Source organism: Panthera pardus, unplaced genomic scaffold (genome assembly GCF_024362965.1).
Source record: "Panthera pardus isolate Hobbes unplaced genomic scaffold, ASM2436296v1 HiC_scaffold_1, whole genome shotgun sequence".
In the NCBI taxonomy this organism is placed as follows: domain Eukaryota; kingdom Metazoa; phylum Chordata; class Mammalia; order Carnivora; family Felidae; genus Panthera; species Panthera pardus.
Genome location: NW_026526654.1, coordinates 48550622 through 48694800, shown reverse-complemented (window position 1 = coordinate 48694800; position 144179 = coordinate 48550622).

Sequence of the window (144179 nt, the reverse complement as noted above, 5' to 3'; positions counted from 1 at the left end):
TAATTTAATTTTTGCATATTTTTATAGTCTAAGCATAATGAACATTTTTATTTCAATAATCAAAGTCATAAGTAAATGTAGTAATCAAGGAAAAGATACAAAGAAATGAGAAAGAGAAGGGAAGGAGTGGGGGGAATAGGAAGAGGCAGAAAAAGAGAGAAGAAAGAAGGAAGGAGGTAAGAAGTAACAAAAAATAAGCTACACAAAGGTATCTTAGTGTGACTCAACAATTAATTTTCAAGCTAAACAGTTTATCAGAAATTTATCAAATAAAGCAATGATGTAGTTATACCAGCAATAGTGCCAAGCCTTATATAATTATACTAGCAAATGATCACAAAACTATCCTTTATAGACAGGAAGAGATTTAAACTTTTTAAACTTCTTTTATGAGGACATCACAAGAGTATTCATTTGAGCACTAGTTGTAATGTCTTGCAGTTAATAGCTGAAGTCCAAATAGCACACATATTGCAGAACAATTCTCTTAATTAGCCTGCATGGCAATTGTCAACATTTGGTATTACTACAACAAGAGAAATATAAAGGTCTGGTTTCTAAAAAACACGATGAATACATGTCATCACATGTCAGTTGGTATAGATAAACCACAAAATCTTATTATTAAGTCAAAAAACCTTATTACTACAATTTTGAGTACCTAAAGATATTAGTCACTGTGGCTGGTTAAATAATACTAGTTATAAATCTTGGAGACATTATTGAAAGACCTCAGTTGTTATGTTCAATATTTAAAGCAAATTAGTAGAATGAGCAGGCTTGTCTTTTACTCAAGTGTGCCCTACAAGTATTAGTGTTTTCTATAGGTTCCATGATGAGATAGATGGAAGCTGAGAAACATTGAGATTGAAATCATTGGGGCGCCTGGGTGGTTCAGTCGGTTAAGCGGCCGACTTTGGCTCAGGTCATGATCTCACGGTCCGTGGGTTCGAGCCCCGCGTCGGGCTCTATGCTGACAGCTCAGAGCCTGGAGCCTGTTTCAGATTCTGTGTCTCCCTCTCTCTGACCCTCCCCCGTTCATGCTCTGTCTCTCTCTGTCTCAAAAATAAATAAATGTTAAAAAAAAATTAAAAAACAAAAAAGAAATCTTTGTACAGATACTTAGTGAATTTAAAGACAGAGCAAGAGAATGTCCCAAAAACCAGTATGGAGGGATAAAAAGATGGCAGACAGGAAACAGGAATAAGGAGACAAGGAGATTATTATGACATTCTGTAACATACTTCTAAAAGAAGAATAAGCAGGAAAAATAAAGTGAATGCTAGAGAAGAAATATTAGAAACAATAAAATCTTCAATTATTCCAGAGTGAACAAATGTATGAATGATTAGGTTGAGAAGCCCCATGTGTGGAATAAACACATTATAGTAAATTTACAGAACATCAGGACAGACTGAAAATCCTGGAGTCCACCAGAGAGGACAATTTCAGATCCTCTACAGAAGAAAGGTATCAGGACAGCAAACTGTTCTTCAGATACAATCGCTGAGAAAAGAAAATTATGTGATTACTTAGAAAGGTTAATCCCAGAGACTGTTGGTAAAAGAACTCTGTAAGATGCATTTCTGCAAATGAAGAAAAAGTGAATGCTGAAGGAAAAAAAAAAAGACAAAAAGTCAATGAGAACACACATTGGTAAAATGTTGTAATATACTTACTAAGTACTAACAATAAAAAATAAGAAGTAAAATATAAAGAAAATAGAATAAGTTTAATATAGTTTTATGGGTAATAAAAAAAGAACTAAATGTGCAAAAGATGCATGAGATTCTGCAGAGAACAATTTCATAAGAAACTAAAGTATAGGCCATTCAACCTTCCTTGTTCTGGATCAAGAGCAAGGCATTGATTAATATTAGCATTTATTAGGGAAAAAATGTAGATTTAAATATGAATGTTAACAGGGGTGCCTGGGTGACTCAGTTGGTTAAGTGCCCAACTGACTCTTGGTTTTGTCTTAGATCATGATCTCACAGTTCCTGAGTTCAAGCCCTGCATCAGTCTCCTGGGATGACAGTATGGAGCCTGCTTGGGATTCTCTCTCTTTCCCTCTCTCTCTGCCCCTCCTCAACTCATGCACATATTCTCTTCCTCTCTCCTCAAAATAAATAAATAAACTTAAAAAAAAGTAAAACTAAATGTTAACAACTGAAGGAAAAACTAGGAAGAAATATACAATATGCAACTCTGAAGATGAAAATTAAGGGAAGTACAAAACTAATTAATCTAACAATAGTCAAAAGACAGTAAAAGCAAAGTGAAGCAAATTGTCAGAAGACAATGGTGCAAAACAGTCCAAATTGTCAGCATTTGCAACAAATGTAAAAAGCCTTAACTCCATATTAGATGATAAAAAAGTCTTTCATTGGGTAAAAGCTGAAATTCAGATATATGCTCCTTTTAGAGAAATCCTAAATCAGAAGACACAGAAAAGTTGACTATAAAAGGGTTATAAAGATATACACAAGTAAGTGCTATCTCATAAATCCTGGTGCAGCAAAGTTAACCTCAGATAAATGAGAAGACAAAGTAAATATTGTTAAAAGGGGGGAAGAGAGTCCTTTCTAAGTATTTTCTCAAGAAGAGTAAATTGCCCAAAAATAAAAGCCATAGAAAAATACCAATTGGAAACCATTATATGGCTCTTAGAGCCACTATCAACAAATGGAAGACAATGAGTGGAAAGTAATGTTTGTGTCACTTTCAAATTTGTCAGTTGTCAATAAATATATTTAATGGATTCAATAATTACTTTATACAGTTTGGTTTGAAATGGAGTTAATGTTATATTATTTTAATACATATTTTATAGCTTATTAATATTTTGGATTAGTACTGTTGGATTCTTTTCATCTCATTTCAAAACACTATTTTATGTACTGCTAATGTAATTAATAATCCTTGTAAAGACCTGGAAAAGAGAAGATTTAAAAATATATAAAATAATAAGTTTTAATTCTAATGTATAAAGATAAGCCTTGCAAATATTTTGGTTTGTATTATTTTAAAAAATGGTGATAATGGTGATGATGATGATGATGATAACTGATTTATTGAGTTCTTACTACACCAAAGATTATTTTCCCACTTTATAGCTATTATTTAATACATACAATCATATTATTATCCCTGTTATAATAGGCATAGGAAGGTTAATAAGCAGAACCAGGAATAGAAACAATTCAATCAGATATAGTAGGGCTCCCCACTGGAACCTACATTGCAATGTAGAAGTGACTGCAGGTTTTTTGCAATTAGAGCCAACTTACCAGGAGTATATGATCACATACATACATACATACATATATACATTATATGCATATGCATATGTGTGCATGATTTTGTGATATAATAATAAATATCTATTTTAGTCTTTTTTCTCTGGTCCTGGCCTGACCGCTAAAACGCTTGTAGTTTCTTATTAAGAGCCATAACATTTGTTTTGTTATAATATCTGTTTTTTGTCCTTAGTTCTCAAAACAGCTCTGGAGGGATAAAAGGATGATCTTTTGTCATTTATAAAAAGCATCTTTCAACCACCCCTGAGTTTATGTTAATGATGTGACTTTTGGAAAGCCCCTAAAGATGGTAGGGGATGATTGCCAGGGCAATTGGTCATGTGACTAAAGTATTGGAAAGTTCAGTCCTGCCCCCACTACCGTGGAGGTTGTTTTAGTCACCAATAGCTACTGACCTATTCATGCCTACTTATTGATGCCTCTAATAAACACCCCTACCTAAAGCTTTGTTTTTGTATGAAAGCAGTAATTCTAAAAACAACATAGATTCTACACTTAAATACTTCTGTGAACTCTGACGGGATCCCAGGGACAATTTAGATTGGTAGTAGGGGAGAGGGGCCAGGCTATGAATGAAAAAAGAAAGCACAGAATGTTTTCACAGAAACACTGTCACTGTGCAACACTTGATTGGATTTATATAATGCTATTTACTTCACTAAATATTTTTGGACTTCTAACTAAAATAGGTTTTAGCAAACGGCAAACACACACACACACACGCACACACACACACACACACACACACACATTTACGTACAGGACCTCATACTTCATATTGCCTGTATTCTAAACTACCATTATAAGATTGATCACTTCACCAGTATAAAAGGAGAGAACAGAGTCTAAATATGTATTGGCAAATATTTCCAATTTGTCCGTGTCTTTTTTTTTAAGTATTTATTTATTTATTTATTTGAGAGAGAGCAGTGAGCAGAGGAGGGGTGGAGAGAGAGGCAGAAAGAGAGGGAGAGAGAATCCCAAACAGCTGACAGCGTGGAGCCGATGCAGGGCTTGAAGTCAGGAACTCTGAGATCGTGACCTGAGCTCAAACTAAGAGTCAGATGCTCAACTGACTGAGCCTCCCAGGCCCTAATTTGTGCATGACTTTAAGGAAAGAATAGGACAAGAGAAATAGGACAAGAGGAAAGAATGGAGGTTCTCTACCATTTCTTCAGTGTTAGTCATAGAATTGCAACTTTGAAAGTTGTAGCTTTAAAATACATATACAATTGAAATTTTACCAAGAAAAACGTTTATATTAATGTTGAAACACATTGAGTAAGATGCTATTAATATTTTACAATTCTTAATATTTTGTGTTTTCTCCTGTAAAGAGTTAGTATATTAAGAGAGTTGCAGGAAAAATTGTTTTGGATAGGTTTTTCAGGGTACCCCCACAAATAAGCCAGCTTATAGATTTTGTCCAGAATAGGCCAATAGACTGATTAAATATACTTCTCATCGATAACCTACCTAGCATCTATCTATCATCTATTTATGTACTATAAAATTTACTAGTATAGTTTCTAATATGTTAGTAGTATAGACACATATTATGTGCCATATATATGTGTATATATATATATATATATATATATATCATAATAGTATAGGTGCTATTATCTAATATAGAATTAGTAATATACCAATTAGTCTAGATAGCATTGTACTGTTAATAATATATTTGGCTAGTGGTCTAGATAGTATTGTATTGTTAATAATATATTTATATTATGGGTTATGGGTTGAATTGTGCCCCCCTAAAATTCATCATGTTGAAATTCTAGATGTGACCTTATATGGAAATAGGGTCATTGCAGATGTAATCAGTTAAGAGGAGGTATACTGAAGTAGGATAATCTAACATGACTGGTGCCTTTAGGAAAAAAGGAAATTAACATCCAAATATGCACACAAGGAGAATGCCCGTGGAGATGAAGACAGACATTGGTGATGCTTCTACAAGCCAAGTAATTGCAAAGAGTTTCAACAAACCACAAGAAGCACTGAACAGGTTTTCTCTCACAGCCCTGGGAAGAAACCAACCCTGCTGACATTTTGATCTTGGACTGTGAGCCTCCAGAACTGTGAAAAAATATATTTCTGTTGTTTTAGCCACCCCACTTGAGGTACTTTGTTACAATGGCTTTAGCAAACTAATACACTATACTACATGATATAGATGACATACCTAATATACTAATATATCTATAGTAATACACACTTACCTCTCTAATATAAAACATAGTGCCACCATTCTGAAAGACACAAAAAGTTCTAAGATAAAAGTGAAATTAAGTGAAACATAGTTGTATTTGGGTTTGTTGATTGATGTGGCTAATGTTTATGCATACATAATAGCTTGTAGAAAAGTGATAAAAAGTTGGAAATGACCTTTGTAGTTATTTAATCAAGCATCTGTCTCAGTACTGTAATAAGCTCCATAAGATGTTTGACTAGCAGCCAATGACCTTCCTTCGTGGGAGCAGACAGAGAGGTATGACTGACCACCAAAAGGCACCAGGGAAGAGTTGGAAAGAGGAAGTGATAATTAGACTGAATTGAAACATGTACAAGAATGGCAAAGCGCCCTCAGGCTAGAGTGGCAAAGAGAAAAGTGACAGTTTAGTGGGAGAAGTTGATTTAGCCAGTTCGTGAAGTGTCAGTGGTATTTAAAGGTGCCTTACCTAGTCGTCTCTTAGGTGATGGGGAGTTTTTAGGATGGTTTACACTTTTACAAAGTAAATGTGCCTATTATTAATAGCTTTATATTTTAGGAAGCTCACATGGGTGAAAGACTAAAGGTGCTTGGGAGAAAGGTCAGAATGCAGGCAGCTCGATCAATAGGGGAATGTTACTTGCTTGTTTCATCTTAAAATAATTTGCAGTCCTTCATCTAATATCATTTGATGATTGGATGTGTCTTATCAATAGGTTTTGTTCCAATTGTATCTAATGTCACTCACTGTCATGTTTCCTATGCATTGGTCATGGTAAATTTTTGGTATTCTATAAATACACATTTTCTTCATGGTACTGTGCCTTTGCACAAGCTACTTTTATTGTCTGAAAAAACATTTCTCCCATTACTTGACTATTAAAATCTAATCTATGTCTAAGATACAACTCTGAGTCACCTACATTTTGAAGTACCTTTGAGCATCCAAAGCAATATTGTTGTTCATCCCACTCTGCTCCCAAAGTATTTTAAACTTTATAACAGCCCTTATGTATTATATTATTATTATTTTATATTGATTTATTTTGAGAGAGAGAGAGAGAGAATGCATGCAAGTTGAGGAAGGGTAGAGAGAGAGGGAGAGAGAACTCAAGCAGGCTCCATGCTGTCAACACACAGTCTGATGCAGGGCTAAGTCCCACAGACCATGAGATCGAGACCTGGGCCAAAATCAAAAGTCGATGAAAACTGAATGAGTTACACAGGTGCGCCGTTATTCTTGCATATTTTTGTGGCCATATATTCAGTAACATATGCCACTTTGATATATGTAATAGATATATAGTACTGTATTATATTTATCTTTGTATTTTCTATCTGCAGAGTGTTTTGTACATAATATAAAGTTAGTAAATGTTGGTTATATTAAAAATAGCATGAATGTTATATCAGGTAAATTTTGTGTTGGAAATTGGAGGATAAATAAAAGCCAGCAGATTAGAAAGATGTCTTGAAGATCATCTTATCAAATACCCATTATGAAAAAACGTGAACTCATTGGAAAGCTTTCTGTATAGGCTAACTTGGGGTTTTTATTATTGTGGCCCTGGCCCAGCAATGAATTGGAAATTCCATTAATGTTTGACAAAAGGTCAAATTCAAAGTGGAGATTTTAGAATTAATTTTAGAATTAAGCTTGTTTGAGGTTGAACTCACAGGATAAAACTCTGCAAAATGAGGATTTATAAAAATTTTAATATAAAAATATTGAGATAGATTGCAAAATTTATTTACAAAAGTAAACTGACTTCTTTGTTTTTGTCTTGAACCAATCCTGTCTTTTTTTTTAAGCTGGCAGATATCTATTACAAGAAAAAAAGGGTTTAAGTTTTGGTCCCATCTTTTTAAAATGTAGTAAATTGATCACTTAAATAATTTTCTATGATAAGACAATAAAAATCATCATCTCTAAGATTTCTTACTCATTTACCCTTCCTCCATAGTTATAGCCCACTATAATATCTGAGTATTTTGGAGAAGAACTTTGCCTTATGAACTCTATGGTGGGAGGAGAAAGCGGTACTTGGCGAGGTGGGAGCAGTCCAGTTCCCTTACTCTGCAGGACTATCTGTTGGGTACTTTTATTTGCTACAACTATCTGTTGGCAATTGCAGCTGAAAACTTCAGTAGCTATAATTTATGATCCAGTCTTTCTTGGCCTCACTTTAGCTCTTGCTGTCATAGAAAACCCTTCTGGCATCTGGCTGGGACTCCCACTTATCTACCACTTTGACCCTGGTAAGGAAGCATCTTGGAGTAAGTAGAATTTGGAGGAGTCCTGGCATTAATGTATATTACTCATTCAAAATTATGCATCTGTTAGTTTATTATAATCTTAACCCAAATGTCTTTAGGGTCTTAAGGAAAGCCTAATTTACTTACACTAGTATTTAACAGGAGGGATGGTCATGAGTACGTTTTAGATTGACCTTTATTCAGCATGCTTTCACAAACAGATATTCATAAAAACACTTCTCAATAGCTATACATGCAATACAGATCTCCAGTTAATGATTCTCTTTGGAATCATGTCCTCCTTTGCTGCCATGAGAAGGAGGTTCTTTAGGGTTCTTTCTTGATGAATTTTTCCATAAATACGTATGAGTCTGATGATCCTTTTTAATGCGTTTCTTGGTGATTTGAAATAATAGACTGCCTGAGAAACATGTTTATACAGGTCTTCCTGAAAAACAATATAGTGTGTGTGTGTGTGTGTGTGTGTGTGTGTGTGTGTGTACATGTTTGCCTGTGTACATGTATAAATATTATAATCTCTTTAATTATAGAAGTTGGATTAAGTGAATATTCTTGTTAATAAATATCATGTATAAGATCTAATTTATCTATGTGAGTCAAAGATACTTTTTGAAAAAACTACTCTCCCAACTTTTAATAGGTTTGTAGTTAATAATTACTAATCAATTTTCCTCCATTTTTCTTGCTTAAAATTGTTTTTAAGAAATTTAGACTATATCCAAAGGATACAAAAATGCTGATTTGAAAGGACACATGCACCCCCAAGGTTTACAACAGCACTATTGACAACAGTAAATTATGGAAAGAGCCCAAATGTCTATTGACTGATGAATGGATAAAGAACAGGTGGTATATATATATATATATATATATATATATATATATATATATGGAATATGCAATGGAATATTATTTGGCAGTCAAAAAAGATGAAATCTTGCCATTTGCAACAATAAGTGTATTATGCTAAGTGAAATAAGTCAGGCAGTGGAAGACAAATATCATATGGTTTCACTCATATGTGGAATTTAAGAAACAAAACAGATGAACATAGGGGAAGGGAAGGAAAAATAAAATAAGACAAAAACAGAGAGGGAGGCAAGTCATCAGAGATTCTTAAATACAGAGAACAAAGTGAGGGTTGCTGGAGGGGTGGTGGGGGGGATGGGCTAAATGTGTGATGGATATTAAGGAGGGCACTAGTTGGAATGAGCACTGGGTGCTATATGGAAGTGATGAATCACTGGGTTCTACTCCTGAAACCATTATTACACTATATGTTAACTATGTTGGAGTTAAATAAAAAATAATTAAAATAAAGTCTGTTAAAAAAAAGAAAAGAAAGAAATTTACATTACATGATAGCAGTGTGGTCAGAAGCAATGTCTCTGGATTCAAATTACATGAATTTTTTGTAAAATGGAAATAATAATACTATCTCCAGAGGATTGTTGTGAGGACTAAATGAAATGACACTTCTCAAAGCTTATCCATTGCTTGATGGCCTGAAAACAAAACTATTAACTAATATCATCTTGTGTTGGAGAAATGGGCCTTCAATTTTAATTTATCTGTGTAAGTGGAAACTACCTCTACTAGCGTGGACTTCCTTGGCTCTCTTTCCAACAAACATGTGATGACCTTATATTCAGTCAAGTGTTCTAGTATGGATCTACAATTTTTATAAAAAAGTTAGTAGTTTGTTCTCTATACTTGAACAGTTACATAGAATAGTTTCCTTAAAAGGATTTGTCAGGGAGGTAATCTTTAGCCCAATATTGCTCAACAGCTATTATATTTTAGTTGAAAAGAAAAAACATTGAGGGAGGCTTGCCATAAGGTTATGTACGCTGCACCCACTAGTAGAGATCGTTGGTTTTTAAACACTGCTGTGGTGTTGTCATTTTTGTTGTTTCAACAGGCAAAAGCATTATTCTCCAAGGAAATCTTACAGAGAAAACCAAGAGATGAAAGAGACTTCAAAGAATTTACTCAGTTTGAAGGGTGTAAGGACCATCATAACCACACAGTTATTCATCAACTCTTTTAGTCCATAATGCAGAATCCTCTGATTTTGAGGATCGAAAACTACTCCTTTGGATAATTTTATTTCTATTCTTATATTATCAAGGAAGTCAGAGAACTGTGTACTCAACTCATATCGTATTAGTTTCCCATTCTTTTTATCAACTTTGTTTTTTTATTATTATTTTTAAATGTTTATTTATTTTTGAGAGAGAAAGAGAGACAGAACATTGAGTGAGGTTGGGACAGAGAGAAAGGGAGACAGAATCTGCAGCAGGCTCAAGGCTCTGAGCTGTCAGCACAGAGCCTGACATGGGGCTCTAACTCATGAACAGTGAGATCATGACTTGAGCCAAAGTCAGACATTTCACTCACTGAACAACCCAGGTGCCCCTAGTTTCCCATTCTTTGAATCACTCAAAAATCATTATTAAATGCCTGCTCTGAACCAGACATTGTCCTTAGTGTGGGGAATAGCAATGACATAACAGCTTCTTGGGCCATGCTTTACTATATTTGAGAGGAGAGGAGATAAATCACAAATAAGTAAAAAGTAAAAAATAAGTGTACTAATCATTGTCACACATATTCATTATCACATTGTAAATTCTGCGAAGGTGATAAAAACAGGGTGTTATACCAAAGAGTATGGGTTGCAGAAAGGGATCACGTCAGACAGGGTCAGTGAGGAAGTTCTCTCAGGGGAGGTAATGTTTGGACAGTGGCCAGAATTAAATGAATTAGTCATGCATGTGAAGATCTGGGTGGAAAGCCTTCTGTGAAAAGAGTAGCACAAATGCAACAACACTACTCTCTATTGAGTTGGAATTATTAGATCAGAAAGAAGGAGAGCATTTAAGAGGCTGAGTGGGAGAAGCAGAAACGATGCCAGCTCAAAGATGGTATGTAAGACTCAGGCAAGGACCAGTTCATATAGGACCTTGTAGAACTCAGGAGGTCAAACTTTATTCCACATGCAATAAGATATCATTGGAGGATTTGGGAAAGAAAGGATTTGATTTACATTTTAAAAGGTCTCTCAAGGGGTAGGAAGGGAATAGTCCAGGAGCAAGAGAGCAAACAGCCCCTTTTTGAAGGGCTTTCACAGACTAGCAGTTTGACCTCTTTTGGGAATCACAAAGTTCTTTTTACAATGTCTTCAGAAAAAAATCAATTTATCTGGTTTAAATCCTAGGAAAAGTCAAATATCTGCCAAGTAATTAGTTTGCATTTATTTGATGGATGATTATACATCACGTTACTGATAACTGTGTTGCTTCCTGGACCCCAAGTAAAAGTGTAAGGAATCCCATGCAGCCCATTATGTGCAATGTACGTATCACTGATGATTCTTAATTTAAGTTCCTTCTTTTCTCTTTGTCTTACTTTTCTCACTTGTATTCAAACATTTTACAATGTATCATGCATAGCTATATAATATACAGTGTACAGCTTTGGAATCAGATTTTAATCCTCTGGGTTTCTTTAATTTGAATAAGTGGAAGAGAAAATCATTGTTGGATGATTAATAACCTAATTAATCATTAAAATTAGATAGATGTACAAATTCCTAGGCATTATATCAATTTATGTTCCATGTGTCACTTAAATTTCAATAAACCTTAATAGATTTTTGTGTTATATAGTCATCTTCACTACCAAAATAAATAAACACTGTGGCTCTAAGCAGAAAACAATGAAAGATAGTGGTATACATTATAAAAGACTGATACAGGATCAAATCCTAAATCCTTAATTTATAAAATGTTACTTAAAACCAGAAATTATAGCTCACTATTTTTCACAATTATAAAGAATATTACATTTATTTTAAAAGGCATTTTCATAGTTTACATATGTATTTGATTTATTCCAAAGATTCTTTTCATATTGTAACTATATATATTATTATCACTGATTTATGAAGCATTCAGTGTGAGTTTCTTAACCCGCTGAAATTTTATGACATTTGTGGATTTCATTATACATGCACGTAGATATATACATACACAGATGTGCTTATCATATTCAATGTCAGGACTGAATTTTCATATTTTTACATTATATGATTTTTGCAAATATATATAATGGCTGAGGTTTTTAAAATAAAGTTTTAGAACTATTGACATCCCATGGAAGACAATAGAAAATGTACTTAACCAGAAATGTTAGATCAAGTTTTAAAAGTCAGAAAATAGTGTCAAGAAAATCTACTGTTATTGTTCATAAATCAGCGTGTGTAGAATTAAAAATGTGACAATGTTTTAAGTTACACTTCATGAAAAACCTATACAGTTTTGAGAGCATGTCTTGACGTTTAAAGCATATGCAGCAACTCATTGTATAAAAATGGCCTAGTTCCCAAGACAGCAGCTCAAATATATTCTCTACCTGAAAAATATCTGCAAAGCTGCCTGCATTTTGCAAAATTGATTGCCAATGGAACACAGAACAAAATATTCAAAACACAATAGACAGAAGAAAATTTAAGAAAATTAAGATAGTATGTCTTCATGATTATATGTTATGTTTAAAGATCTCACCTTATGTGAAAAGCTTTAAATAAAAATTTCCTTTAGCAATTTGTGTTCACTTTTTGCAAGTGTTTATGCCATGTAACATGGAATCTAATGATATATATTATCTATCTGTATCTATCAATATCAGGAGATGCTATAATTTTTATATTTATAAAGGTGCATGATGACATCTCATATAATACTTAGTTGTTGATTAGTTAATCATTAATGATTTGAGTAATTAATGTGTTTAATGTTTTATAATATTTTATATGAATTGTCATTACATTTTCATAAAAATTCCAGGAATCCGATATCCTTCTTGCTTTACTTATAAATAAGAAAATTCATACACATAAAATTTAGATATATATCAAGTACTAAGTAGCAGATATGGACTAAGACTGACCTATCTTTGTCAGTGTATATTGAGCTAGTCATATAGCATTAAAGAAAATCCTTTCTAGTTGAAACTTCGAGATTCTCTGTACTTTTTGTTTTTGTAGTAGACACCATTCTGTTAAATAAAATTCAAAAGCAAATGCACCTTCTTCTAAGTACAGTCATCCTCCAGATGGCGAGTTATTTTTTTCCTCACTATATTCTCCAAGGCTTTCCTCCACTATCTTCATCTGGATAACAATTGCATCTTTTAAAACAAAAGGAATCTTGTGTTCTCAGCGCTGAAGACGGTAAGCTTCTGCTGTATTACCTCTCAGCCTTCTATCACCCCAATGCACTCCTTTTTGTTCCCTATTTCCTATTGCTCCTAGATTGGTGTGTATGTGATTTTTATTCTGAAACATTAAATTTAGAGAAAATTGGTGAAAATAGTATAAGAAATTACAGTCTATCTTTTACACAATTCAGAAAATATCCACTTCCTTTATTATTCTCTTATATACACATACATTTTTCTTGTCTATTTAAAAGTTATGAACTCTTAAATATTTCAATTAAATATTTCAATATATATTTCCTCAGAAATTCTCTGACATAACCACAGTTCATTATCAAAATCTGGAAAGTTGTCATTATTACAATATCCTGGTTCATACTCAAATTTTATCAATTGCTCTAATGATATTTTATAACTATTTATCCTGCTCCAAAAACCAATCCAAGATGATGCATTCATTGTATTTCGTTGCCTTGTTTTCTAAAGCTCTTTAAATCTGGAACACATGCTATCTTTATTTGCCTTTCTTGATGTTGACATTTTTGGACTATGGGCCTGCCTGTGATTTTGTAAAGTGTACCTCAGTTGGGATAATAGATATTTCCTGATGATTAGGTCCTGATGATTATGCATAGAGTGTTGTATTTTATGTCCATGTCAAGATAAAAAACAAGTCCCTCACTCCAGAAGCTTTTCCCAATAAACCACGTCCCTCTACCTTCCAGTGTCAATAATCATTATTTTTTCCACAATATATTTGTTTTACCTGTTCTCAAACTGCCTATACATACTTTTGTAACAAACTGCTAAGACTTTTCCCATCTTTCCATGTTACTCACAGTTTATAGTTTGTCTATTTTCTTTTTTTTTTTTTTTTAACGTTTATTTATTTTTGAGACAGAGAGAGACAGAGCATGAGCAGGGGAGGGTCAGAGAGAGAGGGAGACACAGAATCTGAAACAGGCTCCAGGTTCTGAGCTGTCAGCACAGAGCCCGACGCGAGGCTCGAACTCACGGACCGTGAGATCATGACCTGAGCCGAAGTCGGCTACTTAACCGACTGAGCCACCCAGGCGCCCCTGTCTATTTTCTTAAACGTATTTTGTAGAGAAGTATTTAATTTCAGTGAAGTTTGATTAATTTTATTCTTTTCTTATTTTTTCTATGTCTAGTCTATGAATACTTTGCTTAACCAAAGGTTGCAATGTTATTAAAATAATTTTGTGTGTAGAATGATATAGGAGTCTGAATTTTTTTCCCCATATGTACATTCAGTTTTTCTAGTACAATTTGTTAAAAAATATTTGCCTTTACTTACTGGATTTCTTGAGTGCCATAGTGGAAAGACAATGTTGAGACTATTTCTGTTTGGGCCCTATGTTCTGTTTCTTTCTTTTATTTATTTGGTTCTCCTTATTTGGTTTTATTTTAGTTTTGTATTGAATCTTGATTTCAAGTTCTCCAAATTTGTTCTTCAGGATTTCTCTATATATACTAGCTACTCACCTCAATGTTTTCATATGAATTTTAGGATTCATCAAATCTTACTGATATTTTTTAAACATTTTGAGCCCTGTAATCCATGAATCTGATATATCTCTCCATGTTTTAAGGTCTCTTTAAATTCCTCTTAACAACATTTTGTAGATTTTTATACAGACAACTTGTCCATCTACAGCCTAATTTTTCTAACATGTTTATATTTTAACACTTTTAAAATTATTTTAAGCTGTATTCTTCTACTTTGCTCTAAATTATAGAAGTTAAATTGATTCTTACATATTGAATTTGTATCCCATGAACTTTCAGGATTTGTTTATAGTTTAGTTGTTTTGTAGATCCCTGAGGATTTTATGCATTAGGGCTCTATATAAATAATCCTATCTGTGAATAGGGGCGGTTATATTTTTTTCACTTTTATCTTTACTCTATTTAAAAAAATTTTTTTTCTTGCTTTTTGTTGTGGTCACTTGTAAAATTTTATTGTTTATCTATTTTTGAGAGAGACAGAGAGAGTGAGTGTGCAGAAGCAGGGGAGGGGCAGAGGGAGAGGGTGAGAGAGAATCCCAGCCAGGCTCCGCACTGTCAGCACAGAGCCCAATGTGGGGCTTGACCCACGAACCATGAGATCATGACCTGAGCCGAAATCAAGAGTCGAACTATTAACCGACTGAGCCACTCAGGTGCCCCATTACTTGTAAAATTGTAAACAGAAGTGTGGAGAAAATAATTCCTTGCCTCATTGAAGGTATTTGTGAGAAAAGCACTAAATCCTTTAGGATTAACTATGTTAGACAGAGATTTTTTAAAGATGCTTTTTATTCATTTCTAATTTGCTGGGTTTTTGAAAAACCTAAAAGTTTTCAATTTTGTCATGCAATTTTTAAAAATCTTCTGAGATGACCATGTAATTGTGCTCATTTTTCTGTTAATGTAACGATTGATTACTTTTTATGAGTTAACCATTTCTGCCTTTTTGGGGTAAACATAACTTGGGCATGTTGTATTACATTTTACTGTATTGGTGAATTTTATTTTCTGACGTTTTCAAGGATTTTCTCATCTATATTTATGATGGATATATATATACTTTTTGATAATCTTTTATTATGTTTTGGTGTTAAGGTTGTAGTATTAAGGTATTAAGGCATCAGAAAATGAGTTAGGACATATTTCCACTTTCTCTATATTCTAAAAGGATTTGAGTAAATTTTGTTTTATTTCTTCTTTGTAGATTTCATTAGTAAAGTTATTTGTGCTTAAAGTTTTTGCTGTGTGAAGATTTGAATTCATTTGAAAATGAATGAAAATAAATGCCTCTGCCATGGAATTGGCATTATCTGGCCTATCTGTTTATTTTATTCTAAGCTTGTTATGACTACTTACCTTGAATGTTGTACAGATTTGAACTCACCTTGAAACTGTGAAACACTCTTTTACTAAACTCCAAATCTTCATTAACAACATTTTAATTTTCCTTAGCTTTTGTGTTCTGGAACTAATTCCTAATAAAGCATAACTATGTCATCTGTAAATGGGGAAATGATTTGATGTTCTTTTGCTGTGGTCATAGCATTATTCTTTTTTTAAATAAAATTTTGTTTATTAAATTTATTAAATAAATTTATGTTTCTTTTATCTAACACGATAATGTTCTTAGAAATGAGATGTAGAATGTTTCTAAATACAACTGACAGTAAATGAGTTAAGTTTTAAGAAAGAGCTAAAGCCAAAATACTCTTACTTCTGACCTCATCTCATATAGTATGACTTTATAAGGCAAGAGTAAGTGGACTGATTGGCTTATTTTTTGAGTCTGGTATTTTGTAATTTCCTAATAATATGATTCCTAACAAGCCAATATAAAAATGCTGAGCAAGTGTGAACAAACTACTGAAGTATGCAACTAACACTAATTTTATTGTTTTTCTGTGCTCAGGTAGAAAGGGAACAATTTCACTGGAAATAAGGTGGATACTTTTGAAGGTTTCTGTAATAAAATAAAAATGATCACTTACTTACTTATCAATTATTGGTAGGAAATAGTCTGCCAGCACTGGGAGAATAAAAAAATATGTAAAAGTAGGGAGTATGTGAAAATGTGACATATAACACTTTATATACTATATAGGCTGAGATGTTTGTCAATAATATGGTGTCAGAAAGGGTGCCAAATCAGAAATAGTTTACCTTTTGTCAATTGCTTATTTATTATAGCTTAGAAATCAATATAGAGTATGGTTTCTTTTTTTGAGATTGCATATTATTTAAAGCAAAATGTTTTCATTTCAGCAGATATCAAAATCTTTCATATTAGATTAATCTTATCTTCACTTTTGGACTTTTGACTACTTTAGAGACAGCATTGTGCATTATTAATTTTTGTACTTTGGCTCTCTCTGAAGTAGTGCTCATTCAATATATTATTTGGAAATATTTAAACTTGACAGATTAAAATATTTTAGTAATATGAGTGTCTATTCATCCATTAATGGACACAAATTTCTCAAAAGACCTAATATGATCTATATTAGAAGAACTATATTGCCTTCAATCTGAGTAACTTCCAGCTTCATCAGAAAGTCCCTACTCCATGATTAGTTAATTAAGGCTGTATATTTTAACAAAGACTGCTTACTCACTTGTGAAAACAGAAGGTTGTAATTTTAGTTCTGTGCTTTGTCTGATCTCTTTCTGAAGACAGATGAGAAAAGCAGCCCATTTGAAATGCCTAAAATATGACATTCCATGCCTTATGATATTTTATTGAACTTGATTACCACATCATTAATTGTCAGGACTGAAATTATTTTCTTGATCTTCTCATAAGAGTTGTTTTATTTATCAATCCTTCACTTGAAATGATCTTGATGTATTTTGAAACATGATTTCTTCTTTTCTTAGCATTACATCATATTAGAACCAGATTGAATGACATTCCCAGAAGCAGAATATATCAGATTCTATTGTTTTTTTTTCTTTTCAAGATATTGAGTAGAAAGGTCACTCTATTTTTTCCAATACTGAATCTTTTAGAGGTATGAACAAAGTAAAATTTACAAAGATCTTGGCATCTAGGTTAGTACTGCTATAATTGTATTTCAGCATTTGGCTTCAGTTAATTTTTCCAGGAGGATTTCACAAATTGCAGATATACTACTCACTTCAAAATGGTACTAGATTTTCTTCAAGATGTTTGTCCACAAAATTCATCCCCTAAACCTCTTTATTTATAAATAAATTTCATTGAGTGCATTCTTACCAGATAAATACAACTACAGTTTTTTCCTTTGTTTGTAACCAAAGAACAAAACCTTATCATTAGAGAGGGATATGAGACTCAGTTACTGGCATAAATAATAATGAGATATTTTATAGTGGATGAATTACACCATGTCACCTGTAATACTGCTGACACATTTTTGGAAAAAAAGTAGTATTTAGTTTGAAGGGAAATGTAGTAAAATGACAGCTCTAATTTAATTTGTGTTGATACATAATCATGTGAAGGTAACTAACATATTGAACTAGCATTTTGTCACTTCTGGTGAAGTATAACCATGAAACTGTGCCATTATAATTACTTTTAATAAATTACTGACATTATTAAAGTGCATGAATGCACAACGTTCAGCTTGCCCCAGTTTGTCTACCTTTATGTTACAGACGCCATAATTTTCTCTTTTACTTTGGGATGGCTTTCTGTACAGAGGAACTCTAAATCTTTCCCATCCCATAAATACGTGAACATAAACCCATGATTTATTACAATTTAGCTTCTGTTTCTGTGGAGGAGGTTTACTGTGCTGAGAAAACTCATTAATCTCATTCACAGTTCGTAGTATAAACATAACCTTTACAATATATAACAGAACAAATTATGTGTTTGTGTGATTTACTGTCTCTGCTTTGGAAAAAGAACAAATTGTAGTGTTTTTTCTACTTTTAGTTTCAATATTCATTGATAAATTTGTACTTTTAACCCAAACCAGGTATAAAATACATTATTTTTCACTTTGACATGTGTTCTTGCATTTACTCTGTATAAAAAGAAATACCAAGATGTGATTTGACAAGAAACAAACTTTAGAGTAAAACTATCTGCTGTTGTGTTTGTGTGTTATGAAACTGGCTTGTGATACTGAATGTGATTGTGGATACAATCTTATATATACGCAATTCTATGGTATCTTTTAAACTCCATTTCATGTTAACTTACTACAGGATTTCTTTAAAGGAAACGCACTTAAAGCATACACTTTTAATTTGTGCAGAATAACTTCTTTATTTTGTACGGTTTTTGCTACGTCACTACAGGTTCCCCTGAGACCCAACAGTTGAGTTTGAAAGATGTAACTGTGGTAATAAGAAAAAAGTTCTGCCACCACCTCATGAGCTTTGTTTTAAATCCTTTCTCATCTGTTTCATTTGTCTTTGCAATTTTCTGAAAATTTTATTTTACTCAATTTCTTCTCTTTCTAAACATTTGTATTTTAAAAAGATAATTCTTACATCAAATTGGACTTTCTCAGTGAAAGCATTCTAGCATCACTTATTGATTTGCAAAATGATAGTTTCCAACAATTAGTGGAAGGGAATACTGCTTTTTTTGGGTTCATAATCTGCAGTATGCACATTTTATTTTTATGTAGCTAAGATTAATCTATGAATTGAGTTATATAAGGTTAACTATAAGATAAGTTAACCTATCAATTAACTCATCAATTAAAAGACTATTTTAACTTGGTAAAAAGTAATTTTTAAAATAAATTAATAATCATCCAATGGAAGGGTAATTTTTCTTTTTAAATTTACTTGGATAGAATATTCTGAGAGGTATTCATGAGGGATCTTTGCCCTAGGACTGAAAGAGAAATACTGCTTACAAGCACTAGGGTGGCTTTAAAATATATTCTAGTAATCAAGAACAATTTAAAAGGAAATCTACTCATTACTTTTATTGGTCTGTCATATCTGAAAGCACATCCTTTAGCTGTCAACCAACTGTTGTCCCCAAGCCTGCCAAAAAGGCAGTAGAGGGCACTGTGAGAATGTGACAATACAGCAGAGATATTGACTACTTTCAGCAGGATACCTTGAAACGCCGCAGACAAAGAAGGGGAGTCGTTTTTCAATCCTAAATTATCCTTGATTTACTGATCCTTGAGTGGAGAGTCACCTGTCAGAATCTGCTTCTTACCAAATGGATGTTTGGTGTTCAGTTGGCTCACATCTCAGTCTCTTGAAGCCTTTTCTCTGAACCAGACTTGGACTGTAGGTCAATGTGCATCAGCATATGGCTTAATTTTCATCTGAGAGCTTTTTCCATAATACTCTGATAAATGGTGATTCTTTCCATCTGTCAATTTTCCTTGCCCCTTTGATCCCAGTATGGATAGAGCAAGGCTCTTACTCTGACTGCCAAAAACAAATTACTTTTGACAAAGAAAACTCTCAAATTCAAGGTACCTCTCTCATTTCCTTGCCTCCAAAGTGTCCTGGCCGATTGTATATGACAATGGCAATTTTGGAGTGGGATTTGAGCTCACAATAGCATCATGGTTGCCTCAGAGCACAGCCCTGTGGTCAGATGACTAATTTCTTGGTTAGTTTTTACTTTGTACTTCTTAACCAGGGAATAGGTGAAGAGGAGGGGCAAAATATTATCTGAACAATTTACCCTAATTGCATTATTTAATCCAGGTCCATAGGTCTTATATTTTCTGAAAATTTGTCCCAGATCGTGAAAACCTGTCGACTGTCAGCTCTACTGTTCTGCACTCAAACTATTTCTTATTTTTGGCTTTCCGTGAGCAGTTAGTAGAAAATTGAAAAATATTGCAGCAATAATTGCTAGCAAGACTCTATTTATTATCAAAGTATCTACTTAGAGAAACTCGCTCCTCCTCTTCTCTTTCAAGATTAACATAAACCCAAACATTACAATTTATACTTTTCTAGTCTTCTATTGTTATCTTTGATATCTTTCTGATGCATTGTGATTGGAAAAATAACTCCAAAGAACTGAACCTACATTTACCTCTGAACGTTATACAACGTATATTTAAGTATTCATAATGAATAAGAGAATGATAAAAAGTGGCAGAGCATTGCACCCAAATGCACCTACACCTACCAGCTTATGTATTTTCCAAATTAGTGTTATTTCAGGAAAGCATGTTGAAAGGAAGTTTAAGAATTCCATACTGCATTATCCTTAATGTTTTTATATTTGTAAACAAAGCCTGAAGGGTAGCTGAAGAGTGAAACCAACTTGCAGAATCTGCAGTCAGGTATTCTAGATTTCAGTAGACACACAGACCCAGTTGATGTTCAGCGCCTGGGACAGAAACAGTTGAGTCTGCTAAATTCAGAACTAAATATATGTGATCCAAGATCATCGAAACTGTGCACAAAAGATACTATGGTATATACGTTTATTTTCTTGTACATTTATTTTATATGGTTAATATATAATTCCATACATATATGAATTTCTTGATTTCTAAAATTAATAAACCAATGTTAAAATATCACAGAGAAATTAAAAAAGGCAAAACATGAATTTGTAATATACTCCTTGTTCTCAGACTCAAAGATCAGCACATAATTTGATCTGAAATGAATGGTGTGCTTTATAGTAAAGCAGGTAATGTATTGCTATTATATTTTATATGTGTGTTCCCTCCTTACCACTTCCTTACTGCATTAGTCCTCCCCACCCACCCCACCCCACCCTCCCCCCCCCCCATAACTCTGCTTAATTTTCCTTTAGTGGTAACAACATCTGGTGATTGTTCCTGTCCCGAGAGTGACTTTTCAGAAATTGGTGGGATGATCAGTGTGTATTTATATACTAGGATAATTTACTGCATAAAATACCTTCCTAGTCCCTGGTATCTTACAGTAAAACAAAATGTGCTGTGACTTGCCAACTTCATTAGATCAGCAATTTTACTGGCATTATTTTTGCAAGCATTAAGCTTTTGGAAGCAACATTAAATAAGCTTTATTTTCTGTTTAAAGTAAGTAAAGAAAAATAGTCATGATGTGTTAAGTGCTTATCATGCATCAGACACTGTAATGATAGTCTGCATGCGTCATTTCTAATCCTCATGACGGCTATGTTCAGCCAGTCTTATTAGCATTTTAAAACCAGGTAAGTGAAGCTCAGAGAGCTTAAAACACTGCTGAATGTAAACCCAGTATGCAAAGCCAGGCCCTCTGAGAGCACAATTCTTGCTCTCTCTAACATGTCCAGCTGCCATCGCCACGGTGTTCTTCTTGACCAATATTTAGGTCCAGGTTTGCACCGAGTGTTTCCCTTACAGATAATAGTTACATTCTTCAGCACAATGTGGAGGACCCTATGAGGAATAAGGATTCTGTTTTTACTTTTTCTGGCCTTTCCTCAGTATTGGCCCATTCACTTGAATTTGTAATGGTCTGTGCAGAGCCAGACTTAAGTCTGTGCTGAGATTTAGAGACCATTTATTTGAAATAGCGGCTAAGACAAGCCCAAAATTAATTCTGGAGAAGAAATAATAAGCCTGGTCATAGTACACTCGATGCAAGTACCATGGTATTGTGGTGGTCATTTTTTTTCTGGACGTAGGATTTTTATTTGAGACTTTCATATGAGGGATTTCACACTGAATATCAGTATCAGGAATTCTTTTTTTCAACAGAGAAACTCTTTAATTTCTTTTAGGATTTTCAAAATGGTTTACTTTGTAAACAGAATCATGTTTCTGTATTTTATTAATTTCTAGAAATTTTGTAAACAAATCGTGTCCCCCTTTGAGTTAATATACAAAATAGTATAGCTTACAACCTAATGAATTTTTCTCATTTTTGGTCTTTACCTTTAGTCTTTTTTTTTAATGTTTATTTATTTATCTTGAGCTAGAGAGAAAGAGAAAGAGAGAGCGCATGCTAGCTGGGGAGGGGCAGAGAGAGGGAGAGAGAGAATCCCAAGCAGGCTCAGCACTGTCAGCACAAAGCCTGACCTAGGGCTCGAACTCACAAACCATGAGATGATGACCTGAGCCAAAATCAAAACTCAGACGTCAGATGTTTAACTGACTGAGCCAGGCAAAAGCCCCTACCTTTTGTCTTTTTGCTCAGTGTTCACCATGATTTTGCTTTTATTGTTAGTCAACAATATCTTTAATACAACTACACATTAGAACCTTATACAACAAGACAAGGCATAAAAACTTGTAAGTACAGAAATAAATAATCTTGTATCACTAACAGAATAATTTTCCTGTGTCTTGTTAAACTTTAGAGGCTCATGTCTGTTAAAGTTCCCAAAGACCTAATGTCTAATGTTTAATCTAAGCCAGCATTACTCACCTAGATTATTGCAGTAGCTTTTGAATTGATCTCATAGTACCCTCTCCACAGAGCATCCAAAATGATGCTGCAAAAGATTACATAGTCGCCGTCTTCCATATACTTAAAATATTTTCATGACCTTGCAATGTAGTTCAAATAAAATCCCAAATTCCTTAAGCTGCCCTAAGAGATTCTTGATCACTTGAACTCACCCGATATTTCCAAGTTTATCCTAGATTGTGCACACTCTGCTATGTCTACCTTGATCTGCTTCTTAGCACTTTTAGGTGCATATTTTCAGCCTGGAATTATCTCCTCCCATTCATTTCACCCCCAAATATCCTCTAAGAACCTCAGCTCAGTTACAGTGGCTCCTTGTGAAAACTCCCATTCCAGATCATCTGTTCTAAACTCGATCCCTGGGGCTATTCTCTTACATAATATTATTTTTATTGTAATCACAGCAGTTGTCACAATTAATCATTATATATTTATCATATGCTTTTTCCTAGAGGATAAATTCCCCCAAAGGAAGGAAGGCTGTCTGATATCCAGCAGCTAGTAGACCATCACTTAGCTTAGGTCATTAAAGAATAATTATGGGTACTTACAAATATATTTTCCTAAAACATATATATATATATATATATATATATATATATATATATATAAATCTACTTATTATTTTTCACTGTGTTTCACCACCAATTTAAAACTCTGTGATACTTACTCAATTATTTACTTAAAATTAAAATTAAGCATGTGGAAGTGATAGCATCATTTAGTGAATTCCATTTAAAACTACATGTTTCAGGAGCTCAGTTAAGGTGGTTCAGTTAAGCATCTGACCCTTGATTTTGGCTCAGTTAGTTAAGCATCTGACCCTTGATCTCACGGTTTGTGAGATCTGTGCTGTTAGGAAGGAAGCTACTTGGGATTCTCTCTCTCCCTCTCTTTCTGCCCCTCTCCTGATTGTTCTCGCTCTCTCTCTCTGTCTCTCAAAATAAATAAATAAATAAATATTAAAAAAATAAAACTACATGTTTCATTGTGAGCCCACAGTGAGATCACATTATAAAGAATTGTTGAGTTATTAAAAATATGAAATATATATTTTACATTTGGAGAAGAAAGTTGAATTATTTGTATGCAATTTTATGCATATTGGATGTATAAATTTATATTGCAGCTATATTTGTGACAGGATATAGATGTTATAACAGAGGTAAATGTGGTCTGATTGAAAAATAGGTTGAGGCGCCTGGGTGTCTCCAGTTAAACTTCTGACTTCAGCTCAGGTCATGATCTCACGGTTCATGAGTTCAAACCCCACATTCAGCTCTGTGCTGGCAGCTCAGAGCCTAGAGCCTGCTTCAGATTCTGTGTTTCCCAACCTCTCTGCCCCTGCCCTGCTCACGTTCTGTCTCTCTCTCAAAAAAAAAAAAAAAAAAAGTTACAAAAAACACTAAAGAAAAATAGGTATTATGTTAATCAGTAGAATGGCTACTTAGAATCTCTGCCATTACTAAGCCTTCAAGAACAGAGTTAGGATGAGCTGTTTATGTAGAGCTTGTTTACATTTGACATATAACCCTAATTATTAATTTAATGGTAACAATCTGTGCTAATCAGAAGACACATTTTTGCTACTTCATACTTCTATGTGTTTATATACTGTCATTAAGCCTCCTGATTTTCATTTTGCAACCTTGCTTTCTCTTTAAGAACAACTTAGCTCCCCAATCACTTTAATTTCTACCTTTCTGTTGCTCACTTGTTGCTTATGCCATATCCACTTTCTCTTTCTCACTTAATTATGCCAGCTTTTTAAACAGAACACCTGCTGAGGGGTTAGCTACTTTTGAAAAGATCCAATTGTCTTTGGAGCAAAATGAAATATAGGCACAGAGGCCCAATTATTATTAAGTGTTAGCATAATTGTAATTATAAGTGTTTCATTATATTACATCTGTTGAAGTTTTAAATGAATCTCTGCAATGTGCTATATTAATAAGCAGCAAGGAACTGCTGACTTGGCACCCTTTTGGATCACATTTGTGACAACAAAACAGGTTATGAAAATGAATTCGCCATAGGAGCCCTACTGAGTTAGTTACTGTGATTCACAAGCTTATTATGGTAATAAAGCAACATGAGACAATGCTAGGGACTCGGGTGTACAAGACATGCTCAGTATTGCTCCAAAAACATTATGAAGAAGAAGAAGTGCTGGGAATTGTACTTAGTGTAGCAGCTGTCGCACAGCTGAAGAAAATCCAAGTCCCTCTTCACCTCGCCCTTCTTCTTGATTCTTCCACCTGCAGCTTCCCTGACTCAGAATATACGGATTGTTTCAGTGACACAGAGGAATTATTGTCATCATGGTGTAGAGGTTGCAGATTCACCTTTTCTGTAAGAGGACACAGAAAAATGTCGCTGATCTGATCTTTAAACACAACGGGGGTTGTAATTGTTCTCTCTCCTTTGTGATTTCCACATGGAATGGCTGGGTTCAAACAAGCGCAAGAAACAGAAGAGACGAAGGTCAAGGGATGTTGAAGGAAACAAACTTTCGAGATCTGTAAATCTGGATTATCTCTCTGGCATATAAAAGAAATCAGCATGTGTTTTGTACCAATGCATAAATAGCAAAACCCCTGCCAAATATTTAATGTTTCTTTTAAAAATATTGTTTCAAAACCTTCATTTCCATTAACATTGTCACGTTTAGCTAATTTATAGGATGTTTATAACAAAGTAATTTAATAAACTGCTCTTTTTCATTTTTTGTAATGTAAAAATGTATTTTTTTAAACTGTAACTGTTTAATTTTATTCATTTATTAAAGTAAATTTTATTATTACACAGTTAAAATTGAGCCTTAGAAAATTATGGTCAGGCAAATTTAATTCATCTGAGTCCTGTACAACTTTTCTTTGCATTTGTACCAAATCTACTTGTTTCTATAGAGATATAAACTTTTTCTACTGATGCATAATAAAGTACAGTACTATAAACTTAATGACTTAGGAGAGCACCCATTTATTTTTTTAAATTTTTTAAAAAATGTTTTATTTATTTATTTATTTAAAATTTTTGTTAATGTGGGGTGCCTGGATGGCTCAGTCGGTTAAGCGTCCAACTTCAGCTCAGGTCATGGTCTCGCGGTCTGTGAGTTCGAGCCCCTCATCAGGCTCTGTGCTGACAGCTCAGAGCCTGGAGCCTGTTTCAGATTCTGTGTTTCCCTCTTCCTCTCTCCTCCCCCGCTCATGCTCTGTCTCTCTCTTCTCAAAAATAAATAAACGTTAAAAAAATTAAAAAAAAATTTTAATGTTTATTTATTTTTGAGAGACAGAGAGATACAGAGGCGAGCAGGGGAGGGGCAGAGAAAGAGAAAGAGACACAGAATCTGAAGCAGACTCCAGGTTCTGATCTGTCAGAGCCCCACGCAGGGCTCAAACTCACCAACCATGAGATCATGACCTGAGCCGAAGTCGGACGCTTAACTAAGTGACCCAGGCACCCTAATGTTTTTTTTTATTTTTGAGAGAGAGAGAGAGAGGTTAAGAGAGAGGGGACAGAGAATCCCAAGCAGGCTCTGCGCTGACAGCAGATTGCCCAATATGAGGCTTGAACTCAGGAACCATGAGATTATGACCTGATCCAAAGTTGGACGTTTAACCAACTGAACTACGCAGGTGTCCCAGGAGAGCACCCACTTATTAGCTCACAAATCTGTGGGTGAGAAGCTTGGGGACAATGTGGTTGGGTTTTCTTCTTAGGATCTCAATGGCTAAAATTCAAGATGTTGGTTAACCTATATTCTTGAGCATCTGGCAAAGAACTTTTTTTCCAAGCTTATTCAGTTCCTTGCAGCTAAAGGACTGAGGTTCTTGTTTCCTTGCTGGCTGTTGGTTGAAGTTCACTCTAAGCTACTAGAGGCTGCTACATTCCTTTCCACTGGTCTCTTATCATCTTCAAAGCCAGCAACACAGGATCTTTCCCGCATGGAATTCCTTATACTTCAAACGTCTCTGATCACTTCCCCAACCTCCAGAATCCAACCTCTAGATTTGAAGGATTACAAACCCTTCCAAAATATAATCTTCCTGTTGTAAGGTCAACTGATCTGGAATCTTAATTCCATATGCAGAATATCTTCATAGCAGCACTTAACATTAGTGTTTTATTGAATTACTGGAAGGACATATATGTACTTTTGGTACAGGCCAAACTATTGAGGTTTGGTAGAGGCCAAACTATTGAGGACTATCACAAAATTCTGCCTTTCACTTAGTCCTTAATACAAACACATATTCAAGACATCAAGTAAATGCCAGAGAACTTGGCTAGGATTATATTGCTGGACAGTGACTTAAGGCAATGTTTTCAAAGTGCAGCACCAAAAATCTATATTGTAACTTTTCAGAATATCTTTGATTTACCAAAAAATAATAATTTATCATTTTTGTTATATGTTAAGTTTTTTATTCATTCATACAACAAATATTTATTGCATCCTCTAATATGTTCAAAAGCTAGAGATAAAAAGATTAGGCTAGATCAATTCTCTCAGGGAACTTACAGATCCTTCATGTCAGACACTGATGAAACAGGAGACGTAGTTGCAAACAAGAACGATTCCTGTATTTGAGCAGTTTACAATTTTGTTGTGAAAAAGACGTAAAAGGAATAACTACAGGAGCAATTATTTGACTACAGTTGTGATGAGGGCGATAAAGGCAAGAATGTAGACTTCACAAGACATGTATCAGAGACTTCCTTGAGAAAGACACATTTTAGCTGCCATTTGAGGACCAGGAGATTGTGTTGTAATGAATGGCGAGAGGAAGAAAGAACACAGAGTGCTGATGGAGAATCTTAGCTCTTTCTTTTTTTTTTTTTTTAATTTTCTTTTAATGTTTATTTCTGAGACAGAGAGAAAGAGAGAGAGAGTGAGAGACAGAGAGAGACAGAGAGAGAGAGCACAAGCAGGGGAGGGGAAGAGAGAGAGGGAGATACAGAATCCTAAGCAGGCTCCGGGCTCTGAGCTGTCAGCACAGAGCCTAATGCGGGGCTCAAACTCACCGACCATGAGACCATGACCTGAGCTGAAGTTGGACACTTAACCTACTGAGCCACCCAGGTGCCCCTTAGCTCTTTCCTAATGATGAAAAATATTAGTAACATTTTTTTCTTTTGTGATACTACCCTGTAAAATGGACTAAGAAGCTTTTCTGTATAGTAAAATCTGTAATTTTTCTATAATTAAATATATCACTTCTTGAACCACTCATGGAAACAATTCTTGAGACAACTATTATCCTTTTGCCTTAAAGCATATAATAATATGCCTTCTCCACAAAGTAGAATGCAGTTAAAATTATATTTAAAACAAACATGCACACAGAGTTCAATATGTCTCTGGCACTCTTCTAAGTCATTTACAAATAACAACACATTTAATTCTCATAATAACCCTATGAGGTTGACACAATAATTATCTGAATTTTACATATGAAGAAACCTGAAGCACAGGAATCAAGAGTGATCAAGGAGTAAGAGAGACAGAGTGTGAACCAGGTGATGTGACTCTTGGTTCGTGATTGTAACTCTTAGGCTATAGTGCCCTTTGCTGACACCCACGGCCTGGATCAAAAGAGACTATGCTGTACAAACAGTTGCTATTTCTTTCTTTTTTTATCTTGACCCACTTGTGTCACAGTATTCTGCCTTTTTTTGCATGATGATGATTACTGATCAACTTTGAAAATAAATCACACGTGAAAAATTTGCTTTCTTTCTGCCTTTTATCACACTGCTACATTATTTTTAGAAAGTTCTCAGAAGTTAAAAGAGCATGCATTCTTTTTGAATGCTTGTCTATATTTGGTAAATATTTGATTTCTGATATGGACAAAAATACATCTTTAAGAGATGCAAAAATATAATCAAGTGGTTTAAAATTGTTGTAGAAATATTATATTGAATTTGTCTATTTTTTTTAGGTATGTAAAGATATATGAAAAAGTCTGAGTTGTTTGTAGAATCAAATATGGCCATACATTTTTCTTTAATACTATCCTTTCTCTTCTCAGTATCAATCTTATTTTCATTCCTATGAATCATTTCTCATAGCACAATAAAGAACTGATAATTTTTTTCTAAGGCTTGGATTAGAAGCCTTTCTGGATTAACAAGAAAAAGCAATAAAACGTATACAATTCGGAATAAAAAAGTAATTTGTCTTGTTTTGTAGAAAAGAATATTCATACACAGAAATAATCCTAGAGCATCTAATAATAACTAAACAAACAAGTGGATTTAGAAAAATTGAATAATGCAATTTGAAAATAACACAAATCAGTTGAATTTCTTTATACTAGCAACAAACAAATAATAGCAATAGCATCAAAACATATAATGCTTTGGGATAAATTTTAAATACTGTGTGTAACATTTTTTACAGTGCATATTTAAAAACATTTTCTGAAGGAAATTAAATCCTAAAAAAAGGGAACAAAAAAGAATTTATCAGGCAGGGTCCTCGGGAAAAACAGAACCAATAGGATGTATGTAAATAAAGAAAGACATTTATTTTAAGGAATTGGCTCGCTCATTTGTTGGGGCTGGTGGATCCAAAATTTGCAGGACAGGCCAACATGCTGGAAATTCTGGCAGGAGTTAATATTGCAGTCTTGAATCTGAAGGCAGTCTTGAATACTCCCTCTTTGGGGAACCTAAGGTGCTTTTCTTAAAGCTTTCAACTGGATGAGGTACACTCATAATTTGCTTTACTCAGAAGTCTACTGATTACAACTGAATAACATTTTGAAAATATCGTCACGTTCAGATTGAAGTTTAACTAAACAACTGGGTATTGTAGCCCAGCCAAGTTGACACATATATTTAACCATCACAGTAAGACATATACCATGTTTATAAATTGAGAAACTCAGTATTGTAAACGTGATCATTATTCCCATTGATCTATAGATTCAGTACAATCCCAAGAGAAATCCCTGCAGGCTTTTTTTTTTTCTTTTTGGTAGAAATTTATAAGCTTCTTCTAGAATCTATAAGTATTTGAAAATGAAATATTACAGCAAACAGAATCGTAAATGCAAAGGGCAGTGTTAGAGAAGTTAAATATCTCAATTTTAAAACTTACCATGAAGTCAAATTAAACAAGAAATTATGGTCTTGCCAATAGGATTATGCCAATAGGATGGGCATAAATGTAGAGATTAGAGAAATACAGCCACACATACATGATGAAGTGATTTTCAGAAAGATGCCAAGGTGATTAAATAGGGAAATAGTTATTTCAAGAATAACTTTGAAACAATGTGGTATGGTTTTAGTAGTACATATATATCTCAATCTCTACATCGTGCAATATGTAAAATTTAACTCAAAATGAGTGGTAAACCCAGATGTCAAAGCAACAATGATAAAACTTCTAGAAGAAAACATAGAAGAAAATGTTTGGGGTAGGCAAAAGTGGCTTAAACAGTACACAAAAAGCACGAAATTTGAAAGAAATGATTGCTAAGTAAACTTTGTCAAAATTAAAAAAAATATTTTGTTCTTCAAAATTTGCCACTTCTTTAACAAAATGACAATGCAAAACACAGATAGGCAGAAAATATGTGCATTCATATCTTTGAAAAAAGACTTGCATCCAGAATATATAAAAACTCTTAGAATCCAATAAGAAGATAATAAAAAAAATATGCAAAGGACATTAAAGAAACATCATGAAAGAAACTCTTCAAAAGCTGTTTAACACTATTAGGCATCAAAGAAATGTAAATTAATACTCCAGTGAGATACTACCACATGATTACTGCAATAGCTTAAAATTTTAAAAAGACCAAGAATTCAAGTTTAGTGAGGTTGTGATATAACTGGACCCTTGTATGATCCGTTGTTGATGCACATGATGGCACAAACACTTTGGAAAAGGGTTAGACAGTTTCTTACAAATTTAACATAACCATCATATGATCCAGCAATCCCACTCTGGGTATTTACCCAAGCAAAGCAAAACTTACCTTCTCACCAAAACTTGAGGATGATGCTTCAGAATAGATTTATTCATAATAACTCAGAATTGGAACAGTCCAAAATGTCTATCAAAAAGTTCATTCTTAAACAAATTGTGCTGTGTTTGTAAAAGGGAATACTAATTATCAATTAAGAGATGAATAACTGATATAAAAGCACTGTGGATGAAGTCCAAAAACATTATGCTGAAAATAAGAAATAGACAGAAAAATGTACTATATCATTCCATTCATATGAAATTCTCAAATAGGCAAAAACTATTTATAGTGTGAGTAAAAGGCTTGAAGGAACAATTTTGGGATGTGAAAAGTTATACTTCTTGATTGGAGTTGCAGTTACATTGGTGTATACATTTGTCCAAACTTATCAAACTTCTGCTTAAAATGGGACAATTTTGCTGTATGCAAATTACATCACAATAAGGTGACTTAAAAATAAAATCTCATATTATGAAAAACTTGTGGTTGTGTTTTAACAGTTTCATGTTCATCATTTGTCCTCAGTCACTTCCATGGTATAATATTACTCACTTTTCCAGATTCATTCCCTCCACCACCACTTGTTATTGACAAGTTGAGCCACTTTTCAGTTGATAACATTACTGGGATAATCAAATAAAACTGGGAGAACATTTGGACTTTACTCTGTTACTAGATATTAAGACTTATTTGTTAAGTTCGATAGTATTATGTTGTGGAATGATGACAGAGATTAGAATGTTAAACCTAGTTTAAAAGGAAAGGTGATGTGGGGTGCTGGGGTGGCTTAGTCATTTAAGCAGCTGACTCTTGATCTCAACTCAGGTCTTGAACTCAGGGTTGTGAATTCAAGCACCCTGTTGGGGTCCTCGCTGGGCATGAAGACTACTTAAGAAAAATGAACAAATGTGGTGTACAAATAATAGAAAATTGCATAATACATCAAACTCCACTTGGCACAAAAATAATAGGGTAGAATTGGACATAAATTTTAAAGTTATAATATCATTTTTGATGCTATAATGAGAAAAATTCTTGCTTGCATTGCAATTAAACTGTTAACTGAGTATTTCTTCAAATATATGGAAAGCAGAGTTATGGACTCAATGTTTGTGTCCCCCACGGAATTCATATGTTAAAGCTAGAGCTTTAACCCCTAATGTGATGGTATTTGTATGTGAAAGTTTGGAAGATAATTAGATGCAGATGAGGTCATGAGAGTGAGCATATGCTGGGATTAGTGTTCTTCTAAAAAGAGGAAGAGAGACCAGCACTGTGTCTTTCAACCATATGAGCACACAGTGAGAAGTTAGACATCTACAAGCCAGAACGAGGGTTCTTACCAAAAACCGAATCATGTCAGCAACTTGATCTGGGACTTTCTAGCCTCCAGAATTATGAGAAATAGATGTTTGTTGTTCAACCACCCAATCTATGGTTATTTTGTTATAGCAGCCCAACCTGACTAGGACAGTCAGTTTCTAAAGAATTATTTCCCTCTCCCCTCACAACTAGTTTCTATCCAAGATGATTTTAGGTGGCATGTACTTTTAAAAACTCACAGTTATATGTTTCTTCAATATATATTAGGAAAAGTACAAGCATATGTCAAAACCATAACTTCATGTGAATTTTAGCTTCATCTTAAAATAGGTGGAAATGCATTCCAGGTGTATTCTACAAATCTCAGGTAGTATTAGTAAACTTTAGTTAGAAGAAATTAAAAATTTTAAGATGATGCAAAAACAATCATTCAATTAGTAACAATTCCATTAGTCAGTTTCCAAATCACTGTGTTATTTTTTTAAATTTCATTTCAAATTTCACTCTTTTCTTAAACAATACAAATCATCATTCGTTATAGTCATTGATTCAAGTGCACAAAATCCTTTTACCAATGGTTTAATATTCCTAGATATTAAACTATTTTGTGTCCTTTAAATGCTGCTTAGAATGAATTTCCAGTCAAAAGTAAAAGAAGTACACTGTTGTACAACTAATGCTTATTTTTCTGAAGTGTTATCTCTCAAACGGTATAAAATACCTTCATTTAGCTTACATTATACAGACTCAACATCCTGTGTTTACAAAAGACTTTCGTATAGCTGTTGCTCTGTATGAACTTATGGAGCACATTTTTTCCATGTTCTCCTGTCTCAGGATAAGACGGCATTTGTGTTTAGCACATGAAGATTGATTTTTGATGTAAGGAGCTTATTTTTGCTCAGAAATTTCTGCTTATTTTACTGAAATCCATCCTTACATCTACTATTCTAGTTCTATATAAATGTGACACAGACTTTCCATATCGAGCACTAAGGTAGATGATTTTATATGGTATGAACAATTGTCAGTTGCTAGTAATCAATTACTGCCAAGGATAATTTGATGCAGTCATATTTCTAAGAACAGTGTTTAAAAGTTTTGTCCTTCTGATGACTCACTGCTGTCATATTTCCAGCTGTGCTGAGTGTCTTTCACAGGTCTCTTCACGTTCATTTTAATTTGTTATTTTAATCAATAATATTGAAGTCACAGAAAGGAAAACCAGCCAGCTCAGTAATGACTGTCGACTTTTTGTTGATTTGAGCTAATTATGCCAATTTCACATATACACACATAACCAGGTTAAATGCAAGCTTGATCCCTAGCCTTGTACATAATAAGTGTTTAGACAGTGACATCTCATGGTAGAAGCTTTTTTTTTTTTTTTTTTCTAACTGATTCTCCTGTTCCTGGTTCTTATAAATTTAGGGACAAAATTTGGGTATGTTCCTAGAGCACATGCATGCTGCCCTGTTTTTATACCTTTCCTTATGCCATTTTTCTGAGTGTTTTAAGTGGTCAAATGCTAAAGAGAGTTCTAGGGAGAGGAAAGGTTGAGAGAACACCGAGTTTTGGAATGAAGAGGTAATGAATAACTTTTGAAAGAGGAGGTTCCTTAGAAGCCAAAATATGTTAAATGTTTCTTAAGAAGTTGAGAGTTGGTGATTAAATAAGCACAGTCAAGGTGCACCTGAGTGGCTCAGTCAGTTAAGCATCTGACTTTGGCTCAGGTCATGATCTCATGGTTGGTGGGTTCAAGCCCCATGTCGGGCTCTGTGTTGACAGCTCAGAGCCTGGAGCCTACTTCAGATTCTGTCTCCCTCTCTCTCTGCCCCTGCCCTGCTCACTCTTTCTCTCTCTCTCTCTCTCAAAAATAAATAAACATTAAAAAAAAAAGTTTACAAAATAAAGACAGTCAGTACACACCAATTGTTTAAAAAAATTGGAAGTGAGATTGAAAAGAGGAGAAGGAAACCAAAGTATCATATGAAGATATTTCAGAGATTTAGACATTGGAGAGTGAAATTTAGAGACCAGTTCAGTACGGATTAGATATTTTACACTGTTCAGGGATAATTGAAGGAGCAGGTCCCCAGAGGATGAAGAAGAAAATGGAATTAAAGAAACTTAACAGGCAGCGGTATATCAATGCCTCTGAGAACATAAAAAAAGGAAAAAAGACTATTGTAAAGACCGAAGTATTTTGGACGATGCAGATGTATATTGGTGAAGTCATGCCAGTTAAACTTGATATTTTAGCAATGTAAAAAAACGCTATGTATATACAGGGCATGAGTATATAAAAATTCTTTGTACCTTCCTCTCATTTTTGCTGTGAACCTAAAACTGCTCTAAAATTAGTCTATTAAAAAATGTCATCTCCTTAAAATTAATGGGATGAACTAAAGCATGGAAAAAACAAACCTTTTGAGCACCTATCATCAACATTATAAGGAATCAGCAATCCCTATCAAAATAACACCAACATTCTTCACAGAGCTAGAACAAATAACCCTAAAATTTGTATGGAACCAGAAAAGACCCCAAAGAGCCAAAGCAATCTTGAAAAAGAAAACCAGCACTGGAGGCATCACAATCCCAGACTTCAAGCTGCGTTACAAAGCTGTAATCATCAAGACAGTATGGTACTGGCACAAAAACACACTCAGATCAATGGAACAGACTACAGAACTCAGAAATGGATCCACAAATGTAAGGCCAACTGATCTGTAGTAAAGCAGGAAAGAATATCAAATGGAGTAAAGACAGTCTCTTGGGCAAATGGCGTTGGGAAAACTGGACTGCGACATACAGGAAAATGAACCTGGCCACCTTCTTACACCATACACAAAAATAAACTCAAAATGGATGAAAGGCCTAAATGTAAGACAGGAAGCCATCAAAATCCTTGAGGAGAAAGCAGGCTAAAAGTTCTTTGACCTTGGCCACAGCAACTTCTTACTCGACATGTCTCTGGAGGCAAGGGAAACAAAAGCAAAAATGAACTATTGGGACCTCATGAAAATAAAAAGCTTCTGCACAGTGAAGGAAACAGTCAGCAAAATGGCAACTGATGCAATGGGAGAAGATATTTGCAAATGACATATCAGATAAAGGGTTAGCACCCAAAATCTATAAAGAACTTATCAAACTCAACACCCAAAAAACAAATAATCCAGAGTAGACATGGGCAAAAGGCATGAATAGACATTTCTCCAAGGAAGACATCCAGATGGCCACCCAACACATGAAAAAATGCTCAACACCACTCATCATCAAGGAAATGCAAATCAAAACCACAATGAGATACTACTCACACCTATCAGAATGGCTAATATTAACAACTCAGGCAACAGGAGATATTAGCGAGGATTGAGGAGAAAGATCTCTTTTGCACTGCTGGTGGGAATGCAAACTGGTGCAGCCACTCCAGAAAACAGTATGGAGGTTCCTGAAAAAATTAAAAATAGAACTACCTACCTATGACCCAATAGTTGCACTACTAGGTATTTATCCAAGGGATACAGGTGTGCTGTTTTGAAGGGGCCCATGCACCCCAATGTTTATAGCAGCACTATCAACAATAGCCAAAGTATGGAAAGAGCGCAAATGTCCGTCGATGGATGAATGGATAAAGAAGATGTGGTATATATATGCAATGGAGAAGTACTCGGTAATCAGAAAGAATGTAATCTTGCCATTTGCAACTACATGGATGGAACTAGAGGGTATTATGCTAAGCAAAATTAGTCAGTCAGAGAAAGACAAAAATCATATGACTTTACTCATATGAGGACTTTAATATACAAAATAGATGAACATAAGGGAAGTGAAGCAAAAATAATGTAAAAACAGGAAGCGGGACAAAATATAAGAGACTCTTACATATAGAGAACAGAGAGTTGCTGGAGGGATTGTAGGAGTGGGGATGGGTTACAAGGGAAGGGACATTAAGGAATCTACTCCTGAAATCATCGTTGCACTATATGCTAACTAACTTGAATATAAATTTAAAAAGTAAATTATAAAAATAATAAAAAATAAAAGAAATTATAAAAAAATAATAAAAATCAAAAAAATATTGCAACAATTTCTGGTAAAAATACTGAAAAAAAAACATTATAAAGAATCAGTCTCAGGGCTTAATAAAAGAATTCTAGAACAAAGATAAAGTCCCAATTAAAGTTATGACAACATGATTTTGCAGTGGGTTTAATTTTTTTTTTCACTTTTATAATTCCCAAATAAAACTCAAGATGTGTTTTGTTTTGTTATGTTTATTTTTTTTGTTTGGGGGTTTGTGGGTTTTTTGTTTCTTGTTTTTTTTTTTTTTTTTGCATAAAGGGACAATATTGATGAACAAAATAGTTAGAGGCAAGAGAGACTAGGGTGCTAATAATGGTTGCTAATTATTGGACATCCACCATGAACCAAGCACTGTAGTGGCTGTTTCATAGAACTTATCACCAACCTTGAGAACATCTTGTAAGGTAAATGTTATTGGGTTCATAGACAGATTATTATTACTATTATTAGTGTTATTGATTTTAGAATATAGCATTTGTTGAATGCTGACTGTGTGGTACTGATTAAATACTTCATAAGAATTATCTCATTTAGTCCTTGGGACTTGAAGGGGACTCATATGTACTGGGCTGTCTAAGATGCTTGACACTCATTATCTCCATTTACATTTAACACAAGTTTATGCAGTAGCTCTCTCCACTTTTAGATAAGAGAACTCAGGAACAAAGTTGTTACATAATTTTGAATTCAAGTATAGATCATTTGGATTTAGAAGTTATATTCCTTGTGCTCGCTTCGGCAGCACATATACTAGAAGTTATATTCCTAAATGCCATGTGGACCAAGAATAAATTGGTTGACAATAGACTTCAGGCTAGTAAAGGAGTCAATTATTATCGGACTGGAAATGAAACGGAAAATCCGGAATTGTCATCCCATTTGTATTTAAACATTAGATAAAATCAGATTTGGAAGATGTGATTTATTAAGAGTCAAATGGATTTATGCCTATGAGGCTGTTGGAAGTGAAACATGACAATGGATATGTCCAAAGAATTGGCGTTTATCATCACAAAGCACTCAGATATAATGACTATTAGAGGCTGGATCAAATAGGTTTTGAATTTTTGAAGGATAAAAATGGGCAGTGGGATATATAGTAGCAGGACAATCCAGATACTAGTGCTAGGTAATAGTATAGCAATGGTTAAGGGGATTCAAGTGATAATATTGATGGGGCTTTCGAGAGAACATTACTGATGTGTCACGTAGGACTTATAAGAGGGGAAACAAAATGGAGAAAAAAAACCCAACCATTGTTATCCAAGACATGTTGTACTGTGTGTTTTAGTCTCAGTTTTCTTGTGTATTAAAAAATTAAAAAGATCTAATCATTATCACTCATGGTGATATAACAATTAAAAGTGAATAGATCATTTCTGCCAAACCACTGGTACACAGTTTTTAAAGTACTGTTATTTTATGAGTTTGATAAATTAAGAAATTTAAAAGAAGATGAGTGTCTACCTTCTCATTTGCCATTTAGTTAGGGAAATCTTTCTTCTTACTCTGCCTACATTGAGAGAAAAGGTTATGTAATCCTAGGAGACAAAAGAAGTAAAAGAGGGGCACAGTCAGTGGCTCAGTCAATTAAATGGTCAACTCTTGATTCTGGCTCTGGTCATGATCTCACATTCATCAGATTGAGCCCCACATCTGGCTCTGCACAGACAGTACAGAGCCTGGTTGGAATTTTCTCTCTCTCTGTGTCTTTCTCTGCCCCTCCCCTTCTCATGCTCTCTATCTCAAAATAAATAGTTAAACTTAAAAAAAAAGATTAAAATAAAAGAAGCAAAAGAGACCTACAACAGGCAGATAAAATCCACATTCTCATTGTCTCAAAAGACCTTTTCCTTGTCCTTAACCTAAGTTTTATGCCCTGTTTGAATGACTGGGAATGAATACATTAAACGCTAGATACATATTTTCCCCTCTAGTACAGAGTCTATAGTCACTGGAGCCGACAATCCCAGAAGCCATCAGGATGCAGACATAGCAACCACTTGCCATGTCACCTCATCCTGGTCCTAATGAGCCAAAGGTGAGGTGCTACTGCATGTCAAAGCGCTCTACTCCGTGAGGTCCATGGCATCTCTCCTCAGAAAAGCAGTTTGGATTAAACCCATCATGCCTATTTTTAATCTTACTTCCAATTCCATTTCCAAAGTATATGTCTCCAGGCTCCTAATTCATATCCGCACGACCATCTTGATGATAGTCTATACTTCCGAGTTCTCCACTCCCTATCCTTTCCAACATTCGACTAGGCCTTCTTCTTTATCACCAGACACCTCTATAGTCACATCACCTTCTCAGAGACTCCCCCCAGAACACATTTCCTCACCCAGGGCCTTTAAAGTGGGAAATGTTGATTTTCTCAAACATCATATATCTCATTGTAGGAAAATGGGTTAGTATTCTTCTTACTCACCTTTGCTGCTTTAAGACTGTCATTTCCCTAACCTCTTATAAAAAGAATCACTTCCATGAAGCTCATGAATTGTTTATACCATCCTCTCCTCCATTCAATAACAATCATAGCTTACATGTATGTAGGGCTTATTAGGTGCTAGATTCTGTTTTACACACTTTGTATATTTTAAATTGATTAATCATAATGATAGCATCCTTGCCTCCCAACTCCTTCTCTGGTCTCTATCATACCCATACAGACACATTCTGCTTTACTGCTCATTAAATGATACAATGCCATAAAATTGAATCTCAGACACATTCTCTTCTCACTCTGTCCTATCTCCATAGGTAATCTCATTCACAAATTTATTTATTTACCAGTTAAATACTTCTGAGCCCCACATGCATATCTCTAGCCATATGTTGCCTCTGAGTTATAGATCAGTTTATGCACCAATTGCTTGAAAATGATATTTATACGGTGCCTGCGTGGCTCAGTCAGGTAAGCATCCAACTCTTGGTTTTTGGCTCAGGTCATGATCTCATGGTTTGTGTGTTTGAGCCCTGCATCAGGCTTTGCACTGTCAGTGTGGAGCCTGCTTGGGATTCTCTCTCTCCCTCTCTTTCTGCTCTTCCTCCGCTCATGCTTGCTCTGTCTCAAATAAACTAAAAAAATCTTTTGAAATACTGTTTGCATACCCTAAAAATCATCAAATTCAACAGTTCTAACATGTATACTCTTCCATATACTTTATTATAGTGAATAGGACCATTTATTTGGTAGTATGTCCCAGGACCAAAGGAGTCATCATGGAAACATGCCACATCCTCCCCACCTAATAGATCACCAATTACTTTCTTTTTTACCTTTAAATATACTTTGAGTCCATCCACTTCTATTAATTAACACTACTGGTTTTTTTGTTTTGTTTTGTTTTGTTTTGTTTAAACTACTACCACCTACCTAGACTATGTCTTCCTGGATTCATTCTTACCACTCAAAATGTTAACACATTGATTTAGAATGAATTTTTTTTAAGTTTATTTATTTATTTTGAGAGAGTGGGGTGGGAGGTAGAATAAGTGCACAAGCTGGGGAGGGACAGAGAGCAAGGGAGAGAGAGAATCCCTAGTAGGCTCTGCACTGACAGTGCAGCTCGATCCCACAAACTGTGAGATCATGAAATCAAGAGTCAGATGCTTAGCTTACTGAGCTACCTAGGTGCCTCTGGTTTAGAATAAATTAAAAAAAAAATCTTCCTGGCTTCATGGTGTTCCTGTATGAATTACAAAATGTTCATGTTTTTTAAGGTAAGTTTCCATAGGATATCCAGGAAACATCAGAGAGCCATGCACTTACTTGTATTCTTACAACATTAAAAAACAAACAACAATAACTTAAAAAATGAACTTCAGCCAAATTTAAGTCATCATTCTTGGGAAAGACCTTTAAAGTCTGTGGGGATGTAGCAGAATTAGAAATAAAGGTCTTATGATTTATCAAGAATAAATTTATCAAGAACTACTAGAGTAGCTCCCTATAAACCAACTCGGAGATGCAGAATTACATGCAGGAAGAATACTGGGATGTGTTCATGGGATATACAGCTACAAGGAAGTGATGGAGGCACAATTTGGTAGAGGGAAATGCTATAATATTGCAAATCACACCTTAATCAAATCTATGGGACACTTTGGAGTTGGCATGTACCTCTTCTATTGCCCCCGACTGTATCCCTCAGGAGGGCATAACCATGAAGTATGATGTAGTGCCTTGCAGTCAAGGGCACTTTCCAAATGAAGGGTAAAGCTGTGAGCAACCAGCTACTGTTACCCTCAGCAAATAAGGGATGGGTTAATTGTCCCTAAAGAGAGGATATGAGACAGGACCATATTATCTGGTACAGTAAATGTAGCTAAAACTTACCGGCTTCTTAACATAAATTTGTCCCATCTAGAAACAGATTTTCTGGAAATCTTGTTGGTCTTGTATTGTATCTTGGGAAACTTACAAGGAAAGGTTTAGAAAGACACAGCCCTGATGTGCAATTGATCTCAAGGACACAGGTGATACGCACCACCCCTCTCCTGTACCACCATTGTATATTCCTCTCACCAGTCATGAGCACATTTGCTGGTCCATATGACTACTCAGGTGGGATAGCCCAGACCCTCAATACTGAGATAGCTGAGCCCCCGTTTATCATATCTTGTTGTCGAGCTCTGCTTGCTGCTGTTGTCTGTTTCCTAGTGAAGCTGGGCACAGGGCTATCACAAATAGCCAGGTGGAAATCAAAGTTGCAAATATTCTTCTGGTCTATCTGGCACTGAGCCTGCTTCCTGAGGATGATGTTCTTTATCATACATAGACTATCATTGTCTTGATACTCACGATCCCCTTTTCAATGGCTGAATACCCAGACAAATCATCCTTAATGTTCTTTCATTTAAAAAAAGAAATTTTGAATTAAAAGTGAGAGAAATGCCTGTCAGGCACAGGCACTATGTCAAGCATAGTTCTAGCCTTAAAATTAAGTAGTGAGCAATTAAGCCCTTCAACTCCTTCTAGAGCTGCAAAACTCAGTTGGGCTTGTTGGTTTTTCTAAACAATGTTGCCATAATAATATTTCCTGTTTTCATTTTGTAGTTGTTTTTTTTTTTGTTGGAGGGGGATATGCTGTTGCTATGTTAAAAAGGTGACATCTGTATGTATCAGTGAGAGTTAGAAACCGGTGAGGAATAAGGGATGGATACCCATGTCCCAACCAAAGAAATGGAGTTTAGTGGGCCATCACCCAACATGCTCTGGATCTGACCGCAGAGAATGAAATAGAAATAGAATAATGCAACTCTAACACAGTAAGTGCTTGCCTTGGATGGTATTATGTAGACCATTTAGCATTAATATAGTCCTTTCCTCAATTTAATAATATAAAATAGGTGTCACCAATCTTTTTATTTAGAGAACTAGATAATAAATACTTTAGGCTTTATGGACCATAATAGTTTCTAGTGCAACTACTAGACTGTGCCACTGTAAAGTGAAAGCAGCCACAGACAATATGTAAATGAGCAGGCATGGCTGTGTTCCAATAAAACTTTATTTACAAAAACAGGTAGAGGGCTAGATTTCACCTGTGGACTATAGTTTTCTGGCACCTGGTATAAAAGGAAGAGAATCCATAGTTTTCTGGCAACCGTGCCCTGTGGATACCTCACTCTCCATGAGATTTATTAAAGAAGAATGTCTTGGCAGGCTTCCAGCAGAAATGAAGGAGACATAAATGAGTAGTGTCCACTCTTTTTACATACTTATTCATGAATCCTTTGCACTGCAATCTGCTTGTCATTACCAATCTTTAAATCCATGCTACTTCATTATAGTAGTGCTTAATTAATTTTTGGTAAATATTTCACAAATTAATGAAAAAATAAAAATATTGGTATTTCATAGCTTTATAAATGTTTTCAAAGTTAGTAAAATGATAATATTAATTCTGTTCTGATGCTAGAAATGTGATATTAATATGTAAATAGTTATATTTTAATTTTAGGTAAGATAGGAATGATTCAGTGATATAAACCATTAAATTACAAATGACTTAAGGTGTGGGTACCATTAAGCATTAACTGGTAGTTATCACAAGTTAACTATTTTACCTACAACATGTTTTAGAGGACCAGCAATAAGTATTTATGAAATTATATATGTGCAATTTCTGTAACATAAGCTGAAATATAGGTTTCCACAATAAATAAGACAGGAGCAGCATTTAAAATTGAAAAAATGCACCCTATATTTTATAGTTGGTATTTAAGGAAATATTTAGAGACTTTGTATTTCCAAAGAATAGACTTTTTCACATATTTAGCACAACATGAAAATTAAAATGTTATAGTAGAGCAAAAAAAATCTTGACTTAGGATAAGCATGCATCAAATATAAATTTAATTTTAGAATGCATAAAGATGCACTAATATTCTATTTATATTTTTAAAATTACCTCCAGAGATATGCAAATTACATATTTTATCTTTGGCCAAAATTTGACACCAGAAGTCAAAAATGTTACCCTTATCACCCCATTAAAATATATTAGTGTATGGTGATAAAATAGTTTTGATCATTAAAATGATTTAAATATTTTTTTTCTAGCTTGATTACTTGGTTGTGAAAAAGGAATAAAAATGATTTCTTAAAAATAAACCCTATGTGTAATGGTAATTACCTGTGAAGGTGGTTTCCAAATTACTAATTTCTGGCCTCCATCCTCAATGTAGATGGGAAAAGTACAAATGGAAGACTGTCAAGTAAAATTCAGTATGGAAAATGTCAATTGGATTTTTTTCTTGTGCTGTGATAAAGCTGCACATAACAATTAAATTTCCAAGTGTCCTTGCTTTTTATCAGATTCGAATGAACTCACTAACATGTAGTTATTGTGATGATTACATGCTCAGATTTATGGCAATAACTGTCTTTTATTTCTTCATAGGAAATTGGATTATTTATTAATAAAACAGTGTATTTTGTAGGTTATGACACTCCACTGAAACAACTCTTGTTTATAGGATTGACATAGATACTGTACGATCTTCGGATGCAATAGTCTCACCATCATTTTTTATGATTTTCTGATTTTCCTCTTTGTGCAGATGTTAAAATTGAAAAGCAATGGTAACACTGCCAGAGCTAATACTATAACAAGTTATCCCAACTCTCCTTATTCTCTTCAATTTATTGGGTTTTGCTGTCATATCTGACTTAGACTTCATACTATGTCAGATAAAGAATATGGTTTCAAGAGATAAAGGAGGATAGCAATTTTCAGATACATTTTTCTCTCCTCACCTTGCTAGAGATCTAGGCATACTATTCACCAGAAGACAGTTTATATAAAGTGCTTATGTTTATACAGTTGAAAATATTTCAGTTGTCAAAGTCAATCTATTCCATAGAGGAGAATGTTTAAAAAAAGAAGAAAGAAAAATAAACTTGGGAGTTGCTGTTGTGAGATTTAAAAAATCATGAAGATTATCATTCAGGTCAACCGTTGTTTAAAATTTCTCAAGTCTTGTTGTTTTGCAACAATACAACTGATTCTGCATTCTCCTCCCCAACACAGTTCACTTGGCAGGGGAGTGCAAGTCTCTATGATTGCTTCTCCTGAGTCCAGAGCTGCTCAAATCCACAGGTTCTGAGATTACCTGAGGTTTGCTTCTGGAGTTTCATGTGCAAACATTTCCAGAGTTATTACATTTATTATTACATTTATAGCCCACCACCAAAGAGCCTATATGTTAATTAAAACTACCTGTCTGGTTTCTGTCTCTTAAATTTAACATACGTATCGGGCACCAATTCACCTCTCACATACACATACTCTTGACATTCAAAGATGCAATAAAAAGTGACTATATTAAAAAGTAATATTAAAGTGTATTCCTCCCATGCTGAAATAAATTAACTGCACAATGGAATATTGTGGATTTACAAATAATCAGATAGTCTTATTACTTTCAAGTAAGACAAGTAAATTAAAATTTCTCAAAATTTTAAATGGAAACACCTGTGTTCTCACCCACATAACTGAAACATTTAGCTTCTACTTTTATGTACACCATTAAATTCTTGATAGTAAGTATGAATATTGATTTAAACAGAATTTTGGCAACCAATCCCATAAACATAGATCATTGAGCACTAATCTCAGTTTAATGATATAAAATGTAGTTTTATTTATAAACAAATATGATAAATATAATAAAATAACAAGATGATAAAATCAATTTTATCATTAAGCTTAGGATCTAGTGTATGTGTATTCTTAAAGATAAAGGATAAATGCTGCAAGAAAATATTGAAGAATTTATTGCAATTTATATATAAGAGTAAATAGCAGAAAGGCATAATACAAGGAAACCATGGAATTCATTAACAAAGCAGAAACTATAACAGCAGCAGAAACTACATAAGAAAGAATGAGAGGTTGTGGAGTTGCTCAAGGTGTTAGAGTAAAAGACTATATGTGCTTTTACCCTTTTTATATCAGCACCCAAACAAAACACAAAGCTAGACTATCACTTGCTCCAATGAATAAACAAATAATTATCCAATATCTTCTTCAGACATGTTTTCCAGAGATAGGAAAAACTTAGAATGCATAGGTACAAACAACAGTCTTGAAGTCTAGAAAAATGCAAAATATACACAGATTAGCTGATTAGGAAACTCAGGGCATATAATGAGCAACTGAAAAAAAAAAGGCAAGCATTTGGTGAGGGACCCCACTGACAGTTATTGGGGGTGCGGTGTATTTTGGGGTGACAGTGACAAGATTGTTGGAGAAACTGAAAAAAGGCTCAGCTTTTCTGGGCTTAGACCTGAGTTCTAGGGAGAAGGAGGTGCAACCAGAACTCGAGACATCTGTCCACACACAGTCCCAAAAAGTCTTTAAACTGAAACACAACTCTCTTTTTGAGATCATCAGGGCAGTGTGTGACACAAACTTTAGTGTCTTATGGTCCAGAGAGCATTTCTTCCCCTTTCAAGAGATCACCACATGCCTTGAATGAATGTCTGTTTATTTAGAGAAAACTTATTACTCCAGGAAGGTACTTAACCCTTTAAAAATAAGATGTATTAACATGATTTTGTATGCACAGAGCTCTCTAACATCTGTGGGTGGTTTGAGAGAACCTGAAGAAAATTCTTTGGAGACTTGAATTTTACATTTTCACTTTATAACAAACTAAATTAATTTTATCCTTAGACTTAGGATCTCTGTATTTAAAACTACAACCATTACATTCATATGTGTATTGTTAAAGATACAATTTTTCAAAGTCAAAGGAATATTGTCCAACATTTTTTGAAGTAATCACTTTAATTTATAAAATAGTACATAGTAATTAAAACCTGACTGAGCAAAGTTCCTGGGTATTAAATCAGAGGATTTTTTTTTTTTTGCATTGTGTGTGCATGAGTATATATCACTTCTCTTTACATATTACAGAAGTAAGTACCATGACAGCAAGTTTTGGTTTAATAAATACTTTTCTAAAATTTTAACTACAGTGTCAACTCTTGCTTATGATTCTATTTGCTGGTTCTCAGATATTTTCTGCCATACACTTAGGGCTATTAGAGAGTAATTGCAAATAACCTTTGAGGAATGCCTAATAAGTTACAGTACTTTGAAGTTTTCATTTATTTTAGTAAATAATTTTCATATTCAGATCATGGCCTATTGTAAAGAGACTGTGGCATATCAACCAATAACTTTACTTTCAGGGATTGTGTGGAAGTAAATTTTAGATTTTATTTAGTCAAAGGGCTCTGGTAGGAATATTAATATAAGGACTGGTTGGAGTTTAAGTGCTCACAGTCTATTATTTAAAGCTGAGTTCATATTGAACATGCATATTCTTAGATTTATTCAACAGTATATTTATGGCCAGACTGTCACTATTGTGTCATTTTTCAGGAGTGAGCAAAAATTCAACAAGGCAAGCACTCTCCAATTTAGAGCCATTTGACAAATGTATTAAACTGACAGAAAAAAATATGACACAATCTGTCAGTTAAGCCAAACAAACAACAAACAAGTCAACAAAGTCAGTCAAACAAGTTTTGGCATTTTATATACAAAATAAATGTTGATGACTTTCAAACTTAATTCTTTAGCATAAAGTCTAGGTATTAGGCAGAGATTATCAGAGAACTACCTTTTCTTGATGCCCCCCTCCCACCAATTTTCTAAATTCTCTTTAACTGTTCGATTATCTAGTGCCATTTCCCCCCCTTTACCATTTACCAACCATGGTGATTACACAATATCAGTTGGATATAATTTGTTACTGTGTAAACTGTCCTGGGAGAGGGAGGAAATTTTATTATCATGATGATAATGACGATGAAGATGATGGTGATGAGTAATACCTTTTATTCAATTTTTATTCCTCACTATTTTATAATATTTCCCTGGCAATCAAGAAATAACCTACATTGTTCCAGCCATTCTCTGTGAGTCATTTTGATATATTATACATTTCGTAGTAGTAATTTGTACTTGATTCTCCCACATTACCTGAGTGAGGAATTGGAATTTGAGTTGTCTGTCATTCTCCTCCTACTAAAAGATTACATTTCCAGCAAGAAGTAATAGAGGATATAGCTAAGTGTAAACAGGGTTTCTTCAGAGAGGAAACTTCACCTACTTGCATTATACACTGTGTTTATGTCCATCATTTTGTCCTTTTGCTTTCTTTTATAAATTAAACATTAAGAACAAAATTTAAAAAAAGCTAGAATCAAAAAAAATTGCAAAATAATTAAAGAAGAGATTAACTACAGATTTACATGGCCAACTGGAAGGCCTACTAGCCATGATCGAGAGGTACCTAGGACTAAATCAATACCCACTATAAAAATCTATCTTCCTCATGTCAATATTAACAAGAGAAAGCACATAATCAAGGAGTGGAGTGTTGTATATATCCCTTACAATTCCATGTGAGATTAATAATTTTGACATCTGAAATGAAAAAATGAAGGAAGTGCAGCCAAGTTTTCACTATTGATGTTTTTTCTCCCCTTACATAGTTTGGTCTCACAATCATACATCAAAAGATCAGATTACTTCAGCAGCAGTACCTATATGGAATGAAGTTTTCACTTTTTAAAAATTGTGTCCCCAGGTAAGATAAATTTGTTCGACTGACATTAGTTAATCCCCTGTTCTGTTGTTAGTACTATGAGGGGTGGGGGTGGGGGGGAAGCCAATACATATAGGAACTCGATTTCTGGTCCTTGAGGAAGAGAAGTGGGTATTAATATTGCTATGCTCTTACAGAAAAAAAACGAGAAAGCACTTAAATGGTCTGAACCTTATACATAGACTGACTGGTGCTACTGTGTTTGACATGAAATCCATACTATCGTATTGAAGTTCGGAGATGCAACTCTACTCTCCTTCTCCCCAGCCTAGGAACAATGGGGAAGAATGGACAACCTTATGATGAGCCAAATATCAAAAAACAAAACAACAACAACAACAACAACAAAAAACATTGCTATTGTGTCTTAAATAGTCAAATCTATCCAAGGTAGGCATACTAAAACCAAGGAGCCTTTTATTCTGAATGTGGGTTGGAGAATTGGGGAGTTGAGCAATTGTGGCTATTTGTGTTTTGTTTTAAATATTAAACTCCCATTACACTAATTATGGCCACTTTTAAAAGGTTTAATTAAGGTGAACCACTATGATGGCTGGGAAATTTTAAATTGGCGAATAATTATTTAATTTAGTCTATAACAGATGTGAACTAGAAAAGCTATAAATATGTTTTGTTAGACAGCACATGAAACCTGGTGTTCCATGCCACCCCTGCATCACTCTCCGGAAGAAAGAAGCCAACATCTTTGCATACATATTTTCATGCTTTGTGTCACATGATTCACTTCTAGTTGCCCAAACAGGAATTAGGATCCTTCCAAAAGCTGCCATATATATTCTGGAAATTGGTAGCTATGGTTTCTTCAGTAGCCTGATATGAGAACTCTGCCTGACAGTGAATTAATTGTATATTGAATAGATCAATAGTAATTAACTAAACGAGTCATATTCCTTTTTTTTTAAAACTACAACAGATACAGAGAGTTAAGAAGGAATAGAAAACAGGAAGAAAATAAATAGAAATGAATAGTATGAGGAATTTGAGAAGGAAGCAAAGAATGCCTATTTCTGAAGGCATGATAAAATGCCATAAATTCTTAAAATTCCTGAATTTCCTTAAGGGATCCCTTGATATCCATGAAGCCTAACTACCAGAGAAAAGGTAGAGATGGTTTTCTATTCTCCTAAAACTTTTGATTAACTTTGCAATAAACACCTATCTATGAGACCATTTGCTAATACCCCTACCTCCTGAAAGTACCTGGAAAGAATCAGGAAATAAATGTTCCCACAAAATACAAAATATTAGCTTAGATTGTGATCTATTTTAGTAGTTACAGATTACCATTGTTTTATTGTTACTTCTGATTCAGAAACGATAAACGGATGACACAGAAATTATAGGAACCTTGGAGAAAATGACCATGGAGGCACAGTAGACCGTGGGATTAATTCCTCCTAGCAGGAGTGGGGAAGGGGTTCTGGGCAGAAGACTACATATTTGAACCCACTGGAATTTGAAGAATGAGTTGAAGGACTTTATCAAACAGGGGTTCAAGAGAATCCCAGAAACAGAGGAAAATATACACAGTGTGAAGGTATATGAGTGAACCCTATATTGAAATAGTTAAAAAATCACTTCTAGAGAGATTAGAGAACCAAGGCTGGAATGCCATAAAGAAATGTTATAAGTTCAATAGGTAAAATCACTCTCAAATAATTATAACTTTCAGAAAGTCATTGTCTACTCTTTGAAATACTTACATTTATGACTTGGATTTCCCAAGTAGAGAGTAGATTTTCTTCAGGAATATTATCATAGTGTATCATATCATATCATATCATGCCACATTATCCATTATAATAACATCTTACTTACATTGGAAATAGTCCTAGATCATCTACATGGTCTTCCCCAAATCTAATATTCTACTACTCTATTTAGATTTAGGACTAGGTAATAAATTAAATGTAGCAGTTTAATGCAATATGGTCATTAGAAAAGTACCAGACTAAAAACAAATATCAAACCTTTATCCAGATCTTACTCTGACATGTACTGGCACTGCAAAAAGCATTATTGAATGATACGGAATTCTTTCTTGTATAAATTCTACACGAGACTATATTTTTCTAAGAAATTCCATCTTCAGACATTGTATAAGGACCTGAAGTATGAAATAGTTTAACAATTTGATATACATTATTCAGTGTTCTACTCTTCGTATGTGAAAAAAAGAAAGAAAACAGAAAAAAAAAAAAAAACAAGTTTGAACTGTGTTCAATCTTTGCAAAAAGAGATAAGGGTGAATTGGTTAGCTTATGTAACTGAGGAGTCCAGGGCACTAGCTACAGTTTTGGCAGTAAGAGGAATTTATAAAGTTTCTTCAGCTTCACTAAGCGATAGTAAAAGAAGAATGAATTTGGGAATTTGCTTCAGCAAAAGGATATCAGGGTATGAATTCATGAAATAAAGGTGGTGAATCATCTGTTCCAAATATTGACAACAAGGGGAAATTTAGGGGCTGTTTAGGAATAGGGAGACTGTATCTGTTGATATTTCCCTTACCCTAACTAAAAGAGACACAATTTTGCTTAAAAAGTGATTGCATGTGGAGTTTTATTTTGAAATGTTTGCACCTTTATGTTGTTTATACTAATTAACATTGCTTCACCTCCTTTGATAATTATTTGAGCTGCAAAGCAAGTACTCCAGACTCCTCACGTCATTGTTTTGTTTCATTTTACTTTATTATAATTTTTTAATAGACTGATATTAGAAGCAGCTTTAATTTTTGGCTGTGATTTTGAATCCAAGCTTTTTTTTGCAAGCATATTAAAGCCGATAAATGATAACTGTTACACTGGAAAAACAAATACCATTAGGAAAAGTAAAAATTCTGTGTCTTTAAGGTAGTATTTATTCCTTGCTTACTTTTGGAAAAAAAATAGGTGCAGTTACAAGATAAAAGTGAATGAATGTAGAAATTACATATTTTAGAATGTTGCATGTAAAAATATTTAAATACATTTCAAAAGGACTTGAGAAAAATCCTTATATGAGTGCAGAATATATATATTCAAGATTGAATCACTTTATTTTTTAATATGAGCAGAGGTTAGGTTGCAGTGTGATGTGAGACCCCAGAGACTGAATTTAGGAGTGGTCTAACAAATTACATTAGTTTCTGGGATGGTCAAGTTGATCTAAGGGAAGCTGGGCTGATTACATACAACTCAGCAGTTCAATGAGGGACAAACCTGAGAACAAAACGTGATTGCATTCACTGATCAGACTCCAAGCTATTACTTTTCTGAGAAGTAGAAAGCTGAAGTTTGAAGACAGAGGCCAATGGCAGAAAGACACAAGATGTGCCAGATAAAGATTTGATATTTAGTGTTGTGCTCTAGAGTGCTGGAGCATTTATCTCATGGTATCTTTTATTTTCTTTAAACTTTTTCCTTACTGGATTTCAGCAGGTGTATCAAAGTTTTAATAAAAATAAAGATCCCTAGAAAAAAATGTACAGGACTACAACAGGATACATTATATTTTATATAATGAATTATAAGAAGCAATTAAAACCATAATTTGACAGAGAAAGTGAGAAAAAGAAGTTCTTAATTGATTGGCAGTCAATATTAAATTTATTTCCTGAAGAAGAAAGCGTATGCAAGTTCAACCAGCATGACATATTCTGGACACTCACTAACCTGGGAAGAAGCACTTCCCCACCCATTGCTGTCTAAAATCACCACTAGCATCCCCTAGGCTTCCTGTACAATTTCATGTGACCTTTAGTTAGATCTCATCTCTGCTAGAGAACTACTTTTTAAAAATTTTCTCTGGGGTTGCATCTGAATAAAGACTTAGCTATAATTAAACAGGAGTTACAGGGGAAAGAGAATGTAGGCATGCTAATGAGATTTTTAAAGAAATGCTTTGGGATTTATCAATTTAGTAGTTAAATTATTGATGAGAAAGATTTCACTAATCAAAATCAGATTTAAGTGTATTTTCAAAGTTCAATTATGTTCAGTCAATTTGCTTTTTAATTAAAAATAAATAAATGATCTTAGACTTCTTTGGCCTATTATATGGAAACCAATTATTAATAAGATGCAATTCACTATGGCTTTCTAAAGGTGGAGATTTTTTTGTATGTGACTTTCTTCGTATAAAAAAATAATAAACATGGTACTAAAAGAGGGCAGGCCATTTTTCCTTTAAAGTGATTCTCACTAATGTATGTATACAGAAGTTATTAGCAGACATTTCAGAAAAATCTTTCAAAAAATCTTTATTAGCATACCAAAAAAGATCAGAATAGATTATTTAATATTTTACATCTTCTATAATTTTTTCATTTTATTTTATTTATATTTAATCAGATTTAGTAAGCATTTTACTTATGTATGTATCTTAACACCATTAATTTAACACTGAGTGCTTACTGGGTGACACATTTTGTATAGTTCGTTTATTTAAAATGGTTGAAGTTTAAACTTTATGTAGTTAATTGACTATTTTTCTGAAGCCAAAATGTCCAAATATAGGGCATCAATTTTCTTTTTTTTTTTAATTTTTTAATGTTTACTTATTTTTAAGAGAGAGACAGAGATGGAGCATGAGTGGCAGAGGGGCAGAGAGAGAAAGAGACACAGAATCCAAAGCAGGCTCCAGGCTCTGAGCTGTCAGCACAGAGCCTGACATGGGACTTGAACTCACAAATCGTGAGATCATGACCTGAGCTGAAGTGGGATGCTTAACTGACTAAGCCACCCAAGTGCTCCAGGGCATCAATTTTCTAATAAGAACTTTTTTCCTGGTGACTGTATATCATTTACTTGTTGTCTCTAGACACTTCTATTTCCTTAAATGTAAGATGGAGATATTATTGGGCTACATGTCTATTGAGTCATTACAATTAAATGAAACAATGCTTTAGATAATGTTATTGTCCTATTTTTTGTGAAATTTTCTTCTATTCAGTTACTAATTTCAACCTGTGAGTTTCATTTGTCTTGAATCACTGAACTTTTGAACTCTGCTTTTGTTTCCACTCTGCTCAAATTGGTCTTTCTCTTACCCTACCATCCTATTTGCTCTTTCTTTTAAAAATCCCATTTAATAATCTCAGTATTATAAAGATTAGTCTGTCTCCAGTGAAGAAATGGGCAAAAGACATGAATAGGTACTTTTCAAAAGACATCCAGATGGCTAACAAACACGTGAAAAAATGCTCAACATCATTCATTTTCAGGGAAATACAAATCAAAACTACAATGAGATACCACCTCACACCTGTCAGAATGGCTAAAATTAACAACTCAGGCAACAGCAGATGTTGGTGAGGATGTGGAGAAAGAGGAACCCTTTTGCACTGCTGGTGGGAATGCAAACTGGTTCAGCCACTCTGGAAAATAGTATAGAGTTTCCTCAAAAATTTAAAATAGAACTATCCTACCACCCAGCAATTGCACTACTATGTATTTATCCAAATGATACAGGAGTGCTGATTCGAAGGGGTACATGTACCCCAATGTTTATAGCAGCACTATTGACAATAGCCAAAGTATAGAAAGAGCCTAAATGTCCATCGTCTGATAAATGAATAAAGAATATGTGATACATATATACAATGGAATATTACTCGGTGATCAAAAAGAATGAAATCTTGCCATTTGCAACAGTGTAAGTGGAATTAGAGTAATACACTCTATGCTAAGCGAAATAAGTCAGAGAAAGACAAATATATGATTTCATTCATATGTGGAATTCAAGATACAAAACAGATGAACATAAAGGAAGGGAAGCAAAAATAACATAAAAACAGAGAGGGAGATAAACCGTAAGAGAATCTTAAATACAGAGAAAAAACTGAAGGTTGCTAGAGGGGTGTTGGGTGGGTGAATGGGCTAGATGGGCAAGGGGCAATAATGAGAGAGGAAGACATAGAATCTGAAGCAGCCTCCAGGCTCTGAGCTGTCAGCACAGAGCCCGATGTAGGGCTCGAACGCACAAACCACAAGATCATGACCTGAGTTGAAGTTGGATGCTTAACCGACTGAGACACTCAGGCACCCTTGAATATTTCTTAATGCTATAAAGATAACTCAAAATATAAGATCAAATAGAAGAATCATATCAGTGGTTGTTCAGATTTTATCTTGAGTCACTTTCAAATTACATTCACTAAGGTTTATTTTGGTAGAAATTTCACAAGAATTCATTTTTTCTTTTAGTTTCATTGAAAACTTATACAAAACTTGTTACAAATCAGCTGTTCTTTCAAACTAATCACAATGTCTCAAATTTTTGTATATTTTTTTACAAACTGATAGTTTTTGGAAGATTTTTTTTAACAAGTTAGAAACTTCTATTTTAAAGTTTTTGTCTGTTTTTTAAGTGTACAGATACAAGTTTTTTAAATGGGTGGTGCACATATGTCATTACCAACAACCAAATGACATAACAAAGGAAACATTTCCAAATAGTATCTATTTTCTAAATACTTTTTAAATGGCACACATTTCTTTCCAAGAGCATTTACCTTCTGACTCTGTTAAAATGTTCCATTTTTCTTAGATATGCAGATTATATGTGCTTTTTTTCAAGAACTGATAGGTGTTATACTGTTGATAATATTCTACCTTATTAGTGTCTATCAAAATAGTAATGATAGGTCAATAAATTTGAATGTCTTTCCTTTTTCATAAAGGAACAATGTGTAATCTATCTTTAAGTTGTATAACCCATTTTCTCTTCCTCCTGGATAACTGTAAATGTCTATGTGGAAAAAAAGTAGTTTCTTTTTTCTTCTTTTTTTAAAGTTTATTTTTGAAAAAAGTAGTTTCTTAGTCAATCCTTATCGTTTAGCAAATTATGATGAAGATTTAACTACATTTTAAAGGTGTCGACTTTATACAATTAGGCACATCAATAACAGTGCAATTATTGCAGTGAATTCTTTGCAAAATAACTGAACTAAAAATAATGCAATAAAAAATTTCAAATATAATATTCTTATTAAATACAGTGGACAAAAATCCCTACTTCAAATAGTGTTCTAGATAATAGTTTTCTGAATTCTGTGAACAGCTTCATTTTATATCTGATTAAGTTGTAATCATTTTCACCTGAAAATGTAAATGACTGTCAGTGCTGTCATTTTCTTGTGAGCTGATGCTTGCATAATTGGTCTTATCTCAATCTGCGTTTCAGGAGGAGGGGTAGGAAGCTTTTAAGATGTTTATCAATTTTTGTGACTGTTAGTTTGGTTAAAATTAAATAGAATAATCTGAAAATTCCTTAACTTGGAATGCATAAACTGCAATAAATTGCTATATACTGAAAGTGGATGGTGAGGTTTTAAGTGCGTGGCTGCTGTAAAACTAAACTTTTTTTCAGCATAAATAACCTATTTTATAATGTGTGACCGCTTGATAGATGGAATTTAAAAAGACAATAGCTATGGTCCATATGTTGAATATTAGCAAAGTTTAATTTCCTTCCTTTGGTAGGAAATGATTATGAGAGCAGTTATACTTTCCTGCTTCCCAGTGGATCATATATATAACTGTTCTCTTATGCATTCACTTCTCTGAAGGCCACAAACATAGAAGAGAGATTTGGGTAAATTTTGAGATTAAGGGGCATTTTCTCAAAATACAGTAAAATAGCCTTTCCTAGGGACCACTGAAGTGCTTTTTTTTTTTTAAAAAAAAAACATAGTTTGGAATGTATTATTGATTGCATTCTTTTTTTTTTACTTGTCTACAGAAACACACACAGAGCACTTGTTGTCATTACAAAGAAAAGCCCCATGAGGTAGTGGGTGTGTATTTATGTAGCACACAGCAGCATAATGTGGGTGCTGGATGAATTTGGATGATGGTCAGAGTAATTGTTAATTTAATGATACATTCACTGAAATAATACCATCTTAACCCACCTTCTTTTCAAATACTGTTTTCAGGCTTTTGGGAGAGGAAAAAAAGGATAACTTATAAAAGTTTTTCTTTTATTTAAGTTTGAAGGAAATGGCAATTGGATGTTCAAGGTTTCTGATGATGATCTATATTTATTATGGTTGTAATATTATTTTAATATTGTTGAGGAAAGAATAACATTAAAGATGACCCTTTGTAGTGGGCATGCACTTCTAGGAATCACTTAAGACCCAAAAGTTCATATTGGAGAAAAGGGAATCAAATTTTCCAAAGGAACACTCTAGTATAAATAATACTACATGTTTATTGATTTTGTGTTTATATTTTAAAAATTGTGATATTTCTCTAGTACCATCAGCTCTTGGTGTCATGGTAACTTACTGATCTCATCATTTCTTTGTAACTCACCCCAATGTCCAGCCCATGGGCACCGGGACACAATAAGGTGGAGTTTATGTTACATTCCCATGAGCTCACGTTGTTTCAACTTGACATTATTATCTTTTATTACTTTTTGTTTGGGTCTCCTGGTATGGAACTGATAAGGAGAGCTAACATTTTATTATGTTCAATAGTGTATGTAATTGTGCCTCATTGTCTTAGCGTTGATAGATTATTTCCTTTGGTGTATACAGTGTAATCCTATAAGGAGCTAGTGTTCGCCTCCACACAATTTACAGCCCATGCTTAATCTCTGTAGGCATAGTTGCTGTCCACAGAATCTGGATATAATTTTTATCTACTAACGGGGCCATCTTAAACCTTAAAAGTAATTTTGAGGAGCTATAGTCATAGTATTGCCAATGAAGAAACAAAGGCATTTTGAAAAATTTTCTGGACAATGAGAACATGGATGACATCATCTTTTAATGTCAAAGATTTGATTATCATCAATTTCTTTAAGTAATGTAAGGTATGTATTTATTCATCCAACTTAGATTCAAACATACATACATGCATACATATATACATGTGTATTTGTTGGCTAGCTTGGATATATATATATATATATATATATATATATATATATATATATAATAATGATAATGAAGTTTAGGGAACTTTATAAGACTTAAGATAATATGAAGAAAAGTAGAACAGTTTCTGAGACATGATAATACATAAAAATTGTTAGCTTTTATTATTTTAATGGTCTGTTTATATTCACATCTTTCTAAAAAAATTCTAAACAATAGCATCATACATAGTATGTTGGAAAAATAATTGTATCATTTTTAACTAATAAAATTGAGGTTTAAGTAGGAAATTTCCTAACTTAGTTCTCAACACCTTCCATATGAGCATTGGAGAATATTTTCATTTTCCATTAATATTCTAAAATGTGAAATTATATTTCTTTTAATTTTATTCTAAATTTAAACATTAGAAGGATGGATTTTATGACAAATTGTGCTTTAAGAAGTGTCCTAACTATTGAATATTAATCAGTTGATGTTTTAAATTATCCCTTGAGCTAACTGTATCGTTTCCTTTTACTTTCATTTAGTGCGAATTTGTTTTTGAATTCACAGAGGTAAATTCCATGAATATACTCTATGATTCTTCTTTGGGCATTTTTGGCATAGAACTGATAGAAAAGATAATATTTTGTTCATACAGTAGAGTATTTGATTTTTACCCTCATTATGTTGACTGTTATTTTTATGATGGAGACTATAAGCTATGAATGAATGAGTGTAAGAGAGAAAATGAATTAAAAAATGAATTCAATTGAACAATACTCTGAGGAATTTGGTTTGGATATTTAAAAAAGCAGTACCAGTTAATTCAACAAAGGATATAGGTATCTAAGAAAATTTAAGGGAAAATATATCATTGTAAAAGAACTGTGAAGATAATGATACAGAGGAGAAAGAATTGTCATGTACCCTAATTGGAGTTGAGCTGAGAGGTGAGGTTGGTATGGTATTACACACCAGGAAGTGATCTCTGAGGACGGTTTACAAGGTGAGATTGAAAGAAGGTTGATTACATGAGAGACAGTGAGATGATAGACTTTTAAAATTGTACATTCCAAAATAGTAAAATGCCAAATTTGTACTGTGCTTCACATTCCCACATAATTTAAAAATTGAATCCAATATTTGGAGTTAATCAGGGAAACATTAGGAATTATTCTCCCCATTTTATAACTGAGAAAAGTGAGGTTCACAGAGAGTGAGATTTTTCAAGATCACACTGCTTGAATTGCCATAGTTGAAATGAAAACCTACACTTTCAGGACTAATGCAATGTTCTTTTCAGCATCCCCCACTGCCTCCTTAAAAATCTAAATCTCTTGTCCTTGTGTCCAAATTGGGGTGTCAGTGGGAGTCTGAACTCCTAGTCATTTTATAGTCTGTGGTGTGCAGAATAAGGCAGGAGTTGATATGAAGAAAATCAAGGAAATTAATGGCCAATTTTCTCAGGATGGCATACTGCAAACAACTTCTTAAAGTAGATTAATGTATATAATTTATACTTATACTGAAAACTTTGAGAAAGAAAGAAAATAACAAGCTTTTACAGCCTTAGCAATTTTTATTCCTTTCTACTTCTCTTCCTCATATGTCATCTTACCTTGGAAATCAATAAAAAGGGTTCTCTTTTAAATCCATTTATGTTCAGATTCAACTCTGAATTCAACAAGTGCTTCAAAAAGACAAACTAACCTAGTTTTCTAGACCCCATGAATTTGCTCTGCTGGATATAGATGCCATTTTAGATTCTTGTATGTCCCAAAGCTTATTTCTGAACATAGTTTCTCTTTTTAATACGATCTCCATCTTTCTTCTCTTATCCTTGCTGACATTTCATTTCAATCAGGGTTGAGACCTCGTCTTCAATCTTTGTGAATCAACTTTTGATGGATACAGGTGGTTTGTTAACAGCAGCAGCACCTGTTAGGAGCAGTGGTGTCTGTCAGTCTTTGATTTTCCCCCTACAGGTCATTGTTTATCTTATTCCTGTCCACTTTAGAGACTTCAGTGAATTTTAAAAAATATATTTAAAAGCCAATTTACCATTTTGAAAAGTGATAGTTTTCTTTCATTGTTGTTGTTTTTGTTATATTCAAGGACACAGTGTTATATTTTGATGGAAGTTGTTCTGCTTTATTATCTACTGAAATCATCAGAGAAATGAAAAAGAATGTTCCCAGTGTGTAAGCTATACCCTGGAAGTGTGGTAACATTTTTGGAAGTTACATTATCCTTTACATTCAATAATGAAGCTTCTGATAAATAAGTGCTTTTAAAATCACTTTTTTTAAGGAAAGAATTATACTAAAAATGACAGGATTCAATATGTTGTATTGTTTCTCACATTATGACTAGATAATTAATGAATTGTGACCTTTTCTTAATTAAGAAATTTATTAGCTAAAGCCCTCACTTAATAACAGATGCGAATTTTTTATTTCTAGGGGATATAAGGAAATCACAAATCTCAGGGATTTAAGAACAAATTCCAGGGTCATTTGCTATGGAAAATTAGTGCACAAGAACAAGATATAATCTCATAATAAAGGTTGTACTAGTTAAACACGAAGAATAAATCCTAGAATGAAAGGCCATGAACTACGAACAACATAGTCTGGGGCTTATAAGTCTTTGCTTGAAAATAATAAAATAAAACAGAAAAGGAAGACTAAAAAGGCAAAAGCTTAGATAATTTTTTGTTGATAGCAGTGGAGGTATATATTTTTGTGGGTGATAAGATGACAAGACTGACTGGATGAGAGCAGATGGTATCTCCTGAGTCATAATTTGAAAGAATACTCAGAGGTTAGTGGAATCTCATTAACGTGAAAGATAAGCAGTACAACTGGCTCACTTGCCAATGTAGAATCTGAGTTTTTATTATTGTTTTTCATATACTCAGTGAACATTGCAATCCAGTTAAATGCTCTAGCATCCAGCACAGGAAAATGAAGGAGTTTGAAATGAAAGAAAGTAAATAATCAGCATTAGAGTTTTCTTGTTATAGAAGTTTTGTTTCAGAATTGTTTCCTACCTACCTTCCTTGTCGTAGACTATCATTTGAGAAGGAATAGTCACGGTTCTGAAATAACATACTAAGATAATTTAAAAATATGAACTTAATAAATAAGGAGAAAATGAAATAACAGATAATATGAAGAAAACTATATTTTCATATACAAGATGATTTCAAAGAACTTAAGTAACACTCACCTTGAAAAAAGTAGTATATGTTAAAAAATTGATCTACTGGTACTGATTTACACTGAGCTAAATAAATGAAATGATAAATATGTAAGAAATACTATTAAGGTAACGAAGAGGAATTTGGAACATACAAAGGCATATACACATAAACTTATCATAAGAGGCGTTATACATGTATCAAAGTAGATAGGTAAAATGAAAGAATTAAAAACAGACCCCAGAATGTGTATCTACACATCAGTTTTAGAAAAATAATGATAGGAATGATGTTACAGGTTAGTGGTTAAAGATGAATTATTGAACAGGAATTCTGAATAAATGTATCTATGTGAAATATAATCAAATAATATCATTATTTTACAACAGCAGCTAGAATTAAATTTAGATGGACTAAAGAGAAACACGTAACATAGGGATTCACACAAAAACTAGAAAACCTAGGTCAATCAGATATCCTTTTCTAAACATAACAGTAAGGAGAAAAGAGCACAAAAGAGGACATGGAGAGGTTTGCTTCATAAATCATGTAATTCCGTATACCAGAAAGCGCCACAAATAAAATAATATTAATAAAAAATTTTAAGTGCATAATATATGAGAGGTTATTGTCACAATATATAACAATATACAAATATCCTAAGAAAATGATACAAATTTTAAAATTAGTATTTTTAAATTTTTAAATTTTTTAAATTTTTAAAAATTAGAAATAGTTATATCAAAGTCAGGAATACTAGCAATATATAAAGATTTAAACTTAACATAAGAAGACTTTTGTATATTAGTAAGTACACAAAATATAAATTGAAATAGTGGCAAATGCCAATTTTCTATCAAAATGACAGAGAATAAAATCAATTCTATCTTTTGATGTTAGTTCAGTAAAACTCACTCTTTTGGTGTTAGCTGGTGATAACTTGGTCCACAATCCTTCTAGAAATGAATTTGACAGCATGTAACAAAGCTTCTAAAATATTCATACACTTTGAGTAGCATTTCCATTTATAACTTTAAAGGAAATAATGATAGGTTTGTAAATATTCTTTATGAACAGGATGTTCACTCCAGCAGTATTTATTATGATAACAAATGAGAAACAAGCCATCTGCTCAGTAATGGAAGACTACTTAAACTATTATAAATTCCTGATTTTTTTAAAGTTTATTTATTTACTTTTGAGAGACAGAGAGCATGACCAAGGGAGGGGCAGAGAGAGAAGGAGAGCGAGAATCCCAAGCAATCTCCACGCTGTGAGTGCAGAGCCCCAATGACTTGGGGCTCTATCTTACGAATTGTGAGATTGTGACCTGAGCTGAAATCAAGAGTCAGAGGCTTAACCAGCTGAGCCACCCAGGCACCCCATAAATTCCTAATTTTCAATATTGTTTGAACTGTGTAAAATTATGTAGATAATTATTTAAATAGTTGGAAAATGTTTATGGAACATTTGTCTTAGTCTGTTTGGACTTTTATAATAAAATACAATAGATCCGGTGGTTTGTCAATGATAGAAATGTATTTCTCACAATTCTGGAGGCTAAAAGTCTGATTTCAGGGCACCAGTATGATAGGACAAGATAGGATTCAGTAGGCAGAGAGGGAAAGATTAGGGCCTGAGTCCCTGGGTGGGGAAAAACACCTATTTTGGAACAATGCTGGGAGTGTCTGACCACAGCAAACCCCCTCAGGCGTAAGGTTCCTCTTAAAAATGTGACAGAAGGTACCTACTCCCCTTCAGTTTCCCCTCAGGAATTTGACAAAAGACCTAAATATGGCCACAGACCAACCCTCATAAATGGAAATGAGTCCATCAGGAATGGACAACCCAGTACCTAGAGCTATCAAGCCAATAAGAGTAGAACCTGAGAAGGAACAAGGGAGAAGGGAAGGGGGAGGGCTGACCAGAACCTTATAAAACAAGGACCCTCCCCTATAGTCCTCAGGCATTCGCTTTCGAATGTGTCTTCTCTGTAAAGAGAGCTTTCCTACTATTCTTCCTTTCTAACCTTATATTCTAATAAACTTTTGCCTGGTGCTCATTTTGTGTCTACCTCTTCATTCTTCAAAGCTGCAACAATGAACCCCAGGTCTTGTGGTAAAAAATCCTGAAACACCAACATGGTCTGATGAGGATCCTCCTCCAAGTCTCACTCAGGCTCATTGTATTAAAACATGATCAAAAGAGCTAGGAAGCTCTAATCCCATTCGTGAGGGCTCCACTCTCAGACCTACATGTAAGCATAAAGAGTTAGAGGTAAAAGTCATTGTAGGCCCCACCTATTCTCTGTGATCCTATGCCTTACCAGCTGTACTTGCCCTAGCACACTTCTTGCAGCACTTAAATGCAAAAGGACTTTAAGGGGAAAAAAGGGAATGCAAAAACTAACAGTTAATACCAGGCCGGGAAATAACCCTTATCAGAGATGATGAATCAGCCTGAAAACTCCCAGCACAGTTTCAAAGGCAAGCAAGGCTCAACATTCCTTACCCAAGATAAGGAGCCCGAGACCTTATCCAGTTAAATTTTATTTTATTTTATGTTATGTTATGTTATGTTATGTTATGTTATGTTATGTCATGTCATGTTATTTTATTTTATTTTATAACAAATTTTATTTATTTTGAGAGAGACAGATACAGCATGAGTTGGGGTGGGTCAGAGAGAGAAGGAAAGGAAGAGAATCCTAAGCAGGCTCTGTACTGCCAGCCTGGAACCTAATATGGGCTCAAACTCCTGAAACTGTGAGGTCATGACCTGAGCCAAAACCAAGAGTCTGGATGCTTAACCTACAGAGCCACCCAGGGGCCCTGACCCCATCTAGTTTATACTGGCTCTTGAAGCTGCCCTTAGTTGTCCCACAGTTACCTCTTCTAGTCCCACAGTTAACTCTGCTTCATTGTAATGTTAAAGTCTCCACCTTTGGAGGAGTAAAAGCTTCATTAACATAACATCAGATGCTCCTATAATACCTGTGCAACCTTATGTCTCCCTTTACTTGTGATCACAAAGTTCGCCTTTCTGAATATTCATCCTAACCATAAATAAAAGAGACTAACTCATCCCCACTGGGGAAGTCTGGTTTTGAATTAATTCTCCATGATCTCCTTATTTGCTGTAAATAGTTTCCTTTGTGTGACAACTCCACTTGATGTAGTCTCTATCTGTAACTCACCAAGGAGCAAACTCATGTTAGTTGGGTTACATAGCCATCTCCCAAAGACTCTACCTCCTAATACCCATCATATTGTGCATTAAGATTTGAACACGTCAATTTCGAGGGCACACAAACATTCAGACCATAGCAACATTGTTAAGCTAAAAAAAGTTTACAAATTATAATGCACATTATGATATCAAAATATAAGTTTTCTAATTTTTGGTTGAACTGTTTCATCAAATACAGCTAAATATATTTTTATATAGTTTTTCATAAATTCTAATTTTATCATTTTTAAGAATCAATGATTCTGTGATTTATTTAGTCATTTATCCTTTTACTCAATCTGCCACTGTTACGGAAACTGGTCTGGATCACCCGGCAGAAGAACCAAGCGGCACTCAGAGATCATGGAAGGCAGGAGGTTTATTTTATATGGGTGGGCTCAGAGGAGATCATTCTCCAAAGGTCTGAGACCAGAGCATCAACAGAGGGGACAATTTATAGTCTGTTACTTCCACATCCCTCATTAGTAGTAATTTGACCCCTGAGGCAAGCAGGGTGGGAACAAGAACCAGGAAGGGAAGTCTCCAGGCAGGGACTGAAATTCTCTTATCCTGTTGGCCATCATAAAACAGATTTTTCCCTAACACCATGTTTTATTGTTTCTTAAGTGTCAGGAATTGTGGTAGATGCTGGGGATCAAGTGAAGAGCAAAACAGGAAACAGTCTTTACTCCCAGAGAGCTTAATTTTTGTGCAGTGATTTTATAAATAATTAAGATACCATGGTTAAGGAATGTAACTACTCTCAAAAAGATGGTAATCACATTTTTCACACTTAATCGGATATTAATAGAGCTTTAACTTTTGCTTGAGTTTTGGAAAACATTTCCCAAGCGGATTTGGCACAATTCTATTTTAAAATATTCTAATAAGGATCATGGAAAGAAAGAAAGGAAGAAAGAAAGAAAGAAAGAAAGAAAGAAAGAAAGAAAGAAAGAAAGAAAGAAAGAAAGGGAGGGAGGAGGGAAGAAAAAAGGGAGGGAGGAAGAAAAGGAGAAAGGGAAGAAGAAAGGGAGAAAGGAAGATGGGAAAGGTTGAAAAGATAAAGAAAAGAAGAAAAATCAGTGCTTACATAAGTTTGATAAGTGAGAAGTGAGAAGTGATTACTTTCTTGCAAGAATTACCAAACTTTTAATATGCTAGTTGATGTCACCAGACTTAGAAGAGATATGTTTTGTGGAATTTACCAACATTCCAGAGCCCTGGGACTCCATTTTGATAAAAACCTTCCATATCTAGTGTTCTGTTCTGTGTCCCACATTGTAGAAAACATTCACTTAGAAATTATTTGTTTAAATGGAAAGCCTACCATTTACTCTGAAGAGTTTTGTTTAATACGTCTAAATTAAACAAATACAAGAATATCAATTAAAAAGACATTACTGTTCAAATTTGTTACTAATATAGCAGTTGGAGAAAAAAACAATCCTTCCCTAAGGCAGAAAATGGTGAATACCAAAAATATTTCCATTCACAAAACTGAAAATAAACTTATGTTTAAACACTTTGTTGTTTATAATTCAATTCTAATGATAGTGAAAAGGGTTTTTAAGAGAATTTGAATGCTGAATTTGAAATGCTATTTGGCTTCTTGTATTTCTGCAATAATGTAATAAAAAATAGAAATTATAAGACAATTAATAACCTATTCATAATAGGAATCTATAGGAAGAACAATGAGAGGAGAAATGACTTCCCTTTATCAATATACACATTCAGAAACACTGGTAGAGTTCCACTGGAACACTGGAAGTGGAAGTATAGTGGGACCGAGGTTTACACAGAGCTGTGACATCAAGGCTTTTCTTTCCAGGTAGTAACTTTAGTTGTGCCAGCATGGACTCAGTGGTTCATACCTGAAAAACTGAGCCCCAAGTGCAGCAGGGTATAGCCTCTTGTATAATTTCTACTTCTTTGTCTCCCAAACATGGTAACATACAGACATACAGTCTGATTTGGTGATTTAAGTTACAGAGTCCTGAGGAATGTCATGAATGCACGCCTAGCCTTGTTGCCCTCCTTTGTCTTGAGGTTTTCACCACATTCCTTAGGGAGGGCCTCTACTACATTCCCTCCTTTGTTGCTCAGACCCTCCTCTTTTGGGTCCAAGAGCATCATCTTGGTTTTGAGGTTTATATTTCCATAACATCATCACATCCATGGCTGTTTTTCTTTCGACCATTGCCTCAGTGAGGCTGGAGTCAGATGGTATAACCAGGGGAGCTAGGCAAGATAGGATTAAACAAGCTCCTAAAATCAAGAGGATAATTCCCATGAAGGTTTTGAATCCCTCCAGAAATAACCACCCTTGAAAACCATCCTCCAAATAACTCCCTGGGGTCCCAACCTTTCCAGGTCTGGCCTGGGACAGGAGCAACCTTTCTCATTTGATCTGTGATCTCCTCTATGACTCTTCATCATCTATCTGTAGGCAGCAGTTGCTCAGGTTAAACATTCCACAAACTCCTGCCTCAGAAGCAAGCAAGTAATCTAAGGCCAAGTGATTTTGATAGACAGCATTGCACATTGTGGTTTGCTGCTTGGCTAGTAAGTTAAGAGTTCTGGCAGTTTCATTGGTTATAATTTCTACAACTGCTTGCAGTCTGATTATGTGGTTTAGCATGTAAGTGGGAGTGCGGTAGCCCCAGGACCCATCCTCTTCCCAGGTAGCAGGGCCATATTATTGGATTATATGCTCAGGAGGCCATTCATCATCTTTCCAATTGCCAATTTGTAGGGCATGCCATTTCCTCTGAGTCTCCCTGTCCCTTTACACTTGGACTCTCAAATGTTCCCCTCTGGCAAGTGGGAGCAGGAAGAAAGATGGATGAATAGTTCCTAGCACACATTACCCCAACCAGCCCTGAGGGAAGTACTGTATAGGCTGTTCTTCCACATATCCAGTATATCCTGGGGCTGGCCATTCGATGACTGGGAATTCATGGGAATAGATTCATGGGAATCTAATTCTCTAGCCTCCATTGATCCCCCATGTTGGTTCCCCTGCACACATAGCAAGAAGAGATCTTTAGGGTCTGGGCTATAGTTTCTGCTAAGGTAAGGAACAGGTTTCTTGTGGTGGAGATGGGGGGAGGGCTACTTTCTATTTCCTCATATACATACCAATTCTGAGGATGTTTTCCCATTTGGGGTCTCCTAGATTAAAGACAGTGAAATTAATGAGGTTACAGGCTCCTAATTTACAGCTGGAGGTTGCAGCCCCCTTTTGGAGGAGTGCCGTCTTATCTTTACCTTTCCAAGTGGCCCACGAGACACAGCTCCAATGGGGCCATAAGCCAAGCGATCACCATTATATGTGGATGGGGATGGGGCCTATTCACACATATACTTGTCATTGAACCTATAATCTTATTCCCATGGTAGACCTCCTCAATTGTGAACCAACAAAGGGTTTTGGTTAATGGCTGCACACATGTCAAAAAGTACCAGTACTGGCAGGTGGGGATTAGTAACCTGGGTTTAGCTGATTAATTCTACCCCTCCTGGGAGTGTCAGACTTCCAACTATTCCTCAGTTGGGGAGTACTGTGGGTCAAAACAAGTGCATTGACTCTCCTGTTGGCAGATAGAATAGGTGGTCTTATTGTGCCTGCAGGTCCCCAGGACTTCTCCCTGGCATAGGAAGTGGGTATGGCATAGTAAGGTCCAAGTGACTCCCTGGCCTGACCTGGTTATGTGAATACATGGGTCACATGATGAGAAATCTCGGTCTACAGAAGGGGTCCAGATTAGAAGCAAACAATACCACAAAGAAGCAACGTATCCAGAGGTTTCTGCTAACAGAAACCTCTCACCACACTTCTAGCCAGCTGGGGTGGCCTCAGCCAGTTCTGTGGCAAAGAGTAGAGCAAGAATCACAATAATAGTGAGAAACAAGGGGTGACAGTGCATCACAGTAAGGAAACAGATATAGAAAATAAGGACAGTCTATTTGTTCCACCAGACTGTTGATTCCTCAAGCTTCTGCTGTGCATATCAGCTTCTGGAGTGACTAAAGATGGGCTGCAGTCTCCCAGAGCCTCTGGACTTGCAGATTGCTTCTTCCATATGGTCAACTTGCATGGCCTTGATAGATCAGGAATGCACTCCCCGTTTCAAGATGCTAGCTTCACTCTGCTGTGGTGAACCCAGGGACCCAACTAGGCCACCTTTACTGCAGTAGGGATGGACAAAATGACAGTGAACAGGCCCCTCCAGAGGGGTTTTAGGAGTTGGACATTCCATTCCTTCATCCATATAGCATCTCCTGGTTTAAAGGGGTGAGCATCTGTGGTCAGACTCACAGGTAATGGCTCCCTAACCCAGTGGTATAAGGTAGTTAGTGTAGAGTCAAGGGCCCGCATCTGTTGCCTTAGGGTTAGACTATCTCATTTAGGTCCTTATTACCTTGATGATGGGGGGAGGGCACCCATAAAGGATTTCATAAGGGGCGAACCCCATCTGCTTAGTGGGGCTACACCTGAATTTTAACAAGGCAATTGGCAACACCTCAGTGTAGGTGGGTTTCATGACATAGTTAACTTACTCTCAGCTTCAGGGTTCAATTCATTTATTCCACCACCCCGGAGCTCTGGGGTCAGTATGCCTTGTGTAAGTTCCAGGTGATCTTTAAGCCCTTTGCCACCAGCTGTACCACCTCAGCCATGAACACTGGCCTGTTATCTGATCCCATAGTGATAGGGATCCCAAATCGAGGAATGATTTCTTTTAGAAGAAGTCGGGCCACTTCTTGTACCTTTTCTGGGAGAGCAGGGAAAGTTTCTGCCCAGCCTGAGAAAGTGAACTCAAAGACCAACAGATATTTACAGCCTTGGACCCGGGGAAGCTCAGTGAAGTCCACCATCATATTTTCAAATGGGGCTCCCCTGACACTCTGCACCCAAGGGGTGGCCTTGGGTCTCTGATGTGGGTTATTCCAGACACACATTTCACATTGCTCACATACTGCTTGGTTATGCCAGAGAGTCAAGGGATGTAGAAATGTCAGCTCAATGTAGTCTCGAGAGCTGTCCGGCCAATGGGGATTTCCGATGGAACTGTTTGACGAAAGCTGGAGCCAGGGCCTCAGGAATTGCCAATCAGCTGTCTTCATTTCCACCATCCACCTGGGAAGTAGCTTCCATGTTTCAGTCTTAAACCAGGTGCTCTCATGTTGTGGGTGATTAGGGTCCCATTCTGCCAGTGGACTAGGGAACCATGTGGAGGCTAAAGCCGCTGATTCCACTGTCCCATTGGAGGCTGCAAGTTTTGCCTCTTGGTCTGCCTTACAGTTTCCCGGTGCAATCGTGGTGTCTCCCCTTTGATGTCCCCGACAATGCATGACTGCCACTCTTTTAGAGGCCCACACAGCATCTAAGAGCTCAAGGATTTCCTTACCATACCTTATATCTTTTTCTCCTGAGTTTAGTTATTAGACCCTTCTCTTTGTATAAAGCCCCATGTACATGGAGGGTGGTGAAGGCATACTTAGTCTGTGTATATATTAACACGTACCCCTGCCTCCAGGTGGAGGGCTCAGGTTAGCACCATGATCCCCCCTCCCTTTTTTATAAAACTGCTACTGTCAGTGAAATACTCAGCATAGGTGTCCTTGAGGGCCTGGTCCCTCAAGTCTGGTCGGCTGGAGAACACCTCATCCATGACTTTGATGCAGTCATGATCTGGTTGACTGGCCAGACAGGCAGTAGGATTGCAGGGTTTAGAGTCTGCACTACTTCTAGGTGAATGCATGGTTCTCACATAGCATTCCCTGATACCTGACTATCCTGGCATTGGTTAGTCAGTATTGTCCCTTGTTTTCTATTAATTTCAATACTGAATGTAGCACTCAGACTGTCAATACTTGTCCCACAGTTAACCTGCCAGCCTCAGACACTAAGAGGGCTGTGGCTGCAAATGCCTATAGGCAAGGTGGTCAGCCTTGGGCAACAAAGTCAAGCTGCTTGGAGAGATATGCCACTGGTTGATGCCATGGCCCCAACATCTGGGTTAGGACTCCCATTGCAATGCCAGTGCGCTCATGGACATACAGAAAGAAAGGCTTGGTCACGTCTGGGAGCCCCAAACCAGGTGCATTAGTGAGGGCTTGCTTTATTTCCTCAAAGGCCTTTTGCTGTACTGATTCCCATATCAGGGGTTCCCTCTCTCCCCCCCTTTGTAGCCTCATTGAGGGGTTTTCCCAGGACTGAAAAGTCATGTATCCAGGTTCTACAGAAACCTGTGGCCAGGAGAAATCTGGTGTCGGGTTGACAGGACCAGGATCGAACAAACAGCCTGCTTCTTCTCTGGGCCGAGTTGGCTCTGCCCCTTGGGACAGGTGGAAGCCAAGATATTTGCCTTTCTCTTGACAGATTTGGGCCTTTTTCCTTGAGACTTTGTATCCAGTTTCCCAGAGGAGGGTAAGGAGCTGCTGAGTCCCTTCCCTGCCATCCTCCCAGGACCTCCCAGCTGGCACCAAGTCATCCACATACTGAAGCAGGACACAGCCATACTGATCTGTTGGGAAAGCTTTTTAGTCAGAGGCTAATGCAGTGCCGAAAATGTTGGGGAGTATTTGAACCCCTGAGGCAATCTGGTTCAAGTCAACTGACCATTATTACCATTTGCAGGACTCTCCCACTGGAAAGAGAAGATTGGTTGACACTGGGAGGCCAGGTGGATGCAGAAGAAGACCTCTTTGAGGTCCAAGCAGGTGAAGAAGGTGGCTTTGGCAAGGATGAGCCACAAAAGTACACAGGGGTTCGGAACCACTGGGTGTACGGTGATGGTGGCCTGGTTTACTGCTTGCAGTTCCTGAACCAGCCAATAGTCGTCTGTGTTGGGCTTTTGGACAGGTAAGAGGGGCATGTTCCAAGGTGACTGACATGGCCAGAGGATCCCATACTTTAAGAGCCTCTCTAGGTGCTTCTGGATCCTGATATGTATCTTGCAGGGGATGAAGTATTGTCTCTGACAGGTGAGCTCTGCCCCTGGTTTTAGTTCTGGAACTAAACACACTGGAGGTATGTTCTTTAGTTCTGGAACTAAACATACTGGAGGTATGTTCCAGGCCAGTCCTGGTGAGTTGTCCTTAGCCCACACCCCCGGTACTCTGAAGTGCAGCTCAGGTCCCTGTTGTGGCTACTGCATGAGACTGTAGAGATGCCATTCTTCCCTTTAGGGAATCACGAGAGTCATAATCTTTGCTTCTGGCTTTCACAGCATCAGAGCAACTTGTCCATGGGAGTTGAAAGTTATCTGGGCCTGCAGCTTTCCTAATAGGTCACGGCCCATTAAAGCCACAGGGCAGTCAGGGAGGTACTGCTTGGATGACTTCATGGCCACCTAAACTGCATTGCTGAGGCAGCAGAAAGGGATGACATGTCTCATTTCCTGTCGCCCCCACAATGGTGGCTTGTCTCTAAGGGGGCCCACAGTGTTGGGTCACCACCAAGTATTTTGCCCCAGTATCTACCATGAAGTCAATGGGTCAACCCTCCACATTCATTTGGACCATAGGCTCTTGGGGGTCTAAAAAAGAGAGCCCAGTCTGTCCTAGTCCTCCTCATAGTCCTCCATGGCAGCTAGCCCCACAAAATCATCTTTGGTGACCCCATGAGGCCGTGATGCTGGTTGGTACCGGCCCTGGACCACATGGGCTCATTATTTCTGCTTGGGACCCTGCTAAGAATTACCCAGCTGCAGGAGGCACTCATTTTTCTACTGGCTTTTCTGACAACAGTGACCATGCTAACTCTGTCCCAAATTTGGTCCTGGGCAAGGTGATCCTCCCCACCATTCCCCCTTTTGGCCCCAGCCCCACCCTGTGGGGCACCTTTCCAGGAGCATTCCAAACACTCCACAAAGGCAGCAGCTAACACGTCTGCCCTTTTCTGCATCATCTGGCATTCTTTCCTCTGTGCCACCTGGTTATGGTTGACAGACACCTAAGTTGCTACTTCCAGCAACTGACTAGCATTCATGACAGTGAAACCCTCTAGCATTTGCAGCTTGAGCTGGATGTTCCCTTCAGCCTGACCTGCAAAAGCCTCATTGACCATCTGCTAATTACTGAGTGGTTCTGTATTAAAGGGGGTATAGAGACAAAATGCCCACATAGTCTCTCATAGAACTGGCTCGGGCTCTCCTCAGGTCCTTGCCATTTAGAAGGGCTTCTTGATACTGTTCAGTCCTTGTGAGCCCTCCATCTACACTTGGGTCATCTGGGTCCCATTTGGGGTACTCCCCAGGGAAGTGAGCCCAAGCATAAGCCTGGGTGTCTAGTGGCCCAGCCGGGGCATATTCCTCTAGCCATTTTAGGGCCGCCTGAGTAATTTGGCAATGCTTCTCCATGTTGAAGAGGGTCAGGAGGAGTTGGCGGCAGTCTGTCCAGGTAGGTTTATGGATTTGAATTATGGACTGCATTAGTTCAATCATAGCCTGGGGGCTTCTCCATTTAGGAGGGAGTAAGTGTTTCCAATTTATGAGGTCCATAGTGGTAAAGGGTTTTGACACAAAAACATGCTGGCCTCCTCAGATCTGGCCTTCCTGGTCATAATAGACAGGTCTCCTAGTTTCCCTCAGTGGCATCTGTAGGGCTTCCTGGTGTTGCTGTAGAGGGACTGTCTCCACTAGCCTGATCTTCTAGTTTCCTTCTGGGAGGGGTGTTATGGGGTTAGGACCCGTGGTCCGGGTGAGTCCGTCACATCTGGAGAAGCCAGTGGTTCTAGAGGTGGTGAGGCCTCAGGCCTAGGGAAAAGCTCTGGTGGGGTTTCAGAAGCCAGGGTGGCTGGAGATGCATGTGGCAGGCAGTGAGGGGTACGTTGGGGCATATGGTGGTGGGATCCCCTCAGACTCTCCCGATAGTACGGGTTTTTTACTATTTAGTTGGCATTTGGAGGAAACTGAGACCTGAGCCATCATAACTTTACAGTTCTCTTCCATACAGAGTTTTAGCCAAGGCAGTTGGGATAGTATCAGGTCTGGCCAACGGTCAGTGTAAGGAAATTGGTCAGGGTGGAACTCCCACAATGACCCTGAACACTCAGCCAACTAGTTCCTTATCAAGTGAGTTCTCAGAGGGCCAGCCCATCCCTACTGATCAATTTCATAGACTGTCTGGAGCTTTCCGGAAGTTAATTTCACACTGTAGTCTCTTAAATATCCCTTTTTAAAATTCCTCAACATACACTCTAGTGGAATCAGTTTACTCTGCTTTCCACCCATTTCCTCCCCCTAACAGACAACTTTTATGAACAAAAGAGGAAAAAGGGGGAAGGGAGGGACTAATGTGGAGAGGACAACACTCGCTTCATCTGTTTCTGGCCGCTCTCCTCTCAGAGACATTTCAGGCACCTCTTAGTATTGGCAGGATCAGTATTACTCCCTGACCCCAATCAGACTCCTGAGGAAGTCTGACGCCACCTTAAGCCGAATGAGGTGGCCACGGAACCGCAGATCGGGACTCGCTTTGGTCCCTGGCTAGGTCGAAACCTCTCTGCTGTCTGTCTGTTTCACACACAGTCACAGGGCAACTCCAGCCTGCTGCCCAGTGCCTTAGAGTTGCGGTTTCATTCCTTATTCCTTACAGAACTACTCAGGCAACTCTGGGAGGTTATCAGGCCCCCCTTCTTCCTCCTAGGGGCAGGTCTACCAAAACGAACCCAGGTTTTTACCAGTCTGATGGGGGGCGCTCCCCGAGGTGGTTTCTGGGCCTCACCGGGTTCCTTTGTGCATCCAGGGCCCTTGCCTTGGGGCGCCGCTGGGAGGTCCTAGTCTCCTGTGGATTAAGCCGTCCACTGGCACCAGGCAAGGTCACTTCTCCTGGTGCCCTGAGGTTTGTACCCACAAACACCGTCTCCCCCTGCTGGATTCGAGCCCCCCCAAAATGTAACAGGACTGAGGTTCGCACAGAGAATCATTACACAGAGGCTTTTTCTTTCCAGGAAGCAACTTCATTGGTGCGGGCGTGGGCTCAGTGGGTTCATACCCAAAAAACTGAGCCCCGGGGAACAGTGGGGTGTAGCCTTTTATACAATTTCTACTTCTTTGTCTCCCAAACATGGTGATATACAGACATACAGTCTGATTGGGTGGTTTATGTTACAGAGTCATGAGGAATGTCACCTATGCACACATAGCCAGATTGCCTTCCCTTGTGGTGAGGTTTTCACCACATTCCTTAAGGAGGGACTCTACTACAGAAGTAGCAAATTAATTAATGGAGGAGAGAGTCCAGATATTGTTCTATGCATCAATAGAAAATTTTATATATTAAATTGTGGCATTTCAAATCAGAAGGAAAAGAATTGATTATTTTACTATTATATTGGTTTAATTGGCTAGCTAGTGGAATTTCATACTAAAAACTATCAACCCTTCTCATACTATACGAATAATCAAATTCCAGATAATTTAAAATTCTAAATTTTAAACTTGAAACAACCAAAAATATCAAATAAAATATTTATACACTATTGGGGTAGAGAAAACATTCCTTACCAAACTAGATCTAGAAAGAAATATACTAATATTATTTGGCCTTTTTGTGTGTTATATATTAATGATTTGAAACTTTTAACGTGAATAATGTTAAAAGAAACAAGCATCAGATTTATAATAAATACAGTATTTATAACACGCATAAAAAGGTATGTATAATGCATAAAATACTTCTGTGAATTAATATAATAATTATTATTATTCTAAAATTACAATAAACATGGACAAAAGATCTGAGCAGGCAATTCACTGAAGAAATAAAAATAGTCCAACTATGATAATACATCTAACCTTAAAACTATCAATGAAAAGGTAAATTAACCACAACAGTAAAATATTAAAACATTTCACTATATATATGGAAATGTTTAGCAAAGGATATATTGAAAGAGTGCTGATAGATGTATAAATTATTATAGATTTCCAAAGGGCAATTTATTAATATCTCTTAGTATTTAAATTGACATATTTTGATTTCTACTTCCACCTTTAATATCATGTTACACAAAATAGCATATAATCAAAAGTATATGCACATATTATGTTATAATTGTATATATAGTTATAAGTATTATTTATACTATTTAATGTTTGTCAAGGAGCCAAATATTCACCACTATGTAGACAGTTAAATAAATAATGAAACATGTTAATGTGAAATTATATATGTGCATTGTTAAATTGGAAAACCAACACAATATTTTATTGAATATCAAAACAAGTCACAAAAGAAGTTTGCAGTATGATTCCTTATTTATATGTAGGTTCTTAATGACAGAAGAGAATGAGAAAATACACGCATAGCTGTACTGTCTGCTTTTGCCTCTGATGACAGGAGTGTTTATGATATATATACAGTAAAACCTTGGATTGCAAGTAACTTGTTCTGCGAGTGTTCCATATATATATATATATACATGTATATATATATATATATATATATATATATATATATACACATGCTGAAGCAAGATTTCAAATGTTATTCTTGTGACACTTTTTAATTAAAATCGTAAAGGCATTCTTTGTAATTTAAAAACTATTTGTTTCATATCCTGGATTGTTGACATTAGCATATTTCAGAAACTTCAATCATATAGGAGAACATAGAGACATTTTTCAACCAAATTCTCAATTTCAGCATTATATCTTTTGTTTATATGAATCTATTTTTGTTTTAATTCCCCAAATCTCTAAATCTGATTTTAAATTGTCAATAGATGTTTCCAGGAAGAATTGTAAAATAGATTTAAATAAGCTATTTAAACAATGCCAAAGTGGAACACGGAAATAAATTATCATTTTACTACATTGCTCTGATCTATCAAGTAATTTCAGGAAGTGGGTATCCAGTTAATCAAATTGAACTTTCTTGTTCTGGTCAGTCATATACTGTCCAAACACATTCTTCATATATATACATGTACATATACATATATATACATATGTATGTATATATATGTATATATGTGTATATACATATATATATATATATTTATTATTTTTTCTTTAATCAGGACTATGGCAGATCAAAAAAGGAGCATAGTGCTCCATCAGTGAAGGACTTCATGTTCTCTCCCACTCTCAACAACAAAATGGTAGTTTATTAAAAAGCAGGCTGGAAGGATTACTGAAGAGAGGAGAGGTAGAGAACTTCCAGAGAAAAAATCATTTGTGTCCCAATCACATTTTGTCCTAGAGCAAAATTATGTCTTTACTTGTTTTTGGCAGATAATCAACATTATCCACTAACTTTTGTTGCTATCAGTGCAGCAGGTGAGCAGATGGAAAGCGGGAATGATTTGATGGATGTGGAGTTCAGGAAGAACAGGCAGCTGCTCTGAGCCATACTCACACCAGGTGAGGACTTGAGGGGAGATAACAATGACTGCACAGGGTTTTCTTTCTTGGCAAAAACCGTTATTTGGCATGGAAGAAGCAATTTCAATATGCTGGTTGATGACTCTACAATGGAGACACATACTTATTACAGAGGCAAGCTTTATCCAATAGACTTCCAGGAGTCTTGATATAGATTTCTCAATAGACACATGTGTGCAGGAAATTTTTACCTCTTATGTTTGCATGAGAAATCCTCAGTTATCTTCCTTGGAATCACTGTGACAATTTTAGGATGTAGATGATTAAAAAAAATTCTTTTAGCTGATAAGATTTTAGTTTCTCTAAATTTTCTATTTGTGGTGCTAAGTTTCAACATATGAGAATCAAGCTAAGTTTTACCATTGCTTTCTTGTGATCAAGGCTGAATTATGACTGCTCTTCAGTATTATTTTTATTATACATTGTAAACAACTTTAGGAAAGCTATATTTAAAAATAATAAATGGTTTCTGTTTTGTGGAATATTTAAAAAGGTAAAGGTATACGAAAAAATGTAAACAAAAGCTTTCTTCACAGATAAGGCAGTCCAAGTCAGAGTCTTACATTATAGTCTCAGAATCTCAAAGGACTACCCAACAAAAGTAAGGAATTTGTGAGTAAGCATGAAATTTTAAAATGTTTAAGAAAAATAAAAATAAATATATCATATATGAAATGATGACAGTATTCCGATTTTTATAATTTAAAATATTACATTATTTTTTAAAGTTTATTTATTTTCAGAGTGACAGAAAGAGTGTGAGCAGGGGAGGGGCAGAGAGAGAGAAAGAATCCCAATCAGGATCTGCATCACCAGCACAGTACCCAACATGGGACTTGAATTCACAAAACTGTGAGATCATGACCTGAGCCAAAATCAAGAGTCAGACTCAGACCTGACTGAGCCACCCAGGTGCCTGTAAAATATTATATTCTTAAATAAAATATTAAACTGATTCAATTTTCCATCTCACCCACTCCAATAAAATCATTCTTTTCCAAATCACTAAAGCTTCAGCTTCCCAATTGCATTGATCTACTACTCAGTCCTCTTAACTTCTTACCCAAGGAATTGAGAGACTGCACCCCTCCTCTCTGAAGAGTTAACAAAAAGGTAGATGGATTTCACAGGTGGAGAGAATGTGAAAACATGGAGAAACAAGGGGCACCTAGGTAGCTCAGTTGGTTAAGCATCTGACTTCAGCTCAGGTCCTGATCTCATGGTTTGTGGGTTCAAGCCCCACATCGGACTCGATGCTGACAGCTCAGAGCCTGGAGCCTGCTTCAAATTCTGTGTCTCCCTTACTCCCTCTCTACCTCTCTCCTGCTTGCGGTCTTACTCTCTCTCAAAAATAAGTAAACATTAAAATTTAAAGAAAAACATGGAGTAACAATATACAAGGTGATTAGTTTCCTCTGTTTTTGCTTCCCTGGGTTCCTCTCACAACTTTGGCCAGAGGACCTTGTGTTGGAGCTGCGTGGCAGAACAATGGTGTGGGTAGCTAAATTTTGAAAAGAATATGATCTTCCTTGACAGAGGTATCAGTAAATATGTGCCTTGTGGACCAGAGAGTATGGGGGAAATTTCAGGGAAGAGAGATCTGAAGAAGGAGATACTCTGGTTTTGTGTATGCTCCCCCAGAAAACCTTAGACTCACCTCTGAGCTGTGTATGTGAGGGATAGACCCTAAGAGGCATAGAAAAAAGGATTCAGAACTGAAATAAGATTTAAACCATGATCCAAGTCTTTGACAAATTTCCGAGTGGAGAATGTGTTGAACAGAGCCAAAATAGTTCAGCAAAGCCTTGACATCAACCACTTCTTACAGAAGGCAAGACAGAATTTGTAATCTGAAGGTAAATTGGTTGATTATCTGCTAAAACTGGTGAAGAAACCAAAACAAAACAAAATCAAAATTTTTTACAAGATTGCAATAGGACCCAGATTCCAAGCAACCTAATATTTGAAATGTCAGGATACAATTCAAAATATCTTGACATACAAAAAAACAGGAAAATGTGACCAATTCTGAAAGCAAAAAACAATCAATAGATGTCAATCTTCAGATGACTAAAAATCTGGAATTACCTCAAAAATATTTAAAGAAGCTATTATAACTATGCTACATGAATTAAAGGTAAATACAAATGAAATTAATGAAAAGATATATGTTATCAGCAGAAATATAAAAACTATAAGGAAAAAGTACAGGGAGGTTCTCAAGAAGTTAAAAATAGAATTACCATACCATTCAGCAATCCCATTTCTAGGTATATGTCCAAAAGCATTGACTAACATCAGGAACTCAAAGAAATATTTCTCAATGTTAATTATAGCATTATTCACAATAGCCAAGATTGGAAACAAACCAAATGTCCATCGACAAATGAATGGATAAAGAAAATATGGTATATACTTACAATATAATATTACTCAGCCTTTTAAAAAAGTTTATTCTACAATATGCAACAACAAAGATATACCTGGAAGGCATTATGCTAAGTGAAACAAGCCAGTTACAGAAAAACAAATATGATATGATTCTACTCATACAAGGTATCTAAAATAGTCAAACTCATGGAAGCACAGAATAAAATGGTAGCTAGGGCCTGGGGTTGGGGGGGGTGGAGAAAATGGGAAGTTTTTGTTCAACAGATAAGAGGTATCAGTTATACAAGATGAATAAGTTCTAGAGATCTGCTGTATAGTGTAGTGCCAATGGTTAGCAATATTGTATATGGGCTTTATTTGTTAAGAGGTAGAATTCATGTTGGGTATTCTTACCATATTTTTTTAAAAAGAACTAATTGGAAGTATTAGATAAAAATTACAATAGCTAAAATACAAATTTCACTAGATGATGAATGGAGATTACAAAGGAAAGAAGGACTGATCTTTCAGTAAGATTAACAGAACACATCCAATCAAATGAACAAAGAACAAAAAGATTGAAAAAATGCATAGAACCTAGGAACCTATGGGATAATCTAAAAAGGTTTAAAGTTTATGTCATTGGAGTTCTAGGAAGAGAGGAGAGAGTGGGGCAGAAAGATATATTTGTAGAAATAATGATGGAAGACTTCCCAAGTGTGGTGAGAGACAGCAGCTTGAAGACTAAAGAAGTCCAATTCAAGATACAAATCTCAAAAAGGACAAATTTAAAGAAAATTATGCTTAGACACATCATAATCAAGCCTCTGAAAACCAAAAATAAAGAAAAATGTTTGAAGGCACCTAGAGCAAAATAGATTATGTGTAGGGGAATAAGGATTTGAATAACTCTGGATTTCTCATCAGAAACCAAGAGACCAGGAAACAGTTGAATGACATATTTAAGTTGCTAAAGAAAAAAAATATGCCAAGCTAGAATTCTGTATCCATATCCATGTCTATGTCTATATGTGCATCTATCTATATCTAAAGGTCTAAAAACATAGACTTCTAATAAAGGTCTAAAAACATAGACCTTTCAGCATCCATATTTTTACCTACCTATATATATATATCATCTACATCTCTTTCCGTCCTTCAGGAATTAAGTGAAACAACTCCACTATTAAAAAAAATGAAATAATTTGTTAGAAGAACTGCTCTAAAAGAAATATTAAAGGAAATCCTTCATGTAAGTTCTTCAAGTAAGATAGCAGAACACAAGGTTAATGTAAGCAATAAATTATATTTTTGGTTATTTGGATATGTGGAGATTCCGTATTTGGAATTTGCAATGTATAATTTATAACAGTAACAAAATACATTAAATACTTAGGTATAAATCTAAGAAAATATATGTAGAACTTATGTGCTATAGAATACAAATCACTAATAAGAAACATTAAAGAAGACTTAAGTACTTGAAATATATATCGTATTTGTGGATTGGAAGAATATGTATTGTTAGAATATCGATTTTACCACATGAATCTTAACATTCAATCCTAACCAATCAAAATCCAAACCAATCGAAATCTTATTAAGACTTTTTGTTGAGTTTTATACGCTATTTTAAAAATTTATGTGGGTGCTCAATGGAACTAGAATATCCCAAACAGTTAAATAGTAAGGCCAAGAATTCATACTACTTAATCAGGATGTATTATAAAGTTATGCTTATCAAGACAGCGTATGAAAGACTCTTAAATAAAAGCTACAGAATACAGTTCCAGGAATACACCTGAAGATATATGGCTAGTTGATTTTCAACAAAGGTGTTTATGCAATCCAATGATATAGAATAATCTGTTTAACAAATGATGTTGTAATAATTAGATATCCATAAACAGCAACAGAAATAACTTCAAACCATGTCACAAAATCTTTTACAAAAATTAACTCAGAATGGATTGTAGACCTAAATCTATAAAACGACTAGAAGAAAACCTCTGAGGAAATCCTTGTGACATCTGATGAGGTAAATATTTCTTAGACCTATTAGATAAAGCACAATCTATTTTTTAAAGATATATAAATTCATTATTATAGGAACTAAAATAGATAAGGAAAAGATTCTTAGAGAAGATAATTGAGAAATTGGATTTAATAAAAGTTAAAATTTTTGTGAGAGAATAAAAAGATAAGATTTGGAGAAAATATTTGCAAAACACATATCAAACAAAGTACTTGTATCCAGAATACGTAAAGACTCTTTAAATCTCATTAATAGGAAAATAAGCAACCCTTTAAAATTAGTTGGCCAAAGATTTGAAGTTACTACGACAGAAAAGATACATAGATGATAAATAAACCCTGCTATTGAATTGGTGAATGGATAAATGAAGCAGAATAAAACAAAACTGGATCCACCATCTCTGAAATTTCTAGGGGTTCATTAGTTTGGGACATGTCAAGATATTTCCTGTAAGGCCAAAGACAACTTGCTTCATTTGGAATCTCCTAAATTTAAGAAGGTGCATAATGCTTTTGGTTTACCAGGAGACCTTGGTAGAGATTTTATACTTAACCATGGGATGCTACATTACAATATGAATTGAGTTGCCTCTAACAAAGGTAATGTTATCTTACCTTTCAAGCCATGGTGCTGGAAATGCACAGAAACTCTCCACCATCAAGTGGAAGTGCTATCTATAAGACTGATATTGAAAGCATATGTAAATTGCAAAAACAAGTGACTTTGACTCCCATGCCTTCTAGTTCTGATACCTTGCCCATTCTCTCTGCAGTACAATCTCAAAGAGATCTCCCTATAAACCATTGATGGAGTTGGGAAAAAACAAAACAAAACAGAATGAGACCCAGACAACAGATAGTTCTGCACAATATGCTGGCACGATCTGAAAGTGGCCCTACAGCACTATAGCATCACTCATGGAAGGACCTGAAGAATAGTGGCTAAGGACTTAGGAGAAATGAGATTTAAAATTGATGATAAGAAGATTTCAGGAAAAAGTATATGGTTAGACCTTTCAGAATTGCAACAAGGTGTCAAAATATTTCTTTTCATTGTGAATATTCACTAAATGGCAACCACTGTAGAGAAAGTTCTCAGTAATTTGCTGTCAAGATGACCTGTTCTTTGGATATCTGCAGGTTGTTTTCTCAGACATTCCATAGGGATGAGCTCCCAGCATTGAGTTTCACTTACCAATGCTGATCTGGCTACCATATTGCTGAATGAAGAAATGACACCCCTGGAGGATATGCCAGCCACCACAAGAGAGGATGTTTACAATAGACTAAAACTTTCATGGCAGGAGCAGTGACTTCTCTTTCCTGGGAAAGACATTTAGTCTGAATATGGATTTGTCTTCACATCTGCAATGTTTCTTCCGTATACCATTAGTGGACTTATGGGTGACATTCCTAATATAGAACAAATACAACATATCCTCTGATTAAGGAATTCACTAAAAGTGAGTGAACATGGCAATGTGCTTGTATCCATCAAATTTATTATTGTTATAATATCTATTATCTGACCACTGACCTAATAGAACAATGAAATGGCTATTAGAAACTCAGTTATGGTGCTGTGTGACAGCATCTGTCAGGTTGAGCATTCTAGATCATAAAATGTTCTGAATTTGTGATCAGTATATGGTATCATTTCTCTCATAGCAGGCTACTTACATTTAGGAGTCAAGGTGTGGATATGGAAGTGATTTTGGTTGCTGTAACTATAATAATTTACTGCAAAATGTTTGTTTCCCATCCCTGCAAATTTAGGTTTTTCTGGTTCCCAAAGAAGGAATGCTTCCAACCAGGAAACTCAACACAAATTCCATTGAATTGGAAGATTGCTTACACCTTGGCTACTTTAGAACCAACAGGCTCATAAAAGATTTAATGTACTGGCTGGTATGACAGATCTTGATTATCCAGGGGAGATAGGAGATATCATGAGGGACATGAGGTCAAGGATGACTATGGCTGGAACTAGTGATGGTTCCTAGTACCCCCAAATGCATTGATAAACATAAATAAGCAACTAAAGCAGTTGCATACAGGCAAGACTGCTAATGGCACATATTCTTCAGAAATTATAAGTTGGGTCACCTCCTCTCTTTCTGCCAGAAAAATAACCATGACCAGTTGAAGTATTGGCTGAGGGCCAAAAGTATGTTGAAAGGTAGGGAAAAGGAAGTTATAAATATGAACTCTGGTCAGAAGATAAGTTAAAGAAGTGAAGACCGTAGTAGTTATACACTTTTTCTTCTATGCTTTGAGATATCTATCTCTATCTCTATCTCTATCTCTATCTCTATCTCTATCTCTATCTCTATTAAACAATCATTTTCCTTTCTTCCATTTCCCTACAATATAGCAAAAAGTGTGTTAATGGGTAACTATGTTTCAGGATTTAAATTAGAAGATATCAGTTGGAGGTTGTGATATGACAGATATGAAAAATCACAAGGGGACAGATAAAATGACACAAGGGTTTTGTGTCTTACCATTTGAATTACCTGTTGGCAAGTTGCTATCACCATTGCTTCCTTCTAAGGTTGCAGAGGAGAAGACGGTAAGTACATTTCTTAACATCCATTTTTCTGTACAGTTCCAGGATAGACTCTGCCAAAAAAAGTACTTGAGTTATATACTGAAGGTGGAAAAGAAATCTTCTTCTTCCAAAGTCAACTGCAGACAGATGTCTGGGCAATGTGACATGGCTTATGGTTTCCCCAAGAGCTCCTGAGAATCATCCACCTCACTGTTTACAATAAAACAGATGATGGGAAGTTATGAGATTTCTCCTTTTCCCTGCAAACCTCTCAGGTGAACCTACCTTAATGCTATATGTTGAGTTCTTTTGACCTCAATGGCAGTTTCCCTGACCTTCAGTAATGACTTAATGGCTTCCTTGACTTGACTTTTGCATACCCAACTCTTCCTGTTAGCCCCTAATTTCTATAGTAAACTACATTCCCATATTACATAAGATGGTCTCTGGGTTTGTTGTCATTTTCTTTGTGTCTTTGTTTGTCCCCTCTGCCCCCAACCAAAATCTGGTTCAAAATTCTGTGACAGAGTTTGTCAGAGTATGTCATTTAACACGGAGCCAATTAATTCTAAGGTGGTGAGTGTGTGCAAATCCCTATCAGTTTAATCAATACATTTGAAAGAAGTCAAGTTGACTGTTGAAGGTAATTAAAAACAAGCAAACAAACAAACAAACAAAACCCCAGATCTTTCTCATTCCAGTTTTTACAGTATCTGTATATTTTTGGAGACTCTGCTTCTCAAAATGCTATTTGGAAATATATTGTTAAAAATCAAAATTCAACCAGTTAAATTTGAAAATCTAACTAGCTTTATTAAATGACTCATGAAATGGACAGCATTTTATCTAGCAAGTTAAGGGGAACACCAAGGAGTTATACAAAATATAAGGTTTTTATAGGAAGGAAGGTGGTGCAAGGAAGTTATTAGCGAAAGAAAAGGATTTTTTTCGGGTCAGATGATTTTCCCTTAGCAGGAAGAGTAGGAGGTTTTATCTTCCTTTATAGAGGGGGTAGAGAAGGGTTCATGTGACAGATTACCTTATTGTTTGATCAGAAAATTCCCAAATGACTGGCTAAGACTTAAATTTCTCAGGAGGGTTGAAACTGCAATTAGATTAGGTCTTACGTCTCAATTTGATGACTTGGCTACGTGATGCCATTTTGGGTCTGTGGGTTCCTTTTTAACAATATGAGCATTTGCAGCTGGATCAAAGCAAGTCACCTGTTTAGAAGGGTAGAATGGGATGTTTGTTTATGTAAGAGTCTTGTTTGAATAGGGGAGCTGTGGTTGATACTGATAATTATTGACACTAATAATTATAGAATTTCTGCACATACCTTGTTTAAACTAAATAATTTTGTAGATAAAAATAAATGGGCGACCAAGGCAAAACCTATAACTCTTTGCCACTTATTTTATATATTTGTAAAATCAGGGTAAAAATAGCAACTGATGTTGTGAGAACGTAATGCTAAAATACTTACAGATTACACAATGCCTGTTATAAATAAGTCATGCTTAAAATATTTTTTAATGTTTATTTTGGAGAGAGAGAGAGAGAGAGAGAGAGAGAAAGAGAGATAGAGTGCGAGTGGGGTAGGTGCAGAGAGAGACACACACAAAATCCAAAGCAGGCTCCAGGCTCTGAGCTGTCAGCACAGACGTGGGGCTTGAATTCACTGACCACAAGATCATGACCTGAGGTGAAGTCATATGCTTAACTGACAGCCACCCAGGCACCCCAAATAAGTCATACTTTCTAACTTACCAGGAAACATCAGAATTATAGGGACTGAGTTCATGCCTCCAAGCATTTTATGAGAAATTCAACATTGACATGCTTTTTTGACTATCTAGAGTCAAATCTAGGAAAAAAAATCTTGTATTTGTATTGACTTCACCTATTTCACTTATGTCACATATTTAAGTTCTTTATCATTAGATTATTGAAATAAAGACTCCTTCTGAGCCTACTAATGCTAGTGTTTGTCTCGTATTCCTCTCAGTCAGGGCCAAAGTTCCTGGAATGCTACAATTGCTTATGATCCTCTCCTAACATAATTGGTGTCTATCATAATTTGATTTAAGTGTTTGCATTGGCTGGTAGAAATTCAAAAAACCAAATGGTTTGTTTTGTGGGGAAAAAGCAGATGTGAAATAATCCTCAAAATATGCAACATGATGCTTTTTGTTAATGCAGCATAAAGATAATTATGAAAAATATTTTTAAAGACCTACTTATTTCTTGGAATCTTATAAAAAATGATATTTACTTTATTTAGAAGTAAAAATCCGCTAAACTAAAACTACATTTCAGCATATGCTAATACCAACTCAACACAAATATAGGGATCAAAAATATATTTTGATTACCATAATATAGACTACATTAGGAATTCATTGGCTATTGAACTCTATTTTATATGTGGTTTGCTTGTATCAAAAGCTCACCCAGTCTCACCCAGTTTTTAAATTTTTTTTTAATGTTTATTTATTTTTGGGATAGAAAGAAAGAGCGTGACTAGGGGAGGGAAGAGAGAGAGGGAGACACAGAATCCGAAGCAGGTTCCAGGTTCCTAGCTGTCAGCACAGAGCCCCACGGGGGGGTCGAACACACAAACTGCAAGATCATGACGCCGAAGTCAGATGCTCAACCAACTAAGCCACCAGCGTGCCCCAAACATTAATTCTTTAAAGTGTAATATGGCCTAAAAATTTTTAAAAAAGCTTAATGTAATTCAATGTTTAAGAAGACAGCCTTTATCAGTGAGTCTTTTGCTCCAGTATTTGCCTCTGCTTTTTCTGGTCAAATGACTCTCCATTATGCCTTCTCTCCCCAAAACAACCACTGATCCTCTTGGAAAATTCCAAAACTCTGAACTTTTCTACATAGGAGGCGGCTAACTCAGAACTTGGGAACCACGTGAGATTTTTGGTTTGGTTTTATAACCTTCCCAAATCTTGACCAATCTGATTGCATCATGTTTCCATTTCTTCCCAATGTTCAGAGCCCCACCAAAAAGATCCTGTCATTCCAATCACTTTGACCCTTGTAATCTGTTATGGACTGAATGTTTGTGTCCCCCTGAAATTTAAAATTAGTATATCAAAAACTTAATTCTAATTGTTTTATAAAATGTGGGTAATAAAGTACCTTTCTGTGAAGAAAACTTTTCAAATTATTGATTCTTTTCCTTGGTTTTAATCTTAAATGGAGAATTACTAGGCTTTCGGTTATGACGTTTATTATATATTACTAAATTTGTATTCAGAAAATTTTTACCAATTTGTACACATAAAACATTGAGATTGACATTTAAAAATCTTTGTTAATTTGCTATTTGAAACAACTATTTCGCTATTTTTTAAATTTTAGTTTTCTGTAATTACATGTGATAAATGCTAACAAACATTTATTTTTCAGCACATTTTCTAAATGTACTTTACACTAGTCTCTCCATGTCTTCCCCCAAAAATCTTTCATAAAATTTAATTGTAATTACATTAAACTTACAAATGGGTTTAGAAATAACTGATAAATTTATTATAATATCCATTTATTCAAGTTCTCATTGAGCAGTTTATATTTGTATGCCTAAAAGAGTCTGCATATTTCTGTGTTTGCTCATGTGTGTGCATTGTATTTTTTTATTCATGATGCCATTCCACCCCAGTTTTATAAATCATTTAAGATATTTTACATAGTTTCAAAACAGATGAAAAAAATATTTTAAAGTAGAACTTATAGAAGTTACAAGTTCCAGTCTAAAGAACCACGTGTACAATGTGTCACATGTCTTTATGACACTCAATATTTCTTAATACGATGCAGTTCTTAAGAAGAACCACAGGTCTAAAATGGAATCACTTAGGTTAAGATCCCAAGTCAATAAACCAAGATTAATACCTAACCTAACTGCAACTTCAACTCCACAGAAATGTAATCTTTAACCAGTCAACATGGAAATTTCTTGGTCAGCCCTAGAAAATTTCCTGATAGACCCCTACCATTCCCCTTAGGAGGGTGACCTTGCCTAAAACAATGGATTCTTTGTTAATAATTTCCTTTTTTCCATGACCTCTCTACCTTTAAAAATCTTTTCTTTCCTGTAGCCATTTGGAGCACCCCTCTACTTACTAGAAGGGATATGCCCAATTCATGAATTAATAAAGTCAACTAGATCTTTAAAATTTACTCATTTGTTGTTGTTGAACACAGTACAGTAGAGTCAGTGAAGATTCATGCCTTAGATTATTCAGGAGAATTTTAAACCCACCCCTGCTGTGCATTGTTCTGTAATTTTTAGACAAATATTTGAATTCTCTAAGGCTTTTCCTCAATTATAACATGGGAATAATAAAAGTCATAAAACTGTTATTAAGGTATTATAAATCTTGCATGAAGATTAAATGAAATCAATAATGTAAAATGTTAGAGAAGGAACAATCAATAGAATTTAGCTATTAATATTATTATTGGTCTATTTCTCTAAATGTATCCCTTGTCTCTACATTTTTCTATTAGAACATGAACCTCCATCTCTGACTTTCAGATGCCACCACTTAATCCTACTTAATAATTACAAAGCTTTTTACCCCTCAGAGTGAAGCGAAGCTTTTATTTCTTGGCTCAGTCAAGGGGCTATCCTTTGGATAAAACGAGTGTAATGAATTTTGGACATTTGCTGAAGACAGATTATAATTTATATTTTATACCTGAATATGCATAGAGGAAGTTATAAGGAACATGATTTATAATGTTCAGAAGATTAACATATTTCAGTTTTCAGAGAAAACCGAAGTATTGTTAGGGTGGAAGCCAGACACTTTTTGGTGGGGGTGGAGGGGAGGTGTCATAATGTGAAGACAGCATGTGATTTGACAAACAATATCCTCAACAACATCCATTCATTCTGCAGCACAGCAACAGGTTTCTTAAAACTGCTTCCTAGAAATTCCATCCCTGTAGACCGATATGATGACAAAGGGAAAATCAATAAAAGTAATTCTAAAAGAACCACAAAACATGTGGTTCAAAAAAGTACTTAGTTCCTTGCTGATATGACTTAATTCAGAGTAGTCCTGTCTTCTTTTCCTTGTGGTTTCCAAAATTTTCCGTTGAAGTTGTATCTACATTATTATTATATGTGTATTTTTTAAGTGCCAGTAAAACTAGAATGCATAAAGGGGATGTCCTTGCCCTTGAGAAATTCACAATCTGGTAGGGAAGTCGGATCTGTGAAGATGTGATCCCAACACAATGCCTTAAAAGCTGTCAGTTATTAACACCATACGAGGCTCACAAAGGAGGGAACAGCTTTTGCCCTGTGGTGCAAATGGATAAGATTTCACAAAGGAGGTGACTACTGAGTTTCAGTCTTCAAAGATGAGTAAGAGTTTAACAGACAGAGAAAAAAGTAGGCTTCTTCGCATATAGCGGCATTTTACTTAATCATCTGGAAAAAATTCCCATAGATTTTTCTTAGAACCTGTAAGCATTATATGAAGTTAGTGATATGACACAGATAGTAGCTATAAAATTTGACTTGCACCTAGAAAATAGAGAAGCAAAATTAAGGTGCCATATAGCTTTGGTACAGGTAATCAAAACAAATCTATGAAGATATTTCATTTGAATATAACCTTTAGATGCTCAATATTAATTAATATTAAATTTTTTTGAAATATAATATCCATATAGAAACATGCATATATCCTAATAGGACTTGACAAATTTTCACTAACTAAACACATTCGTGTAATCAGCACTCAGATTAAGACACAGAATATTATCAGCATTTCTGAAATATATCCAGAATCCTTCTAATTACACCTTAAAGTCACTATGCAATTCTTCAAGGGGACCATTATCCAGGCTTCTAGCACAGGTTGTTTTCACATTTATTATTTCATTTGACATGAAGGAAATCGAAGAAGATATATGTATTCTTGTGTGTGGCTTCTTTCATTCAACATTTGGGTCTTGAAATTGATTTATATTATTAAGTAAGGCAGTGGATGGTTTATTCTCATCACTGTATTATACTTATTCTATAATTTATTCACCATTTCCACTCTCTATAGGAATTTATTAGTTTTAAATTTGGGGTTATTCTGAGTAGTGCTGTTAGAACATTTAGTACTTATTTCCTGGTTAACATATGTATGTGTGTTTGTTAGAAATACAGTTAGAAACGTATTGCTGCATCATGAGGTGTGCATATAGTCACATTCATTTAACTTTTTGCTTCAGGTTTAAACTCCATTTGTGGAACTGGGAGTAATAAGAGTTTGGACAGACATGGCCAGAAGATCAGTATTGACCAACACTTCACTCTCCACCTCTGATTGTCTTACTAAATGAAGTAACTATTTCCCTATATTGGATTGTTTCCCAAGGAACTACTTAGCCTACACAAAATTAATCTTCTGACTAATTCATTTTACAAATGTGGTATACAATATCAGATGGACCCAAACAGGATAAGCCAATTTCTCCTCTTCCAGTCTGCCACTACACCAAAAACTATTCTACTTATCCATCTACAATAAATATGAATCCAGACTATATTTCAGTTTGAGTTGGGAAATAAAATGCACAATATCTAAAGTAACATGATAATAGTTTGAACTTAAACAGAAAATGGAGCACCATATTGCTTTCGTGTAAAGTATAATGAAGCATTCTTTTAAAAATGAAGTGATTCATTTGTACATAGATCACAGATGTATTTGCACAAGGACATATTTCTGTAACTGAGTCCTGGAAAAGATTCAGCTTGTGCTTTTTTTAAAAAAGAGAAAAACTAAATGTTTAAAATAACCTCTACAGTCCTATGAAGTTTTATGTAGCCACATTGGTAAATAACCAGCAAGGTGGTATAAAAGACTAAATGAAAGGTAAGGGAAGGTTAGGGCCAAATAAAGCAGAAGGTGGGAAGATGGGTAAACTGGGAAAGTGACATAGAGTCTTAGAAAAATAGTGTGTCATTAGAATAAATAATTACTGTTCACCCACTACTTTTGAGATTGTGTATTGGCAGATTTTACTAACAAATAAAAGCAACATCTGCTCACAAAAACTGCAAAATCAGTTGGGGAAAAGCCATTTCAATAAATGGCTTGGACACAAAACAACATGTGATGTGCTTTACATAAGAGGGACAAAGGGCACGTATGCACGATAGGTGACAAGTAAATGTGGGAACGTCCCACAAAGTCGTTTACAACAACTTTGTAGGAAAATGTGTAAAACGCTGATGGAAACTATGTCATGAACAGCTGAAACTTAAAGTTGAATGGGTGAGAAGTTTATCAGTAGTCCACAGGACAAGAAATCCTCCTGGTTTAGACTAAGGAGAATGTTGTGAGATTTAAAAATATTTCTAAGTGTAAATCTTAAATTCAGTCTTCAAGCTTAACCCTCCCTCCTGGGTTAAGTACACTGAAAAGGGTAGAGTATACTGAAAACCTGAGGCCTGTGGAGGAGAAACTGAGGCAAGTGTCACATTGACCATAAAATAATCAGAAGAAAATGGACAAACCGATAAATTATCCGTGGCTTTTATGTTTTTTTTTTTTTAAAGTATATGAAGTCAATATTTCTAGAACAGTTTTTTTCAAGGTAAATTGATTAGAGGCTGAACAGGAAGATGATGATGATATGAAAGCAGCAGGAATTATATGTCATGGTAATGAAGTAAGAAAATGATTTTTATGATCACCAATTATTACATTAATGAGGAAATTAATCAAATACGGGAAACATAATTGGAAAACTGATGAGTGAATATGATTGACTGTATTACATGGGTAATAAGTTAAGACACAGAATAGGAGGTTTTTATATGTTTAGTATTAGAATTTTATCCGAATGTCTGCCTTCAGGAAGATAAGACAAAAAAGTGACAGTTGCCATGAACTGAATAGTGATTTTCTGGATAATTTCAAGATGGATGACTGGTGGCCTAAAATATACTGATAAATGCCACTTTCTTTTATGTTACATAAAATGTTGACTTTTTTATTGTGTTCTAATCAACTTCATCAGAATATAAATTCTTTGAAAGAAGGGATGGTGAATTATAATGTCTAGGGTCTGGCACAATAGGATCAAAATGTGATCATCTTGCAAGAAAGATAACTCCACTGAAGATGATTTAAGTGAAACTTTGTCATAAGGCCTTGAGGGCATCTCAAAGAATCCAAGGGAAAGAACAAACATTTAGTAATATTTTGCATTTTAGTAATATACTAGAACCAGGGTCAGGCAAAATTTGAATGTTCTTCCTGTATGTTAACACTGTTTCTCTAAGTTTAATCTGAATCCTTTCCTCCTTCTTGGCAGAAGAGTTTTCTTTATCTCTCTAGTCCTCCTGGTGAAATGGACTGCTACTGAGTGCCCCTTAGTGTCCATGTTACAGGACCATTCAGTCTGGGAGAGACCAAGTACGCCGTTTGCAACACCAATTTGAATTTCCCGGAAGGGACAACTGTATGAATAAATTTGATACAGGTGTCCAATCCTGGACTGAGCAACTGTAGCCAGGGGCACGGCAACAGATGGTTCCAGCATGGTGCCTGCCCAAAGAACAAACATTTATAAAGGAAGGAACAATTGTTCTGAAACACCTTACAGTGGATGTTCTTATTGTGGATGTGTTAAATGAATAAAAAGAAAGTCACATTCAGTTCTCCTCTAGTGATTCATGTATTCCATCCGGCCAGACATTTTTAGTATCCAAGCTGTTTTAAGAACAACATAATTAATAAAAGAGCCAAAGTTATTTAGGATTAAAGGAGACTACTAGAATTTTCTTTTATTCTCAAACCGTACTATTTGACTAGAAGAATTAGATCCTTATGTGTTCAAATCGCACCTCTTCCACTTGTTAATTTTGCATGTTTTAGATGTGATTTTTTTCCTCAATAAGACACATTTCCACATCTATAAAATGGGAATAATAATTAATAAGTATTTTACAGTGTTATTGTATATATGAAAGGAGATATTTCCTGAAAAGTGCTTCACATAGGTCTTAGCATATAGCAAACAAGCTTTCAATACTGTACTATTCTTAAAACTTTTATTCTTTTTATTAGACAATTGTATTAGTTTTCTATTAGTGCTGTACCAAATTACCACAAACTTAGTGGCTTCAAAACAACACAAATTCATTATTGTGCAGGAGGTCAGAACTCTGAAACAGGTTTCACTGAATTCAAATGGAACTTTCAGGAAAGCCGCAGTACTTCGGCAGGGAAGAATCTGTTTCCTTAAATTTCCCAGCTTCTAGAAGCCAGTCACCTGCATTCCTTGACTCGTGACCCCTTCCTCCACCATTAAGACCAGCAGTGTAGCATTACCAACCTCCCTTCCTGACCCAGACACTCCTGCCTTCCTTTTATAAGAAACCTCTTGATTAAATTGGGTCCACCTGGATAACCCCAAGATAATCAACCATCTAAGATTCTTCTTCACTTTTCCTGGGTAAATTAGCATATTCACAAGGATTAAGATGCAGACACATTTGGGGAGCTATTATTTTGCCCACAACAACAATAATGTTCTTTCTTGATAGCTAGTGTCTATTTTATAAAACTTACTCTATGAAGATGTAAATTGGTTCTAAATAAATTTTTGGTCTAGAAATTTATTTCCTAACTAAAGAGACTATAGTAACTGATGAAAAGATACCAATAAAGTCAGATCTATGGAATAAGAAGAACAGAATTATTGATGCTGGCATTAAATTATTATGAAAATATTTCTCATACATATATTCATGAGTATTTTTTGATATTATGTTAACATATACAAAAGAAGTTATAGGGTATATACCAGGTTGCTGAAAATATTATTCCAAACAAGGTACTTCTCAGTTACAAGTTGTTCTTTATAATCTACTGATGTATGTAATTTTATTATCAATGACCTATATGCTTAAAGCAGATCAAAATATTTGATCATATATAAACAATAAAAATGTATTCTAGACATATTGTGAACACATATTTTTAATTTTATTTAATTCTGGTAATTGTCTAGAGGATGGGAACAAATTTCCAGCTTCCAGTAATGTTTTTCTTTTCTATCATTGGACATCACATGTAAAGCAATTTTGCTCTTGAGCAAAGAGAACAGAAACTCTTTGGCTGACTCTTTACAGCTGAGACAATCCTATCTAATCACTGTTAAATGCAAAGCAAAATTCAAAAACAAGGCTCTTATTTTAAATTGACTAATAAAAACAAAGTACATAGTTCTAAATTGAATTCTTAGTTTGCTCTTTTTTTTTTTTCCACCGTTTGTTTTATAAGCTGATTCTAAATGTTCATTCAGACTTTGGACAAATCATTAATTATTACCCAGAGGATGCCTCCTGTTGTAACACAAGTGTCCAGAAGTTAGTCTCTATTGGGCCTCTCAGGTGAGCCAAATTCTGACTGGCTTTAAAGTTTAAGCTTCAAGCTAGTTTGATTTGATTTAATCTTGGATTATTTGAAAGATCATTGATTTTTCTGACTGTGTGACTTTTGTTTTGTTTCCAATTTTGACAGTGCTTTGAGATGGCTTTTCCTCCAAAAGTACTCCATAAAATAAAGTTGCGGTAAAAAAAAAAAAAAGCCTTGCTTTAAGGTTACCTGGTGATATCCCCACATGACATTTGCTTTAAAAGTATTCTGTGAGAAATAAACAGCCTTGCCAAAAGGAAAATAGCTCTTGAAAAAGGGAAAAAACCCTGCTACTGAAGATAAGCAAAAAGGATAATGAATGTTATAATCTCCAAAAATTATGGCTCCATTTATCAAACTTTATATGTCAGATGAAGGGATAGTAGATTAAAAGACCCTACTTGTTTATATGCACCAAGAGGGCAAATTAGGTCCCCACTTTCTTGTGCTAAAACCTGATTAAGCTGTTCTGAACATCCTCCTTTCTGAAGGTTAGAGAGGCAAATAAATAGTGGGTGAAAGGGTTATGTCTGATGACCTGACAATTGAAATGAATGAATATACAAACACATCATTTATTAAATCAACTGATACAAAACATGAAAGCCCATTTCGATTAAGAGGCTAAAGAACAGATTTAACTAAGGATTTAATTTCTGAGTAGGCAACTTGATCATCTAATTAACAAAAGATTATAAATCATGCTTTATTAATAATTCAATTCAATCACAACTTTTGTCAGATACAGTGCTAGGCCCTGGGAATAAACTTGTAAAGGAGATGAAGGAGGTCCTTTTTCCCATGAACCATAAAATTCACTGGAGAGAATGAACAATAAACAATTAATTTCAAATATACTGAGTATGAAAGCAGTAGAAAGAGATGCTATGGGACCATATGGCAAAACAGTCTAACCCATTGTTCTTACTTCATTGCCATGTAAATTCTTTAGTGGGATCTCCCACCGTCCTGAGGGTACTAAGTAGAATGGTAAATACTTCCTTTCTCCTTCCATTTGTTTCTACATTTCTTTAATTTAACCTCCTTCTCTTACATAAATATCTATATAAAGTATGAGCTCACCTTTCTCTGCTCAGAATGGGCAATAGCAGTCAACACAAACACACACCTTGCCTTCATAGGGTTTAAAATAAACAAGGTTATACAAATATTGAAGAAACAAATAAATGAATGATTGTTAATTGCTATTGATAAGTTTTTTAAATGAGAAGTACAAATTGCTGTGAGAGAGAAAATTAATTAGTCTGGGTTGATATCTGAGAAATTGTTTTGAGGAGTTGATACTTAAATTGAGATTTTTAAGAATAGGAAAAGAACAGGAAGAAAATGGGGTGCGTGGGTGGCTCAGTCAGTTGAGCTTTTCTGACTCTGGTTTCAGCTCAGGTCATGATCTTACAGTTTTGTGAGTTCTAGCCCCGTGTTGGGCTCTGCACTGCCAGTGTGGAGAGACTGCTTGGAATTCTCTCTCTCTCTCTCTCTCTCTCTCTCTCTCTCTCTCTCTCTGCCCCTCTTCCACTCATGCTTTGTCTCTCTCAAAATAAATAAATAAACTAAAAAAAAAGAATAGGGAAAAATATTTTCCAGGCAGGCAGAAGAACAGGAAATGTGAAGTCCTCACCATACGAAGGAGTTGAAGGATTAAGAAGCCTGTTGTAAAGAAGAATTTGGATCAAAAAGAGAGTAGGGAGGTGCTTCAGGGATACATGAACATTTAACAGATGAGAACACTAAGTACTAAAGAGCCAATTTAATACAGCATTTCATCATGTGGTAATAAATGATAAGGCTATAGAGTATAGAAGCTGGAGGTGACAGGAATAAAATAATGCTTCAGAAGGCTGATCTGGTGACAGGAAACAAGAAAATATTAAGGTTTTTTTTGTTGTTGTTGTGCCTGTGTACATAGCATTTACAGGCTTTTACAGGTTCCCTGAATGTAAAATAATATAAAAATGCTATATATGTTTGTAGACTTCTATGTGATCCAGAGTGTTTTCAGTCTTCACATATTTTTATAGAGTTCAGTTTGTCTAGACAGTGCCTCATAGGAGTGTATAGCATTGGTGGAAATATCAAGAATCAATATCTGTTGATCCCTGATTGAAAGGTAGGGATATTGAATTGTGTTGGTTTATCACAGGCTGATAGCTGAAATAAATCATGTTACCCAAATGTAAGAAATGTGTGTGTGTGTGTGTGTGTGTGTGTGTGTGTGTGTGTGTATAAACTCCTCCAGAGCACCTCAAGGGAAGGAATTATGCTTCATTTATTTTTGTCACTTCTTAAAAATAACTGATATATTGGCCAATAGAACAGAATAGAAAGTCCAGAAATAAAGCCAAGTATATGGAGTCGACTATTTTTTTTAATCATAATAGGGATCTTGTCTTCTTTTTTTTTAATTCTCTTTAATCTTCACTTATTTTTGAGAGACAGAGTGTGAGCAAGGGAGGAGCAGAGAGAGAGAGGGAGATACAGAATCTGAAGCAGGCTCCAGGCTCTGAGCTGTCAGCACAGAGCACGACGCAGGGCTCCAACTCACGAACCATGAGATCATGACCTGAGCCGAAGTCGGACGCTCAATCGACTGAGCCACCCAGGTGCCCCAAGAGTTGACTAATCTTTGACAAGGGTGCCAAGAATTTATAATGGGGAAAGGGTAGTTTCTCCAATAAATGGTGTTGGAAAACTGGATGTCAACATACCAAAGAATGAAATTGGTCCCTGTTTTCACATCATCAATTCAAAATGGACTAAAGACTTAAATGTAAGACCTACAGCCACAAAAATCCTAGAAGAAAGCACAGGGAAAAATGTTATTGATACTCATCTTTGCAATGATGTATTGGATATACACCGGACGCCCAGGCTACAAAAGCAAAAATAACAAAGGGGATCACATCAAACTAAAAAGCTTCTTCACAGCAAAGGAAACCAACGACAAAATGAAAAGGCAACCTTGGGAGAAAAAATTGTAAGGTATATATTTGATAATGCATTAGTACTCAAGATATTCACCGAACTCCTACATGTCAGTAGCAAAATCAAATATGAAAGTGGAAATGAATTTTTTGCTTTGACAAGCATTTTTAAATGTTACAGAATAATAATAATTTTCTCCATTGATTATTAAGATTACTTTGCATAGTTTCAACTTGCGTGACAATTTTTAGGGTCCTAGACTACTATGCAAAGCAAAAAAACATGCCCATATATACAATCAATCCATTATTTTCCATTTTCATTTTAGCACCCTAATCTAAGCCGTCATCATCTCTCATGTAGACAAATAGTGATCTCTCCACATTTTCTTTTCCTCTCTAGGTCCCAACCAATCCTCCCTGGGTAGTCAGATGGACCTGTGACAAAAATAAAACAGTTTATACCACATTTATAAAACTATCCCTCTCCCCTTAAAAATTCCCTTCATTTACAGGGTCAATAGGCTCCCCACAGACTTGGCATAACACAAACTTCTTCCCACATTCCTCATCACCACCAACAGTGGTCAAAGGGTACATACACATTAGGGCAAGACCACTTCTCCTAGCATCTGCATCCAAAAACAATCCCAAATACTGAGACTAAAACTATGCATCCTCAGGATTTCCCCTCCATTGACATAAACCAAGAGAGACTCCCAGACTTTCAGTGTAATCTAACACTTAATGGCCTTGCCACATTTATCTGCCTTGATTTCACTAGGATTTAATTTTTAATCAGTCCCCAACTTCCAAGCCTCTTACATTCTAATCCTTTCCTTTCACTCCTTCACTATCACTCTTGAAAACCTTCCTTTATGTTCTCTGGAGACAAATCTTCTAGATCCTTAGTCTTTTCTCAGAAGCCTTCATCTTCTTGCTCTCCTAGAAGACACTACTTTACCTGCAGCCTTCTCAATTGATGGTGGTTTTTTGGTTTGTTTGTTTTGTTTGCTTGCTTGCTTGTTTGTTTCCTAAGCTCCTCACAGCCTCATTCTCCTTACTCCTTGATTCCATTTCCAGACTATTATCCCATCATTTCTCTCTAAAAATTAGCTTGGAATCCATGTTGTCTGCGTCTCTCAGTTGCTATGTTTCATTCTTGTCTACTACCAATCCCTTAATGGACTCTCCATTTTTTAACCTTTTTAACCTTTGGCTGATGAGCTCTTCAACACAATTCTGGTGACCTTTCTCAGTGATCTGACACATGGACTTTCAGTTTCTCGAATTTCTCTCCTATTGATCTCATCCTTCACCCTACCTGAGTCACTCTCCGAAGTATACGCTTGGGGTGCCTGGGTGGTTCAGTCAGTTAAGCATCTTACTCTTGATTTCTACTCAGATCATCATCTCATGGTCTGTGGGATTGAGCTCCATGTCAGGCTCCAAGTTGACAGTGTGGAGCCTGCTTGGGATTCTGTCTCTCTCTCTCTCTCTCTCTCTCTCTTTCTCTCTCTCTGCCCCTCTCCTGCTCCTGTGCACTCACTTTCTCTGTCTCTCTCAAAAATAGATAATAAACATTAAAAATATTCTAGTTTTTTAAAAAAAGAGGGATATACTAGAATTTGTTATTGTCTAAAACATCAAGTCCTTCTTATCTTGAAGGATACTTGATGTATCCCATCCTCTGCTCATTTCATTGAATATTTTAACAATCTTTTCAACCTTACTGAAACTTTTCACTTCCTTCATTCTCTTCATGTTCTTTCTTTTCTGCTTACAGATTATGTCCCATAATCAATCATTAGAATCACTACCTTTCAGATACATTTTACATTTTTACTCCTCCCTTGTTTTTTGTACAGTCTTTGAAAAATCACAGCCAATTAAATCCATCTTTCCAATAATTCCATGTTTGTACCAATGAAGCTGAATTGTATAGATAAAAACATACGACCATTCTGACTGGTGTCACTTTATAGTCATGATTATAAACATCAAATAGATTCTCAAAGCTGCTCATAGTCATACCTTAATTCATTCTCCTAATTTCCTAAGTGTTAATTTCATTCCTTTCATCTTAAGCTTCAAATACATTTTCCCTAGACTGATTCTTACTAGTGACCTTGATTCTCTGTGAAAACTGCAGGTAACTTAGCACAATTTCCCTGAAACTCCCACTATCATATCTACCCATGTACCAGGATCTGTACCATATTATGTACCATGTCCCATGTTATTCTTTTGAAATCCAATCAGGCTCTCAACATTGGCACTGAATCTCATCTCTTCTCTCTACTCTAAAACATTGTGCTAAAAATTGGTGCTTCTTTTCTAATATCACAGTTTTCCTGTCTATTAGAACTCATACAAACTTGTTATTAGTTCTCCCATCTTTATAAAAGGAGACAAACAAAACAAACACAAACCAAAATTTTCCCCTGATCCATCTTTTCCCATCTGCTACCTTCTCATTTATTTTTTGTATGCCTTTGCTGCAAAACTCCTTGCAAATATTATACTTACTCAATGTGCTATTTCAAATGCCTCTCCTCCCATTATTGAAAACACATTCCAATCAGACTTTCACTCCAACTACTTAACTTCATTGAGATAGTTTTTGTCATGGGCACTAAGGTCCTCCATGCTACTAAATCTTATGGTCTGTTTCCAATCCCCAATTTGCTTAATCTTTCAACCTGCTTTTTATATCCTTGGGGATACATTTTCTTCAAATTTATTCTATGATCCTACTTCCTTTTGGTTTTCTTCTTACTCCACTGGTCATTCCTTTCAATTTCCTTTGCTGCTCTCCTCTCCTTTATTCCAGAGTGCCCAGGATCTTCTTTTCTTCTCTGTAATCACTCCCTTAGAGATGTATTTCATTCTTTGTACAACTGTCAATACCATCTGTATGCCATCAGGCTTCAGATTTATGTATCTCCAACAAAAGCAATCACCTGATTTTATATATCCACCTGCTTATTTAACATTTGTCTAAGATATTAGTGGATATCTCATTAACTAACATTTCCCCATGACGTTTGATAAATATCTCAAAATTAACATGCCCAAACCTGAACTTCTGATCTTGCACATACTGCCAAACCTCCTTTACACAGTCTAATGCACCTATGTTAATGGAAACTATATTTTTCAGTTTTCAGTCTAAGATTCTAAATGTCTTCCTTTCTTTCATACTCTACATCTAATTCATACAAAATACTACTGAGTCAATTTTCAAGTTCCATTAAAATTTGGACTCCTCCTAACTTCTTTCACTGAAATCAGATTCTCAGGTGGATTGCTACGACTTCCTAACTGTTCTCCCTGCTTCACCTGCTCTCTTTCCAAGCAGTCAGTGTAACCTTTTAAAAATGTAAAGCAAATCATACTACTTCTCTCTTCTAACCTTGCTAATAGATCTCCATGTCAATCAAAGTAAAAGCCTAAGCCTTTCTAATTGCTTACAAAGCTCTACAAGATCTGCTCCTCCTCTTTCTTTCTTCTCTCATCACATTCTGAACTCTTACTTTGTTACTGCCCCCTCCCACTCTACTCCAGAACAGGTTTCTTGGCTTGTCCCAGAACACAACACATATCCTCTCAATTGAACGCTTTTGCACTGGCCAGAATGTCCCCATCACCCCTACTCCAATACCCATCTGGCTCTCTTCCAACCCAGTTTTGTCTTTATTCAGATCTCATGGTCTCAATGAGGCCTATCCTAAACACTCTATTTACAATTTTACTCTCTTTCCTTACTAGCATTTTTAACTCTTCACATAACTTAAGCACAGTGAGTGACCCATAGTAAATGTTCAATAAACATTTTTAATGAAAGAATTAAAACCATTCAAAAGTTTCCCTAAAGTCAGAGTAAAATCAAATGCCTTATTGTGTTCTTAAAGCATCTGTCTAGATTTCTAAACTCAACTCACACTCAATCTTCCTAATTAACTTGGTTTCAGTCACTCTATCTTCAGTTCCTTGAACACACCCAATTTTTTTCACTTCAGAACCTTTGTACCAGCTATACCTCTTCCCAGATCATAATCTTCTTGACATATTTCATAATGAGCACCCCATTTTTCTGATGTCAGCTTAAGTGTCATACTTTCAATTGTTTTTCCTGGCTATCCTATCTTAATATTAAAGGCCCATGTTATTCTAACATCATCATGTCATATTCTCCATTTACTTTTGGTTCATTTGAAAAAAAATCCATTGTATCTCCTCTCTAAAAGAATGGAAATTCAGTTATATGAACACATGGTCTCCTTGTTTAAAGATGAAGGTCCCCACTGAGCACAGTTTTTCGCAAATCACATGGCCTCAATAAATGTCAGTCTTTAGGTTATAAAAACACAAACAAAAGAGAACATTTTGGGAAAGCAGCCATGGTATGACCTCTCATGGTTGCCCCTCCTAGGCTTGCCCAATAAGAGCCTTGTGCCTGGAACACTTCCTTACCAACGCACAAAAAGCCCTTATTGCCTGTGAAGAGCTTGTCTCCATGTGTGGAAATATCTTCCCCTATTTCAGACTCAATGCATACTCTTTTATTCTGCTTAAGCATATGCAGCATATGACATATGGCCAACTCCCCTACCATATCTCGACCCTGTGGCAAGAGGATAGGGTCCTTCTACCAGAGCACTAGAAGGATGTGTATAGGCCAATTATCTTGCATCAGCTGTTGGGAACGTATCACTGGCCATGGAAGACTGTTGCCCTCTACTGAAGCTAATCTTGCTCTGTCTTTTCTCTATGTGTTTGAGTTGTGTTTTCTTGGTGACTCAGATACCAAGATACAGTAGGCAAAAGTGTTTCAACTTCTACTCCTGGGGTTTGGCCTAGTGATGATCTTTGCTATTCTTCATGTAGATGGTGTTCCACCCTGGTGTTGGTAACCAGTACATGTTGTGTCTGCTGGACAGAACAGAAGGCAAAGTGTGACTCATCAGTTAATGACAATAGTTTACAGGCAGTGCAGAATAGAGTTTAAGGGTGCAGCTATGCTATCAGAATGTTTGGTTTCTGTTCTAGTTCTGCCATGTGGTTATTGTAAAGTAACCATGCATCTGAGTGTCCTAGGGCAGTCTCTGATTATGCTTGCTGAACTTATTTTTTTTACTTTCACTCTCAAAAGTGTCCTGAATTGGAAGGAAAATAATTGTCTCTCCACTCCAAAGTAAGCATTTCTGCTTGGGACATACCTTTCTTGTCCCAGTTTCTTCACTTGTGAAGTAAGAATAAAAATGATACATAGCTCCTGTAGATGCTGAAAAGTTTAAATAACAATATTTATATGAAAAACATATAATTTTTGTTTACTATACACAAACTTTATGAAAGTCATAGAGCTCAGACTAATCAATACATTATTGACAAATATATTACTGAAAAATTTTGCCATAAAAATTCCCTTCATCAGCCCATATTTATACTATTTAAATATATTATACATATTTAAATTTGTAGAAATATAGAAATTTAGATAACAAAGCTTCATCTGACAAGACCTATTAAGTGCCTAATCATTTCTTTTAAAAAAGGACAAAACACATTGTTCATTTACAGTGGAGTTTCAACAGCATACTTCCCAGTGACTACCTACTTCCTTATGGATAGAGACACCAAGAAGTAAACTATTAAAGCATTCCCAATAACATTATTAATCAGAATGGGTGAAGGTTTTTCTCTGAATACATAGCATATGTCAGTAGAAAAAAAATCAGTTCATATCTACAAAAATTCATTTAGATGTCCATTGTAGGAAATGTATTTGTTGTATAACCTTATTTATTTTATTCTTTTTATTACTCAAAAACTCCTTCCTTATTGGAACTTGTTTTCTCACATTTCAATTCTAATTTAATTTTTAACTTTTATTTTTGAATGAAATTACAAGATCTCTTTTACTTAGTATATTTGTTTAAATTACATAATTGGAATTATTATCATACATCAAAAATATAGAAAGAAAATATTACTGTTCATTCAATAGCGAAGGTTACAAGCTAAAAATTCTTAACATCTAAAATAGAACACAATTAATTTTAATAAGCTAAAGTGCAACAGTAAGGCAAAAAGACAAGATATGTGATAAGCAGCTGTGGGACTGAAAGGTCATCACTAAACATGATTCTCATTTACCCTTTTACTTTTAGTGTCAGGATCTTGTTCTGGCAACATAAACCCCTGAGATTTCTCAAGCCGTCCCTCTATATTGAGCAACCTTGCTAATTTAAAAGCCTTAGTGATTATGCTCTGTTATGATATTAATGGAAAGGTCAATGAATTCATGAAAATATCTCTCTTTTTTTGCTTTTATGACATTCTGAACCTTTTCTGCTTTTACAATTTTCAACAAGAAACTGATGATCTGGATCCTTTTGCATAATAAATGAACATAAGCAGTCACCGTTTGTGATAATATCACTTTCCCTGTCATATACTGAATGCACAGAATGAGGATCTCTGAATTGTTTGATACCTTCTCTTGTTTTTAATAAAAACAGGATCTTTCATGGGGAAAGAAGAAAGAGAGAAAGCATTTTTAATAAGACAACCTACAATTTAGAAGATGAAAAGGTTAAAAATTACCTTCAAAATCTCATATTAAGTGCTGACATAGTGACTGCTAATACCTTTCTAGAATGCTTTTAAACAGTGTTTTACATTGAAATTGTCTCTGTATGGTGTCTGAAGGAAAATAGCAGAAGCAAAGACTAGAGAGCTTAAGGTAATAGAGTAAAGGAATAGCAATATTGCATAAGATGAAACAGAAAATAATAACATGAAATACCCTTTCTGGCATAGATCCAATTCTGTAAGCCACAATAACGCTTATATTTTCCCATCTACCACACTCATATATTAAAAGAAGGATTTTAATATTTTTCCTCATTATATGACAAGAGAAATTTCTTTCACGTTGAGCCAAGACAATCTTTCTTTTAGAGATGAATCATATAAAAACAGTTTGTAGATATAAAAGCAGACTAAATTGTATTCTAGCAGGGTTCAAGTATCTAAGGGCAAGTTCTGGCTAAGCACTTTTGGTGGCCAATGTTTATAGAGTCTAAGACCCATTAGACACATATTACCATTTAATCAGCAAATGGTTACTAGGTATAATTTACCATGTTTTATAATATGCTAACTCCACAACTCTGGACACAGGTAATCATATCAGGGTTTATAATCTGAATTCACACTGTGTGAGTGCTCAGAAATCACTACAGCAGCCTGGTGGTGATCAGATCGAAAGGGTAGATCAGAATCAATAGAAAATCAACTTTGAAAAAGCCCAACACAATCAGGCCTCAGATTGGTTTCACATATTTAGTTTGAAAACCTATGAACACAAGCTTAGTACACACACACACACACACACACACACCACACATATACATACAAGCACACACATGCACAAACACACAGACCCAGAATAAAGCACCACGAGTGAGAGAAAAAAAGTCCCTGAGAAAATAAGGAGCAGATCAGAAGCCTATTTAATATTCTAAGAGAGAAGTCACAAATATATTAAAAAGAATAAAAAAGGAAATAGAAGTAAATGTAGAATTTTTTTAATGATAGGAAATGATTTTCAACTTTTTGATAATAATTAAAACCTTTATAAAAAGATTAATTCCAAGAACAAAGTAATTGTAATTAAAAGTGAGCTAGACAGATGTATAAAATCTCACTAGATTTTATTAAAGAAATTGAAAAGATAAGCTACAAAGGGCCAAACAATATTTGTAACACACATATCTAGTATAGAATCAGTATTTATACTACATTAAGAAATTCTATAAGTAAAATGAAAGAAATGTAAAATTAGATAAAAATGTAAAAAACATAAATCAAAAACATGATTAAAATGATCAAAACCATGAGGACATCAGGAAAGAGGAAACCTGAATTATTTATGGTTATAATTTCATAAGTTACATGTGTCACATGTATTTACATTTACATTGATAATCAAGGAAATGCAAAAGAAATCCACACTGAGAAATTTATACATGCAAGTCTAGAAAACATAGGAGGCTGACAATGTCAAGTGTTGGTGAAAGAAGAAGCAATGGAAACACCCTCAAAGGGCTGTTTGCTGTACCACTTGGTGCAATCATTTTAAAACAATTGGATTCATGTTATTTAATATATATATATACTCTGTACTATATACACATACATATATATGTGTGTGTATATATATGTATATATATATATCCATTTTCACCCATATTTATATAACCTACAGAAAATCTTGCACATGTATCCTAGGAATAGGGATTAAAAAATGGAAATAACTCAATATCCATGAAAAGAATGAATAAATAAATTACAAAACATTAACTTATCATACAAAATATTATTCTACAAATGCAGTTGAGAATAATGATAAAATGAGCTTCCCTCAGTTATATGCAACATCAGTTGATAGATACCATAATTATAAGCTTGAGGGAACAAAGAAAGTTTTCAAGAAAACATAGGATTTGAGTGCATTTATGTAAATTTTTAAAAGTTAAAATGATACAATATATTATTTCAGGAAACAAACATATACAGCAAGGTTATAAAGAAAAATAAGGGGATACTATATGAACAGTTTGAAAGGAAGGTTTCCTGTGAGAAGGAAGAGGATAGAATGGGCTAGAAGAAAACTTAAAGAGAATATAGCATTTGTTTGTCTTTTTAATGGGGCATGGGGTCAATACATGGGTGTGTCTTACATCTTTTTATTATACAACTAAAATGTTTTTTGAAATATTATATATCTGCTCAAAAACAATGAAAACTATGCTGAATATTATTTATTTTTAGCTTAAATTAAAAAGAATAAGTTATTAATTTTTTGTTAAAGCACATGATTTTTTTTTTAGCAGGCTCTATTCCGAGCATGGAGCCCCACATAGGGCTTGACTTCGAGACCTTGGGATAAGACCTGAGTTGAGATCGACACTTAACTTACTGAGCCACCCAGGTGTCCCAAGCACATGATCTTCTAATGCAAGTCCACATGTAGTCTAATATTGTTAGATACACATAGGCAATGTATCTAAATACATGTTACTTTGTAGAGTTGTAAAATTAAAAAGTAATAGTTTGTAGATTTGATTCAATTATGATGACAATTATTCAATTATGAGTTTTTCATAACAAAATGCACTTACATCATTTATTAATTAATTTTTAAATACTATTGATTCATTCATTTTACTTTTTTTCTGGTACATTCATTTTACTTAAATTTTGTTTAGTTCTTATTTATTTACTTTTTAGAAGGGGGTGGGGGAGAGACAATGCACGGGGGAGGGACAGAAAGAGAGGACAGAGGATCCAAAGCTGGATGTCTCCTGACAGCAGAGAGCCCAATATTGGACTTGAACTCATGAATCATAAGATCATGACCTGAGCCAAAGTTTGAGGCTTAACTGACTGAGCTACCCAGGCACCCTCTGATACATTCATTTTAAGGAACACTAAATGTTTTGTTCAATTTTCAAAAACATTTTAATTTTTTTATTTTAGCATACAGTATTATTGCAGACCTTTGAATTCTATTTTGGAAAAGGAAAAGTATGATCATTAAAATGAGTGGAAAATCATCTCATTACTTCATGGAGTTTTTTAGGTTTAGACTCATATATCAATTAAACATATGTAAAAGGAACTCATAAGAAATTCTTCCCATTATCTACAATTTCAATTATTTCATATCTAAGCAAAGAACAAGATTCGAATTACATATAACTACTGTAACACAAAAGTGATTTTGCATAAAGAGATAGTTATCTATTATTTTAAATTCGATCTGATTCTCTTGCATAACTTTAACTAAAAATTATACAGAAATGGGGCAAATGTAATGGGAGGCAAGGCATATGGAAAATGTTTTTGGTTTCTTCAGGTCAACTTGAATTTCAAAGGGAGAATATTTTTAACTTCCAATCACATCTAAGTTATATCTTAAAAGACAGAACATTTGAAGAGCAATGTCATAATTGTGTTATAAGTTAATAAAAGTCTCAAAGTTGCCAACATGATATTCAAGATTTTCTGAGTTTATGATAAATACTAAATTTTATGTCTGATACCCTCCTTGTTCATTTTATTTCATCTGCCAAATCTTTAAACACAAAAATCAAAATGAGTTACTATCTACTACTGATGCAAACGTTTATAACAAATAAATAGAGAATATTAGTACTGGCAGTTTACCTAAGGAGATGCTGCTTCAAATGTGCAAGCTCGGCAAATGGCTTGTAAAGTGTCCCTGGAAATTAAAAGTAACAACATTTTGTGAAAAGTTGCAGCAACCAGAGACTGAAAATGTCTTCACTCAATTCAAATTCCTAAACCTTTTCCTGTTTGACAAGATGATATAAGTGTATAGGCCAAAAATAGGCACAAATTATGCTATAACATCTGATACTTTTCAAGAGAAAATTTGGGAGAACGATAAAGTGGAATACTGTTTATAATGCGACTCTGAGGCTGCTGTGTAAATTGCTAAGATTTATTTTTACAAAATCTTCCAATTCCATCTTTAATTTATATCTTTCTAAATCTGCTCCGGTAGTGAAACAAACGTGGCGGGCTTCGTTTTGATTCTACAGTAAAGTATATAGGGACTATCATAAAAATATAAAGATTAGCCTATGTTACTTCTTTCAGATTAGCCTATGTTACTTTACATTAATCAGTTTCTTCTGTAAGAAAAGGGAGGATTTTTCCCTAACCCCATCCTGACAATTACATTTTTAAATGATTTAAGGACTCTCAGAGATAAAAAATTATCATGAAGAAAGTATGATTATCAATAACTTGAATATGTAAAGATGCTGAGAGTGACTCTTTTGGGTAGTTAAGCCAACATCTGTATTAGTTTAATGTAAACTGTCCACTCCTATCCTTGCCTCCATTTTGATGTTTATTTGCTTCATTTTTAGAACAAATAAAGAAGCCAATAGTTTAGCCAATAGTTATTACAGAGGATTGCAACTTACTATGTAGTCTTATAGTCAGAAATGTGTGGTGTTTTGCTGAGACCAAAATAATGGAAACCATTTCTATTCACTTAATACACTAGCTAAATTATAAGAGGTTTCTTAAAATGAATATCAGAGGAAATGTGAGATCACATGTCTGAGTTTAGGCTATAGACAGTAATAAAAGAAAGATTTTTTTAAAGTTACAGAATCAATTTTAGAAATCATAAACCACATATCAGCATTTAACCAATTATATAAACTACCTAGTGGTTCAAATATTTGGAGCTCTAGGTCAAGAGTGATTATTTACATTAATTTTGTATATCACATTATTATCACCTCTCTCAGCGTTCATTTCATTAGATATGAAAAGATGCCTTTCTTTTTTTTTCTATTATTGTTTTGCAGGTCATAAGGATAGAGATTTCTTTTTAACGTTTAAGTTTTTAGAAACTTCAATTTCAGTTTTAATATATAGTTTTATATTTCCTCTTAGAATTTTATTTCCTGCAGGAATGTTATGTGTTCCTTCCAACAGAACAGTTTCCGCTTATTCAACCATTTGACCATGGTTCCAGTAGATTTCAAGACTTTGCAGACGTTTATATGACTATTAAAACTGGAGGCTTGAATAAATCTACTTACTAAAGATTTTACAACTTCTTCACAAATGTAATAAAGTTTAAAAAAATCTAATTTCAGAGTATTTTTCTTTGCTTTTTTAAAGTTCTTTTTGTATGATTAGTTACTAATGTGAATATTTTTCCTATAAATTATGCAATATTTTTTAAAGTGTGTAAATATATTCTCATAAAACCTTAAACAATATAGAAATATATTACATAAAAATTGAATGTTTTTCTAACTTATTTTTCCTTACCCCAGCACTCACTATCATGTCTTTTCCTCAGAGATATTAAGATATTTAAGTATAGCATATATTTTCTAGAACTTTTCACTATGCATATGTATTTTTCCCTTTATAAATTTTGATTTAAGTAATTCAAATAAGATAAACATAGAAATCTTTTTTTCCAGCTTCTCACCATTTCTTCATGGGCAATGTATAAATAACATTGGTAACCTAGTATATTTGAGTCCATAATTTTTCCATATTTATAAAGAGTAGTATTATAAATGTATCTTGTATTTATTTGCTTTCAAAAAATATGAGCTCACTTTGCATAATTTGAAACTTAATATTTCTCATTTCAAATGCACATTATACAAGCCCCAGGTAAGTATTGAACTCATTCATTTAGATACATGTACAATATTCCACTCTAGGTATGACACTTTATCCACTCATTATTAATTGTTTTCAGGTTTTCTTTCCTAAAGTGAAATCATGACTATTTAGCTTGGACCACAGACTTACATTATTTCTATATGATAAAATACCAAATGAAGGGTTACTTCTACTTTACTTGTACTTTAGGTCTATGGATTTTGCCAAATTTCGAGTTGTTTTCATAGTTTTAGCAGATTTTTATTTAAACATAACTATGGTTATGTTAATTCTGAGATAATGTATTTATTATTATTATTATTTAACTCTTATCCAGAAACATGGAAATTCTCTCCATTTGTTCAGTGGTTTGGTTTTGTTCCCAAACATGTAGAGTAAGATTTTATACCTAATTTCAATAGAATATATACCTTTTGTTAAATTTATATTTGAGTTTTTGTTGCTATTGTTAATAAGTTTTCGTGTTTTTCTTTTTATATATAAATGAATACTACTATTCTAGAGAAACCTTTATTTTTCTCTATCAAGTAGGTATTCTTCACCTAACCATGACAATACAGGATTTTTTATTAAAAAAAATTTTTTTTTCTTAATGTTTATTTATTTTTGAGAGAAAGAGAGAGAGAGACAGAGCACAGGTTGGGGAGGCGTAGAGAGAGAGGGAGACACAGGATTCAAAGGCTCCAGGGTCTGAGCTGTCAGCACAGAGCCGGACGTGGACCTTGAACCCACAAACCGTGAGATCATGACCTGAGTCGAAGTCGGTCACTTAACCCACGGAGCCACCCAGGAGCCCCTAGGACTTTGTATTTTTATTCATTTGATTAATTTTCCTTTGCCAGTCCACTAAGTGGAAAATAATTTGTCGTTTACATTTTTTTAATCAACCTTAAGGGCAGCCATATCTTCATTTGTTTATTATTGAGCCACTTTCTGAGGAATCATCTACTCCATGTACGTTAATTATTTGCTTCTCCGCCGCTTCTTATTGCTTAAGATACATTTACTTCCTCATTTTCTTTTTTTTTTATAAACAACCTTTTTTTAAATTTTTTAATTTTTTTATTTTTTTTTTTAATTTTTTAACGTTTATTTTTGAAACAGAGAGAGACAGAGCATGAACGGGGGAAGGGCAGAGAGAGAGGGAGACACAGAACTGGAAGCAGGCTCCAGGCTCGGAGCCATCAGCCCAGAGCCCGACGCGGGGCTCGAACTCACAGACCGTGAGATCGTGACCTGAGCTGAAGTCGGACGCTTAACCGACTGAGCCACCCAGGCGCCCCTCTCATTTTCTTTTTTTAAGTAAAGTACAAAATATTTTTGGCTCAGGTTTGGAATAGACTCAGACCCCATTTTTGATGTTTGACCACTGACAGCGTTCAGGCCCCATCGCTAATGCTCTCCCTTTTGCCCCACATCAGGGAAAGTCCATAAGAAAGCCCTAGTATTATTTCCCTTGGCTCGAATACTGGCTTACACATGAACTCTGATCCAGTCACAACCTCTAAACACAAACGAAGCCAGAGTCATCTGACCATGCCTCACTTTTCCTGTTTCCCCACGTGGAGCCTGAATCCTTGCAAAATAATTTTGCTGTTTACTATATGAGTAATAAACTTCTGATCCATTGTACATGTATGTCATTTATTCCAAGATCCATAATATCCTGGAGGAGGGGGCAGCTTCCCGGCCTCCAGCAGGGAATGTTGAAAGCCCAAATTAAGTAGTGCTTGTCTTAGTCTGATTAGGCTGTTATTACAAAATATCATGCACCGAGTGGCTTATAAAAAAACAGAAATTAATTTCTCACAGTTCTGGAGGCTGGAAGTTCAAGATCAGAGTGCCAGTTTGGTTGGGTGAGGGCCCTTTTGCAGGTTGCAGACTTCTTGTATCTTCACATTGTAGGAGGCGCATGTGAGGCCATATTATGAAAGCATTAATCCCATGTATGAAGGCTCTTCCTTCATGACTTAATCACCTTCCAAAAGTCCTTCTAATACCATCACATTGAACATTAGGATTTCAAGTATGGATTTTGGAGGCACACAAACATTCAGATTATGGCAATATTCTATTTAATTAAGTCTTTATTACTGTACCCTAGACAAGCCATTGATTTTCTTTGGGATTCTATACACAGTGCAGGCTTTGTACTCAAACATAAAAACTTAGGATGCAAGAATATCAGTAAATGCTAATGAACAGTGGTTTAACATTTTTTACACCATTCTATTAAAGTGGCATTGCCACTTTTTATTCAGGGCGCAGTTTTTAAAGTCCTCAAGCACTCGTCACAGCTGTGTTCTTATTAAAATAATGATAAAGTATACATTAAGAGTATACTATTAAATTTATGTATTTTAGCTCATTTAATACTCACAATAAATGGTAGCAGTATTAGTAGTATGATTTTACAGATTAATATATTAGGCACCAAAACAGCTCTTATTAAGAATCTCAAGACAGACAGTCTAAGACACAACTTACCGTAGCTAGATAAAAATTGATAGGAATCCCACATTTGACATAACTTGCTGTCTTCTCACAAACTTTAGATAGTCTCATAAATATTATCCAATAGTGTGATAACTAGTGTAAAATACATAGGAAAATGATAAGGTGGATTTACCAAGAGCTAGTGTGTACTCCTTGAAACAAAACCAAAGACAATAAGTACAATTTTGAATAAGTAAAACAAGCAAAAAGGGGAACATTTTAGTAATATTCTATTGTTCCTATATCTTCATGAGATCTTACCTACTATCTCTTGAAAGTGTAGTCCAGATGCTTCATTCTGTTTGAGGCACTAAAGTATTAAACCTCATTACAATAAATGCATCATGGCCAAATGTAAGCAATTAAAATCAGAAAAAGAATGCTTTGTTTTCTCTTTCTTAGGTGCCCATGATTACATTCCCTGGATTTGCAGAAGAGATATTTGTAATTTTCAAAAATGTAGATACAATTTGAATAATCCCCTATGTTTCAAAGGTAAAAAAAAAAATCAAGTAGTTCTACATTGTTTGGCCCCCAGTAACGTATGCAAGACTCATTCTGTAGTTATCGCCCTTTCACCTCTATAAATAGTGCCAGTATTTGATAGTTTCATTAATCAAAGACAAAATCTTGACCACAAATTTTAGAAATGCCAAGTTGCAAGTGGCATGTAGTTTTGGTGATGAATGGAATAATTTCTCCATGAGTACAAATTGAAATGAAAGCTGATAAAATACTAAAGTATTAGGTTTTAAATATATTTGAGAGATCAGTTTATAGCTAATAAAGTTAAAATCCAAATAATTTAAGTGGTTTATGTTTAATCACACAGATGTTGATTGTCAGAGTAAGGATTACAACACTGATTTCTATCCTAGGTATTACAGCAGCTCTCTAATACTGAAGGAGCACAGACTAAGTGTCAGGGTTTAAGCTCAGAACTGAGAGCATGAAGGGGTAAGAAAACCTATCTCCTTTTGCACTATCTAATATTTTTGGAAGATTTGAATGATTGACTGCAGATAAGTTCCCAGTTAAATTGACTGTTAGTCCTAAAAAGTAACTGAATGACCAATTAAAAGAAATCAGATACTATGGCAATCCACAGACCTGGATTCTATCTTAATTAATTAATTGATTGATTGATTGTTAGAAGAGCTTAATCCTCTACTGATTTGAGTCAGTGATATCATGGTACCACTTGAAAGATTACAATGAGGGAGGAGCTAAGTTAGTGCAGTTAAAAAAAGGTAAAATAAGTGAAGTTGCACTCAACATTTTTTATCATTTCAAATTCTGTGCAGTTCTTCCCTCAACTATTGCCCAATTAAACTGGACAAAGTCCAGTTATTCCAAGGGTAGTTATTTCCAAGGATAGCAGGCAACCATGTCTTATTTCTCTTACCCTGAAAAAATGTGGAATTTTAGTCAACCTCGTTACTGTGCAGAACTCTACATGTGTAATTTTATTGTTTTAGCATATGCTATGCTATTTTCTTATTTATTTATTTTTTTAAGTAATCTCTGTGCCCAATGTGGAGCTTGAGCTCATGACCCTGAGATCAAGAGTCACATGCTCTACTGATTGAGCAAGCCAGGCGCCTCTATGTAATTTTAATTACAAATATTCATTAACAAGAAAGCTGCTTAAGTATCAAACAGGAAAAATTTTTAAAAGTTAATAATTTTTGTCAACTTTGTAAGAAAGACTTGCAAAAAAATGACCTCCAGAAAAATTCTCTATATTTACATTTGGATACATTTAATATAAACATGAGACAGTTGATAGTTTCTAATTTATTCTGATTATAAGGTGGATTTGACTTAAAATGAGAAGGTGGTGAGATATAATGAGAAAAATACATAAGGATTCGGGACAATGAGTATTGAAATCTGCTTATATCTAATTAAATAGATGTGGGGCAGCCATATCACCTTTCTATTACTGTGCTCTCTCTCCTGTAAAAACAGAATTATTTAGACACACAATCTTTCAATCCCCTCTTTCAATATTTTGTCAGAGACTACTACCTGTCCTCTTTTTTCAGAACATTCATTTATCATGTATACCTAGTTCTAAATTATGCAGCAACAAATCCTTCAAAATTAAAACGCAGATTGATCTTGCATGACTACCAAAGAGAGGAGCAGAAGTTCTGCCTTTCTTGTTGTAGTAGAACAGGCAGGTAAACTATAAATAAAGAGCCATTTGGTGTTTAACTGCAAGTTGGATTTAATTCTCTTAACACGATTGAGATGCCAATAACCTAGCACTAGGGCGACTTACTGGGTTCCAGAGCTCAAAATGTTGCCATAGACTGCCCATCTGTTACTTAATTTTAATGATGTCTATGTATTTAAATAGATAATAATAAACTCTCCTACTGAAAGTGAAACCGAGTCTTGCGCTTTTGATTTTATCAAAGTAAGTTTAAAGTTAGTAGACTATGAGCTATATAAGAAAACATGTTGCTATCTGCTTGTCCTCATTCATGGTCATATAACAACTTCCATGAAAGTAAATCAGTAGACTAAAAAATAGCAGTTTAAAATTTATTTTAGAATCTGAAATTCAAGTAATGATTTCAGGGCAAATTATTTTTTAAGTTTTATTTTGAATGTGAAGTAGAAAATTGATGCTCCCTCTGTACAACTGAGAAGCCATGCATTCATAAAGCCAATCTCTACCATCGATGAAACACAGCAACTATATACATCTGAAACACTAAGATAGTATAAAATGAAATGTCAATTATTCTCAATGTTTAAAGTAAGGGAATAACTGTGCTCCAATTTTTCTCATAAATAACTTTTATTCTGACTAGCTAATTACTTTGCATTTCAGATATAGATTTTTTTTGTTTTAGTGAGAACTAATTAACATATATCACTGTATAAGTTTAAGGCATACAGCATGATGGTATGAGCTACAAATATTATAAAATGATGAACACACAAGGTTCAGCTAACATCTACAGATTGTTTGTTGAGTGCCAACTGATAGCAAGGCAAATCAATGGGCAGCTGCTTGGGATGTTAAAATAAGAAGTAATTGGAATAAGTATGTTAAGCTAACTGAACTCTCTACACAGGGTGCTTTACATGAACAATGAAGTCAAAATTGTAGCTTATTCTCACATAGTAGGTAACTACATTTAGTAAGAAGAAAGAGGAGGAAAGCACTCTTCACTGGTATGGAAGCCACCAACACTAAGGAAATGTTGGAAGTTATTGGCAGAATGTAGAATATGAAGAAGCAGCAAATTATTAGCAGCCATTCTCATGTCTGTTCATGGTTTAGAGTCAGCAAAATTCATTGTAAAAATTTTCATATAAAAGTTAAATAGGTAACAATGTCTTTTAGATATTAAATAACTATAATGAATTTCTTAAATTATAGGTAATAAATTGGCTCACATGGTAATCTTAGTCTACGAAATTTAGAGAGGCAATTAAGATTTTACCATCTTCTTTTTTAGCCAATCTATGTAATTTGTCAATATGTTTGTGATGGATTATGCTTTCTGAGTATAGAGACTAAAATTTGTGTAATAAGAAAATGAAATTTGATACTCATCATTACATTGCTTAAAAACAATTACTATATGTACATGTATGTAACACATAACACACATATATGATTTTGAACTTATTGAACAAGGTGAATTTAGCTTTAATAAATGACTTGAACAAATTAGGAACTTGCCTAATTAACTGATAAGATTAGTTTCTAGACAATGAGACATGAAAAAGAAAGAACAAGAAATTTCAACTGAAACAGGAATTTGGAGAATAAGGACAGATTTTTCAGCATATCATGGTCAGAATAAAAGGAAACTGGAACTAAGCTTTAGATAGTGACTGTTTTGGAAACATGTGGAAGTTTGATGGAGACATCATAAAGAAAGTAAAAGCATTGAACAGATTATGTATATGGAATTACAAAGCCTATACATAGCTAGATATAACTCTAAATAGCATATTAGAAGAAGCAACCTCAGGAAACTGTTGAATTAAACAGGGGGCAAGTAAAAACTGAATGAACTAAATTACTGGTTTCAGCTATTTCAGCTCCAATGTGTCAGTCTGGAATGTGTCACTCCCATACTTAAAACAACAAAAATAAGAAAGCCGGACAAAGGAAAAAACAATGACTTATTTTAGACCCATCAGAAATCTGAGGTGTGACAGGGAAAAAATGTCTATTCTGAAATCTGGAGAGACAGTTGCATCCAGAGGGACACAGCCAAGATCTACTTAGCCTGAGCAGCAGTCACTGGAGATATCAACTGGTAGGAATAGATAAAAGGTTACTTTGATGAGGCTAGAGGCTGAGTTTTGACTAGCATAACACTGAGAAACTCATTTGGAGCTGCAATCTTACTGGGGCCCCCAAACTTCCATGGATTCATCTTGGAATCCCATCAGATTTTAATGGAGAAAAATAGAGAAGGATCCCCTCATTGCTCTATCAGGAAAAGGGGAAGAATAATCGTGGTGAAATATACTCAGAACTTTTTCTATAAAAAGATGTACTCTTTAGGGGAAAATATTTTGCAAGTGCCTTATTCTACCTGGGCGGAGTGCATTTCTTCCACACAGACCGACCCTTTTATCTTAGCTGTCCCATATAAGTGGTGGGGAGGGGGGACTCAGCTGAGGTCATGGCTTCATAGATCTTCATGGAACAGGAAGTCTGAAGCCAGGGAGAAGAGTGGGAGTTTGGGGCAGGATCTGGGGGCTAGATCACTAGTGAAATAGTTGTAAAGATTACAGGTCAGGGGCAGAAAAATCAATGAGCTTAAAAATAGACCAAAAGAAACTTCCCAATGTGAAATGCAAAGAGAAAGAAAAATCAAAAACTGTTGGGAGGGGGCATTGAGGAGGGGGTTGAGGGAGGTGGAGAATGGAACATACAAGAACTGTGGGACAAATTCAAAAAGTGTAACATGGTAACATGGATCACTGGAGTTCCAGAAAGAGAAGAAAGAGAAAATAGAGCAGAAGAAGTAATTTAAGTAACAGTGTTTGAAAACTTCCCCAAATTAATGACAAATACAGAACCACAGATACAGGAAGCTCAGGGAACATCATGCAGAATACATATCTAGATACCCACCCACCCCCAACAAAACAAAACAACAAAACAAAACAAAAAAAACTAGTTATTTTATATTCAAACTGCAGAAAAGCAAAGATGAAAAAGAAATCTTGAAAGATCAAGAGGTGAAAATACCTATAGAGGAACAAGGATAAGAATCATAGTGAACATTTTGTTAGAAACCATGCAAACCAGAAGCGGAACAAGTGGACATCCACATGCAAAAAGAAAAAAAAAATGAATCCAGACACAGACTTTACACCCTTCACAAAAATTAGCTCAAATGGATCACAGACCCAAATGTAAAGTGCAAAATTTTAAAAGTCCTAGAAGATAACATAGGAAAATATCTAGATGACCTTGAGAATTGTGATGACTTTTTGGATACAACATCAAAGGCACAATCCATGAAAGAAATAATAGGTAAGCTGGACTTCACTAAAATTAAAAACTTCTGCTCTGCAAAAGATAATGTTAAGAGAAAGAGAAGACAAGCCACAATCTAGGAGAAATTATTTGCAAAAGACATATCTGATAAAGGAATTTTACCTAAAACATACAAAGGACTCTTAAAATTGAACAATAAGAAAAACAAGCAACATGATTAAAAAATGGGCCAAAGACCTTAACTCACCAAAGAAAATATACAAATGGTAAACAAACATATGAAAAGATGCTCCACGCTATATGCATTCGGGGAAATGAAAATTCAAACAACAATGAGATACTACTACATACCTGTTAGAATGGTCAAATTTGGAAATTGATAAACTCATGTCACATGTGGGTACAGGTTAACAACTCTGCAACTGCTATACAAGTGTACTAGAATTGAAAAAATAACTAAACAGATTGTAGATAGTGGAGCAGAGTCATCACTGTTGGAGAGGGGGATGAGCAAAGGGAGCAGGTCATAATGATTCATGTGGTAATGGGTTAAAGTTAGACATGAGTAGGAACTCATGTTTAGCTTAAAATAGATGCAGCCACTCTGGAAAACAGTGTGGGGGTTCCTCAAAAAATTAAAAATAGACCTACCCTATGACCCAGCAGTAGCACTGCTAGGAATTTACCCAAGGGATGCAGGAGTACTGATGCATAGGGGCACTTGTACCCCAATTTATAGCAGCACTCTCAACAATAGCCAAATTATGGAAAGAGCCTAAATGTCCATCAACTGATGAATGGATAAAGAAATTGTGGTTTATATACACAATGGAGTACTACATGGCAATGAGAAAGAATGAAATATGGCCCTTTGTAGCAACGTGGATGGAACTGGAGAGTGTGATGCTAAGTGAAATAAGCCATACAGAGAAAGACAGATACCATATGGTTTCACTCTTATGTGGATCCTGAGAAACTTAACAGAAGTCCATGGGGGAGGGGAAGGGAAAAAAAAAAAAAAAAGAGGTTAGAGTGGGAGAGAGCCAAAGCATAAGAGACTCTTAAAAACTGAGAACAAACTGAGGGTTGATGGGGGGTGGTAGGGAGGGGAGGGTGGGTGATGGGTATTGAGGAGGGCACCTTTTGGGATGAGCACTGGGTGTTGTATGGAAACCAATTTGACAATAAATTTCATATATTGAAAAAAACAAAAAATAAAAATAATAAATAAATAAATAAATAAATAAATAATAAAAAATAGATCCATGGGTCACAGATGGTAAAAATTATGCTCACATAATATTTACAAATATGTGTATATACACTGGTCAGTATACACATATATTCTCTGACTCTCAACTTACAGGATCTAGAGGCATAACATCCCAGTAGTAGCAAGCACACTTAGAACTCAGAAATGTAATTTTAAAACTTTTTTTAAAATTTATTTATTTTGAGAGTGAGAGGGAGGGAGGGAGCACAAGTGGGTTAGGAGGAGAGAGAGAGAGAGAGAGAGAGAGAGAGAGAGAGAGAGAATCCCAAGCAGGCTCCACGCTGCCAGTGCAGAGCCCAATGCAGGACTGGAACCCATAAACCATGAGATCATGACCTGAGCTGAACCAAGAGTCAGATGCTCAACTGACTGAGCCACCCAGGCGCCCCCCAATATATGTAGTTTTTATTTTATTTTATTATATTTTATTTTATTTTATTTTATTTTATTTTATTTTATTTTATTTTATTTTCATCCAAATTAGCATATAGTGCAATGATTTCAGGAGTAGATTCCTTAATGCCCCTTACCCAATTAGCCGCTCATTCCCCACTTCCACAACCCCTCCAGCAACCCTCTTTTTGTTCTCCATATTTAAGAGTCTCCTATGTTGTGTTCCCCTCCCTGTTTTTGTATTATTTTTGTTTCCCTTCCCTTATGTTCATTTGTTTTGTCTCTTAAAGTCCTCATATGAATGAAGTCATATGATATTTGTCTTTCTCTGACTAATTTCGCTTAGTATAATTCCCTCCAGTTCCATCCACGTAGTTGCAAATGGCAAGATTTCATTCTTTTTGATTGCCGAGTAATACTCCATTGTATATATATATATATATATATACCACTTCTTTATGCATTCATCCATTGATGGACATTTGGCTCTTTCCATACTTTGGCTATTGTCGACAGTGATGCTATAAACATTGGGGGTGCATGTGTCCCTTTGAAACAGCCCACCTATATTCCTTGGATAAATGCCTAGTAGTGCAATAGCTGGGTCTAGGGTAGTTCTATTTTTAGTTTATTGAGGAACCTCCATCCTGTTTTACAGAGTGGCTGCACCAGCTTGCATTCCCACCAACAATGCAAAAGAGATCCTCTTTCTCTGCATCCTCGTCAGCCTGAGTTGTTAATGTTAGCCATTCTGACAGGTGTAAGGTGGTATTGATTTGTATTTCCCTGATGATGACTGATGTCGAGCATTTTTTCATGTGTCGGTTGGCCGTATATGTATTTTTAATACCATTCTCCAAAAACAGGAACTAGGGTTCCTTGGAGGAATGGCTGATTCTAGGTCTGGGGAGGAAGCAAGATGAGCCTGGACCACCTCACTGCACCAGAAAGTAAGGAAATGGTAAGCCTGCACGCGCACGTGTGTGTGTGTGCGCGTGCACACACACACACACACACACACATCCTGTGATGTGGGTTTGTCAAAGAGACAACGGGACACAGGAATCAAGTAAAAGAGCTCTGAGTGGACAAAGCTGGAAAAATTAAATATCCATGAGACTATAATAATAATTAAATGAGTAAATAAATAAATGAATGTAGAAGAATATCACATATACATAATTTATGTAGATACTACACCCTAATGAGGTAGTGCCTAACCCTTACTACTGCACTGTGGCTTGTGCATAGTGACTTCCTTTCAAAGATCACAATATGGAAAGCACAAGAGAAGTCACTGTAAGTGGAGAAACCTGACAAACACTACCTAAGCCAAGTGATTAAGGTCAACATTGACAATGACAAGTCATGTTGAGAATATGCACCTTTGATATGCTGTGATGAAAATGGAACTTTACACAAATGCATAACCCAATTCTAAATATAAGAAACACTCAGAACAATCCAAATTGAACATTCTATAAAATACCTGATCAGCATTTCTTAAAATGGACAAAGTCATCAAAAGCAAGGTAAGACTAAGAACCGTCATAGCCAAGAGTAGCCTAAACATACAGGCTGATGCCAAGACTCCCTTCCCAACCTAATTCTAGTTAGGCTCCTCTAAGCCCTTTAGGCCTCAACCTGGGCCTTGGTGTCTGTACTTGTGGGATCTGTACTGCCAAGTTATAGCAAGGATCTTATTAAGTCAGTCAGAGGGAACTCCCCACCCCCCAACTTCAATATCTGATCCCCTACCATATCTGATCTAATTCTTCATCCTCTATCAAGCCCCAGATGATCTAATCAACCTGGATGCCTTGCAAGAATCCTGTAAGGCCTGTTAATCAGAATCCTTCCTTTACCCCTCATGTTTCCTTTTAAGAGTTTTCCATCCACTGATGTCCACCTTGCTCCTTGGCTACAAATCCCCAGTTGCCATGTCATATTCAGGATTAAACCCAGTTATGCACTGAGGACTCTTCTCCTATGACAGTAGTTCTTGAATAAAATCTATTTTACTGTTTTAACTATTGCCTGGCTCTGTGTTTTCTTTGATAATGATTAAATGCAATGTGGTAAACTGAATTGGATCCTGGAACAGAAAAAGGACATTAGGTAGAAACTAAAAAATTCTGAATAAAGTTATAGACTTTGGGGTCAATAATATATCAATATTGGTTTATTACTTGTGACAAGTATGCTCTACTAATACAAGCTAGTGCATTTATTAAGGTATTTAGAAACTCTGTTATCTTTGAAATTTTTCTGCAAATATAAAACTATTCTAAAATTAAAAGTTTATTGACAAAAACCAATGAACCAGCCAAAAAGGACCAAAAAATACTGAATGAACTTTAATGTCATGTAGACTTGGATTCTAGCTCTTAATTCAAGCCTCAGTTTCTTCACCTGTAAATGGGCATCACAATATATACATTTGTTAAAAGGATTTACTATTATAAACTTTCAAGTGTCTGCGTATATAATTATCAATGAATATTAATTATCTTTGACATTTTTTATTGTCTTTTTAAAAAGTTTATTTATTTATTTTGAGAAAGAGACAGAGAGCATGAGCAGGGGAGGGGAAGGGACAGAGAGACAGGGGCAGAGAGAATCCCAAGCAGGCCCTGTGTTGTTAGTGCGGAGCCTGACGTGGGGCATGATCCCATGAATAGCAAGATCATGACCTGAGCCAAAACCAAGAGTCAGATGTTTAACCAACTGAGCCACCCAGGCACCCCTATTTTTTTATTGTCTTGATTAAAAGTGATTACAATTCATGACATTTAAACTCCTCATAAAAATTGATACATGAAATGTCTTACATACTTTTTTTTGTCTTCCTACAAATTAAGTTGACTGATTTGATAGTATGTTCATTTTGGTAAATTTACCCTAAAAGGTAGGTTTGCCCATAAATTATTTATGAAAGATACAATATAACTCTAACTGTATTAATGTGCTTTAATTCTCTGAATGCCCTTCAGGATTTAGAATCACAAACTATTCTTCTTATGAAGAAAAACTTTATGGAAAACAATTGGTGATAATGTTCTAGAATGAAGAATAGAAAGGACTAATGATTAGGCAGATGAGAAGACGACAAAAGGAAAAATCACCGATTTCACATTTTTAAATATAGTAATGCTCGGACATTGTTAGTCAGAATGGAGCAAAGCAATGGCAACTGTATTATTTTATTCCTTAAACAATAGTTTATTGATTGCAAGCTTTCAGAGATGTGCTAGAGATTTTGTATGCACTGCACCACAATTCAATTTGAAGTTAAAAGCTTACATACTGAAAAATCTCTCTTTCAAAATTATGTTCAGTATTTATCAGCATTCTGGTCTCCCTTAATCTCACCCAAATGCTCCTCCTGCTACATTCTCTATCGCACTGAAACAGTCTACCATCCACTAAAGTGCCCAAGTCAGAACACCTGGCCTCAACACTTGGCCATTCCATTTCCTTTTCCACCATATCTATTCTTACACCAAGTGTTCTTTTTTTCTTTCTATATATCTTCTAAATTTTCACTATACTATTTGATAGCCAATATACTATATGGTAGCCAATACTTACAGCTGTTGAGGAACTAAAATGTGATCAGGGAAAACCGAAAAATTGAATTTTAGATTTTATGGAATTTTTCTCAATTTAAATTTAAATGTTTAAATTGACACTTAAAGGTTCTTGTCAGTCAATTCCAACCCACACCACCAACAATTCTCCACGACCAGCTGGGTATCCTACAATTCAATTCAATTCTGACACTATTTACCTAGAGATAGCATCAGATCCCACAGGATAAGGTGCAGTTCCCAAGGCTGTCCCCCACCTACACACACAGACTAGACGCCAGTCACAAGTCCAGGTTGTCACCTGTGCTTCTGACCAACTGGGAGATGGAGATTCCCATGATCTCCTCCTGGGGTTCAATTAATTTGCTAACACAGCTCACAGAAATAAGAAAATCATTTACTTACTAGATTATAAGTTTAATATGAATAGCTATAACTCAGGAACACCCAGATGAAGAGATGCATAGAACAAGGTGTGGGGAAATGGCATGGAGCTCTCATACTCTCTGAACCTGCCACTCTCCTCAAATCTGCATGATTTCAGCAAACTGGGAGCTTCCCAAATCCTGTCCTTTTGAGTTTTGTGGAGGCTTCTTCACACAGACAGGATTTATTAAGTCATTGGCTATTGGCAACCAGTGCAACCTGTTGTCTCATCCCTTTTCTGGAAATCTGGGAGGTGGAACTCAAAGTTACAACCTCTAATCACATGACCGGTTCTGGCAACAAGCTCCATCCTTTGGTTCCTTCCAAAAGTCACCTTATTAACATAATAAGAGACACTTTTATAGCTCTTACCACTTAGGAAATTCCAAGGATTTTAGGAGTTCTGTGCCAAAAATGGGGATGAAGACCAAAGACATATTTATTTTTATAAGTCACAACATCACAATACTTGTTTCAGTTATTGGAAAACTTTTATGTACATTTTGAAGAAGTACACTATGTAAACAATCTTTTCAAGTTTTATGAAATGTAAGTATTGATAAAGTATTTCTGATAGAAAATTTAGTGTCTGAATTGGGATGTGAGTTTTGAATACTTAGTAACAAAAATGTATGTGAAATATCTCCTTAGGAATTGTTTTATATTGATTAGTTGTGAAATGATTATATTTGAGGTTAAATATGTTATTATTATTAAAATTAATTTCACTTGGTTTTTTTTTCCTTTTCTAATGTAGCTACAAGAAAATGTAAAACTACCTAAACAACTTGCATCATATTTCTATTGAATTGTGCTGTTCTAAATTATTCAGTTATGTCCACTAACCTCTTTTAATTCTGTGACCCAAGTGAGGGGGAGCAGAATATGCCCCCCCCCCCCAAATGTGCCATTTTGGCAAGTGGATTGTTCTGAGTTGAATGCAATTAAGACCTGGCAAATTCAGGAAAAGCTTTTTACCTCCCCCTTAATTGCCTAAAAGAATTTGGACAGAGAGCATGTCCCAGGAAGAGAGCTATTGCCAGAGACAACTTTTTATATAACAAGGATTTATGTGCATGCCATGGCAAGCATGTCTTTACCAAACATTAACTCTTTTCATCTTCTTGTGAATTGACTTCCTCCCCTTTGAACCCATGAACTTCAACTCCCTTTTCCCTTAGCTCAGGGTCGTACATAGAAGCCTCAGTTGCTTGACTGCCTTGGAGTCTCATAATATTTTTTATGGGGCTCCCGTACATATGAAGTTAAATTTGTTTTCTCCTGTTAATTTATCTTATGTTAATTTAATTATTAGACTAGTCAAAGAATCTAGAAGGGAAGAAGGGAACAGTTTTCCCTCCTTACACAGGACACCATCATCTTTAACCTGGATTTCTACTCTGACCTCTTAGTTTTTCTTTGTCTTTAATGTTGACTCCCTCTCCACATCAATATCTTCTCCCCACCAACCTCTGCTATACTTCCTCCTTCATAGAGTTGGGGTAATCAAACTCATATTTCATAGCAGATGCAAGTTTCCAATTTTGACTTATTTTATACAGTGATCTTTCTAACATGAAAATCATATTACATTATTGATTAAAAAACTTATCTCTGAACCTCATATCATAGGCAATTTTACTCATAATCTTACCCCTCCTCACCACAGCAGTTTTATTTCTTTTTTTAGTAGTATTAGCATGAAGCCTTTTTTTTTTTTCTAAATTTTTGAGAGAGATAAGGTGCGAGTGAATGAGGGGCAGAGAGAGAGGGAGACAGAGAGAATCCCACACAGGCTCCACACTGTCAGAAGCAGAGCTCTAGCTCACGAGCTATGAGATCATGACCTGAGCCAAAGTCAGATGCTTAACCGACTGAGCCACCCAGGTGCCCCAATAGTCTCATTTCTAATATCAGCTTCTAATCCACATTCTGTGCCCCAACCAAATTGATTTTCTTGGTTTCATCAGATGATCTATGCTTTCTTTTGCATCTGGATCTTTTCATGTTCTATTATTCCTTATGTATTATTCCTATTTTTACCCCTAATGCCAAAGCAATGACTAGCATAGAGCAGACACTCAAAAGAAACTGAGTAAATGAATGAATGACTACTGTACTAGAAAGAAACTACTGTAGAAATTCATTTAATATATACATGTATTTCTTGGAGTAGAATATTGGTAATCTTTAAACCACTATTATTTGCAAAGGCCAATGATTATATTAAATAAATATCTTTAAAACTGCCAGTTGTAATTGTAATCAGTTTCGCTGAAATCGAACTGCTGATCTTTTCCTTCCAAAAATGTTTACTTTTAAACTTTCAATTGCTACTTTATAAAATATTCACAGCATAACCTGGAAGATCTTCAAAATATCTTAGCAGTTTGCTTTAGAATCTAGGGGTGAAACAAAAATTAACTTCAAAGCAAATTAGCAGTTTTTCTCATCTATTCTCATCAAAGAAAGTGCGGGAGGATTTTAGGCCCTCTGAGAGTATATATTATAGTTCATTATGCGAAGAAAAAAGGTAAAAATGAATCCAGAAACAATTAATATGTGAAGTTAGTACTCTACAATACACTATTACTACTATATGTAAGGTTTTTTTTTTTGAAAAGTGAAGGCATACTAAAAATTAAAATGTGCTACAAATATATTATTAGTAGAATTTTTATTATTATATCATTGACATGATTCAAGTTTCTATGATCTGTTCCCAAGTACATGAGTAGAAATGTTCCTTCCTACTTTTCTAGGTTCCTCAGGGTCTTAAAGGTAATAAAAGATAAGTGGTAGCATTAGTGTAAAGGGGTTAATTATGTCGCAAGTGAAAGTACCAAGATTAAAAGTCATAAACGATAAAAGCTGCTGAGATCAAGACAGCCACAAGAGTCTCTTTCCTCAATGGCTTAGTACTCCAGTTCCTCAACAGTTTAGAACAATATAATTATAAAACAACATAATTGAAAATAATTTTGCAGGTCACCCTGTACAATCTCCAACCTAATGCAATAGCCTCTCTACAATAACAGAAAATAATTGTGTCTGCTTTTGAATTTTTTCTACTGATATGACACTTGCTCTGTAAAAGGAGACAGTTCTGTTTAGGGACATTCTAAAGGTCAGAAATTAGACATGGCCCTAATTTTGCCTTTTGAAAGTAAACAGAATAAATCTAATCTCTCTTCCACATGACAGTTTTTGTTTTTAAATTAAATTTTGAGAATGTTTATACTACTCCACCTACAAAATTTATTTCCAGTATAAAGGTTCCTAATTCCTTCTAGGATTTTTCAAAATACATGGTTTTCACAATCTTCACGTGTTGGCACTCATTTTCTACACACACTTCAGTTTATCATCATTGTGAGTGAAATGTGGCATGTCTACTTATCCTGGATAGTAGCAGACATTTATGTTTTTTGATCTGAGGTAATCAGTTAAGGAATACCTGTTTTGCACAAAATATTGTGCTATATTTCAAAAGGTATGTAAGGAGTCAAAGACTAAGATACCTACCTTAAGGCTTTAGTATTCACATCTAGTAGTATTCTGAACCATGTGGAAATTTTGCACCAGAACTTTAATTCAAAAGCATAGTTCTAAATCCTACTTCATATTTTGTATAAAAATTGATGTAATTAGTTGAGACTATGTCTAGTGTGGTGATATACAAGAAATCTTGAATCTAACTTATAATATTAGCAAGTATTTATCAGTTTTATGTCATTAGCATGCTGGCTAGATATACAACGTGTATTAATTTTAGCTATGTGCTTGTTTGTTTGAAGATATTAGTGGACATTAAATTTTTGATAAAGGTATTAAATGTAAAAAAGATAATAAAATTCAGTGGTATATTTTCTAAGATTCAGCTATGCTGATATTGAATCAATACTCTTTAGTATAGAGTGCATTCACTATCTTGATGGAATCTATCTATCTATCTATCTATCTGTCTATCTGTGTATCCACACAAACACACACACACACATATATATAATTTTTATCATTGACATAATTTAAGTTTCTATGATTTGATAAAGTAAATATGAGTGGGCATTTCTTCTCCTTTTCTAGGTTAGTCATGGTCTAAAGAGTAATAAAAGCCAAGAGGTAGCAGTGGTATAAAGAGGTTAATTATAATGAATAAGTGTGTGCGTATATACAGTAGTTCTTCCTAGACTATCAGTCTAATAAGAACAACAACAACGAAAGTGGTTTATTGGGACTGCTATTCCAAATGAAAATCCTCTCATTTATAGTAATAGCTATTTCTAAATGTTGACAAATAATCCTTCTATTTGATTACTCAGTTTAGAATTTTGCCTGTCTCTCAACAAATCTTATATTCTTTATGATTCCTCATGTAATATTAAAAACTACTGTATTTACTGAAATTTATCAAAATTTAATAAATTAATTCTCTGCCATATGTAAGACATTCTACCATATATATGCTTTCAGTCCTTTGGCATATAATATATTTCAGTCTGGAAACGTAAAGTCATTTAATTAAGCTGGGTTCTTGTTCATATCTCTTTACATACCAAGAATTTCAAATTGTACTTAGCATAGTTACTTTTCATGTTTTGTGATTACTCTTTGTATTGTCTAATCCCGAGGCACTTCAATCTCTTTGAAGGAAAGAACTGGCATATAGTAGGCACTCAACAATTATTTTTTGCTTCATTATTGACAGTGAAGTATTTTTACTTTCTCCATGTGTTGGTGCCACTGTGTATTTTTTATCCTCTTGCTTCTCATCATTTATCTTCAGTGCTCTTTGTTATTTTTTCTTTGCTGTATATGAATCAAGAACCACAGACTATGAAGAGCTAATGATAAAGGTTTAGATTAAAGCTAAATTATGTATTTATTTCTATTTTAAAGCTTTAAGTATATTTTAAATTACATATCCATTTCTATATAGATATTTATGAGCATAGAATTACTTATCAGTTTTTCTTGCCACTTTTATGTGTATTTTCCTGAGATTTGATTTATCATAGATTCTTTTTTCTGCCTTAACATAATATATTGGTGAATTGTCATGGGCTATTCATTTAACTCACTTAGTAAATAATTATTGAGCCTCTACTATATTCTAAGGACTTTTAAAGTTTCTAGAGATAAGTAATAAACAAATAAAAGTCCCTGCCTTCATGGAACTTATGTTGAAATTGGGGAGGGAGAGAAGTAAACAGATCCTCTTCCCCTCAAAATTACATGTATGTCAGAGGGGGAAAATTACTTGAAGAAATGGAAAAGAGAGTAGGAGAATGATAAAGAGAGTGGGGAACACAGTGATGCTCATTTATAGGGTGGTTAGGAGAGACCTGCCCAATAAGATGATGTGTGAGCAGAGATCTGAAAAAAATAAGTGGATAAGCCCCGTGGATTAAGAGCTTTTTAGAAAACAGGAAGAGCAAATACCTTCTACTGTAAAGCATCTGGAGCTTAGGAAAAACTGAAGAATTTGGTAAGGTATAGGACAGTGACTTGAGGGTCAGATTGACAACAGGTGATATTTTAGGGCATGATGAGAATTTTGGATTTTCCTACATGTGATTTTGAAGGACATGTGAGGATTGTAAAGAGAAGAATAGCATGACTTACTTATGTTTTCAAACCATCAATCTGCAAATATAATAGACAAGATGGGGAGTAAGGATGAAGTGAGTCAGGGTGTATGCTATTACATTATCCTGTTAGGGGGGGATGATGATGGCTTTGAAAATGCTGAATTTTATCTAAGACTTGTGCTCCTGAAAAGCAGCAACAGTTAAGAAATCCTCTCATTTGTTTGTGCTCTGGAATATGGGCAACCATAAAGGACCACCCTGTTCTCCTATGGCTTTCATAAGACTCAACAAGGACTCCCTTGTTAACTACCTCTACACAATCCCAAGCACCCTTCCTTTTCTTTGAGATATTCTTCACTAATGACCATTCTCATTATTGCATCAGCCTTAAATAAATCATTTCCTTAATTGCCCAGTACCTTTAGTCCTTCACAGATTGGAGAGTATGGTAGTGGTTTAAATGGCAAAATGAATTTTGAAATTATTGCTTAGAAAATTGGCCGATAGATTTGCTGTGGGAAATGAGAAAAAGACAGAAATCAACAATGGACCCAAAAGATTTGGCTGGACCAAAGGAAGAAGACAAATAAATCTACAGAAGACCATGAGAGGAACTGTTTGGGGGAGAGAGAGGATTTCAGGAATTAATTTTGGACATGTTCATTTTGAGAAGCCTGTAGATCATCCCAATTCAAGTTTTAATGAGGTAGTTAAAACTTTTAGTCTGAAGGCATTAAAGTTGAAGATGGGGCTGTAGATATTAAATACTGGAATCACCAGCCTGTAAATGGTTTAGAGCAATAGGTATGGATGCTGTTACCCAGAGCAGAGCTTCTTGTTTCAGCACTTATAAGAACCACCTGGAGGGATTGTTAAACCCAGATTCCTGAGCCCCACTCCAGATTCTGATTCTAAAAGTTTGGGTGGTCCTGAAAAATCTGCATTTCTAACCAGTTGTTAAGTGATGTTGATGTTGAACCACATGAGGACCATATTTTAAAAAATGAGTATAGCTTGGAAAGGAAGAGATATTAAGGCTTAAAGAGGTAACATATCAATGTCTAGAGATGGAGGGGATATGGAAAAACCAGAAAAGGGGCCTAAAAAGGAGCTTCAGGGACTTAAGGGAAAAACTAAGAGAGTGTGCCATGGAAGCCAATTAGGAAAGTCAAGAGTAAAGAAGGATGAGCTGGGTCCAAGTCATTGATAGATGAGTAAAATAAAAACAGAGAATTTACTATGCTATTTGGCAAAGTGATGTCCTAGTCATGTAGCTAAGCAATATTTGATATCCTTATCAGATTATATTAGTCTTTAATGATCTTTTCTGATTTTATTAGCCAATGTCAATTCCTGATTTCACCTATATATTTTTTTTTAGTTTCTTACATCATCAATTGATATATATGACATGTATCTCTCTCTCTCTTTCACTCTCTTTCTCAACACACACACACACCCCTCTAAATGATACCCTGAACAAATAAATCCTCTCATATAACCACTACAGTTTAAGTGGCTTAAGTTATGTATATAATCTATAGTGTAGGAAAACTCTAGTCCTTCTTCTGTGTTTCAGTTTACTCTCACAGTACTATTATTCTTACAACACATCTGGCATGAGATGTGTGGAGGTTTCTCCCACATCATGCAATTTGTCAACACCCACCGAGTGTCCTTAATTCTGACACTATCTGCCTGTAGTTAGTGTCAGATCGCACAGGTTAAGGGATCAGACTCACAAGACTGCTACCCCCCAAAAAACTTCAGAAGCCAATCACAAGTCCATGTTGCCAACCATGCTTCTGAGTTATTGGCTATAAATTAGAAGTTCCCATCACCCCCTCCTTGGGTTTAATTAGTTTGCTAGAGTGATTCACAGATTTGAGAAAAAAAGAAAAAATTACTTATTGTTTACCACTTTATTGTAAAAGGATATGATAAAGGATACAGATGAAATCCCGATGGAAGGCATGTGTAGGGCAAAGTATGTCAGAAGAGACACGGAGCTTCCATGTACTCTGAGGGCCTTGCCACTCACCGAGCACCTGCCTGTGTTCAACAACCTGGAAGCTATTCAAATCCTGTTGTATTTTGGGGAGCTTATTTGGAAGCTTCATCACATAGGCATGATAGATCATTAACTTCATTTTCAGCCCCTCTCCCCTCTCTAGAGAATGGGCTGGAGCTGAAAATTCTAAGCTTCTAAACATTGCTTGGTCATTTTGGTAACCAGCCACCATCCAGGAACCCACCGAGAATCACCTCACTGCAACACAAGAAACTGACATCAAGCATGAAACTCCAAGTAAGTTAGGGATTCTGTGTCAGGAATTGGTGTCAATGACCAAACACTGGAAACAAGATGTTCCTAGTGCTCACACATATTTATCTATATACATATAAAAGTAAACACACACACACACACACACACACACACACACACACTGGATCTAATATTTATTTATTTATTTTTATTTTTAAAAAATTTTTAATGTTTTTATTTATTTTTGAGACAGAGACGGAGCATGAGCAGGGGAGGGGCAGAGAGAGAGGGAGACACAGAATCTGAAGCAGGCTCCAGGCTCTGAGCTGTCAGCACAGAGCCCAATGCGGGGCTCAAACTCACAAGCTGTGAGATCATGACCTGAGCCGAAGTTGGATGCCCAACCATCTGAGCCACCCAGGCACCCCTGGATCGAATGTTTACTTTTTACAGATGAAAACGTTTAAAAACTTTTCTGAATGCAATTTTGATCTGTTAATTTCTGGAGTGGAATAAGATTTTATTAAATTTCAAATGAGGTCGTATTTTATTCTCATCCTGACAAGATAATGTATAACAAACATTATCAAATATTTACTTTTTGCCTAAATTATCACATCTCTTTCAACATGGAGAAGATTTGATGTTAAATGACAAGATTAAAAACATAATGATAGGGGCGCCTGGATGGCTCAGTCAGTTAAGCTTCCAACTCTTGATTTCTGCTCAGGTCATGATCCATGAGATTGACCCCCACGTCAGGCTCTGTGCTGAGCATGGAGCCTGCTTAATATTCACCCCCTCTTCCTCTGCCCCTACCCTGCTCATGTGCATCTGCACAAGTACAGTCTCTCTCTCTCTCTCTCTCTCTCTCTCACTCACTCTCTCTCATAAAAAAAAAAAAAAAAAGATAAAACTTCCTACAGATTTAGGACTTCTAGAATCTACAAATCCAATGCAATTATATGCATGGTATTATAGTTATGCACCTATGCCATTTTTTAGGGTAAGCTTTTATTGGATTAGCAAAGGAATCTCAAAGCTATTAAAAATGTTTGTCCTAGGTGGAAAGCACCTATCTTAACGCTATTTTTTTTCTTACTCTCACTTGGTAAGAGTCATGCAGTCTTGATATACAGTTTCTATTATTTAAATTAACTTCTATTATCTGATGACTTATTTTCCTGTTTAAGAAAACCCACAAATTAAAATGCTCATTGTGTGCAGAAGGCAAAATACATATGATCCTGAACCGCAGGCCTTAGGCAAATGCTGACTTTTCTACACAAAACATGTCCCATTATGATCTTGTGTACTGTTTAGCCTCATTCTCAGAGAAAATTGTTTTTAATATACAGTAACAGATATATGTAAATAATTTCTCAGTGAAACAAACACATAAATTCTTTAATATCACTACTATTCATTTGAAATTGCAGGAAGCAACATCTTACATCCATGAGAAAAAAAAAGATCATATTAATCCATAAGACAAATGAAAGATGGAAAGCAAAAATAGTAGAGATATAATTAATACACTTTTTAAAAATCCATGGAGGCACCAAGGCATAGCATGAATAGGAGATATTTTTAGTTTTTTTCCGATGATTTTCCTAAAATCACTCTAAATAAACATAGTTGAAGTGAAAGCAGATACTTGCTCTACATAAGCAACCTTGCTTAAATCTTATTACTGACTATTCAGTGAGAAAAAGACTTAAAATCCCCGATTCATAAAAGGTATGGAACCTCCAGTGCATGGAGTAAGATTGTAGAGAGAGCAACATTGTCCAAGGATTGCCAGCCGAATATTCTAAAGAGAATCCTGGAGTAAAGTGGACTTTACCATTATATCATATCAAGGCAGCTATGGTATAATAATTTGGGATCCGAATTAAGAAACAAAAAATGAGGTTTAAATAATTCAGCAATTCGTTAGTTGCAAAGGTAATGTGACAAGGTGGTATATCATGTATACCACTATCAGACAGATCAGGGCATGCTCTCTGATTCCCCTTCATACTAGATTGTGAAATGGGGCAAAATCTTTAAATTCTTGGGGCTTCAACTTTTTCATGTTTTTGTCTGCTAGGGCTGCCATAACAAAATATTACAGATTTGGTACCTTAGTCAACAGAAATTTGTTTTCTCACAGTTATGGTGTCTGAAAGTCCATGATCAAGGTGCCAACTGATCTGGTTCCTTGTGAGGGCTGTCTTTCCTGCTTGCAGATGATTGCATTCCTGCTGTGTCCTCAGGTAGCCTTTCCCTTGTGACACCTGAAAGAGAACTCTGATCTTTCACAAGGACAGCAATCATGTCACATTAAGGCTCCACCCTGTGACCTTATTAACCTCAGTTACCTGCTTATAGCTCTATCTCAAAATACAGTCACACTGAGAGTTAGGGCCCCAACATATAAATTTTAAGGGAATACAATTCAGTCCTAACAATCTTCAAAGAAATAAAAGAAAGTGAATACATGTTAAGCATTGCTCATTCTTTACCCCCTGCTTTGCCTCTACCAAAGTTTAGTCTGCTTTCTCTTTTACCTACAGACCCCTGAACTCTGCTTGGTCCCAAGCCTGATCAAGAACAAAAGTGAAGCATGCCTACTTTGTCAACTTCTCCTGGGAATCAGCTGATCACAGGGAGACATTTTTCCTATCAGACCCTACTGGTCATTTTCAGTTTCCCCACCAAAGATTCTGCTTATATGTGCTTGTCTCTGTTTTATCCTATCATAAAAACCTTGTTCTGTTTGAATTTGAGAGGGTCACAGATTTCTGAGATTACAGCAGTCTCCCTATTGCAATATTGAGTTTTTCTAATTAAAGCCTCTCTCTCTCTCTCTCTCTAAGTCCAAATTTGTCCAATTTGTCAAAGGTTAAAAATGTCTATATCATTGACTTATTTTGAGGTTTCCAAACCATTTGGTACAGTGTCTATTACATTGTATGTGAATAGTTATGTGTTCCTGGGCATTTGGCTTACTTTTGAAATCTGTGTATGTCACAAATAATAATTTGAAATAGGTGTATAAAGGTTGCTCTATTTCTAATATTCTGTCAAATAATTAGGCAGACTTCGGAATTTTGCGTCTTAAGAGGACACATTCCAAAGATTTCATAGAAAATTATCATTTAAATTTGTAGTTGCATCCCAATATACGGAGTCACATAACATCAACATTTCCTAGGGCAACAAATATACTTATGGAATTTAAATGTATGATTTTATTATTCTGACTTCTAAGGCCTGTCAAAAAAATCTTTACCATATGCACAATGATGAATATGAAATGAATGACTAATATATTCCCAAGTGTCATTACACGTTTTTGTTTTTTGGGGGGGGCACCAGCAAAGCTCCTGCTTTATCTTAGGAGAACTTGATATAAAGTAGTTGGAGGGAGGCGGTAATGAACTCGTATTTATGAAGTGCTCACTACTGATGTGCTCTGATGTTTTAATTATGCTACATCATTTACCTTTGGGGTAGGTGTTATTATCTCCGTTTACACATCTAGGAATTAAGAATCAGAGAAGTTGAGTTCTTTGCTCAGGGTCACGCAGCTGTTAAAAAGAATAGTCAGGATTTAATCAGAGTTCTATTTATATACCCCATAAAGTGTTATCTTTTTACTGTAATATCCTGTATACCTATGAAGGAATCATTCATATCCCAACAGGCACAAATGAAAAGGCTTGTGCTTTAGGAAATGAAGAGGTGAGACAGGAAAAAAGAGCTTTCAGGAAATAGAGAACATTTGCATTGTGTTATGATCATAGGGAAGTAGTTTTATGTAGCTTGAAACGATTGATGCTGCATTTTTATTAGTACAAATAACCATAAATGAAAAGTTAAACAACTGAGAGAGCCAACTTCAAATGTTCTTGAGGTAGGTTCTATGATTAATCTTACACAGAGACCACTGTGTTAGTGTTTAAAGCTAAAATGTGTTAAATTTAAATTCATATGTTAATATGATCAAAACTATTTTGAATAATTAGGAAAAGTTTTATGTTGTTGTGTTGACCATGAAACCTTCAATATTAAAAAAGAGAGGAAACCACATACAAATTTGACCTAAATAAAAGGGCACAAAACACTTTAGCAAAAAAGATACCACAGATATTAAAAATAAGATAAAAAGCAACTTTTTGCATGGGAAGAATAATACTTAGAACCTTTAAATATAAACTTGATATTTTATAGAATGTTTCAGTTAATGTCAAATAGAAACAACTTTGTTCTTTGGTTAATTAACGGATTGATTAATTTTTGGATATATACTCCTTCATGATGATATACTGTCCTTAAAGACATAGGTTAAATTATACATAAATGAAAAGAAATTTCACAACTTCTCTTATATACTAAGCAGTATGACCAAATCCAAATGGAACTTTTGTCTACTTACAGCTTTAGTCTATGAACCTGTCACTAACATTCATTAACAACAACAACAACAACAACAAAAAAAAAAAAAAAAAAAAGAAAGGGAAGATTAATGATTTTATACTCTTCAAAAGAAACAGATATCTATCACAATATGACTTATTTTATTTCTTAAATACCCTACATTAAAAAATCTTGACTTTATTTAAAAAGTAGTTTATAAAATATTCTCTGAAAATAAGTTAAACTGGAGAGATTTACCTTTCTGCAATATATGCTTACTCTTTCCTGAGCAAAATAAATGGTAACCTGGATGTTCTTACAATACTGCATATCACTTAAAATTCAAGCATTTTCTCATTGTCCTCTAAGTAATTTATCATGATAATCATGATTATAATTGCAATGATCTTGCTTCCAACTCATACTGTTATTTTATGATTTTATACTGGATTCATTTCTTAAACCAAATAAAATAATAAAGATATTGTGAATGTAGAAGTCCTTCCCTTATATTTCCTGCCTTTTTCTTTAACCCTTCTTCCTACAGTAATTTTCTCCTTTTGCTTTCTTGTTGCCCATCTTTTAATGGGATGGCTCTTTGAAGTGTGCCAGTAACTAAATCATCCTCTATAAGCGACGTCTCAAGCAACCCTGTTCCTTTTGTGTATCACATCTGTGTGGGTCGCTGGAGGCTCAGTTAAAGCTTATTCTTACTGGAGCACAGTACGAATGTTATCTGAAAGCCAAAGGGTGCATCGAATTCAACTGATAATAAAGCAAAAGGATTTCAACTTTCCTTACTTGCACAGTAACTTAGTAACCTAACATCAGTGATTACGTGTCTAAATAACACTCACATATAGCAAGCTACTTGATAGCAGGAAGAAACAATACATAAATATTTCAGTACCTTGGAGTAAACCCAACTTATAACATTAAGTTATGCCTGCTTAAAATCTTTCCCAAAATGTATCATTTTCAATTCTCCACCCAAGCCAGGCTATATCTACAGTGGTTTAATGAAGTAGAGTTACCATTGAATTTCATCTATGTCAAGGGAATCTGAGCCTTTCAATTATAATAGGATGTTTCTCTTCTTGATAACTGAATTTTATTCCTTGAAACAAAACATTTGCCACTACCTCTGTGTCTGCTGGCAAAGAAATGCAGAGAAGTATTATGAATATATATGATGTACAGTGATTTTAAAGAAAATCAGGGAAGGGCTACTTGTTCTTAATAACTAGCCTTCTATTGTAGAGACAAACATTTCGAAACATTCAAAAATAAGTGATAAAAGCATAAAATAAATGGAGAATAAGGTACCATATTAACAGAATGACATTCACAAAGGAAAAGGCACTCTTTCCCACTGATAAACATTGCCAGGTAGTTCTAGCTACGCATTGGAGTTTACATACACAGCACACAGTAGAGGGCTTGTTCCCTCATAGATGCTTAATAACTGGCAGCTGTTCTCTGAACTGATGATCAGTTGGTAATGTTGATTTACAGCCAGAAAAATTGATTCCACATTTGAAAATGTGTTTACACAGAGAAATTTGTGTCTACTGTGTAATAAACATAATTAGATGATGATTTGTAACAATGGGCACTAAGTAATATAGTGCAGTACATAAATAAAGGTTAAAGAACAAAAATTTCCTCTCAGAAAGATTTATACAAAGATTACTTTCTTTTTGCTGTATTAATACTTTCTGATTTTTTTATTGAAATGAAAAGTCAATGATATTTCTTATAAAAATAATTAGGGAAAACAGATAAATCTTTAAAATACATGGTCTAAGTTCATAAATAACTGCCACCAACTAGATGTTTATGCTGTTACTTGATATAATTTTCCCACATTTTTAAATAGTGGTGACTAATAAAGGTAGTGAAATAAATATTCAGAGGTCAGGAACACTTCAGTTCATAGCATGGCTGTTCAAATAGTTAGATTGTCTTTAATTCAAATTAATTATTAGATCATCATCGCTTTTGAGTGCTGTATACTTTAAAAGTTTTGCTGATACAAATGAGTTCAGAGTAAGGCTTTTTTTTTCTTTCTTTTTTTTTTTTGCATTTTCTGAATATCACTTGTAAAGTCACCTTTTAAAACTATAGCTACTGTTTGGGTATAGGGGAAATTTGAATGCTGTTGCTTTACATTTTAATAAATAAGAATTCATATGTCTAGTTTCCTCTGATGGAAAAGCCACTGAATGTTAAGTCAGGGCCCACAGAGCTACATTTGTGGCTACAGCAGTAAGTCATTTCACCTGTGGTGCATTTGTGGCTTCGCTACAGTTGGTAGAATGAATTAATAAATATCAAATTTGAAATACTGTGTTGGGAATACAGGACACAGATTCTTATGAGAGATTTTAAATATGGGGAAGACTAGTGAGGAAGAGTACCAAGGGTATTGGATGCTGACTCATTAGATGTTGTGAACTATGTTAATAAGGGCCAATCTTGAACATATTTTTTAACCTTTGAATAATAGCCAGGGCTACCATCCTCCAGGCTGATGCGATTCCTGCACAATAGCTCCTGACTTGGTGAGCAGAGGGAAGGGAAAATTACAGGTCCCACTTACTCTTTGTCAGTGAACAACCCGCATAGCTGGTAGTGCTGTTTTTATTTTTATTTTATTTTATTTTTTATTTTTCTAATGGTTTCAGGAGTAGAATTTAGTGATTCATCACTTACATATAACATCCAGGTCTCATCCCAATATCCTCCTTAATATCCATCACCAATTTAGCCATTCCCCCCCCCCCACCTAATACCCCTCCAGCAACCCTCAATTTGTTCTCTGTATTTAAGAGTCTCTATTTTTATCTTATTTTTGCTTCCCTTCCCCTATGTTCATCCATTTTTTTCTTAAATTCCACATATGAGTGAGTGATCATATGTTTGTCTTTCTCTGACTGACTTATTTCACATAGCATAATACACTCTAGTTCCATCCCGTTGTTGCAAATGGCAAGATTTCATTCTTTTTGATTGTCCAGTAATATTCCATTGTGTATGTATACACACACACACACACACACACCATTGTATATATATACTTCTTTATCCATCCATCAGTTGATGGACATTTGGGTTCTTTCTATAATTTGGCTATTGTTGATAGTGCTGCTCTAAAAATTGGGGTGCATGTGCCCCTTGAATCAGTATTCTTGTATCCTTTAGGTAAATACCTGGTAGTGCAATTGCTGGGTCATAGGGTAGCTCTATTTTTAAGTTTTGAGGAACCTCCATAACTGTTCTCCAGAGTGGCTCCACCAATTTGCAGTGCAAAAGTGTTCTCCTTTCTATACATCCTCGCCAAAATCTGTTGTTTCCTGAGTTGTTAATTTTTGTCATTCTGACAGGTGTGAGAGGGTATCTCATTGTGATTTTGATTTGTATTTTCCTGATGCTGAGTGATGCTGAGTATCTTTCATGTGTCTGTTGGCCATCTGGATGCCTTCTTTGGAAAAGTGTCGGTTCATGTCTTTTGCTCATTTCTTCACTGTATTACTTGTTTTTTGTTTTTTTTTTATGTTGAGTTTGATAAGTTCCTTATAGATTTTGGATACAAACCCTTTATCCAACTTGTCATTTGCAAATATCTTCTCCCATTCCATCAGTTGCCTTTTAGTTTTGATGACTGTTTCAGTTGGTAATGTTTAAATTCCTGCACTTGTACCTACAATACTAACATTCAAATCCTGACTTAACCTTTTACTGGCTATTTAGCTTTGGGCAACTTAGCTAACCTCTATAAACATCATTTTCTTTGCATATAAACTAGGAGTAATGAGAATGCCTTCCACATTGGATTGTGTGGAAAAAAAGAAAAGACAAGAAGGGTAAATGTTTACTATAGTAGTGACAAATTAATGTTAATGGTTATTTTCATCTGTATAGAAATGCCACATTTATGATGATGATATTTGCAAGGGTTTATGAAATAAGATGCAGTTATAATATTATTCAGTGTATTCTATAGTGATGGGTAAAAAATGTGTGAATTTTTTCCACTAATTGGCAGGTGTGAAAACATATATAAAATAATTCTGTGGTTTAAAGTTAAAAAAGAGAGGTTGAACCCTGTTCAGTCTCACTACTACAGCCGGAGTTGGAGGACAGACTCTATTCTCCTGATAAGGAGCCAGTGACCTCTTAGGTCTTATCTCTAGATAAACATCTAGGCAATAAAACCTCACTAATATGCACTGTATCATGAGGGCATGGGGAATATATCTCCACACGTTAGATCTCCGTGTACTGGGGAAAAGTCATAAAAGAGCACAATTGTATTATCTCAAGGGCTTAAACTCAGTAACCCTGGAAGTTTATCAATGGCTTTCTGGTCAGAACAACAGGCTTCCTTTCAGTGGTCAAAGAGATAAATGACTTTGAAAAATATAATATTTTAACATAATTTTATTTTTAAATTAAGTTGAAATCAGAAAATAAGCTGCCATTAAATATATGTGGATCTGGTGGTGAGCCTGAGAAAATAGTCAAGAGGTTAGAGAGTTCCAATGTTCAAGAGTTTTGCTTAATGAGTTTTGTAATGTGTTGGGGAACAATAGGTTATGCTCCAGATGGAACAAAGTTTCTAGGATTGTGTTACAATTATGCTGAGACTATTGACAAGGGGAAGTTATAATGAGCTATAAGGCAAATGTGAAATTATGAGGATTTTTGTGATTTCAGAGGAATAACTATTGGAAATATTTAATTTTTAATAGTAAGCATGGGGCTTGATTACTGTGCTCTAATATAACTTAAGGATAATATTTGCTTGCATGCTGATAGTTATTCAATTATAAGATACAAGATAATTATTCTAAGATTGAGAAAAGTATATATGCCTCAATTAAGACTTCTTCCTGAGAGAACCAATTTACATGGGTAAACCAAACTAATAAAACAGTAAAGATGGTACATTACATATTCTCTGGAATTCAGGGAATCAAATGCTTATTGAAAAACTCATATTTTCCTTTATGGAAAATATTGGCTTCTTAATTATTATTTCTACTATGAACAGTAAATTAGTTTTTCTTTTTTTACAGGCTTAATTAAATTGATAGGAAAAGGGGATCAGTTATTCAGATATTTTTCACACACATTTTAAACAAAATGTTCTAAGGGTTAGTTATAATCTTGTCTTTAGCCAAAGAAAAATTAATTGAATACAACAGGGTATTTTTTCTTTCTTCTCTTTTCTTTTTTGTAACTTGTCATATGGTTTATGACTACAATAATTTCAATATTCACTAACAAGCTTTTTTAAAAAATCACAACATTGGTAAGAATTACAAAGCAAGTATTAAATAAATTTATTTACTACTTCTGTCTTCTGTTTCCTAGGCTTTATCATTTGAGAATGTACCTCAAATTTCTCTTCACATGACCACTTCCAATCACTTATCATGCAATCATACATTTAACAATATTTACTGAGCATTACATAGTTGTCAATAACTGTGCCAAAATAAGTATAAAACATACTGTCTTTGAGCTTGGAATTGTAAATTTATTAAATAAATGCTGCTGGACATGCTAAATATATAACTAAAGTTTGCTAATGTGAATTTTTCTCTAATAAAAATATAAGAAGAAGACATAAGGCTTAATTTGCAAGGCAAATAAAGGATTGATATATATTATGCATTGATTTAGTCATATTTAAAAATGGTATAGCTTATTATAAGAAAATATTTGAAGAATTTCTAGAATTCTTTAAAAGCAATTTTGTATGGCTTATGGAATAGGCGAGCAATTTAGCAAAATAGACTTTTACTACTATAAACACTGCTCTGGGATAATTCTGTCCTAAATCATGGCAACATACAATTACAAGGACTTTTGCAGATTAAAAAAACATTCAGACTGAATAGAACAGCACCTGGCATACATAATAGATTTGTTTCAAAGCATTAAAAATTGCATTTTACTTCATTATTTAATCTTCTGCTGTGTTGGTTGGCTTTGATAAAGTGAAAAATAGCCCTTTTGACAGCTAGAGTGTCAGGAAGAATTGAGACAAGTAACAGAAACCACAACTTTTCCAAATGGACTACATTATAATGTATAAAACAGATGAAGGATTTCAAACCAAACCAGGATGTTCATCACAGAATAAGTTTAAACTTTTTCCAGTTCATTTGATACACATATTCCAAGAAAATGGTATAGCAACTCCTCATGGATTCATGTATTCTAAAGACAAGATCGCTGACTATTCTCAAAACTTTAGTTTATAATTTCTTACAACCTCTGAAAAGACCATTTCATAACTAAACTCTGTCCTCCAAACTTTATTAGTACCCCTTCCCTAAGGCTACTTTTTGGGATACCCCAGAATTTCCTATATTGTGGGATCTTGCTATAGCATGTACTAAACTTAACTGTTGATTTTGTACATTCCTCTTAGTCTCTGGCTGATGGATATATACAGTTTATTTAGGTGCAGATATTTTGGGTTTTAGTCTTTACACATGCTAGTAATGAAATTTGATATCAGAAATATACAACAGGTTGCATTGTGGGCTCCATCTCATGTAATCTAAAAATAAAGACTTGATTTGAATTACAGTTAGTTCTAGAATCAACAGCAGAATTTGTAGATCTTCTTTATAGTGCTTGAACATTAATATGTCTCACCATTGACCTGCTTCTTTTGGTGTCTGGAACCTTTCCCTTCAAACCATATTCTCTATTCTTTGTATCCTTCATACTAAAGAAATACTGTGGCAGCATAAAATCTTTGGAAGACCATGTCTATGTTAAAAAAAGATTTCTTTTAAAATTCTTTTAGTTTTAAAGCAAATTTGAAAGATATACAGAGTTCTTTATAGCCTACAAACAGATTCTCCCAATGTTAACATATTACATACTCATGGAACTTTTGTCAAAACTGGAACATTATCATTAGTGCATTACTGTCAGCTGAACTATACATTTTACCAAGATTCCTCCTATTTTCATTTTACTGTTCCATAATCCAATCCAGGATACCGTATTACACTTAGTCATCATGTCTCTGTAGCCTTTTCTGTCCTATTGCAGTTTCTCAGTCTTTACTTGTTTCTTACAGTTTTGACAGGTTTGAAGGATATTGGTCAGTATTTAAAATATCCCCTCAACTGGGTTTGTCTGATGTTTTTTTTTTCATGATGCTTCATGATATTGATATGACTTATTACTGGTGATGCCAACCTTGATCACTTGATTAAAGTAGTGTTTGCCAGCTTTCTTCACTTTACTATTTTCCTTTTCGCATACTCTATCATTTGGAAGTAAATTATTAAGTTCAGCCCACAATCAAGAACAGGAGAATTAAGCTCCTCCTCTTGAGAAGGGTGAAGTGATGACACATAATATTTAGAACTTTTCTCTAAGAAAGATTTTCTCTTTATTTATTCAGTGTCATGTTGGATTCACGTATGTTTATTTCATAATTTGAGTTATAATCCAATACTACATTATTTAAATTTTTACTCAAATATTTTCTGCTTGTCTATTGAGAGTGTTTTCAGGTGATCCCTGTGTTCTCCCATTCCTTCCTCTTCTTCCCTTCTCCTTGTACTTCCTTAACTTTCTGGCATTACAAGATGTTCCAGACTCTTATATATTTCCTATCCAGGCCCTAGAATTAGCTATTTCTTCAAGGAGACCTAGATCCTTTTAATGGAAAATGGCATTTGGAAAACAAAATCTGAAAATCAGATTCCTGTATTTTGATAACTTACCATAGTATAAATTCTACTCTTCACATATAGAATCAAAATAATAATAAAATTATATTTCAAAGCTTTTCTCACCTCTAGAATACCATAATATGGAAGTTAATACATGAGGAACATTCAGAACATATAAAATCAATTTTGTTATTGGGGTGACAGCAGTGATATCTGGGTCTGGTGGCAGCAATGGCAGCTACTGACTTTCCAGTTGAGTGATCAGTGTGCTTCTGGAAGTTGTTGCTAGTAGGATCTGGTTTCGCTAGCTCTTAAATGACTTTGTAAACTGCCTGTTCATAAACTGTAATAATCTTTTTATCAAAATACCTGCAGAGTTCTATTGTCTGAAACTAAGAATGTTAACCCACGCACTGATTACAGGAGATAAAGTGCCAAATGCAGGTCACCAAATCAGGACAGATACTGCATCCTAGAGTGACATCCAATCACTCTGTAAAACCACGACTGTGAAGGAAAGAAGATCAAATTTAGAATAAGTATCCAGCATACTCATCCAGCCGTAATTAAAAAGACCTCTCAATTTCATCATCTTTATCACGGATTTGAGCCATCAATGTAAGTTCACCATGAAGCATACCACTTTTCAGGGGTATACATATTAGATAGCAAACTTGCACACATGAAACATTCATGCTTTCAAACCTTATACAAGTCATGTCCTTTTTATAATTTTTGATTCAGTGTTATAGGACTTACTGACATTATGGAAATGTTGATTAGATTAGTTAGCACCACCTTGTGGTGAGCACCTTGAGTAACATGGTCATATAATTTCCAAATGGTTAGATACTTAGTTTCTACTGAAGTCCTAAAGCAATTCCAGAGATATTTTCAACAGCAGAAGATATTCTTGCTGAAGTTTACGTGAAATTGGTCAAAAGTCTCTGGTTTCTCTTTTATAATTCTCCTGTTTGAGACATTTTAACACTGTCGGATGCCACTGTCTTCACTTTGTAGGGTCTACCGGATGGTAAAGCCACATTTCAAAGACTCTTGTTCGGAAGCATGGGATGGTACAAGATCTTTCTCTTATATTAGACTCTCATTTATATTTTCTCTTCCTTCCTTCCTTCCTTCCTTCCTTCCTTCCTTCCTTCCTTCCTTCTTTCCTTTCTTCTTTCTTTCTTTCTTTCTTTCTTTCTTTCTTTCTTTCTTTTTTTCTTTCTTTCCTTCTTTCAGTAGGCTGCATACCCAGTGCAGAGAACAATGTGGGGCTCAAACTCATAACCCTGAGGTCAAGACCTGAGCTGAAATCAAGAGACTCTGACACTTAACTGACTGAGCCACACAGGGACCCTTAGACTGTTCTTAAAGCCTGAACATGTGAGTTATTCAGAAAATTGTTTCCATAAGGAAATATCTTATAGCCTGCCTCCAAAGTCGTCAACAACTGAACCTGTTTCTTAGGTGCAAGGAGGATTAATAAGCAGCAGTGTGTATACCATATATACCCATGTCACACTGTCATTTTTTTTTCTACCAATAATCTTCTGGATCCTAGGAGCATGAGAATGTAAGGATGGCAGACCAATATACTGTTCCATGACATGGTGAGGGTCTTGGACTCTGTGGACCATATTGAGGAATGATGTGCAGGAACTGATGTATCACTGAGGTGGTAGATTAAAATCTGCTCTCCCATTTGGTAAAAAAAGGCAAACAAGTTCTGGTAGCTTTTGTGTACTTGGTGGAATGTGTTATCCTCATCAATAGCTACATTCCAAATATCAGAGGCTGTATTAATTACAATAGTTCACTTCAAAAATCAGAGGCCAATATCAATTTGCCATTTTCAACTATAATAACTTACAACAAAATTAGGGACTTACATTTTAAAAATCTTATAATTTTGTACATCAGATATCCAAAATAAGCCTCACTGGGCTAAAATCAAGGTGTAGGCAGGACTGTTTCTTTCTGGAGGCTCTAGAGGAGGATTTACTTCCTTGCCTTTTCCACTTTCTAGAGACTACCTATATTCCTTAGTTCATTCATGGTTTCCTTTCCCATCTATAAAGCCAGCAACATGGTGTCTCTCTGACCCTGTTTCCATCTTCATAGCTCTCTTTTTATCAACCTGGGAAATTTCTCCACTTTTAAAGATTCATGTGGTTAGCTTGGGCCGACCTGGATAATCCAGGATAACCTCTCCATATCAACTTAATTACATCTGCAAAATCCCATTTACCATGGAATGTAATATATTAACAGACTCTGGGGATAGGGCATGAACAGCTTAGCGGAAGATTATTTTACCTATCACACCATATTTAGTTATATTTGTAACAGCAGTCCTATTTAGTCTCCATCTTATATTATTCTCTAGGAATATACAAGGATTTTACTAACCAATCTTAAGAACTGAACTGGACTGAACAAGACTGCTATTACACCTGTGACTTTCAAGCCTTTGATAATTAAATCAGTCATTTATATTTCCCTAAGAATGATGACAGTGATGCCAATGATGACGATAATGATGACGTGGCTGGGATGGGCTCCTCCATTGACTTCCAGTTGTTTCTTCGTACCATATCATTTATAGGCTAGGAAACAATGTTGGAATATGCATTTTTGTTGTATTTTCAGGAACTGGAAAAATGATCGGACATTAGAGTCAAGGGTCCAAACTTCTTACTCCCACAAATTCCTACTCTAATTTGCACCTCACAGTAATATTTT